Source organism: Aplidium turbinatum, chromosome 4 (genome assembly GCF_918807975.1).
Source record: "Aplidium turbinatum chromosome 4, kaAplTurb1.1, whole genome shotgun sequence".
In the NCBI taxonomy this organism is placed as follows: domain Eukaryota; kingdom Metazoa; phylum Chordata; class Ascidiacea; order Aplousobranchia; family Polyclinidae; genus Aplidium; species Aplidium turbinatum.
The window spans coordinates 10,238,363-10,382,541 of NC_137475.1; the positions used below are offsets into that span (position 1 = coordinate 10,238,363).

The window sequence follows — 144,179 nt, forward strand, 5'->3', positions numbered from 1 at the left end:
CTATGTTTATCGACTTATTTGATCTTTCAACATGATAAAACCGCAAAATACCAGATGAATTTTTGATATTGTATTATTTGCGTGAACGGTTGTCTGCTTTAAATCAAACGGTAGCTTTTAATGTGCGGATTCTTTATAGATGTGTCATACTTAAAAAACCTATTTGTTGACAGTTGATGGTAATATTCATAATTTCCGTGCTAGGATATGGGTATTGAAACCAGACGCTAATGCCGAAAATGAAATGCGACATTAATCTAGAACAGTTAGACGTCTAATTATCTTCCGTGATTTTTCAAAAACCGCAATATAGAGTAAAGTCGGATTAGTTGTGTTGGCCATGTTGAACTTCAGTACTGACATGGTCATTGATTAAGATTAGTTTAAAAGAGAAGACAAGAATCTTCTCGCAGGTGTCAAACCCACAACAACGCTCGATGCAGACCACTCGGCTGCATGTCTAGGAAGATTATTTTCTCTTCAATCGGTTCAATCGTATTCGGTTAGAAACTAGTGATATCATCAGTAACTTGTATAAGACTTATGTATGTTACTAGCAATAGACTTAATGGTAAAAGAAAAGGACATGACTGTTTTTGGAAATGGTGCGTTAAAAGATTACTTTTCTAAAAAAAAATCGCAAATTTGTTGAGATTTTGTGGCGACAAAGAGGATTGTACTTGGGAACTGAGCTTAAAATCTTTTTGCTGGGATTTTACGGGGTTTTTGCCCTACAGATTTGGACTTTTTTGGGATTAAAAAAATAAAAGCAATGTTTCATATGCAACTAAATACCCCATGTTTTTTGTTGGCACATTGCCCGAAAACACAGCATACATCATGACCGTCATCATTGTAACTTTCTTAATGAAATAGTAAAAAAGCCAAAAACCGGGGAGCACCAACTTTTTGAGAAATAATTGTCACTCACTTTCAATAGCTATAAGCGGTAGTGTATTTTAAACTAAGCTGCCACTGTACCATTAACATCATTTAGTACGTACTCAAAAGGTTTTGTAGGCAGTTGCTGTTTTGTATTTGAATGGCGAAAATCTGTCCTTAAAGCTTTTTATTTTAGGTTCAGAGCAATTGAGTAAAACTTTACAAATGCAGTGTGTTGAGATATTTAAGTATAAGTAGTACATATTTTTTAGAATCCAATCAGACTCCAAATGACTAGCACAAAACTTCACTCCAAATTTAGTTTGGGCAGAAAAGTTTTTTTTTGTTTCTAAAAACAGTGTTCATCTCTGTGTTGCAAGTTCCTTGTAGTTATTAATGTAAAACCACATCAAACAAACGTAATCCATGTTATATCAAACACCATTGCACTGTCACAATTTCGTTGCAATTTTTTCCGGATTTGAAGGTAAATCTAACCTGGGTCAGCACAAGGAATAAAGGGCAGTATTTCTCGACATTTCAACTCCCAGGACTACTTGTATCAAAGAAGTTGCAACACATTATGGCAGTTTAGCTTACTTTAGGCTACAACAGAAAAACGTAATACTGTACTGCTAATTTGCATTCATCCAATGCTGGCATTTGCACAGGAATCTAATCTTTTAACAGAATTTATAGAAGAATCAAATTCGCTGTAATAATACTATCTTCAGCTTATTCAGTATCAAAAACGTACTACGTTTTTTAATTAATTACCGGTGGACAGTCTCATTCAGTTTTAAAAAAATCAAAAGAGAATTCGTTTGTGTAAATGTTTTTTTAACAAGTTAGCCTCAATGTAGCTTTTTCACGTACTTTTTATATACTTCAAGCACTATGACATTCTTTTATTCGTTACAGTCGTGACAGTAACATATATATAACATTTTTAGACGTTAATACTACTGACCTGTGTCAACTGTTGTCAGTTAAATGACCTTTGAGATATAGGTCAGGAATTGCGTTGGCGAATATTCCCACGAAGTGACATACCGGGTTTAAATTAGACGTTGACTACTTTTTTCGCATTTTTGACGTTTTTTGTATGCTGCTTTGGAGTATTAATGCAAGCAAGTGTGTGGTTATGTGATGTGAATTCACTCACTGTGTCAATGCAAATATCACGACGATTTTTCGTATAAGAATGGAGAAAAAAGTTAGTTTGCCAATGCCATTAAAACCTTTCCACAATCAAACGAAAAAAGCTGGCATGAAAGTTTATCTAAATTTTGCATAACGTGTCAAGATTTTAACTTGCGCTTATCAACATTTATTTCCTTGGTGTAAAAGTGCAAGAAACCAACTTCAAATAATTATAATTCATTCTCTATTTTACACTTTCAGTTATACATCGGTCATCTCATGGTAACGGCGGGCAGAGAGCGCCGGCGGTTTCGCTTGGATCGCCGATCCCAACGTAATCACCATTCCAAATCATCCTCACTTGTATCTCTCGGTCTGGTCATATGGAATGGTCATGTGGCCTTATACACAAAATGCGGACGCAAAGCGAATGTAAAAAATTATGCGACGCTACGGCTGGACAATATTATTGAGCTGGGTGAAACAAGCTTTGTTTTGGGTCGTCGAAAAGCTGCAAAAACCGCTTTCGAGGTAACGTAGACTGGCAGTATCAATTAGTTGCTGTGCCATCATGCTACGTGTGATTTATGGAAGTTATTGAACGAGTGCACAATATTTTAAATGTATCACAGCAACTATCACATAGGATTTATCAAGTAAGCAAGTCCAAGAGAATTAAGACCAAATTAACTTTTCCCATTTTTTTTTAATAATTTTACCAAATGCAACCTTAAAACTATATTCAAACATTTATAAATTTCCTTAATTTTTTTCCTGAATTGGTTTTAAAGTGTTGCAGATACTTTTGGTAACTGAAAATAAGACATAGCTTTTCAAATTCAGGGAGTGTTGTGCCAAATGGAGGCTTTCGCTGGTGACGAAGTGGCAAGGACTTATTGTAGCTACGTGGCCAGCCGTTGCCAAGACGAAAGGTTCTTTATGGATTATCAGGTTTCTCTATAATTGTTGTTTCCAGGCTTTTTCGCCTGACTTGTGTCAGAATAATGCAAATAAAGCTTGATTTGGATACGTCACATTGTTTCAATACGTTCAAACATTGCGGAAATGTAAAAAAAATTACTTTCAAGTTATGTTTTTTGCAGAAATATAAACCGAGGCTTTACTCGAGTCGCGATGAAAACTCTGCAGTACGCAAGCGCCGAAACAAAGAAAGCAAAAATTCGTCCTTTCGAAAACGACGAAAAAAAGAGCAACTTTCTTCACAAACAGCCACACAAAGTTCAACAGAAGACAAAGTCACCGTTCGATTGTCTCGAGTGACAGAACATTTTTTAACTTCAACAGAAAGGACTGTTAAACAGCACCCGCAATCTCCAACTTTGGCTAAACCGGAGAGCCAACCTTTAGCAGCATACCTTTTTACCCCTTCTACGTTTACGCAGCATTCTAAACCTGAAGCCTCAAAAACAAGAAAAAGTACAACCAACAAGAATACCTCGGAGCATGAACTCACAAAGCGAAATGCTTCTTACAACTCTCAAGAGGATGAGGGCAGTAAGGATGTTGATGAAGTGTCATCCTCTTACTCATCAGCGTTTCCTGCTCAACAAAGCTCTCCTTCTATTCCTCTTCTAACTGATGAAAGCAAAAAATCAGAAGATCGTGAGAAGAGCAAGTTCCAAAACTCATTCATAAAAAATAATTCAAATAAATTATTTTCCAATTTAACGTCTGTAGAAAATATCTCCAATAATAATTTGCTGATTACCAGCATCAACAAGAGTTTAAATACGTTTCCTCGAAAGAACAATTCAACCACAAGAAATGATATAGAAAATACAACGTTACCAAATGCAACCAAGCCGATAGACGCATCCCCTTTTGAAACATCACCGTTTGAGACACCCGAGTCGGTGCCTTTTGGCACAACTCCCGCTTCAAACAGTTCTGTTTCTACTATGACGCCAACAAATTATATGCGTCAAAGTTCAGCTACAACTTTCGGACGGACTACTCGACCCATTACTGGGAATTTGGCTGCAGCGCAAAAAGAATCAAATCCAGCTACCGGAACATCACAAAGTTTTCAAGAAACAGCATCGGAAAATATTACTTCTAGTTTTACAACATTTAAAGAAATAACTCAACAAACCATCCAGCGGAAACAATATCTTAACACCACTGAGCCATATGAAAACCAACTTTCACCAGTTACACCACCGTCTGTATCTGTGTCGTTCAATCAAAGTACGAATGAAACCGAAACGTGAGTACTTGGTTCCTGGCGCAGACATACTTTGTTGAACATTTTTGTTGTTGTTCAACTGCGTCTTTCGCGTGCCTGTGAAGTATTTTGAATTGAACTGTGTTGCTCTTTCGTAAATGGCTGGTGATGCAGTTGCATGTTAGCTATTGCACACAGTAGTTAAAAACAAAATACGTAAAAATAAAATCTAACCATATTTACTGCTCGCAAAGTTTAATTTTTCACGTCAATGCAACAACATTATAGAAGCAAAGGCAATCTTACAAGCTTTTTTCTGTATTTCTTAACATTTGCATCAATCTGTTGTCATTCTGTACTTTTTTTCTTAGTTCCACCATTCCTAGTTACGAAGTACACGTCACAACAACTAAAGCTCACCATGAGAATGTTGAACTCACCTATCTGGTATGCGTGGACGCAGACGACGAGAAAATGCGCTGCAAGCACGTAGGGGCAAAGGGAGTTCCTGGTCTCCCGGTGAGTTATGTATGACATCAGGCGACCAGGTTGCCGGTTTAAATAAAACCTAACTTGATACCATAGTAGATTGTTTCAAAATTTTCTCAAGATTACTCTAAATGTTTTCATTTGATGTTCTTCTATTCATTTTAGTTTTATGTTGATAGAATAGGTCGATAATCGATATGTTAAGTTGAAAAATAAAATTTTAAATTAAAGCAGATTTTCTTGGCATGTAGTTTCCGTCTTATACCGTCATTTATTTTTTCACTTTTTTTAAAGAAACATTTCAACTTTGATTTGTCAACTCTGCGTTGCACAAAACCTTATTATTGGAATGACGTTTGCTACACATACTAAGCAACCTTGAGATATTTGATGGACATGATATTCAAATTGTTAAGTTTTCCTTTTAAAGCAGCCGCACTAGTGTTTTTGTCTTTTTCGAAAATGACATCCCGTTTAAGGTTCTTTGTAACGCTTCAATTCCGTTTTGCTGAAAAGCAAAATAGATGTCAGCTGTCAGGTGGTGGCGGCTGCTGGATAACCAGTGGTGGTCTTTTCGTTGTCTTCTTAATTGACGACATCTCTGGCTGAGTTATATAAATCTGCAGATTGCGAGGGAGGTGAAATTCGTCGATTGCATTGTGGTCGAAACGGCCAATTGATTTGGTTCACGATACATTCTCGTATTTTGTTAAAATTCGTCAACAGGTTTTGTCTGAACATGTAATTATAATACATCATTTTGAATACTGAAAAGTTTGGGTGTTCATCAGGTTGACTATCCTGCCTAGCACTAGTTGCAACAGTCATCTGATGAAAGTGAAAGTAAAAGCAAACAAGTTGATTTATTGCTTCCCTGACGTTTCGCGCACCATGACAGTGTGCATCTTCAGAGCGAATAAAATACGAAATAAAATTGATACAGTTATATACTGCAGTGCGGTTGAGCAAATTTTTAAATACAAAACGCTAATATGCCAAGGATCTATTTGATTTGTGAAGTTTTTTTTATTCCAAAACTCCAATGTTCACCAAGTTTTAAAAGTTATAAAACGTCTCCTGGTTAACTTCAAAGTATAGAAAAGCGGCCAAATATTCATTTCACACCTACAACCCTTGTTTCAGGGTTTAATTGGGCCCCCTGGTCGTCGTGGGAAACAAGGTAGACAGGGGTCAAAGGTAAGGAATCTAAGGTTGTTTACGATGTAATTTCAACATTACATAGTTTGCTAATGTGGTGGTTTTACTTTTACGATTGCAGCACCAACATAGGTACTGATAACAATTCAAGTGCGTTTTTTTCAACTGTTCAATAACGCCTTTCATGCGTCTGAGCCATGGATTAGTTGTTCATAGACTTTGACCAGTTTCTTTTAAAAGATTCTGAAGTAACTTTTCTTAGCTTTTAATGATAATGTAATAATGATAACATTTACTGTGTGTTATTTTCGGCTTATTGTTGCTACGCACAATCCAAATACAGTAGTTTCTGTAAATCCGAAAGTAAAGTTAGTGTGGCATACGGCTTTATCAGTGTGTACTTTGATTAACATTAAATCTTATGGATGGATGGATGGTCATTTTATTTTTGTTTGGATGCGAAACGCCGAAACACACATAAAACAAAAACTGACAGTGTGCATCCAATGAGAGAGTGCGAAAGACCGTAGCCCTGAAGGCGTAGGAGGTCGTCGAGTCTGCACTCTCTCATTCAAATAGTTACACAAAAGAAAGTATTGCGTTGTTAATATTGTTGCAAATTGACACAAAAAAGAAGGAAGGAAGAACAGAAAAAACAAAACAAATACAGATACTACAAACAATAATAACAATTAACATAGTCAGGTAGTGGATGTCGTTTTTATAGCTCTTGATTATTGAAGAAGTGTATTTTGCACATTTTACTGAAATATTTGAAGCCTTTGTTCATGTTTTTTTTCATATTTTGAGGTAAACTGTCCCATACCTTGATTCCCATGCATTTTAAACTTTTTTGAAATAATTGGGTATTTGCCAGTTTAGTATAAAGTGAATTGGAACTTGAACGTCGGGTGTTATACGAATGAATAGATGATACATGTGTAAAGAAAGTTTTGAAGTTTTCCGGTAGTTTATTATTATAAAATTTGTGCATAAATTTGCTTATTTCTAGTTTATAAGTAGAATTAACAGTTAGTATTTTATTTTCTTGATAGAGTGGCAGTAATTTAGTTTTCATTTCAAATGCTCCTGTAACGATTTTAATTATCTTATTTTGTCTAACCTGAATTCTATTCAAGTATTTTGTGGATGCGCATCCCCAGTTGAAAATTCCATATTGTAGGTGCGAGTGTACAATGCTATAATAAATATTGATTAGAACTTTTCTAGTAGTGAATTTTCTAAGTTTGCTGAGTACGCCTGAAGAAGAGGATAGTTTTTTCGAGAGGACTCTTGATGAATATGCATTTAACATTTGGCAATTCTAATGCATGAGGCAACAAGATATTATTGTTTTGAAACTTTGCCTTTTTTTTTATAATGATCTAAGAGTGCTTGGTGCATTTTCGATCATTACCGTATTACGCTTCTTTTGTTATAGACAAGTGAAAATAATGACGTTTACGTTGCATTTTTTAGGGTCAACCAGGCCCTCCTGGCCACCAGGGCCCAATCGGACCAATTGGCCCAAAAGTAAGTAACCAAACGTCCTTAGGTACACTTTGTCGCTTTGCACTATCGTGCTTTGCATGCTATTGCTTTTAAAGTAAGTATTGTCAGCCTTTACCAAGCAAGATGTAGTTTTGTGACACAAATTTCGATTGAAAAGCAAAGTTTGGATTAATGTCCATTGTCCTTGTCTTCGTAAATCTAAGTCACAGTCACTAGTGCAAGTCACTGTTTCACTCATCATCATGTGTAGGCGAATGATGACAGATTTGGTTTATGTGGATCGCGTGTTATTTTGACTGCTAGCATTACATTGCTGGCTGCTTTTAACCAGTTAGTGTCTGCTTCCGTTTGAATATAACAATTCAATTTTTCGAATATTTTTGTAGGTAGTTTAGTCCATTTTTAAATAACACTTCAAGCAATTTACGTAAAATTGTTTATGGTACAACACTTTCCCGACTATTGAAAGTACTATTTCCTAACGTTACCAAACGTAATTTATGCGTTCCTATATACACAACGTTTAGACTTGAACAAACTGTGGCCCACATCCGGCTCGTTGGTACTCTAATCTGGCCCTCCATGTGTTTGTAAAACAGTTTTAAAAGCAATGCGTGATAGAGACAGCAGGTCGCCTGTGTCTGTGTCCAAATGCCAAAAACCAATAATGACTAAGTTAATTTATCGCTCACTACACTAACTCGTCGTTTGGAACTAATTGACAAAGACTTAACCAGCAAATCCAACGCCCTAAACCTGTACGAGGTTTACGCTTGATACAAAGTTTTCAAAAATTCGAAAAACGGCGTAGAAGAAATGCTGGTACTGTATTATTGAGCTCCGCACATAGGCTACTGTGTTTATGAACAGACGTTCGGCCTGACAAACATCAACAAATCTAACCACTGATCACAATTAACTGATATACGCCTCAGATATGTTCCAAGAATTATCACAACCAAACCAACAACCAACACCAAATCTTGACTGGCAAAATAGGTCACCTAAGAACCTCTTTTATCCTGAAATTGATCCTGATTTCTGTTGAAGTTCTGTTGGTTTTCGATAACAACTTAAAATGAAATTATTGTAGCCTACTGTACATAAATTTGCTAATAAAACAAGTGTAAAAACTGTATATGCTATAAGTAGACTGCTTGCATAGTCTACATGTCGAATTTTCAGAAAACTTGGTAACTGAGTCAGAAAGTTTTCCCGACAAGTTTGTTCGTGTTATTTTTTACCATGAAGTTGTGAGTTACATTTTCTGTTGCACAAATTTGCAACAAGTAAAATACAAACTGCTACTTAGCCCACTGGTTGTGTTTGACAGGGACCAGCTGGACATCCTGGCAGCCCTGGGAGTAAAGGACCAAAAGGGTACAAAGTGAGTAATACATTGCTTCATAATCACATTTTATTCATAAAATGAATTCTTTAAAGTGTGCTCACAACCCATTCAGCAAATCAGTTGTGTTTTTACATTGATTCAGTGTCTGCAGATGGTAAATTAATGTAAAAAAATGAACTGATCTGCTGACTGGGAATAGGCAAACTGTAACATGTACCATGAACAACCTGATTGTGTGCCTGAGCTAACATCGTGCCAGAATTTCCAATGTAAGCAGCTATGGTAGTTATTGATGTCTATTGCAAAGTGTGGGCGAATTGCTTAATTTATGGTGATGATGCTACATTAGCTTATTGTGTAACACATTCGTTAGTTTTTTAATGTATAAAATATGTCTGAAGAAATAATTTTGTAATTTCTTTAAACCTATGTAATTTACAATATGTGCGATCACAGCTTCAATTTAACCAGTTATATATTAATTAGGGCGACGAAGGAGAGCCAGGTCTGGACGGAACTCCGGGGGAAAAAGGCAGGAAGGTAATGCTTCAGTCATAGATTAACCGCTTAACCCATTCATGGCCGGTGTCCTTTTAAAAGGACATCGTTTTGAATGCATCAGTATTGCATCATCTTATTTTGATTGAATCATTTTGGACTTGCTAGTAGTTGTTTAGGGTCTGTTTTGGAAGGTGTTGATAAATATTTGCAAACAACGTACTTTTTCTGAATTTTGTGAAAGTTTGAAAATTGTTGAAAAATGAGAAGAGCCCGATAAAGTGAAGTGAGGAGGAACATGCATGTTTTATTGCCTGTTGGTAATAGATATGAATTATGTTTCTTCATAGTTTGACACTCTGTAATATTGTGCTTCCTACTACACTTTAATTTGTGTAAGGTTTTGCTTCTTTTATTTGTTTATTTTGCTTTATATTTATTGTTGCCTTTTAAAAGGACACCGGCCACATGGCCACATTTTTTGGTTGTTTGTAACACTGTCAAAGAATATTGAACATCGTGTAAAAGCAGCACATTGTGCCTATGGAAGACTTAACCATCGTGTTTTCAACAACCATGCTATATTTATCCGCACAAAAATTATGGTCCTCCGGGCAGTCGTTCTATCCACTCTTCTCTATGCTTGTGAAACCTGGACATTATACCGCCGTTACATCAAACGTCTTGAAAATTTTCAGCAGAGGAAACTGGGTCAAATGCTAGGCACTCGTTGGGAAGATTGTCTCACCAAAGATGCAATCCTTGATCGCGCTAGGTTGCCCAGTTCAGAAGTCACCATATTGCAACACTGCCTTCGCTGGACAGGACATGTCATGAGAAGGAACAACGAGGAGGGACAACTAGAGACAGGAAACCCCCCCTCCAGAAGACCAAGAATGAGATACAAAGATCAGCTGAAAGTCTCCCTCAACCATGCAAACATTGATCTGGATTCATGGAAAAACCTTGCTAGTGACAAATTACTCTGGAGAAAAAGATCTAAGGAAGGCACGGAAATTTTCGAAAAAAAAAGGATACAAAAAGCCCAAGAAAAACGAACACTAGAAAAGTTAAAACTACCACGTCCCTCCCTCCATACAATCCTTACCCCCCATACAATGTGACTTTTGCCCACGTCTTTTCCATCATACACTGGCCTCCAAAGCCATATATGACATCACCATCCAAAGCCAAATTCGATTTGATGACGAAACCAATGCTCGGTCACGAGCTGGAGCCGACGACTGTCAGTGGCGTATCGCTATGGTTTGTGCCGCCCGCGGCGGACCATGATTTTGCACCCCTGAACGCGTGAAGTAGGAACCAGCAAATAGAATACGAGCCAAATCCATTTCAAAAAAGATTTTGACTATGCTTTTTCGTTTACGTTTAAAAATATTCTACTGCCACAAGCTTCCGACCGAGGGGGAGACTGCCAACTGGGGGGACACCCTCCCACTAGCTACGCCGATGGTTACCGTGAATATAATATGTTCATACAATAACTTTGAAACGTCCTTCAAGTAAGATCTGACAAATTTCTACCGAAACAAACACCTTCTTATGTTAAGGTATCGCGAGATTTACATTTGACTATGTGGCCGGTGTCCTTTTAATAGGCAAACAAAAAAATGCATCAAAAAAGCAAAAATGATCAAATTTTTTTAAACTAATTCAAAAGTTATGACAATACAACTTTGTGGCTGAAATATTTCCTAAAAAGAGCAACAGGAACTTGTGGCGGCTTTTAATGGGTTAACATTTGTTTGTATCTGTATGTGAATGAACTAGGGAATGTGAAGGAATGAAAAATGGATGAGCCTTTCCCAGCCAGCAAAGTTGCCCATTTTTATATCAACGTGGCGTTTGTAGCTGCTGAATCAACGCAAAAAGGACCAATTCTGCCAGCTGGGAATATGCTACGTATGTTTTTAAGCTCTGCCGTGGAATTGATTCATTGGTGATAGCTTTGCAATCGTAAAAAAATATTGTACGAATGCAATTCTCCTTTTAACTACGTACATCGATTAAGCGCGTACCTACTCAGCTAGCAAAATCTCTATACTGATTTTACTTCTGTAGAGGTTGAGTCAATATAAGAATATATTGTTCCTGCTGGAAAGATGGTTTTGCAATTGGCTGATTTCGTTGGTACTTCAAACACTGTTGCCAGCAGACAATGCAGCTTAGTCAGATACAGTTGTCCTCTTCCGTGTGTGACAAACAGATCATCCCGTATGTGACATTTCTGCTTGTGGTGACAGCTCAATTCTAAAAATTAACAGTTGTTTAGAATTGTATGGCTTACATCTCTTGGTAACCGAAACTGTTTTTTTTTTTTTTTAGGGAGATTGGGGAATTGACGGACTTCTTGGTACAAAAGGACACCCGGTATGTCGTTTTTACATCATAAAATTTTACATAGCAGAAAACAAAAACTAGCGCTTATAATTTTTCATCTAGAGAAAGCATTAATATTTATGCTAAATTCCACCATTGTCAGAAAAAAATCCTCACTTTTAACGTGATGTTTTATGTGATTAGGGAATGGTGGGACCTGATGGTAAAGATGGATTTGAAGGTCATCCTGGCTCTCAAGTAAGGAAGATCTTCTGGAGATGCTGTGGATGCACTAAGTGTCCTTGTTGTTGTTTTTTTTTTTTTTTGTCAGAAAATGAATTATGCTCAGCGCTGCGTAAAAAATATTTAATCTTGAATTTGTTTTTCATCTTTTCGGTTTGTTGCAGACTTGTAGTAATATCATCTTCTTCCAGTCAACTTTAGAATGATAACTACTGTACTTAAATGTATCAAAGATACACTTATTACAAGATGAACCTGCTCGTTTTTCAGGGTGAAACTGGAGCGCCTGGAAAAAGAGGAAATAAGGGACCTGATGTGAGCCCGATAAATAGCTTAATAAGATAAGATTAATAATAGAATCATCAAATCAACACTGTTTGCTTAATGACTATATAGAATGCATATTGTTTGTTTGCATTGATTTATCATTGTTTAGTATAAAGCTCACAATCATTTACTGAAAGTTATTATTTTAGCATTGAATGTGCCTTCCTATGCTTACTGTACAGTGTAGAACTGTAGATGGCTTGAAATTCCGCAATACAATTTCAACAAACTCCACATAAAATTAGCGATAAAAATCAGTACTTGATCGAACTTGTATGTTTGTATTTACAAACACAATCTTATTTGTATTAACAAGTTCTTCCAATTAAGTAACTCGAAATAGATTTTAAAGCTACTTAAAAGAGATGGGTCTAGGAAATAGTAAGTTACGAGTTCGATTCCTTACCAAGTTTCTTTTTTTAAATGTACGTGTAACGCATTCTCGTTCGCTTAATCGCAGCATGGGACTAATCAAGGACTCACCACCTTTTCATGCAAGTGTCAGCACATATTACCAAGAATGAAGATTTGTAATCTAGTTTTTAGTTACGTCTAATTTCAAGTTCTATTCATAAAGATGTTAACTTATCATTTAGGGTGAAATAGGAAACCCAGGTCCTGCCGGCTTATCTGGATTAAAAGGAACAGAGGTAAATTATGTGCAAAGGTATACTTTAATTTGTGACATGTTATCTGTAAAGTGTCGCCTACAATTTGACAAAGACTTACTGCAGCCGATCATATGCTTGTATATACGACCCAGACAGTAAATCAGCCGTTTGGGGATATGATGTTTTGTTCCTTGTCGTAACAGCTGACAAGACTTGCGGTTAGTTATTTTTTTTCTTGTTCCTGTTTATGCCTGGAGCTTGAAGGTTTAAGCTAAATGAACCGAAAGGCAAGAAAGGCAATCTTTATGTTCACCTTTAAACATGCTGTCTTAAGTGTCCTTCAGGTTACGCAGCCACGTGGTAATGATAAGGTGTCGAGATGATACTTTTCCAAATCGCCGAACAGTAGCACTTAATTGGTTGAGGAAATATAATATCGAACTACGAAACTATCTTTTAAAGTTTATTTTTTACGATTTTGCATTTTGAGGCAAAGATTGAACATACTGTATTGCTGAAGCTTACCCTTTTTTCAGTTTGTAGAGCAGGGCCTTTGTTGCAATCCTGTTAGGCTTGGATATAGCCACTAATTTAATGTTTCCTTATTCTATGACTAACCTTTGGATCACTGCGCTCGAGAATTACTTGCCTAAAAACAATCACATGTTTGCATGTAATTTTGCTTCGATGCTTTGTTACAGGGATCGCCAGGGGACAGAGGAATGCATGGAAAAAACGGATATCCCGTAAGTAGTCCGTCTATCCGTGGTGGATTCCGCCCATCCGTAGATGCAGTTTGTCATCTCTGTCATTAGTATAAATATTTCACAAAGACAAACAAATGATACTTATTATTTTGTTCTATGTTTTACAATATCGCTTTGCTTCGTACCAAGCGCATTCATAGCGCAGTGAAGACGTACCTGGCGTTGTCTACAGCAAACGTCTAAAAAGTTTGTTTCAACACGTAGTATACCGAAAGTTGAATTAAAAACTATCTAGCCAAACTGCTTACTTTTAATTCTTGCCAATGGTGGTTGATCTGGCATTACTGCGCAGGTTTGTCTTTCTCGGGGTTCAGAACATCATCTTATTTTTTAGGGTGTGATTGGAAATCAAGGCCCAGATGGTGTTCCGGGATCAGACGGAATGCCGGTGAGTTTTTTTGTTTAGTTTTGCTTGTTTTGTGGCATTTGCGATTTTGCCAAAAACAAGTTGTTTTTACTTTTGCGACAAATTTTTGTTTCCTTCAGAAGCAAATAAATAAACCACGAAAAAAAATGTTTCAAGAATTCAAAGGCAACATCACTCTAAACCGGGTGAGATACTCTTAAAAAACATTAAAAACGGAAAACAAATATTTTTATTTAGGGCTTCTCACACGATTTACTTGCAGGTTATTACATAATTGTTGTTAGTTAATGTCTGCGACGTTTAACAAGTTGGCTAACTCTATATTACTTGACCATACATTTTGACCACTTTGCAGGGTCTACCTGGACCACCGGGATCTATTGGTATTCCAGGAGCAACAGTGAGTTCTTGCATGTGTTTGCTGCTGGTCTTTTTGAGCTGTCGTCATTATTTTATTGTTTTAGGTCTTAAAGTTAAATTTGTCTGCTTTGTCATGTCACAGTAACGTTTGGATTTGGTGATGATATAACGTTGTTTTAATGTTACGCTCAGGGAAATCGAGGTGTCATGGGACTTCGTGGGGTATATGGTCTTTCCGGTCAACCGGTAAGTACCATTTTGTAAATGAAATAATAAAAGTAATACCATATTTCAGTTCGGTTTTGTGATCGTTATTTTGTTGATTCAGTATTACGAAACCTCTGTTGAACGTATAATTTATTAAGTATATTTGCGGCAGGGTCGACGGGGAATGATTGGCAGCTCTGGAATGAAAGGAGACATTGTGAGACAATTATTCTATTTGTGTTTGCTGCGCTGATAACTATACAATAAAAATACGCAACTGATTCCCATAAATTCCACGTTACTGTACAGTGTACATGGCCACAAATTTTAACAATTTTATCTGCTAAATCTACTTTAACAAAGCCTCTTGCTTTTGCGAAAAACATAGCTCTTGGTACTAGAAGCTTGAAATAGTATTCATTGAACTGAAAGCCAAATCCAGACACTATCTGCTTGAAATAGTTGACCAATTTAATTGACTATAAAATAAATCTAATACATTTCAATAGAGTGCATTTAAGCGATTCTATTTGAATAAAAAAGGTGATGCGTTGAGTGTCGATTAGACTGCAGGGCTTCCCAAACTTTTTGCTCGCGACCCCTTTTAATCTCCTAAAATTTTTCGCGCCCCCTTATGATTAAAAATGACGAACAATGCGAAATATACATTTGTGATATTTATTGAAAAGCTTAGATGAAGCGAAAACTAAAAACAATTTACCGCCACTCAGTTCGGTTTGCTTTGATTTTTTATTTCTGACCCTCACAACGAAGTCTATGGGTAGCCTACTGGAAACAAAACAAAAAAGCAAACACATTTATCCGGTGTGATGGGTGTGACTACTTTCTGTCACAAAGCAAGTCCAGTCGTGGCTCAGTATTTCTTAATGCAGGTCACAAGGCGGTTTCGATGTTGCTTAGGCTGGAACGGTAGGCGAAGTGAGAACATTTCAGATAAATTATTTTGAAATTTTGATTTCCAGATGTTCAATTTTTTGATGAACGCATCAATTTTAGATTTCAATGCAAAATATTGATGTTTTTTCCTCGGAGGAACAAAATAAATTCGTTTAGTTTTTCAAGCAAATCTGACATTTGGCATAATTCCAAAAGCTAGATGTCATTGCGAAAATGGTGGACCAAGACTGAATTTTATTCTGTTGGAAAAATCACGATTTCAGCTTTCAACGTGAATTGGCTTGCCATTTTAAATCTTTGACTTTTGAAAGCCACCTCACTTCACGATGCGGTAAAAGAGTTTTTAACTCCGATTCCATTTCACCTCATAAATTTTCAAAAATACGGGCAGCCTATTGAGTGCGCGACTCTTGATAAAGTTAATATTGTCACAGCATCTCGCACAGAAGTGTGAAATGCAGTACCTTGTGCAAGTTGGTATACTTTCTCAGGTCTCGAAATTCACGGCGGACATGTCCACCGTCACAGCATGTGATGTCCGCGGGAAGTATCATCTAGATCGGTCATATTTGTCCGCCGAGAAATAACACAGAAACTAGCGATACAAATCGTCAATGCATAGCACGAACAATTGTTGCGAGAATATAAGTTTCCTCGCATTCTAGCGCGCACCTAGAAAATGGGAATACTGTATCACTTAGCTTCCATTTAAGCAGGAAAACTTTCGATTTGTACGTTGTTTCTTGAATCAGCGTAACAAAGGTGAATTCTTCGCTAAGAATCGATGGGAGTACCGGTACTTCTACACTAATCACACGCAACTTAGTTCAAGTCTTTCGTCACAATGTCTGGCTTTGATCTCCGAGTAATATTGATAAGGCAAGGTTGGTGACAAAATTTGTTAAGTTTTGGTATACAGCAAGAAAGAAAAGGCCCAGAGAAAATTCACTTTCGCTCACATGACACGCAAAAATAAACCTAAAGAAAAACGCCTAGTGAAACTTTGCACAGCAGAAAATACTAGCGTTATTGCAGAAGTTTTCCGACTCGTGTAGTCGTGCCCAGAGGATTGTGACGCAAGAAGCCACACGACCTCGTTCGGTGTTAATCAGTTATGCGGCGTATTAAGCAGCTAACGGCGCTTTGACTCTTCAAGCGCACGTCGTTGGTCTGATGACAGCCTTTCAGAGAGACTTCGCTGAAATTTAAAACAGGCCTTCTAAACCGTAGCTATAGCTCTCAAGAATTATCAAGGTAAAGTGATTAAGCATGACGATCGACGCTAAAACTGGTGTGTCCGCCGTGAGATTTAATTTGTCCGCCAAGATAGCTGCTCAGACCGGACACGCTTGTCCGCCGTCAACAAAAACGAATTTTGAGGCCTGCTTTCTGCGACCCCTGAAATTCGCTACGCGACCCCTTGGGGGGTCGCGACCCCCAGTTTGGGAAGCCCTGGATTAGAGCGTTATGTACTTTCAGATAGAAAACTCTTGGCATTTTTGGCATTGCATCAACGTCTGCAGACGTTGGATCACTGTCAAAACGACAGGTTTAGGCTATCTTGATTATCTGTGAAGTTGAAGCTTGAAGGTTGGAATTAATTTGCTAATTTATCACACTGTTTCTAACTAGCTTTTTTATACTTTGGTGTTAAAATGATGTGAAACCAACAGTAGCTGCTCATTTTACTCAGGGGGAGCCTGGTATAGTTGGTACCCCCGGGGATGAAGGGTTGCGAGGCCAGAAGGTAAGTAACACAAATGCTTTAAATAATTCAGTGGAAGATTTAGTTAAAACAAGTGGTTGTTTGAAGAAAAAAATGTATTCCGTTGATTGAAACTAATCACAAGCAAGTTGTGTATGCTAGATGACACAATGAGAAAAAGACACGAAAATTATGAATTCGGTAATGTTGATAAAACGTAGTATTGCGCTTTGTTGGGATGACAAAAGGTTGTCTTATTGAACCTTGTTTCTTGCACAGGGGGAACCAGGACTAACCGGACACCACGGAAATGAGGGAAGAACTGGAGATATTGTAAGTGTGGTTTTGCCGCATTGACCTGTCGGATACTTGAAATGATATTAAATGAAATATAGTTATTACTATCTGAAGCCTTTACAAATTGTTTCACCTAACGGATCATCAGAAGGTCTTATTCAAATAGAATAAATAAAATTATAATAAATAGAATTCTATTTGAATAAGACCTTCTGATGATTCGTTAGGTGAAACAATTTGTAAAGGCTTCAGATAGTAATAACTATATTTCATTTAATTCGCTCTGCTTTGCCTTTTTGCTTGGCATTGAGCACTTTTTGTAGTATTAATAGTTTTCATTGTTTTAAAATGATGTTATTAAGACGTTATTTCGTTTATTGAAGTTGTTTTCAACATTTATATCATTGCTGCTTATGGTTACTTTAGGGAGAAATTGGAGAGAAGGGAATGCGTGGAAAACGAGGAGAAGATGGATTAATAGTGAGTAGGTTCTTTCTTTTATTCTCTCGCTTTGAGCAATTGCTTCTATTTTAATTTTAACCTGCATTCTCTATCATATTAATTTTTACATTAAAACGCACTTGTTGAAAGAAAGCCATTTTATAATGGAAATGTAGCTTTTGTAGATAGCCGTAAACATTTTTAATTTTTTTATCTTCCGCGTACAAACGACCAATGAAATGTGCAGACTGCAAATGTATTGTAGTTGAAAAATGTATTGATAAACTCCAATGGCGTAGCTTAGAATGTTGAGAGGTGAGATAATAAATGCTATCTGAAGCAACTAATAATAATAAAACAAGATCATACTTCCAACGCTTGTATTACTTAGAAAGTGTGTTCTTTAACAAAGAACATCCATAAAACTTGCTATGTCTAGTAAGGATTGAGTTAAAATTTTGGCAAATTGTGAAAAGACAAAAGATTTGCGAGCTTTTTACTCCAGTGGTTAATTACTTTTTAAATTATTACAATTACTGTATTATATAAAGACTATTATATAAGAACTGCACTGGCTGCTCTCTAGTAGCCTTCCAGCGTAGTCCGGGAACACCGTGAGTTTGGGGTGGTAAAAGGATAGATCTTCGACCCCAGAGGACGAAGAAGGATCATACGACGAAGATGACTAATTGACTATCCTACCGTTTCTTTACTACTGGCACGCTTTGTCTTTGCAAAAGAAGCAGTAAGTAGTATCTGAAATCTTCTGCCGCTGACTGCTACTGCTTTACTGCAGGGTCCACCTGGACACAAAGGTCAGAGGGGGTTTCCTGGCATGGATGGTGATACGGTAAGATGGTCCGTACTTTTCCAACTTCAGTTTGTTGCTATATAGAGGTAAATCTTTTCCTCCAAAGGCTCAACAAAATGACGACAAACAGCATCGAGGATCATAGCATGGTGCCTGTGAAAATGCTAACAATAGTTGTTTGTAGTGTCACAATAAAGCGGTGTCAATCTGCTAGATAACTTTGCTTCAAAGCGTGATAGCTTTTTGTAAGACTCAATCAGTGTAATTATAACAATTTCTTGTTTTTATTGTAATTGTCAATCTTCGTGTAAGCTAATTCCCGGTTAGTCTTCTACAAAACCGACCCAATAAATCCTTTCTTTGTAGCCTTCATACAAGTAGAGTGCTATGTACAAAAATAAAGCATAGCCTTTTTCGTATAAGATTCAGAGCATTGTTAATTGGTTTAGGGAAACAAGGGAGACACTGGAAGTATCGGAGCTCAAGGTTCCATTGGAGAAGCCGTAAGTAATATTCGTCCTTTGAACACCGTGGTTTAGTTTTTTTGTCAAATCGAGGCCGAAACTACTGACTTTTTTTGGTTATTTCTTCCACAGACGATTATCACTTTTGTTTTAGTCAAGCGATTTAGATAATTCATTATCACTTCTCCAAAGCTGGGCACCTTGCTTAAGCAGGTTTAATTAACAAACCTATCTTTAAATCAAATATAGTTATTACTATCTGAAGCCTTTACAAATTGTTTCACCTAACGGATCATCAGAAGGTCTTATTCAAATAGAATTCTATTTTCATTATTTATTATTATTTATTATTTATATTTTCATTATTTATAATTATATTTATTATTTATATTATTTATTAGAAATTCTATTTGAATAAGACCTTCTGATGATCCGTTAGGTGAAACAATTTGTAAAGGCTTCAGATAGTAATAACTATATTTGATTTAATTCGCTCTGCTTTGCCTTTTTGCTTGGCATTGAGCACTTTTTGTAGTATTAATAGTTTTCATTGTTTCAAACCTATCTTTATATATTTATCAAAATAACTTTATCCAAAACTTGCTGAGAGGTCGATAAAACACAGGGAAGACCTGTACCTCTGCTTTCTGGACGACAACAAAGCTTTCGACCCTGTCAAACATGAGCCACTTTTGGAGATGCTTGACAGCTGAGACACATAAGATCTCCGACTTCTCAGAAATCTCTACTGATCATTCAGCAGTAGTCCAGATAGATGGCGAGCTGAGCAGGTGGATACAAATTCGGAGAGGTGTTGGACAGGGATGCGTAGTCTCACCGGATCTTTTGTTACTCTCAGGCGAAATGATGCTGCGACATCTAGATGAAGAAGGCATCTCGGTAGGCGGACAACACTTCAACAACATAATATACGCAGACGACACGGTACTAGTCGCCACATCAAACTCCAGTTTACAAAACTTACTCGACATAGTCATTAAGCAAAGTGAGAACTTTGGACTTAATTTGAATGCAACGAAAACCTTCTGCATGACTATCTCATCAAAGGAAAGAACTCCGGTATACACAATCAAAATACAGAATACACCAGTCTCACAAGCAAATAGTTTCAACTATCTGGGTTCTGCAGTTACTACGAATGGTCGATGCTGGAGCGACGTAAAATCAAGAATTGCACAATCCAAACAAGCTTTCATGAAAATGGCCAAAATACTGCAATTTAACTTAATCTCTCTAAACACTAAAATGAGAATTTTACATGTGTACGGTTGGCCAGTTCTGCTATATGACTGAGTCCTGAACTGTATGCCCGCAGATAGAAAAGAAGATCAACAGTGCTGAAATTTGGTTCATACGGAAAATGATGGGAATTAACTGGATGGATAAGATCACTAACGATGAAGTGTGGAGACGCTTTGGGTGCACCCCTGGCGTCCTCATCACAACTATTAAAAAAAGGCAAATGATATTTATTGGGCATGTCTACCGCAAACGCGGAATTTAACACTCGACAACTTCCTGGTCAGAGGCACCGAGGGCGTCCAGCCGTCCACGTTTGGAAATCTTCAAAAATCTTTCAACATGGACAAACCAAGGTTTTGTAAACTTAATAAGAACTATAGACAATCGATGGTTGTGGAGACTCACGGTAGCCAACGCCTTATTCGGGCATGGCCGATGATGATAATGATCTTTATATATGTTTCAGGGCGAAGCCGGCCCCCTCGGAGCTCGCGGTCTCTCTGGGTTACAGGTCGGTTCCCATGGTTCACAAGCATGGTTTTTCGTTACGAAGTCTTTCCTGCACTTTTTTAATTGGTTTATTGGCCAAGTTTAACATGAAAAGGTGTATTAGAATATTGTATTTTGCAACTGCAAAGTGGCTGTCTATTGGGTTTGAAATTTTTCTTTTTAGATTCATTATCATCAACCGATTTTGATTATACAATATATTATACATGCTGTGATTATGTGCAGAAATTAGTGAAATGTTGGTCTTGCTGTAAAGGCTACAAGTTATGAACCCCATAACATTGTTAACTTTTCCCGTACAGCATTATACCAAATCAAACATTAACAAGTTGTATGTGGAATGTTGAAGGCAGATGACTTAGTATGTTAGAAAGCCAAGCAGAGTTGCTGTGCGGATGAATATGCGATGATTTTCTTTGCAGGGTTTTCAGGGAAAGAAAGGTCCCCATGGAAGACAGGGTCAAGATGGAAAAGAGGTGAAACGCGTTTTGTCTGTTTTTTCGATGTCATAAAATGTTTAAATTTAAATTATTAAAATTAACATAAAATTTGCATTTACAGATCAGTTTGGTAAAATCGTGTTTTGTTCCACGACCCAATCAGCATATGTTATGTGATGACTAAGCACATCTTAATGATTTTGCATATGATGTAGGTCATTACTCAGCACATTTTGATGTTTTGTAACTCAGGATGCGTTTCTTTCAGGGAAATAAGGGATCCCGTGGTGCAGTAGGCGTTATTGGCTCAAAAGTGAGTTCTTTTCATTTTATTACATCATTACTCATTACCTTTTACCTGTATGTGTATTCAACCGTGTATTGTTGTTTTACATTAAGTGTATCCCTTCTTTATAATGCACAAGTTGTCATATTGTGATTTGCTTTGCACTTGCGTGTATTTTTTTCGGTTTAATTCTCCCTTTCTTTAAAAAAAAACAGTTTTCTAAAAATTTCTTATACGTAACAAGCAAGTTATTTTCTACGTCGGTTTAACTTCACCCAATGTCAAATTTGCGACAAAAAAAACTAAATTTTGTACTTTTCAGGGTCTAGCAGGTCTTCCAGGCGAAAGGGGTTTACCAGGATTTGAAGGAGAAAAGGTAAGTTTAGCATCTACATTTCTTTCACCTGGACGTTCAAGATTGGCAAAGAATGAGATTATTATATCTACTAATTATCAACCACCTCAATTTCTTACTCAAATTCTTTATGTGCCAACGCTACACTGTTGGGATTCTAGACATCATTCAACTCAAACTCACTGTAGAGCTGCAATAGAATCATAGTTCGATTCGTTACCCAATTACTTTTATGCAATTGAGTTGTTTTGCTCTTTTCGGTCGATAGATTAGCGTTTGGCACATGATAAGATTCATCGTGACTTGTTTTCTCACTTTTAGGCATGTTTCTGACATATTAATTGGGGTTCAACGGTTAAAGTCACAAAGTCAAAGTTGATTTTTGAAACGTTTCCAACAAATAAATCTCTAAACCTGGTAATAAAAATTATTGAAAATGCATCTGCCATCACACACTGAAGTGGTTTTTAATCTATCACGCAGGGCAATCGTGGTATACAAGGCAAGCCAGGACCTATTGGCGTTCCTGGGTATCGGGTAAGATCATTTGTTTTCACGGGATTTACGCTTTTGTGTGGCGGCAGAATTGTAATTTTTTCTCGAGATGTGTATAATTTGCGAAAATGTCCAATACGATAATTTGTGTTAATAACACGTAAATTGCACATGAAACATATTAACATTAGTTTCTTACTGAATAAATTACTGTTATATTTGACTGCGTTTGACATGTTGATCCAAATCCTTTTTTTTTTTCAAGAAGTCTTTTTGTATTGTCCTGTTTACAGTATTGGACAATTATTAGCCATTTTGCTTTTCAAATCAAAATTTGTTGCAAAAATCCTACTATGACGCGGCAAAAGTTTGCAATGGCTGATCCAATGCAATAATATTATGCAATCATGGTCTTTACCTTATTGAAAAATAATTTCACAAATATACAAAAACGTAAGTTGTTTCTAATTTTTGCATTGCACAGATGCCAGCTGTTATCAGCTCTAAGACGCTTAAAAATGTGCAATTGCTGTGGTTTAAGTCCTTACAAAAACGAGAAAATGAAGGTTTTATTTGAATTTCTGGTTTAAAACTGAAAAAAGAAAATTTGCAAAGAAACGAATTTCTCCACTCGTACTATTGATCAAATTAAATAGAAATTGAAAGATGGTGAAGGTATTGAGGCCAAGAGAATTGAAAAATGTGGAAGAAAATGTAAAACCTAACCCAGGTTTGACAGGAAAATATTGAAGATGCCTCTTGGTGAAAAGAGGAGTTATTTTAAGAAAGTGTCATCAGTTTTAGGCAGTTAGGCAGTTTTGATTCCCAGAAAAGTCAGTAGAAAATTATGTGAAGTGAGTCTGAAAACGTATCGACCAGGAAAAAAATCCTTGCCTGACTGACAGGATAAAATTCGTCCTGCAGACGGTGACAGGATTGGTAGCAGGTACTGTATTGCGGTATTAATTTTACACACTGTACTGTACTTCAAACCTACAACAATGTTCGCTCTTTTGGGGTATATTTTTTGATGAATATCTCTAGCTGTTCTGGATAACAGAGTTCAAACAGGAAGGACAACCATTGGAGTAGACTTTCGACCTGCTTGTGTGAGAAAAATAATTCCAACAAAAATAATAGTGGGAGGGTGCTATTTTCATTCATGGTCTCATTCATTTTGTGTTAAAGGAAGTATGAATGCAGCATAGTACATGGATATACTGGGTTCCCACTTGAAGCCACAAACTATAGAGAGTAATATAGAGGTTGGAGATAAGCCAATCATACTCCAACTAGATTCAGCCCCCCTGTCATACTGCAAAGAAGATTTATGATTGGACAAATGAAATTCATCAAAAGGTACCCCCATGGCGGGTAGTTTACCGGATATGAATCCAACAAAATGTACACGGGATATTTTGAAGAATGGAATGTATGATGTTCCGAAACCAACAAAATTAAACACGTACAACATTTCATAGATGTCTAAGATCAGTTGAAAGATGAATCAAGGTTTTGTGTGGAGCATTGAACAGCGGTATGCCCGGAAGAATTGTTGCTCAAAACCCCCCTCCCCCCCTGAAAGTGGTCAAACAAAGTATTGCAATGCTTTTTTGTCATTTCATAAGCATTTACTAACTATTAATTTGTGTAGACTTTAATTAGAAAAGAATAAACGTTCTTTTTTTCAAAAATGGCTAATAATTAATTTGTCCGGTACTGTATATCATGTGTAGCTTACTTTGAGACAGGTTACATCAAACCACGACCATATGATTTACTGTAAAAGCCTAGCAACTAATGACACGTTGTTTCCCTCCAAGCTGCAAGGAAGGAAATCTAAAATTGCTACAGCGATTTTATCAGCTATAAGAAGGATTTCGTAACTTTTTGGCGCGCTTGTATTGATGAAGTCTCCTAAAACTAAGGTTGCATGTCTTCATACAGGGACACCCTGGATTTCCAGGGTCACCAGGGCCTATTGGGAGACCTGGAGTTACGGTAAGATTTCTTTGGGTTGCTTTTCAAGTGCTTTTTTTGTTTTTGAACTGCCAACTTTGGCAGGTGTTTCATGTATGAAAACTGCACTCAAAATTGAGTTTCGTACTAGATTTTATGAAACTGATTTAAAATAAGAAGATTTGAGTAGAAATTGAGTAACCCTTATGGCGGTTGTGACTACTGTTAGTGAAGTATTGTATTTTGACAGGGACAAAGAGGCTTATCGGGACAGAAAGGTGCAAGAGGTGAACCAGGGCTATTGGTGAGTTACTAATCACTATCGTATCGCAGCATTCTAATCCCATCAGTGCATTTGTGTTCGACCCTGGTGTCGACGATTAGTTTAAACTTTTGTAGAAGTGATATTTTAACTTCTGTTTTTAGCAACGAGTCAGCTTTTTGCAACTAAAAACCTATTACAACAAATAACATTAGTTATAATTATCTGCACAACTCAATTCTCCCTTGTGGTTCAATCCTGTCATCCAAACAGAGAAAAATAAAGACCAAAGACCGATTGCTTAAATCCCGAGGTGTGCCGTTTGACGGTGCATTTCAAAAAGCAATTCATTTAGTCACACTTAGACGAAATAGTTTACTCGCAGCAAGAAACAAAAAATTGATGTTTCTAACCTCGGTCATCTAGTTTTCGTCAACTTTACAAGGTTCTTATCAAACGAATCAATCAAGAATATGCTGCAAAAGTGGCTTTGACAAACCGATGATGAATACTCACTTAATCAATTGTAAAGATGAGTTAAAGTCTTAGTTCCATGATGACGACTTTAATTCACGAAATAAATATGTGTGACTTCTATAGGGCTGCTGCACGGTAATTAAACCCTTTATCCGTATTTACTTACGAATTGGCAAATATAGTTTCGGGAGAGAGTTTGCTTTTTTATACCAAAGACAGGCAAGACACAACAATAAATATGTAAAATATACTGTTGTAATGCTCAACCCTGTGGTATTGTTGTGTTTTGCCTGTCTTTGGAATTGGCAAATGTTCTGTGTGATGCGCAACATACAGTTACGCGTTGCCTGCAAAAATCCCATGATGCAAAATCGCATGTGCCGTTTGCCCTGTGTCACTTATCAAGATTCTAATTCCTGCTTCTCATTATGCATCATATCCTCTCTCATTCAGGGCCCGAAAGGCGAAGTTGGGATACCTGGTTTGGAAGGAGGTGTTGGTCCTAAAGTGAGTTTCAGTCATCCATAAGCCACATTGTTCATAACCTTTTACTCAGTCTTAAAAACAAATCTTAAGTTCAACGAGATCCAGCTTAGTTTTTGTTTTTTATTTTGCTGAACTCCGTTTGCAAGTTTTAAGGAAACGCTGGTTGGGTTCTTGATAAAGTTTAAACTCACAGTGTTACATTTAATGTGTTTGTGTTAGAAATTTAGACAAAAAAAAGAACTTTTCAAAGTTTTATTGTCTCACCAAGTGTTGATTAGCTATTCCTGTACATGTTACTTATTGAACAAACAGCTACTGTTAATTCGTGAACCTTCAGTATGCTCAGAAATGAAAATACTAGTCCATCATCTCAAAGCAGGCGGTTTCACTAGTTGAACCCTAATCAACATCTACACCTCAAATTGATGATTTCTTAAGTTATTAACTAAGTTGTGGTCAGCAGCTTTAAATTCGTCTCGTATTTTTCCTATGACGGTGCTAAAATTTAGAGTAAACATGAAGAAATGGAGTAATGTGTATTTAACAAATTGATTTTAAAATCGAAATGTTGCATGCCCCAACAGCGGATTTTTTAAGCGGCCGATTAAGTAAACTGTCTGATGAGACAATCGAGCGCTAGTTTGCGCAAAGTTTATCTGTGGATCAGTAATCAGTGATTCTAATCAATGGATTACAGTTAATGTCTTAGAAAAATTGGTTCGCAAAATAAGTTGTTCATTCAGCACATTTGCTTAATTAGTGAATTGTCCACTGTCGGTGCAACGAACTCAGGGATGAACCAACCACAAGTGTTGATTGTAGTGTACACACACACACACACACACACACACCAATGTTGAAATTCTTTTTAGTAAGTCATAACTTTCTGAAATTGTATGAAAAACCTGAATTTGATTAAGAATTTACTCAAATATTACAAAGAATCACAAGCAAATAGGCAGGTTTCATTATTTGGTAAAAACAGCCGTTTGAGGATACAGAAGGCTGATTAAAGACGATTTCCAAAGTTTGAAACCCTGTTAATGCAACCCAACCCCTTTAATAATATGCGTTTTGGAAAAAAAGAAAACAACTTCTTGTAAGTGTTACTGTCACAACAATGCTCAATAAAACGACCCGGCCATGTCATTATCATACATTTTGCTTCAAAGAAGTGTCTTTAAATAATAAAATTATTCTGTTTTTTTCCTGAAATATCCTTCTTACAAACTACACAAATAGACCGTGGTCTGTTACAGTATAAACTGGTTTAAAAGTTATTTAAGTAAATTATTTTAATTTTAGTGTTGTGCATAGGCTACTCACCGCTTCAATTAATAGCTGCAATTTATTTTCTAATCAGTCGCTTGGGCCACTGGTCGCCAAGCTTTAGATTTAACTTGAAAAGCGCAGTCTCTGTGATTACATAAAGCAGATAGCCAACACATTGCAGTATTAGTATTCTGAACTTATTCGTGTATGCAGAACGTAGACCCTGGTTCTTTGCATTTGACGTAAATCTGTCATTATTTTCACTGCATTTTCCAACAGGGTAAAGAGGGCGAGAAAGGGCGAAGGGGTGAGAAAGGCGAAGAAGGAAAAGTGGGTGATAAAGGTTCTGAAGGGAAACTTGGTTTACCTGTAAGTTTGTTGTTATATTTTGAAGATTAAGTTTAGAGTTTTGTTTAATATTCAAGTTTTTAAAATGGTCCTATTGCTTTTCTGCATTAATGTTTTTAATAGTAAGGCTACTTGCATAAAATTTAAGTCATGGTTACTGGCAATAAGTTTTGATAAAAACATGACGTTTTCGATAAAAGTCGTAAATTTTACAAAAAGAAAACTGCACCAGCGTTTGCTGTTTTATAGAACGGCATGTAGCTTTTAAAGATCAAGGATGTCGTATTTTCTCTTATTTCCAACTTAAGGCATTTCGTATTCTCAAAAAAGCTCCCAAAATGGAAAGTTAGATCGTGACACTGTCGACTTTCGCAGCTTTTAACAAGGATATTGTTTTTCTTCCTGATTTCCCACTTGAGTTTTTCCTTCATCTAAAAAAAAAAACGATTGGAAAGTTAGGGCGTGGCACCGCCAATTTTCACAGCTTTTATCGAGGTTGCTCATGTCATGACTTGTCTTCCGTTTTGTGAGATTGCATTCGCTTGAGGATGATGCGTCATCTCAGAAAAACAACGTTCTATTTACTCCTTTAGACTAGAGACCAATAACAAGCTACAGCTACTGTAGCAGTTGACAATCTGAGATTTGCGTGAGTTTTGTTCGGATTTTCCTTCACAGAATTTATGCATTCTGAGTTGTGAGTGCTTCAGAGTTTTCAACTTTGAAGCTCTGAACAAATTCGGTCAGATTTAGTCCGTAGATTTCTGTACACGGCAATTCGCTTTGGTCGACTTAAAAACGTTTCACAAAAACTTTGTGTCAGAGATTTACTATACGGCGTAAAACATCTGCAAATACGATTGTCTGTTTGCATAATTATAATGCTTACCATGCTATTATCCAGTTGCAAATTATCTTTATTCTCTATCCTGTGGTTGCCCGGCAGCTTGGAGCAGCGTGCAAACTACACGTTTATGGCATGCATGGCCTATCACATGACAGTTTCCGCAAATTTCACACACTGTGTTTTATATTTATCATTATTGTGTTATTTTTACACTTTTTTTCTCCTGGACTTGAAGCCACTGTGCAGCACAATCCATATCGCTTTCCCTGTCTTCGTCTTTATTGAAAATATTTTGCGCAGTACATCATTGGAAGCAGTGTCTAGGTTTATTTTGAGCTTTGCAGCTGCTATTGAGTAGCTGTTGTTGTATGTAGGGAAGTGTATGACTCAATCCATGTTAAATTTGAGCAAATGCTGCTTCCAGTATCCATGCCGTTGTTCACAGTATTTACTGTTGATGAGTTTTCCGAGGCATATGTCCAAGATAAAGGAAAAGCTATCTAGTTTGTCTTTCTACCATCCAGCTAATCCGCCCCCCTCTTGTACATAGAAACCGTTTTTTTTATTGTCCTATGTTATGCCTTGCATAGTCATTTTATTTTGCGCCCATTGCCACAACATACAGTACAAGGCGATTCAAAGAAGCAGTGCAACACCGCACGCAGCTGAAGCAGCGAAGGAACATGTAGTCAAGTCAGCGGCTCCCTGTATTGTTGACAGAAGCAGAGGCTTTCTCATAACTTTACTGTTTTACTTTGCGGCATAAGAATGCTAAACCTTCATGTCTCCAGTTCCTTCCAAAAGCATTTGTAGCAAAACAATTCCCGATTTGCAAGTTTTGCGATGAAACAACAGAATTTTCACAAAACATGTATTTCGTAACTAGTTTTCATGTTTTTATGCGAAGTAAGATTCCGTATTGTAAGTTTTTTTCACACGTCAATGAATATTGGCTGGTTGAAACTATTTTGAATAGTTTGTATGTTCTATTTCGGTCGTAGATTGCTATTTCTCTTGCATCTAATTGGGCAAAAAGAACATACTGTATTATTGTTTCTATTCAGCAACTCCGTATTCACTGGCTTGTAGGGCGCAGTAACACTGGAAACGAAAGCGCTTTGTGTTATTGAGGGCAAGCTAAACAACGGAAAACTCAAAAATGAATTTCACGCTTTGCTGAAAGTTGGCCAAAAACAACAAAAATTCACTAAACTCTTTAATTTACAAAAAAAAGCTACACGCTTTTTATTATCAAATTTTGCACCATCAGATCCACATTGCAATTTTGGGAAGTTAAGAAAAACCACATGCATGGCATAACTATGCTTCTAGTAAAGGAAATATGAGAGGGGGTCATATTTGGCCCCGCTTTGAGGAGCGAAAGGTTAAAAAGGTTTTTAAAGTTGAGCCAAAAATATCCGCTTTTAGCTCTGTTGAATATCGGGATGGTGCAATATCTTCGGGTTCATATAGTGAGAGAGCTCTGGAAGCCTCACTGAAAGTTTATAAAACAATGAAGTTGCTTTAAATTCTACAAAAGATATTAAAGTTTTGTTATTTGAATGTTACAGTATCAGAATTTTGGTTTGATCTCAATATTTGATTAGCACCATTTTTGCTCTTCCTCACGTTGGTGTCAAGTTTGCGGCTTCAAGCGACTGGCATCAAGCAAGTCCAAACATCGATCTGATTGCTCGTTTACCTTTCAATCAATTGAAGTCTTGCTTGCACTTGAACTTATTGTTGGGGCGACTATCGCACGGTTTTTCAAAAAGTAAACGTGATCTACAGTACACTCTAAAAGAAAACACTTAACCTTGACAATCAGCCATCTTTGTTAGTTATTTTCTGTGATGAGCTCTTCGATGTCAAGAAGACTGGCCACCTTGTGTTATTGTTTTGTTGATTCAAATCTCCGCCAGCCAGCGGAAGTGTTTCATGACTAAGTACTAAGTAGGCCCTGCGATAAACATTGAATCATACCAGTCATGCCCTTTTGGTATGTTGTTATTGAAATTTCTCATATTCATCAGCACTCATTGCAAAAGTTACCACATGAAGTTACCAACATGTAACTTTGCAGGGTTCAAAAGGTCACCCCGGTGCAGAAGGAGAAAAGGGACCGATTGGATATTCAGTAAGTTTTCGTAAAATCACACCAGAAAGCTGATAAAAAAATTTTTTTCAACTTCTCATAAAATAAATAAAATCTTGATAGAAAAATTAACTTGTCACTTCGATGCATAGACTCCTTAAGTAAAGGACTGGAATGTTGTGATCTCGGGGTTTGTAACTTGAGTCTGAAGGATTAACTTGAGTCCTGTCTAAAAAGACTTCTACAGAAGCTAGAAACACAATCTTGGATTCCATATTAGGGTTTTTGAGGATGGCGAGTTCAATAGTGTTACTTTCAAAACCATCTGAGGTCATTTTTGAGGTCAAAATATTATATTTTAAGGTCAAATTACAGAATTTTGGTCATTTTTGCCCATTTTTGCGTCTATCTAAATCGTAAAGCAAAACTGTTTGAAAGAAACCTGTGACGAAATATGCTATTACATAAACATCATATGTATTTCTCAACACTATGGCTATTATCTAAAGCAGGGCTTCCCAAACTTTTTTGCTCGCGACCCCTTTTAATCTCCTAAAACTTTTCGCGACCCTTCACGGTTAAAATGATAAATACTGCGAAATATAGCCTACATTTGTAGTATTGATGGAAAGGTTTTCAAATGAAAACTTAAAACAAGCTAACGGTACTCAATGACTGTTAGGACTTTACAGTTTACACGCAGCCTACTGGAAACAAAACAAAGAATCAAACACATTTAATGCTGGTATGGCTCAATTGGCTAATGCTGGTCCCAAGGCGGTTTCAATGTTGCTTAGGTTTGATGGTATCTGCTCATCAACGTTAAAAACTCTAACTCGCACAAATTGTCGTCGTAAGCTCCAGCTTGTGTCCGAGCATTGGTTTTATTTCCAGTCGGGTGTGGCTTTGGAGGCCTACTCTACAGTGGAAAAGACGTGTCACATTGTATGATCTTTGTAATTGCGCCATTGGTGAGACGATCCTCTCAACGAGTACCCAGCATTTGCCTCAGTTTCCTCTGCTGGAAATTTTCAAGAAAAAGTCAAAACAAAGGACAGGGGTGCGGTTAGGCCTACTGCTGAATCAGGTCATGGTAGCCTACATATTCCGCTCCAACGTTAAGCCAAAAAATGTGAAGGTTTTTTTGCATAAAATTTATAAATTTCCACAAAATTTAAACTTTAAATCAGAAGATAGATTAGTAATTTCTTTTTGAGAGAAGTGCTCGGTAGGTTAGCTAGGCTACTTTGTTTTTGCATTGCAAATACGTTTTGGATTCAATATAATTTGGTATTGTCAGATTCTGGAAAAAAATACTTCTGAAACTGTCAAAAAACTGTTAATAACATTTGATCTCACATCATTGTTAACCAAACACTATTCAGTAAATGAGAACATTTCAAATGAATCATTTTCAACTTCTTGTTTCCAGACGTATAATGTGTTGATGAACGCTTTAATTTTAGATTTCAATGTAAAACAAATGTAAAAACATAGATGTTTTCTCCATATAGGGACAAATTAAGTTCGTTCAGTTAAGAAAATCTGATAAATAGCTTAATTTTACGAACCAGATGTCATTGCGAAAATGGTGGGCAATGTCTGCAATTTTTTTCGTTGGAAAGTCACGACTTCATTTTTCAACACTAATAACCTTTTTAGCTTCAACTTTTGAAAGCCATCTTACTTCACATTGCAATAAAAGGGTTTTGAATTTCGATTCCATTTTACCACACCAATTTGCGAAAATACGCGTACTGGGTGCGTTACTCTCAACGTGTTTGGTTACAATTAATAACTTGCACAGAAGTGTTAATATGCAGTACTTTGAGTAAAATTGGCACACTCTTTGCGACCCCTAAAGTTCGTTACGCGACCCCTTGCGGGGTCGCGACCCCCAGTTTGGGAAGCCCTGATCTAAAGGAGTTTATGATTACAATATAATACACAAATTGACAATACATAGGCTAACAAGATGACACCATAATAGACAATGTAGCCTACATTAGTTGGAAAGCTTTTCTTGCCTCCTGAGGCATCCCAAAAACTTTTCTTTGTCACTTACATTGAGGGCATAAGCTTTCAATAGAATGTTAGCTAAAGTAGTACAAGCAGCATTATTACTAGCTAAAGGTGTATCTACAAAAGATAACAACTCAGCAAAATGAAACCGGCAACGTATTTCGGTCTTGTCATGCAAATTACAGGCATTATGTACAGAAGCTTTGTACAAAGCAAAATAAGTACAAAAGCAAGTAGGAAGCTTTGTACTCATTGCCATTTACGACGAATGAGAGTGTCTGACCACCAACAGTAATCCAGTTGTTGCGAATATTTTTGAAGATGTGCACGTAATCGTAAACTAAGAACATAGATTGCTCTTGATCTGACAATCCTTGACAACTTCCTGGTCCTCCAAGTTTTGAATATACACTGCGGTTGGTACTGCAATTGTCACATATCAAAGAAATTATAGTACCGCCAGCACCAACTACAGCTAAGGCAGCTTCGATAAGGAGTTCCTTTAGCTGATCGGCAGTTAATTTTTTGCAGGGCAAAACGCGTAGAATATAGCGCGGACCACTGAAATGACAAGCAATCTCAACAACCATAGCATGTGAAGCAAGCATTTCATCCTCACCACCCGCTGCTGCATTTTCAGCAAATCCTAGAACATGCCCTCTAGAAAATCGCGATGTCTCGATCAGCTTTTTACCTCATCAAACATTACATTGACCAATCGCTGCTGTGGCTTAAGCTGGTCGAATAAGGTTTTGAGGTTGGAGTCTTGCATACTACTAGCAAGCACCTGTTTTACCTGTTTTGTTGATGGTAGAATTGATTGATTGGTTTATTTTGTTGTGCAATATCATAACAGCAAAATCATTAAATGATGCAGCACGCTTAACGAACACAATTGAAACAAAGAAAAAATATCAAATGTACACTGCATCGTTGAAGTAAGTAAATCACAACGGGAAGCTGCGAAGTGACCATGACTGTCTTCGAGTCAAGCAGCCACCCTCAGCCAAGTCGATGATAAACATTTAGTAAACATTACACTTAAAATTATTCTGCAATTAGATAGTTTTTGTAAAGTTTTTTAAATGAGTAAAAAAAATTTTTTTAATATCTAGTGGGATTGAGTTCCTTATTTTTACTCCACTATACTTGATGCTTCGTTGAAGTTTTGTAGTAGCATACAGAGGAACAAAGTAATTATCATTTTTGATTGAACATCTAGTTGAGCGATTATGAACGTTTGATGTTTTTTTGAAGCAATTCGAAAAAGTCCAGGGTAAAGAATTATGGTTATATTTAAACATTAATTTAGCAATTTCTAGTTTGTAAATGTCTTTTATTTTTAGAACTTTTACCTGCTTGAAGTAAGGCGTAACGTGTTCTGACCACAACCCTCCAGCAACTATTTTTATTGCTTTGTTTTGCAACTTTTGTAGTTTCTCGATATATGCTTTGTATGTAGAGCCCCAAATGGCTATTCCATTCATAATATGTGGGTGTATGAGCGAATAATATAACTGCAGTCTAGCATTGAAAGGAAGAAAGTGTTTAAGTTTCGACAAATACCAACAGATCAAGCAAGTTTAGATCTAAGAGCATCAATGTGAGGTTCGAATGAGAGCTGTTTATCAATTATTATTCCAAGATACTTAGCGTGGTTGACGGTTTCTAGCTCAACAGCCCTATAGAAAACATGGAATTCATCAAATTTGTTGTAGCTTTTTTTAGGAGGAATTACTAATAGATTGGATTTAGAGGCATTAATGGTCAATTTGTTGGCATTAATCCAACCTTCTACAGCAGCTAATTCAGCATTAAGTTTGGTTTGCAATAAATTTAAGTTATCAGCTTTAACTATGAGACATGTATCGTCCGCAAACAACCTTGGCATTGTCGACATGCTGTTTGGTAGGTCATTTATGTAAATTAAAAACAAGAGTGGACCTAGAGTTGAACCTTGAGGAACACCATACTGGATAGATTGCTGTGTGGAAGTATCTTGATCAATCGCAACATATTGTTTACGGCCATTCAAGTAAGACGAGAGAAGATCGTTTGCAACTCCACGGACACCATAGTGGTCAAGCTTCCGCAAGAGCCGTTTATGGCATACACAGTATCAAATGCTTTTTTTAAGTCGAGGAAGGCAAATCCTGTGAAATCATTGTTCTTTATTTGTTTGTAGTTCGTATTTGTTCGTTGTAAAATGATTAAGCCGGATCGACGAATCATTTCGTGAGCACTGAGTGATATGTTGTAAAGCTGAATTGCGAAAATCATAGTGTCGGTATCAAATCGGCAACGAGTGGAAAGCTGCAACATAAGACGCAGCTTAAATCCCTAGGGGCTATGATTTCAGTAAATTGTTACGTCACGAAAGCTTAGAACCGCAATGTTTTGTAAGGGCATATGAAATCACCAAAATATTTCCCAAAATAAATAAAAATAACTTCAAAGAACTTACGCAGTGTAGAGAAAATACCTTACACAATAGGTGCAGTAGGTGCACATTATCATATTTCGTCACAGACTTCTTTTAAACAGTTTTGCTTTACGATTTAGACGCAAAAATGGGCAAAAATGACCAAAATTATGTAATTTGACCTTAAAATATAATATTTTGACTTTGAAAATGACCTCACATGGTGTTGAAAGTAACACTATTGAACTCGCCATCCTCAAAAACCCTAATATGGAATCCAAGATTGTGTTTCTAGCTTCTCTAGAAGTCATTTTAGCCAGGACTCAAGTTAATCATTCAGACTCAAGTTAATCATTCAGACTCAAGTTACAAACCCCGAGATCGCAACATTCCAGTCCTTTACTTCAGGAGTCCATGCTTCGATGGCTTGTACGAGGTAGGCTTTCTTGAACGAGGTAGACTTTGGCGGCTCGTGTGAGAGGAAGCAGATCACGTTTGTCAGTGTCATTGTAGTTTTCAATTTGCAATCAAAGATCATCTATCAAAAGCCTTGATTATTATCGTAGCCTATATTTTTTAGGGTGAACCTGGTCCTGTTGGCCCCGAGGGCAACGCTGGTGCTCCAGGAGAAACTGTAAGTATTACCATGCAAATACATGGCGTCATTTTAAGTTTGTTTAACCTAAGTACAGTAGCCCACATAGCCTGAGAAGAAAATTTGTTATTGACTTGCGAATGCAACGAATACAGCTGTGATGAGAATACAATCCTTTTACTAGAAAGAGTTGCAGCAGAGTCCGGGTCGAGTTTGGTTCGATTGTTAGGCTATTTAGAGAAGGTTTCGCATTCGGATATTTTTATGCTATCACATAACCCTGTCTAGAGCTGTAGTCTGGAGATTTTGACCTGTTCCAAGTCAAAGAGTGTTTTAATGCTTGAGAGTTATAATCATACACGTTCAGTCCAACTCCGTAACCCGGATTACGATGCCATTAAAACAGACGCGAAAATATTAAATTATGTGACTTGCTTGCCAAGTGTATGACAGTGTTGCCAGTTCTAGAAGTTTTTTTTAAATAACATTTTGCTCTCAAACTTTTTAAGGGCGTTGACGGTCAACCTGGAGTTCCAGGGGAACCCGGAGAAAATGGACCTCAGGTAAGTCATATCTCGTCCTTTTACCATTTATATGACCTGTAATCGAAATGTTATGTCGCCTACAATTGTATATACAGTATGTCCATGGGCCCTATGCGAACTGTGACAGCTTATACGTTGATGTGTGTTGAAATTGAAATATATAACTTTTCTAAAGAGTGTAATGAAAACGCAGATTTATACGTTTGCATTGTGTAAGCAGAACTCAGTATAAAAAGTGCTTAACTTTTATTCATCTTATTATCAAATACTGCCGTAAATTTATTAAACGTAGATAATGTTTGCCGCAACTTCACACAACTTGTTTATGTTCAGGGAGAAAAGGGAGAGATGGGCGAGGAAGGAATTTTGGGGCGTCAGGGCATACCTGGGGTGATTGGTCCTCCAGGTGAAGAAGGAAAAAGTGGTGCAGACGGTGTGAAAGGTCAAGCTGGTGGACCTGGGATTTCAGGAGCTGCTGGTCAAAAAGGAGCAAAGGTAGGACATGGAAAATATTTTTCACTTTGTTTCCACCAAGTCAGGGGTGCATCAAGTTTATTCACATGCTAATTACAGGGCCCCGAGGGAGACGTTGGTTCGAGAGGGTTGCAGGGAATCCAAGGAGTTCAAGGATTACCCGGAAAAGGCGGAAAAATCGGAACAAGAGGAGAAACCGGACTAAAGGTAACGCTTTTTTCCGGTTGGTTTATGAAAACTCATTTGAGCAACGTATCTGGCGTTGTAATTTTTTGCAAATGCATTTGACTAAGGCATACCAAGTTTCGTTCGCTGTACCATTATCGCAATGCAACCTTCAGCGTAAACTTTGGTGGAACAAATCTCATTAGCAAATATCGCACTTTCTAGCACTGACGAGTCTTGCGTTAACAGTTCTTGTGCTACTGGGAAGCTCGCTATTGACTCGACACGCAAGGTTGCAACCTCTGCACCTATGCCAAAAGGCACTGCAGTTGAATTTGTTACGTTGCTTTGGCACAGTTATGAGTGCTAGAAAAGTAGCAAAATTTCATATCCACGCAATAAGACTTGGCCAAAGACAAGTTGCTCGTAATTCATGAATTATTTTACCTTTTATCTTCATTTATAAAAGTAAAGAAACTTTAAAGTTAACTTGCTTCTTATAGGGTGAAGCTGGATCTTCTGGAAAAGTTGGGCTTCCAGGGCAACGAGGTGAAAAAGGAGAGAAGGGGTTGGCAGGGGCTGATGGAAAAAGGGGCGAACGTGGGGTCACGGTTAGTAGAACGATATTTGTGGCCAAAGCGCGATGCATTCTATGTGAACTACACCTCTCGACGTGCAAAAATTTTTGTACTCTTTACACTACGGAAAAATAAACCTGTTTTGTATAAACAGTAGGCTATACATTTCTTAAGCCTGGTGATTGCTTAATAAAATGGGTTTTCAACTTATTAAGCATCAGGGCCAATATTTCACAAAGGACTCTTACATGTGATTTTACCTCTCAGTTATGAGCACTACACATTTAAGAAACGCAAGTAATTGGTATGCGTTGATGCGTTGGTATGCGTACGACACGTTTTAAAAATGTAAGATAATTACTATACACGAGTGTGACCATTTCAATTTTCGTCATATGCAACCGTTGAATGAAAATGAAAATATGGTACCTTCCGCATAGCAAGCCCTGCCACTCCAGCAATTATGTCCGCTTATACTGAAAGCTTGTGTGATCTTAGAAAGATTGATTGAAATCAATTGTTCACAATTTTACATCGAATACAATAGATTGAGTTTTGCTTGTAGCAGCATCATGATCGATGTTTGCATCACAATGTAGTTTTATGTGCGGTTTTAATTTGAACAAATAGAGTTTTTGAAGTTGATCTTCAAATGCTTTTAAACCAAAGGCAGGCAAGACACAACAATACCACAGGGTTGAGCATTACAACAGTATATATTTTTTACATATTTACAAAATAGTTTAACATTGTAAATATGTAAAAAATATATACTGTTGTAATGCTCAACCCTGTGGTATTGTTGTGTCTTGCCTGCCTTTGGTATAAAAAAGCAAACTCTCTCCCGAAACTATAAATGTTTTTAAAGTTTACCTCTTATTAACACAGTTTTATTTTTCTACAGATTTACTTATAGAGAGAAGGGTGTAGGTTACGATTCTTGGTACTGTTTCAGAAACTTTGCTTTTTACCTGTAAACTTTCGTTTTGTTTAAGGGACCAGCAGGAGACAGAGGTCCTGATGGCCCAATTGGAGACAAAGGGTATATTGTAAGTATTCGTATTAAAGAAATAACACAATGTATTCGATTAAAATGTGTTCACCACTTTGTAACTTTGTCAGAAACCTTGGTGTATTTGGAAGCACGTAACTGTGGCAAAATGGCGTAAGTAAGGGATGTATCTTTCTCCGATTATCCTGCAGACTCGGGTTCGATACCTGTACAGCTCAGCCACCAATCGATTTACTCAGCAATTGAAGGGTATAACCTTATTTTGCGAAAGTAGAGACGAAGTGAAGAGAAACTTGACTTTCTTCTATCATCGTTGCCAATAGTCGATTTCATCAAAATCTTAATCAAACATGGGACATGCGTTTCATCTTGGATGCAAACTTGGCTCTTACTTGTATTCGTATAAATACTTTTACTTTTTACAACCAGGGTTTGCATGGAGCTCAAGGATCAGAGGGAAAACCTGGAGAGAAAGGTGTAAAGGTACTTTGTGTGACAATGTGTAGTAGTGATATAAAAGTTTCGTTTGTCGTTTTTCTTACCTCTAAAAACAGTTAATCAAGCATGTCTGTCCTTTTTGCAGTAAGTTTGTGGAATAAGTTTATCATTTTTCTTTGCTTCGAAGTTTAGATTGGGCAATGACTCTGTTGTCCATTATCTCTTCACAGACCGATAAATCGAACGAGTGATATTAAGAAACATAATAGTAATAGAATTAAACACCAAGACGCATTTTATTTATGTTCTTTTAACATCTCGTAGCGTTGAAATAACACAAAATCAATAAGAGTTCCGTGTGTCAATTTTGCTTTTGATTTCAGGGAGTGGAAGGAGATTCCGGTCCTAGAGGGGCGAATGGAAAGCAAGGGATTCCGGTAATGCAGCAATAATATTATGGTTACATTTTTTGTTTACACCAACTAATATAGACAATGGTTCTATATTAATTAATGTAAACAAAAAATTTGTGTATGGTTCAAGAAAATTACTTCTTCACCAAAATTGTACTACCAACTAATATGTTTCCGCGACTGGAATTTAGTACCATACCGTAATTGTGGCCATGTCTACGACATAACCACATTCTTATCTTGAAGTATACCCACCGCTGCGCATAGGAAAGAACACAATCCGTATCACTTTTTAAAGCTTTTAATATCATTCCACAGCGTGGGACCTAAGTAGAACCGAATACCGGCCTGCGACCTACAAGAGGCAATAGAAGGAAAACCATCCAAGTCATTGAATTATGAGAGTGGTTATGGACTTATGTCTTACTTATATATCGTTTTCACTACGTTTTATTTAATCTATAAAACGATAGTGGAGAACATGCTACTTAAATTCTGAAAATGCTATTTTTGTCGAATAGCCCAGTTTCAATTTTCTTCAAATACCTTTTAGAAAATGTCCTTATGGTACTTGTGCAAACACAGCTTTTTCTTGGAGCTTTTCTTCTTTCCTTGCAATAACCTTTGATGTAAAATTAACATAACAAAACTTAGCTAACACGTTTTTTAAAACATAACTTGACCTATAAACACGGATGTAGGGAAAGTCTGGAAGCAGTGGAGAGAAAGGTTCAGAGGGAAATCCTGGAAAGAAGGTAGTGTTCGAAGTTTAGTAATTTTTTGTTGATTAGATGTCAACCGACGTTCGTTCTTAACGTGAAGAAAACATGAGCGTGTGAAGCAGGTCCTTACACAGTCAGTAGATTGGCTCGTTTTGTTTTAGAAGTAAATAACTGTAAAAAAGGGACTGATTTGCGTGGAAGGGAACGGTTTTCTTCGTAAAACTGAATTGTTAAAAGCTTAAGGTCTAGTTTCAACAGTTACCTGGAAAATTCACTTTCATACTCCGCTGGGTTTCTTTTTGATAAGGTCAAAATTGTGAAAATCAACAGATGTTTTCATTAAGGGAATTCATGGACCCTCTGGTTTGAGAGGAGAGCAAGGCTCAAAGGGGCGAACGGTGAGTGACAAGTATTTAAAGTAACTCTTTGTACATATTCAAATTGAAATATTCAATTCCATCATAGTATTCCTTTGACGCCCAATTGGAAAGCTATTATAGATAACGTTTGAATATTTTCATTTGGCAGGAAGGATATGTAAGCAAATCGTTTAATTTCAATATTTAAATATAGTTTGAAAAGCCCAGATGCAATTTTAGCCTTTACATTTAGAAACTAGAATCAGTTTTGAGCTGCACGTGCCATCACTAGAGAAAACAATTTACACCAGAGGTTCGCCTTGCAAACTGGTGTTGGAAGACGAATGAGTGAAAAGATGGGTTTGTTTCAATTCATGTGTTATTATGTTTATCCAGGGTCATATTGGAGTGCAAGGGGTTGATGGCGATAGAGGAGTTCCAGGAGAACCGGTAATAATAATTTACTTTGTGCCATAGTTCAAGATATGACGTATGTTTCATCGGCTTCTTAAAGATAACTGAGGAATTGCATCGAAATAATTACAATTCTTAGAAGTGCAACTTTTATATGGTAACTTAAACATTTTAGGTGGTTCAGATGACATGCGCTAGCCTAACACGCGATCCTGAAATCAGCGATATAAGTTTTATTTTGATGTTTTGTCACTGAAAACGACAGAATGTTGAAGCTTTTTCATTTTATGTGTATAAATAATGCCTGCGGTGTTGTACCGTATTCTATAATTTTAACATGTGGTATTCCTTTGCATTATTTTACTACTGAAGTTGGTGGTTGCTACAAAGTCGACAATGGTGGTTGGTTGCTGCAAACTGGTGGTTGCTGGTTGTTGGTTGCTGCAAAGTCGACAACCTTGAAACTTTACTCGTGCATTTAGGGCTCGTCTGGCAGAGAAGGTCTCAAAGGGCCCCCAGGCAAACCAGGAGAATATGTAAGTGCTAGATCAGTGGTGTAGCCTTTGTTTGTGCTTCATGCCATTAGTACTTCCTGGTACAACATTTTTAAATGTTGTAGCTACATTTTCCAATATTGCTAAGTTATAAGATTGTTATTTTTTTCATTATTATTGTTAATATTAGGCTACTATTATTATTATTATTATTGTTATCATTGCTAATAGTTATATCGAAGTAAATTGTTAAAGTAACCTACAATGCTAAGAAAAGTGTTTGTGCAAATGTCAGTTTTTAAAACTAAAGTTGTGGATACGTCTGCAAACCAAAGACAGCTAAAGTCTGCAAAGCAGTAGTAGAAAAATGCTTTCAGTAATAGAGATTTGGTTTTGAAAGTAACTTTTTATTTTTTGCTGAAATCACTTCAGGGAAGAGCAGGATTGCGAGGAAAGCGCGGAAAACACGGACCACTTGGACCTAAAGTAAGTGCACTAAAAGTCGAATTAAATAGTCCAACGCCGTTTGAACAGGTCAAACTGTTAGAAACATTTTGGTGGAAAATTGTGGATTGCTCTTCATAAATAGCAATCAGATGCATCAGAGTATTCAACATATGGGCAACAGATGTTGTGAGCGGTTTCTCAGTGTTTGTATAAACACAATTGTTAATAATTCCGGTGAGAAGCAAAACGATTAAAGTATGAAATTTCTTATAGGGCAACAAAGGAATGCTTGGGTCTTCTGGTCGCGACGGAATGAGGGGTGACAGGGTGAGAATTTGCAACTATACTTAACACACTACATATGTGCATTCTTGCATGTGGCGATGGAGTTAAGAGGAAAACTGTTACTGCCATGGTAACGTGTTCTGTTACTCAACAAAGTGTGTCCAAGGTCTTCACTGACGATTTTCTAACTAGGTTTCAACTTATTAAATCTACTCAGTTTGAGACGGAATTTTGGATTTTTGCTTTCTTACCTACTTTATGTAACCGTTTTTTATTTTGATTCGGAAGCATCTCAAACCAGCCACTTTACTACGTTTTTTAAATGAAACGGTACTTCATACAGAAACACACAACGATCTTGAATTTGTTCAGCGAAACGCAATACTGTCCTTGCAGATGCGGCACGGTTTCGACATCAACCAACAAGTGAAAATATTTTACTATTTGTATTACATTTAGGGGTCTGTTGGAGAGCAGGGTATTTCCGGACTTTCCGGTTTACCAGGACCTGATGGGTACATGGGGTTGCGTGGAAATGTTGGTCCCAATGGGGTAATTGGAGAAAGGGTAAGTTGTAAAATAAAAGTTGGTGATGTGAAATGGAAGCCCACTTTCCAAAAACTGTCATATATCACAACATTTTTATTTTAAATTAGTCTCACGCACGTTTTTTTGTTTAGGGCCCCACAGGGCTGCCTGGGCCAAAAGGCCGTACAGGATATATGGGCCCCCCTGGCGCAATGGGGTTAAGAGGAGAGAAAGGCGATGTTGGAATGAAAGGAGTGGAGGTAATGTACAAGTACATACAGTACATATATAGAAGTTTCTGAAAACATGCAAACCTAGCCTTGAAAAACTTAGCCAAAACTAACTTATAAGTAGCATTATAAAAATGCGAAACGAAGACTGTCAAAACCGAACCTCGACCCAGAACGCTCAACACAAGACCCCACAAGAATCGCTCGCTTCAGAGCGCGGCAGTCCCACTGTCGACAAGTACCGTCATCCTACCATCTTACAGCTGAACGCTGAGGGCATCACATCCAGCGAGATTGATGTGATCGAGCAGCTCGCTCAAAGGCAGAGCCCCTCGACCCTTGTTGAAGTGGCGAAGAAGGTTCAAACGGAAAAGAAGAAGACTAGCCTTGGAAAACAATAAGTTCCCTAAACCTGTCAAGGAAACTTTTTTCACGATTTTTTCAGTGTGGCGGATTTTTCAGAACTTTTTAAGATCCCATTAAACGTAAACAAAATTTTAATTTATCTAGAATAGTAGCAGTTGTATTTACTTGGTTTTGTCTGCTTTGTTACTTTCACTTGGTATTGAACACCCTTTTTGTAATGTTAGTAATATTTATTGTGTAGGCCTATGCTGTGTAGATAATATAGTCTAGGTATGAAATACGAACAAGATCCATTGCACTTTACAAGTAATATGAAGTCATGATCTTGCGTCTTCTTAATCTCCTGGATGCAAGTGCGGAGTGCCATAAGGCATCCACAGCTTATATATGAGGTCACTCTTCATGATTTTCCTGCTCACAAAGCTCCTTTGCTAACAAACAGTTTTCTTACTAACTTTTGCTCTCTTGCTTTATAAATTACAACCTATTTGTCCTCTTTGAAAATGTGCTAGAACCTCCCGTTTGTAAAGTGTTTTTGTTAAGGTTCAGATGCAAGTTCAATAACAATACGTCATCTACAGGGGTTAAAAGGCGAACCTGGGTTTAAGGGAATCCCCGGAAACAAAGGACCCATAGTAAGTTTGTTATCTGTAAAATCTCCGTTAGTCTATCATATTAATTGTTTAGATCAGTGGTTCTTAACCTTTTGTCTTGTCGGCACCACCTTGAAGTTACCAACCAGTTCTCACACCCCCTTCTAGGATTGGCTGAAAAGAAATAGTCGCCTACAGTTCGAAATTTTTGTTGAAACCTGGTAAAAACAACTTTGCTTCTTCCGTCGTATTATAACAAACCTTAATTCAGCATCCCCGCACCGCCTAGGAACAAGTCTCGCACCCCTGGTTTAGATAATAGTCTAATCGTAAGCTGGGTTTATGTTTTAGGGGCCAACAGGGGACTATGGTCTTCCGGGACCTAAAGGTGGCAGTGGATATCCTGGAAATGATGTAAGCCGTCTCAATCGTTGTTTGTTTCAATAATTCTGGTTTGAAATTTACGGAATTTGTTCAGTTGGCGTTAAAATTGTTGCCAGTTTGAAGTTTACTTATATCAGGTTCACAAAACTGTGTTATATCTTGTAGAAAATTTGGTTTTGCATATTGATGAGTTGATGCAAAAAAATGGATGTATCATGTGACCAAAACACAAAGTGTGTCGCTGACGATTCCTGACGTTCAAAACAGTTAAAATATTTCGCCAAACCATTTTTCAAAAGATAGAAAAAACTGGTATCTTCATCTTAAAGAAGACACAGATCTTGCTCTTACTGTGACATCCTTGTTTGATTTCTTCTCAAGGGCGTCGCGTGAGTGCAGTCACTGTGTCATTCTCCCAACATCTGCCTGAAAAGCGAAAATTTACCTCCCCATTGGATTTGTTCAACTATGCATACCTTGTACTTTACTTATGTTTGATATGTCTGTCGCTTTACTTCTGTTGCCACTAATATGTATCTTAGAGTGCAGAAAGACTCATAGTACGGGGCTGGCCCATGGGTAGCATACGACGCGTAGAACCAATTTCTGCCGTGTGTATCGGCTCATTTCTATTACTATCGCAAAGCTTACGCCAAGTTTAAGGATAGAAATTATTGAAAGTATAATGCGTCCCACCAAGAGTCATAAACGGTGAAAAAGTGGCCTTTGTCAACAAATGTTTGGGCATCTCAGCTGTAGTGTGATGTATGTATGTTTGCAGGGCGCCGTCGGTAAGCCCGGTGCAGCTGGACCATTTGGGATTCAAGGGGTTTCTGGGAATCGTGGGTTCATGGTAAGATCCTCTTTATCACCAGTCGTGTCAACGTAAGCTCATTCTCAACAAGGTTTGGGTTTGCATTGGCCCCTCTTTACAACAGGTCTACAGTGATCCTTGAATAAATAATGTGCCAATATCTCGTGGATTAAAATATTCATGATGTGTATGGGCATCGCGGTTTTGAGGGATATTCTGATAAATCTACCCAAGGTGCATAATACAGAATAAGGAATACTTCAGACTTAAGTAGATGGTACTCTGAATCATTGAGTGTGTGAGAACGACACTTGTAACTACACGATGCTACAGACCACAATGTTATATTCACAAGCTGACAACAGAAAACGAGTCAAGTTTGACTTTTCTCGAATCTAGTTATGTATCTATTTTCTTCAAAGCTTTTGTTGTGCTATTTGAAATTTTTAAACTTATTTTCATTGGTCAAGCGCAAGCCAGCATATTCATATATGTTTTAACGACCAGCAGTTTTTTCTGTAGCTTTCATGTTTTGTTCGATAATTATAATCACTGTATGTACATTTGGTTTAGGGTGATGTTGGTCCAGCAGGCTTCAAAGGATCGAAGGTGCGTCTATCTCATCACTTAGTGATTACATCATACTCAGCAGTCTTGTGAAAATATTGAAAAGTATTAAAATTTAATTTAAAAGTTTTTCCTGTTTCAAAATGTTCGTGTCAACCTTTCCTAGGACATGAATCCAAAATAATTGTGTTTGAATTCTGATGGTGACTTCAGTAGGTTGAGAACATTGAGGTTGAGAACCTCAGTGTTCTCAACTGAGAGTTGAGAGTTCTCAACCTCTCAATTCTCATCTTTGAGGTTGAGAATTGAGAGGTTGAGAACATTGGTGAAATTAAATGATATGCAGTTTGGATTCATGCCAGGAAAAGGTACAGTGGATGCTCTGTTTATATTGAGAAGAATGCAGGAGGAATACCGAGAGAAGCAGAGAAAACTATATATGTGTTTCGTCGACTTAGAAAAGGCATTTGACAGAGTACCAAGGAAAGTGATGGAGTGGGCAATGAGGAAAAGAGGTATACCGGAGGTATTAGTGAGAGCTGTGATGTCTATGTATGAGGATGCAAGAACAAAAGTGAGAGTTGGATCAAATTATTCAAACGAGTTTTTTGTGAAGGTTGGTGTACACCAAGGATCAGTTTTGTCACCTCTGATATTTGCTATTGTGGTTGACGTTGTAACTGAAGGAGTGAGGGAGGGCTTATTGAGTGAAATTTTGTATGCAGACGACCTGGTCTTGACAAGTAATAGTATGGAGGGACTGGAGAGAAAGTTTGAGAAATGGAAAGAAGCATTTGAAACCAAGGGTATGAAGGTGAATCTTGAAAAAACAAAAGTGATGGTGAGTGGAGCAGAAGGAACAGTTGTTGAGAGCAAAGTAGATCCCTGTGGAATATGTGGCAAGAGAGTGATGAGAAATTCAATGCAATGCAAGGAATGTGGAAAGTGGGTACATGCAAGATGTGCTAATGTCAAGAGAGCCGCAACAAGATTGGCGAAGTGTTTTGTTTGTGGGAAATGCAGTAAAGGAAGGAATGAAGTGGAAGGCCATGATGATGAGTTCTGCCATGGCATCGAAACAGTGACAGACTTCTGTTATCTGGGTGATCGGATAAATGGAAGTGGTGGATGTGAAGCAGCGGTGACAACAAGGGCAAGATTGGGCTGGGCAAAGTTCAGGGAATGTGGGGAAATGTTGTATGGCAGAAAATTCTCACTAAGGATGAAAGGGAAAGTATATCGGAGCTGTGTGCGGCCTGCAATGCTATATGGTAGCGAGACATGGATATTGAGAGAGAGTGAACTGGCAATCCTGAGAAGAACGGAAAGGTCAATGGTGAGAGCAATGTGTGGGGTGAAAACGAGAAGGGAAAAAAGGACTGAAGAATTGTTGGATATGCTAGAGATGAGAGAGACCATAGACCAACTGGCAAGGGCAAATGGAGTAAGATGGTATGGACATGTGATAAGGAGGGAGGAAGGAAGTTTTCTTAGAAAGGCACTAGATCTAAAGGTGGATGGGAAGAGGAAACGCGGTCGTCCAAGAAGAACGTGGAAACAACAAGTGAAGGATGAATTTAAAAAAGTCGGACTGAAGGAGGAAGATGCAAGGGACAGGGTGAAATGGAGAAAAGGGATTAAAACAATTGCTGCGCGGAAACAATCGGCCACCCCCACTAGTGGGGAACAAACCGACGATGGATTATGATGATGATGATGATGACTTCAGTACCAAAGCCAATAATTTTTTCTGCATATTTTAACTTCACTTCATACCGGTTTTTGTTGTCAAGTAGCTTGTATTTAATAATTTGACACGGTATTTGAATATTCAGCCGTGCATAAACGCCAATTGTGGCATATGCAGATTATATGGAAATTTTTCATTAACTTAATATAATTTTATTGTATTCTTTCTACTAAAGTACAACCATATGGTGGAATGTATTGCATTGTTTATGTGAATTTCATTGCTGCATCAATATTCCACAGAATAAAAAGTTGAATCTTAATTAGAATTGCATGCTTTGAGTTGACCCTAAGAAGCGTGAAACGCCTATGCAGATTATTCATAGCTGTTTAGGCCATAGGCCATATTCCACCATCTTGGTCAGTCCTTCATCATCGTAGACTATTCAAAGAGTTGAAAAGATTTTTACGCTTTTTCTGCTTTGTGCATCACTGTTTGCAAAATACTTTATAAGCTGATGTGTTTTTTCAGGGAGAACAAGGCAGCCCTGGACCTCCAGGACCACCGGTAAGTTCACCTCTTTCATACTGGTGCAGCTTTGGTTAGTTGCATCTTTATAACGTCGCCTTGCTGTGTATGATCTCTCCTAATTATTGAATGATAGTTGAATAGTTCAAAGTTAGAACGCACACCAAATCAAATGCTTAAAGAAAAGCAATGTTTATTCGCTAATCGGCAACACGAATATTTTACAACCACACCGTTTCAATCAATGCGGAAGACAGGATGGAACGACTTTTTCGTGTCAGATAATGTTTGTTTGTATCAGGGATTACTGGTTATGGGTTAGGTATAAATGAGCTTTATCCTATCTGAAAAATGGAGCTGAAACCATCGTCGACACGTCGTCTGTTACGTCCTATTGCTTTTAACATTTTAAAAACTAGTATAACAATAACAGTAACAGATTTGAAAAGTCAAGCGACACAAAAATTTAAACAACCGGAAATTTATGATCCAAACTGTTTTTAAACAAACTCTTTGTTGCTTGATTCTTGCATATTTCAATGTTAATTTAATGTTTTTAGTAATTTTTTTATTCGATTGGTTTCAGGGGTTGCCCGCTCGAAAAACGTCACGGACTCTAAACATCATTTCGGAACCATCACGTGACGTTGAAAGGCGCGACGACCCAAACGCGGTTTTAGTCGAAAAAAGTTCGGACTATCCAGAGGTGACGATTTTGTGTGAATGCAACAAAACAATTTGTTTTCAAGCATTTGTCGCGTTGGGCCATGATAGAAGATTCGATGAAATTCTGTGAAATCACCAACTTTTCATACATAAATGATAAAATATCCAATCTACGCACAATGCCAACATTGGAGTTACCCAAGTTAATTCTAATTGAAAGTAATTTTTTGCCAATGATTTTCTTTCACATTTTAAATATTTTTCAGCTGTGTTCTTCTTAATTTAGGCTGTAACATTTCTTTCGTGTCTTCGTGCAAATCGAATTGATTACTGTTCCGAATTACATACAGTGCATGCGAAATTAGCGAAGTTAGACTTGTTTAGAAGAGAGAAACGGCAAAGATTTAAATATGAAATGGCAAAGTAATTGAGAATATTGCTGGAAATAGTAGCAAACTCTTAGGCTGTTTATAGCCTACTTTGTAGAATTCATTTGAGAACAGTTGATTATATTTTAACACGAATTCTTAAGCACCAAAAAAAGACTAACTTTCCCTAGCATCTATGGTCATTTTCACTGAGCGTGAAAGAACGTGTGTTGATTGCTGAATTTTCATGTCATACTGTTCACATTGTTTTGCTTTTAAATTACCAAAAAACGACGTTAAAAAGTGTTGATTTTGTAGCAAACAGCCACTAGCGCAATAGCGATGGACTTCAAAGCTGTTGCGGCTCAAATTAAAGCCTGCCCTGATGGAAGCAGAGAATATCCGGTTCAAACCTGTTTGGACATGTTCAAGGCCAACAAGGAAGCGTCGCTGCCTTCAGCTGACGGTAGGCAAGCTGATATTCAGCACATGATAACATTAATAATTCTTCTTGCTCAGCTTCGACACTAACAAATAAAAACAAACTGAAATATTTGAATTGTTTGTTTGATAAAGAGCCAAAACTGCTCACTGCTGAGACAAGCAAAAACACGTGATATGACGTATGTAAATTGCAACCAGTCACTTAAATTTTTCTTTCAATTTGTGTTTATATTTGCTTGTGACGTTCCGACATACTTCACATTATTTTAATCCAACACTGAAAAACTTCGAAGGCGTTAAATGCACAGTTTGACTGCTTCCATCCAGCCAATAAGTTCTTGTTTACATTAGTTTTACGTCTGCAGACGTTGAATCATTGTGAAAAAGGGCTAACTTGCTGGCTGGGATGGAAACATAGACATCTTGAGTGTATTTTCAAACAGGCAAGTACTGGATCGATCCAAACGGAGGATCTTATCAAGATGGAGTGAAGGTGAACTGCAGATTCCATGCCCTGGGTCAGACTTGCTTTCCCGCCGCCATCTTGCAACATACCTCCTCCCCAACCAGGGAGAGACGAGGAGTCAAAGTAGGACATGGACGTCCCGGATCTCGAGGCGGCGACATGAAAGACCAGATTAAGTTTTTGGAAATTTTGAGCTCGCAGGCGGAACAACAAATCTCGTCTGACTGCAGCGCCAATTTCGATGACGTCATAACCCGTGACGTCACCGGGGAAGATGTCATAAGCAGCGACGCAGTAAACGCATCGAGTGATGTGAGACGAGAAGACGCTCCCGGAATATGGTTGATAAAGTTCTTTTCTTGGAAAGGAGGATTGATTGCGAGGACTTCACTGGAGGAAGGGAAGTGGAAGACAAAAGGTGTCACTGTCGTCCAGTCTTTTGTGAGATGCAAGGTAAGAATTTCTAGCTGTGCAACGTCATGCTTTATTGAAATGTAAATTCAATGCAAATTTTTTACATTCATTAGGAATAGGAAAATGAAGGTATCTTATGCCCATTCCAGTAAATAAAGTTAGTAGATTTTGCATTGATTTAATGCTCACAAATATTGACTCAATGTAAAGTGCAGTGTATGCAGAATACATAAGAAAACTTTAATATATTCGGCTCGGTGACTTAGTGGTTATTGCGCCCGCCTCTGAATCGGTAGGCATGGGGTCGATACCCTGTCGGGTCATACCAAAAACTTTTTAAAAATGGTACTGAATCTAATTCCTGCTTGGCACTAAGCAATGGAATGGATTCGGGTAATAATGTACTCAGTAGCGCCTCTATACGGCTGCATTGACACTGTCTGCTTTGTAAAGCACTGAGGAGCAACGCATTCTGCGATGGAAACAGCTCTATATGAAAAAAAAACAAGCATTATTATTATATTCGACTGAAAAAATGCGTTGTTTCATGGCTGAGTTGTCAAGGTGGAAAACACTGAAACTAAAGATATCATATATATAGCTTTGAAATTACTGTTGTCGATTAATTATTGTAGAATATTTAAATTTTGAACTAGTTTAGGACAGTTGCTGAGCATTGCTGCAGTCAAGCCTTTGATTTTTATATGCATCTCAATGTGTCAATAGATTTTGTCAAGCATCGGGTCTGCTGTAGCAAACGGCCGGAAATTAGTGATCAAAATCCGGTCAACTCCTAAAAAACTACCGATTGCAAAAATCGGCGGTTTGGAAAGATTTGATTCTGCGGGAGTTAATATGAATTTTGGCGATGTTTGCTTTCGCTGAAAAGAGGTAACAGTTGTTAGTAACAAAACTTAAATAATATATTTGCAATTTAAAGTATCTTTTAGAAAAGAAATCTCCATATGTGCTTTTGTTCATACACATTTTTGTCACGTTGAAAGCTTGAATATAAGAATAGAGTTAAAAATTCTGATACTAAAGTTTGGTGTAACAAGCGCTTCGAAAACTAAACTGTATTCATGCTCAGTAGGCTACTAAAATTCTCAACACTAAAAAAATGATTTTAACAGCCTGCCTGAAATTTGAATCGCTTTAAGCTTTTAAAACATTTTCTAAACCACGAATTCAGCTTTTGTATATATAAAACTCTTTTTATTCAGAAAGAATTTTTGCATTTTGCACTTTCTGTTTGCGAATCTAAGTTAAAATTAATCTAACAATGTACTTTAAATAATTCTCAACAGAACAGCAGGCATTGCTAGAAGAAGATAGGAGAGCGGAAGCCTATTACGTAGGAGGAGACAGTTAAAAGATCTGGAACAACGGAGGAGACAGGACTCCACGGGATGCAGCAGGAAGAAGTCAATAAGCTTCTCCAATTCCATTTTTTATGAAATTACCTTTTCACTATGTTTTATTGTTGGTAATTTATTAACTTACTCTTTTGCAAAAGTCTGTATTTTCCACGCCATGTTAAACGTTAATGTTAAAAATATTGAATGAAGGAAAGATGACTAGTTTTATGTAGAAAATATGTTGTTTTACGTTGCAGCAGCATTTAAAACATTCTACCTCAATTGTGATATCAAGCGTTGACTACGAAATTGGACCACAAAATATAAATTGAGTTATTTTGACACTGAAGCTTGTGGTTTTTCAACCTGCAACTCAAACGATTGAACCCAACTACAGGTTTTACGTTTGACAATTTATTTTTGAATCTTTAAGTGTATATCTTGTTGTTTTTTGCAAGCTGAAGTTTTATCAGGCGCCAAATAAGATTTCTAAGAACCGAGATCAAGGTGGTTTGAACCGTGTTTCGGTGTTAATTGCTTTCAATTCAGTAGCAAATTCACGAATTAGTCGCCATATTTACTACTTAAAGTCTTAAACCAATTTCCTTGCATACAAGAAATATATTATTTTATAAAACTGGTTTAGTTTGTCAATAACTTCGGTTCATTTTGTGATCGTCCGGTCATAACAAAACCACAATGCAAGGCTAAGCTTTGTAAACCAAAAACCGACTTTTGGCCACATGGCAAGTTATTCATTTTTTAACACGTTAAAAACCTTGTAATTTTTACTGTTGGTTCCTTTTCTGCTTCATATTTTTTGCATTGAATCAGCGTGAAAGCGACGAACTGTTTACGTCGGGTGTACTTTTTTGTATTATTACGTCTATTCAGCATCTTTTTTTTTGTTATTTCAATACAATCTATGCTTTGTGCTGCCATCTGCATGGCAAATTTATATTTTACGTTTATCTAACGTTATCTTAGATTAAGTTGATATGAACCAATCGTTTTGTTAGTATGTTCATTACCAATACTTCGTAGTGACTGACAACCAATGTCATGGTTGGGTGTCAAAACAACTCAAAAAAATTGTGAAACTTTAAAGTTTTTGTGACGTTGTTTTGACGAATAATTACATACAGTTGATATCGGTAAAAGAAAAATTGCTGCCTACTTGACAAGCAGTTTCTGTAATTCTGTTCATTTGCACCAAGACAATTATTTTTGTCGACATATTTATAGAAATACAAAGTCATTCCTTCCTGAAGACTTTATTGTGGACTTCAAATTGACACATTGTTTCAAAATATACCCAGCTTACAAACGTTTTTGTTCATGCATCGTCTCAACTCATGGAAATGGTGTGCAAGTGAGAAATGCCGCATTTTGGGTAGATTGAACTGCAGAGCCCATTTACAAAGTCTTCGAGAAAAAATGCTTCAAAATTGGGCATTGTTTTGAAACTGATGGAAATCACGTTTCTTTCCATACAAAAACTTTCTTCAGTAAAATTCTTGTTTCGCTTAAAACCAGATAATTTCATGGTAACTTTAAGCCCTCCGTTTTATAAGCTTTATTATTATTGTAACTGTCTCCGCCGCCAGTGTAGCCAAATCGTTTGGCATCCGCTGGCTTCGATCAGTCTTTCAACAAGGTTGATAGGATCTCCATTCTGTTTTGTCCTTTGCGATGTTTTGCAATCGATGGAGATGTGGTGTGCTGAGCAGGGATCCCAGGCCAGCTTTTCTGATGTCAGATCTCAGCAGTTGTAATAAGTTGGTACGGTGACGTCCGGTTCGGCCTTGGTACTTTTTGCTGCCAATTATTGCAAATTCAAGGGCTTTCTAGGGAGGTGAGTCCTGGTGAAGTCTATAAGCTTTTAGTAACTCAAATTGGATATCGATCGAACGCTAGTTAAAAAATAAGTTGGTTGGTTTGAATCTTTATCCTCAAACTGGCAAAGCCTTGATAGGTTATTCCTGGTAGTTTCGCATATTTGTAGTGGCTTTTGACGCAGGGCCGGTCACCGAGATTGGCAGAGTAAACTTTCTGGTTGTTGAAGTGTTGCTGCCGGGGAATTATTCCATTCACTAGGTGCCGCTGAATGGAGGAGAGTAGTCCTGAAATGCTCAAGAGCCGAACCAGGGCCTCCGCATCATAAAAACTTGTGATCGACTGTGGACAAATTTTCAACGAAATCACTCAGTAGCTTCCTGAACGTATCCATCCTTATCTTCATACGGCTTCATCCACAAGACATAACATAATACTTTTATAAGAAACACAAGAGAGCAGAGAAATGATGTTATTGACCAATGTAGTAGTAGCGCAAAAAAAATGAATCAACAACATTATAAAAGCGTTAAAGGATAGTAGGATATGGCAACAATGAGATGGCTGTATAATTGTACATCGGATACAATGCTATAAGTTTACAATCAATAGACAATACAGACTAATATGCAAAGGTTTATTTATGAAATGACAAACACTTTGCGAAAGATGCAGAATGTATGTTTCAAATTGACCTTCAAATCTCTTAGCAATCACTTCCCCTTCCTCATATAAAGTAGCCTATAAGGCGTTGTTACGCTTGGGCTTCGTCACAAAATAAGCATTAGATAGGCTACTATAGGCAGTTCCTTCTATCAACCACTTTTCAACAAATCTCCCCCAGACCTATGTAATTACTAGGGCAGAGATTAACGTGTTTTTCAACATCTAACTTTACCGGCAGTTGAATCAGGTTTGTAAAGATTGAAGGCGAAGTGTTGCACCAACTCGACAAGCTCAGTTCAGCAGACTAAAGGCCGTAGGCATTTCTCTCTAGAGCAGCGTATAGCGTTCGAAATCAGGGCCTCCGAGAGAAGTCAGCACTGGTCGGGAAACAATACGAAAAATGGGCCCCATAATATTTTTTAGCAAATATACAACTAATTTGTATCTTTGCGTTGCATGTTCGTGTTAAGCTGAAATTAGCCTACTTTCCTCAGCATGAAAAGAACTTCGTTCAATGTAAAAATCATCAATAATAATTAATCACTGTTTGTTTGTTTGATTATCTTTATCCTGCATTGCGGGAAAGCGGACTTGAGCGCTATGCATCGGTGTACGCCTTCCGACGTACACCTGACCCACGCTGCAGCCGACGGCAATGTCTGTTTCCGGTTGTCTACTCTACTTATGACTTAAATTTGGTACTACCCATTACTCGAAATCGATCACTAGGTAGAGGCAATTATCGTAAAGTTTCTTGCCCAGAGAAACAACAGCAAGTGCTGGAGTCGAACATGCAGGCTCTCGACTGCGAGCCCAACGCGCTAACCACTCGGCCATGGCTGCCGACTGGCCACTGGATTACGCTTGCAGCAAAAATGCCATTGAGGCAAACTATTTTGTCTAGAAAGCTTTGTAAACACACAATAGGCTTACAGGCAACGAAAATAGTTCAACCAAGCATTTAATTCAGGAGTGTCCAAACTTTTTCCCACGCGAGCCAGATTTGATAATAAGTTTTCGCGGGCCAACAGCCACAATAATTTTTCTGAAAACTGCAAGTTGAATTTATATGATTTTTGTGAGTCTGCAGGCCAAAAATAACACATTGTACAACAACAGGCGCGGGCCATACAAAAACGTCTCGTGGGTCGGAGTTGGCCCGCAGGCCGGACTTTGGACATCCCTGATTTAATTCGACCCTTTCTGGACTTTTTGCAATGCAAAGTTACGGATCACAGCATCAAATGATAAAATTTTGCGGCGTCTGAATTGATGCGCAACATGTAGGCTATAGTTAGGCTTTTCAATCGGTTTTGAGTCATAGGCCTACTGGAGCGCAAACAATTCTTTACAAATTTCAGTAATTGCTAAAACCACGTTCTCAAAGCGCAACCGTTGGAGGTAGCTACCGGAACACAAAAAAAAATCATAACAAAACTATTTGGAAAAACCTTTCGAAAGTTGCAATCAATGATTCCTTGTATTGATTATGGGGTGGTTCGTTCTGGTTTGCAGCTGAAGTTTGCTGTGTGGCTTTCTGTCAAAAGTACCAACTCATCCAAAATGTCTTGAAAAATGTCATTGTTGTAGCCTACAAATGGTTTAAATTTGTCCCACATGCCCGCAACTGCACAACAGACATACGATGAAATCTTCATGGAACTTCAACATCATCGACGATATGTTTGAGTTTGTTGATACATTTGTCAATTCCAACAACTATCGAATCCCCTTTGCAATGTACGGTAGAATACATTTCCTTCGAATGATTCAGTTAGTTAAGTGGAGTTATAAAAGTGTTCTGTCCTCAGAAAAAGAAAATAATATTCTTTTAAATTTATAATCGCCACTGCAACTTTAGCTTGCGAGCAGTAGCGTACTCTTCTCAGCTCTTACTTAGATTACACCTTCCTTTAATTTCATTAAATTCATCAGTGAATCTTGTTTAGGACCGTAATCAACATAGGCTAATGCAAAGCAGTCACAAATTTAAAACTGCTAGTTGTAGGCTACTTAACATCGACTCAGCTTCCGATCAAGCTCTTGTTGGTTACAACTTGATGCATTTTAAGAAACGTCTTTAGAGCTTCAATTACAAAAGGGTAATATAAAGCATTGGGTTTGACTGCACCACGCCTTGATTACCTTCTCGAAGTCAATTTTCTTTGCAAGATGATAGGACAGCTTTCTTTAGATTTTTTAGAATTTTTCCTCTGACTGGGCTATAACTTTAAAGATGCCACAAGTTTACAGATAATCAATTACTCCAAAAATGATAAGACATTTGAACAACGCTGTCTGTAGGCAACATTATGAATTCCAACTAGATTTAGCCTAAGCAACAACATCCATAAACAAAAAACTCAAATAAAGAAAAAACTCACTACCTTCCAAAATCACATCATGAGAAGCATGACCAACAAAAGGCTACTTGACCATGCGAAAACAGAAGATCTTTCAACTATGACAAAATTACGGTACATCCAATTGCAGCAATAATAAAATCAAAAGTTTTAAAACTGTTCGGCCACACTAAAAGATCACAATTCGGAATCAGCAAAGTTTGCACAGAAGGAAAAGTAGAAGGAAAAAGAAAACGTGGCAGACAACCAAAACGATGGCAAGACAACATCCAATCATGGACCGGACTCAACTTGGCGACAGTGGGCGAGCTGGCTCAAAATCGCCACTCTTGGAAGCAAATAACTCATGTTGATGCGCAATCTGCTGCAGGCGGAGATGATGACTGATGATGATCCATAAACAAAAAATATACAGGATTTACTTTCTTTAATCGTGCTTGGACTGATACCTTTAACTTTCCCAGATAACTTATGTTGGATACAACATCCTATGCCTGGCCAACGCAGATTTTGAAGTTAAGGTTCAGTTGTCAAGCAAAAATAGTTTCCGCTTAGCTAAAACAGCACCAGTTTTCAAGTTGAAACTATTAATACAATCGAAACCGTTCAGTGATACAGAAATCATTTCAGCTTCAGATTTTACGTCTTGAAGCTGTTTAACATCGCCTACCTTATCACGAAAATGATTTGTTCTTAATGAGAAGCATCGAGAGTGACATTTACAATGCTTGATAAATACTTGGAACTACGCACTTCATTTAAGAATTTGTTGATTATTTATTTGGTACATTTTTACTTTAGTACTAAAAATTGGCCCCCCTCAAAAGTGCAAAAACAGAAAACTACTCGTTTTTCCTTTACAATGTTTTGCTAGGGGGGAAACTGGCCCAACTTTCCCCCCCCCCTCTCGGAGCCACTGTTCGTAATCATGAGAAATCAAGGGTATAGTCAAAGGGGAGCCGCTCCACAATCGACGGCATGTCTTTAAGTGTCTTGCCAAAGACACAGCCATATGTACTTGAGCGGTGTCGAACCGGCACCCTTTGAAATGTCAGGCCAGGGTGCTCAACATTCAGCTATGCAACCGACAATTAAACAGTGTATATCAATAATTCGGCTTTGTCATCGTGTAATTCTAACATTATCTTGGCTGTGAGAACTGAAATAACTCGAATGTTCGGGAGAAAATACATTTGTTTGTCAATTGTAAAGTGTTTGAAGCTTCTATGAAAAAAAGTCAACTTAAATTTTAAAAGAATGCTTTCTTGGCACTTAAAAAAACAGTCTTTAAGCGCAAAAAAGCCTAATTCGAGGCAGTTCAAGTTAAGTTACGTAGGCCTATTTTTTCGTAAACCTCTAGTCTGCAACGCAAAAGTAGGTTACTAGCAAAAACAGAGCAAAATGGAGGGAGGTCATATGGGAGGCCACAGCTGATGAAACATGATTAATCTGTTGAGGAAGAAGTAACGTAATGTGACGATTTTGACCCTCTCTTTACAGAGGATTAATTATATTGATAAATATGCTGTAGCACCGCCGTAATTAAAGTTGTAAAAATGTTATAAATTATTGTTATCGATAACAGTGTTTCCACAATTATCATAGAAAAAGAACAACATTTTATTAAAATTTGCACAGCTTGACGACACATCAAATGTACTGACCTACTGTCTGTACGCCATTGGAAGAATTTGCTAAAAGAAAATTCTAAAGGATTTAATTTTCGGTCAATAATTGTTGAACGGAATCCATGTCCATCAGAACATCTAGCCTTGAAGTTTATGTGGCACAAGAGATGTTTTAAACCGCCATAGTTGAAATGAAATAACAATCTCCTCTGAATCGCACGCAAATTCTTAATATGCTGTCATACAAAATCGTTTTTAGTCCTTTGCAACGACAGCCTTCATGATCCACATTCAAGTTCCATTCATCAAAATAAATAGTTAAAATATCAACAGATAGGATATACAGTAGCCTACATGTGATGTACTGTACTGCAGGCAAACAGGTCAATGTGGGAACAAGACGTACCAATGTTCGATTACGTAACAAATTCCTTTAAAAAAAATTACAAGTAGGCTACTCTCTTAATTGTATGGTGGGGCTTGTACTAATGTATCCACTTTCAGTCCCCTTTCTTACACTACCGCGACGAGACAAACCGAGCGAATTTCGATAATCATAATCGATGTCTGACATTGGCGGAGATTCGGTTGCGTTTCTTATCGGTACAAAAGCGCTCTTAGAATTGTAGTTGTGTCTTTGATCTTCTGGGGGCGTTCCGGCAGGAGTGTAATAATTTTCTTCCTGAAAATAGTGTTTTGGTAAAGGGGTAGGATTGATGGCTGTGAAAGAAGATATGCTCCCTAAGGAAGAAGAGGAAGAAGAGCGACGGAGATTATTGCGCGGGATGGGATTTGGTAAGTAACTCCTGGAGTGGTCTTTTGTGGTATCAGAAGCATGACTTTTCCCTTTATGTCTTGTATCATCTGTCGTGTTCACGAGGGCTTTTTGAATTCTGGGATTAGCAGACGCAGGATTGCAACACTCGACACTGGAGCCGTTCGAAACCCTGCTTTTTGATTTTATTAGCAGATTCTTTTCATAATCAATGGTGACGTCATCCATTTCTCCCGTCGGTGACGTAACTACACACGCAGGAATTGACTGATCAGCATTTTTGTCAGATATGTCTTTTTCTTTTAAAGGATCAATATGTTTAAAGACTTTTCCGTTTTTTTCGTTGCTTGTTACTCCATCGGAACCCAACTTGTCAAATCTGTTTGGGTCCAAATGGGTTTTTGGGTTGTAACTGAACCCATGGGGTTCGATCCCGACTGTGGAAGGATTATAACGCTGACAGGATATTTTAGGACTGGGAGGCTGACAAGAAAAGTTTGTTGAGAAAGAATTCAGACTTTTGAGATCTGCTTCAGTTCGATTGCTGAGGACTGGACTTATTGCCATTCGACTTCCTCTAACTTCCGCAACTAGATGGTGAATTTCCGTTTGTAGTGAGCATAGCTAAAAAAAAACGATATCAGTTGCCTAAATAACATTATCTAGTTTGCTAAATGGCAGATGTCATTACGTAGCTTGATGCCGAATTTTTTCTGTAAAATACCAACAAATAGCTTAGATTTTATTTTTCCAGGAGTGCAATTTCATTGTTCAACAATTCTCTTGTTCGACTTAAGACAGATCAAGTGATTTTACATGAAATGTAGAACCCACCTTTGAGTTTATGTCCTGCAATCGATCAAGAAAATAAGAGTCAGGATTAAACGTGACTCTCTCAATTTCGCTGACGTCCAACTGGATCGACATGGAGCTGTCTTCCTTTTTGAGCTGGGAATCCGATCCGGATTGATTAAATTCGTTTCTGCTATCAATTGATGCACGTGAATCTGACCCAAGTTCAATATCATCAAATTTCATTTTTCTTCTGTTGTGCAATTGAGAGAAAGAGTTTGGAGAATTCGACTTCCGACGCTGACGACGTTTTCGCCGAGGATTTCCTTTTTGTGGTGACCCGCTGTCGCCTTTCAAGAGGTTAGAGGTTGGTTTGGAGCAAGTGTCTGAATTGGACCTCCAGCGCTGAACATGACCAGCTGAGTGATCTAAAGATTTTATATCGGATAATTCCGAAGCATAATCGGAACTCTTCGGAGGAAATCGATTGTAAACATCAGAAAACGATATACCGTCATCTCGATTGTTTGTGGGTTGATTGGTGAAATTGCACTCGGTCGTTTTGATTCCATCATTGCGAACAACAGGCAAGATATTGTCACCCATTGAAAAAGTACATGACGGCAAATCGGCATCACTGTGGCGCCTTGCTGACACTTCAAAGCCAAGAGAAATGTTGTTTCTGGGAATAAAAGAAGTAAAAAAATTTAATAACTCTAAAAACCAACAAGAGGTGTAGACGTAATGAAGTATTTTGTGGTACATTCTTTCAAAAGTCTTAATGATACTGACTAGCGAATATAAGATCCATTTAACACGTTTTGAAATGTGTGCGCGACTTATGCTCATTAAAGCATAAACTCTGCATTATTTCTTTGCGGAGGCACTGGCACAATAATGTAAAGTTATGGTACTACTAAACTTGTGGCCTTCAGGTTTAACAATTTTAAAAGCTGGATTCCAGATGATTAGAGCGGAAATGTAAACTTAAAAGGACGTTATAGGAAAAGTACCAATGGAATCTCATAAAGCTCCCTTAAAGTTTTGTATCGTCTATCTTTTTAATTGCGACTACAGGGATATTACTAATTGACTTGAAACGAAAACTTGACTCTTTGCATTGCAGTTTGAAAATGAATTGTTGATATAAATATTTAATGCTTTGCTGTAGGTTTAATTTGGTTGTAAAACGTAGACAAATATGCGCTGCCTAAAGTGTGGAACTCGATTTCAGCGCTCAGAGATTGGAGAGGTGGTTCTGCCTTTAATGCTACAATCGAGATGTTTGTCATTCATTGTTGATCATTAACGTTTTGCAAATAGGCCTACATTTTTCAATTTTATCTTGGGAAACACTTTGCGGTGGTTAATGTTAGGCCGACTGTCTGTTGAATCAGACCAAAATCAAGATTACATTTCTATAAATATCTCATTCAGAGTAGCTGGGATGAAACTAACGTCTGGTTTTCAATTTCAACAAAACAAATTTTACAGTGGTTTGCACCTTTCTAAAACATAATAAAAATTTTATCAGGCATTTAAAATCTTGAAATATTGTCTTGCAATTCTCAGCTGAAATCTGGAAAGTGCGTTGAGGTGTTGGTATCAAAGAAAATAACAAGACAAAAACCATGAGTTAATTATTACCCAAGTAGCAATAATTAGCAATAGCAATAATTAATTACCAAAGAAAGTCTTGTTTGAATTTACCAGTTATTATTATTATCGGTTGTCAGATCACTCGGCATTCAACAATTCAGCAAGTACATTTCAGTTCATTTCAGCAAATGAGATTTACGTGCTCACGTCGGACTTGCTTGATCATCGCTTGCTAAACTGAATTTGCTAACTTGTGACACGGCAAATGATAACTTTGCAAGGCATAACTTGGCAACATCAGCCACTTGCTCAAATGTTGCTAGCTCAGTTGTCGCTTGCTCATCTGCCATTTGCCCAGTTTACAACTGCTGACTTGTAGGAGACTCATTATTAACGCACCCAGGCTTATGCCCGGAGGTTAAAAACTTAAATGAAATGGACGGGGAGACAAGGAAGCCAATCTTCGTGTCCACCTTCAGGCATGCTATTAAGTGTCTTGCCAAAAACACAGCCGCATGAACTTGACCGGTGTCGAACCTGCTGCCTGTCGAGTGCAGTAACTGCTGGGCTCTTACAACTCATTTAGCTGATAGCTTAATAGGCTACAGCCGACAAGCTTTAGCAATTATAGTTTATGGACAGTTTGTCATCCCTCAAATACATTTACTGAAAAATGGATGAAATAGATTACAGAAATAGCGACTCGTAAGTTCTGCAACACGATATACATCCACAGTCAAAAATGAGTTGTAAGTTTTTTTTGGCCCTTTTTTAGAACACATTGGTGCGGCTTTTTTCATCAGAACAACATCTTATTTTACAATGGATTGTCGCTAATAATTGAACATCTTATAATAACAAAGAAACAATGTCAACCATCACTGCTCTACTGTAATCCTTACTTAGTCTCTCCTCCAGGGATGGACAAGGACCTCTTGGAACGACCGGATGCACCTGTTGATCCCATTCCTGGATCATCACTGAATGTCACTCGCTTAATCACGCCGGAAGCATCCGATGATGGACTTTCAAGCCTGATGCAAAAAAAAATAAAATAAGAATGCTTTTGCTACAAAAACGTCGATACTTGAGCTTGTGATAAGCTTGGGCTTTTTGGATTTCAGGCCAGCAACTAACCACTTGCGCCGAACGTAGGGAAAAAATGATCAATCTTGTTATTTATTCAGTTTATTTATAAACAGATAAAATATTAAAAAATTTATAAATTTTTTCACAAATTTAATTAAAAACTCAGCTAGCTAAAATGGATTATGTGTCTGACTACCTAACCACCATTACAGTAGAATTAATTGGTGATTTTAAATAAAGAAAATAATCCTATGTTTGCAATTGGTCTCTGACAGGTAGACATAACCTTTAAACACATATTCCATTATAAAAAATTATTTGATAAAAACTTGTAAATTTATTTTATAAAATTTTCCATTATTAACCGCTGTCGCATCACATTACAATGGAATCTTATCTTAATTAAAATGATAAAATAATAATCTCAATTAACACTTAAATGAAAGAATATATTGTTTATAACAACGACAGAAGTATCACATGCCTGTTGTGGGTACTGGGACTGGGCAGGGTCATAAATGACTTTTTGAAGCAAGATGGCCGGACGGCCAATTCCATTGAATTGTCACAAGACACACTGCGGAGATTATCATCGGAGTCACTGTTGGATTTCCCAGCTAAAAAGGTTGTGAAATTAGGCTCCTTAAATTCAAAGAATGTTATTATAACTGCATTAATTACAAACTGAACTAATACAAGCAATTCAATTTTTATTGTATTTTGATTAATATTTATACAGCATTTCGATCAAGCGGATATGTGAGGTTAAATCACACACGTTAACAGTAGTTGCATTTGAGACAACGTGCAAAAAGCCAGCTACAAACCTCAATAAAATATTGTTTTTCTATCATAAGCCAATCATTCAAACTCATGAACATCTTAAGATTTAAGACAAGTAGCCTAATCTACGGTTTGACCTAAGGCTGCAAGTTTGTGAAATTGAAACTTGTGCATTACCCAGTCTTGAAACTTCACAATGCAGATAGCCTACTAACGACCTGTTTCAGCCTGATGCTGCGAGTTCGCTGTGGTAGTAGCGGTTTGCCTTAGCTTTCGGAATACAGTTCCCTAGTCATGAGCTATGACGATAGCATGACTATGACTGATCATAGCACATGACCAGAAAACCGTGTCCGAAGTTAGTGCAAACCGCTATTACTACAGCGAACTTGCAGCATCAGGCTAAAACAGGTCATGCTGCTAAAAGCGAAACTCAATCTATTGTCCAATGTTGAAAACTTTGTGTTAACTTGACAATAATAAAATTAATTTTTGCGCCGGCAACACTTTCAGTTATTGGAGAATGATAATAAGAAGAAATTGATAATCGGAGAGTGATAACTGCTATTTACGCTTGTCATAAACTTCTACGACATTCAGAGCACCACATGTCTTGCTGAATATAAAGTTAAAACTGATAGAAAGTCAAGGAAGGCGAACTTGAAGAAATTGAACATAAAATCTTAAAGTTGAGTAAAAGTCAATCGAGTACGCAGTTCTTTATTATGACACAGAATAATAACATAAATCTCAATTGTAATTTTATTTTACTAATCCTAAGTATGGTCCAGTATAAATGCCATACCCGGCTATCCTAATTGCCGCTCGTGCTTGCTAGCACGTAGGCTACCAGAAAAAAAACTTCAAATTTTTGCAAAATTTAAACAACGTTTTATTCTGGTTGACATGAAATGAAAAACTGATACTTACAAAAAACTGACAAGAGAGAATTAACTAGACTTGTAATCTTGTTTGGCCTTTCCCTTCTTCCATCAATCGTTAAGGTATTCATTTTAACCGGGTTTTCGGAAAAAGTTTGTTGATTTCCAATGACAAAATTACTTCTTGCAGGAGAAGGAGTTGAAGTGACAAAATCAGATTTATCAAAAACGAGGTCATTTTGTTCGCTTTCGTTCTCAACACGTGCCATGCCATACAAGTTGGCATCATCGCTCATATGCGCCTTCTGACGGTCATCAGATTTCATGTCAAAGTATGTTTTTTCTGGAAAGGTGGAAAACCCCAAATGACTGGTGGGAGTGAAAAGAGACGAAGATTCGTTGATGTTTGAGAGATCTTCATCACTTTCGTATTTCGAGCTCAGTCTGTTTTCGTCTGTTGAAAAAAACAAACAAATTTGAAACAAAAGCGAAAGGCACGTAGGCTACCATAAAGTCAACGTTGAAGTCAACAAACTAACCAGACAGCAAATCAACCATTTTTTATATTGCTTTAACGTCTGCAAACGAAAAAGTAAATTAACCACAATAACACATTTGTGAATGGTGATGTTGATTGACTGAACTTCTAATTACTGTGCAAAGATACGGCTACAATAGCACTCCAGTCTGCTGTTTATCTTAAAGCAGCGTTTAACTTCAAAATGTGTAAGTTTTAGAGTTATGCTCAGTCACTGAGCGCTGAATTTCAACTATAATTATTCAAACAAAAAAGTTATAACTTTAAAAGTTCAGAAACTATGGGAACATTTTGAGCAATTTTTTATTCTTTCTAAGCCAGAAATTAATAAGTTACTCAATTATTTAACCAGAAGTTTCAGAGCAAAATTGGTACTGTTCTGCAGAGGCCAAGCTTCGATCTTAATCTATTCACGCAAAAGAAATAATGCCGTAGTAGATAATGAACTCAATAAAGATCTTTATGAAAGATTTATGCAAGCCAATGATGAGCCTCAACCGCATAATACATCAGAAACTAATTAATTGGCAGTTTGAACTGATATCAACTTTTCTTTCTTTCACCAAATGACAATTTACTTGAAGTTAATGAAACGATTAGCTCATGAATTTATTTTGAGCGAAAATTTAATTTTACAGTAATTAGTTTTTTTCCGTTCAATAATGTCGTAAAAACGCAGAAAACGCATGTGGTTGAGTGGCCTGTCATACCAATCGATATATGATGCAAATTCTCTGATTATTACACTCAGAACATATATTCTAGTTTTCATCGTTAGCACAATAATTCAAATTGCCTTTTTTATGAAAATTAGATGATAGCTCGGACGATTAGCGAAGACTTTTTATAAGGTACTACAACACGAGAACGTAATCTCCACTTAAATTTACAAAGATATTATATCCATCATTGATACCCATTATTAGCCATGGCATCAGTTTTGTGCCAGGGGATCAAACATCGCTAAAACAGAACGACTGGAGAAATTTTTTATGTAAAAAATACAGTATTTTGGAAGGATTTCTACAGGTTAGAAGAGTATAGATGCTACATTTGTGTGGGGAGGCAGGCGGTATAGCCCCTCTGTTTTTTCTCAGCTTCCCTCTAGGCTCCATCTTGTTTACGAGCGATCCCATACAGCATGTGTGAGTTCTTTTTGATACCCACTTTGCGGTTTTTGTTGCATCCAAGCGAAGTGCTTAAGTACTTTCCTTTAATGGGCAAGAATACAAGAAAGCCAACCAATCCCTGTGTCTGCTATGCAGCGATTGGCTTCTTGCTGAAGGTGGCAAAATTTTGGGAGACTTTTTTTACTTTAACTTTGCTGTATTGTAGTTTCATTTTAAAACTGTCATACTTCATGAGATAGCATTGTACAACATCACTGCGGTGAAGCAGCAACAACTAGTAAACTGCACGGCCCTATTGCAGTGCCTCACATCCTTTTTTTCAAGCGTAGCACGCTGTGGCACTGATAAAGTTCGGTCCCTGTGGCACACCTGAATCAAAAATGTCGTTCAAAATACATTGAATGTAAAATCTTCTGATTTACTGTTTACTAATGTAATGTCATATTTGCGCTGGTTTTATGAAAACAACTACATGCTGTGCATTTGGCTAAATTTCGAAAGATCTGCACCAGTACCCATAACCAAGATTATTATGGATAAATTTTGGTCACTTACAAATAATATAAAAAAACTTTATATTTACACAAGTAAGTGTTGCATAGGCAGAGCAGAATTGTAATAAATGCTTCCGAAATTGGCATATTTTCTTCAAAACTTCTTGAAAAACCATCAAGGAAAACGTAGTTTGAGAAGGTTTTTTTGTTCAGCGGGCAGGAGAAATCATTTGATTATAGCATTAGCTGCAAGTGAATTTTACGTTCTGACTTCGCAAACAAAGAAAGATCAAAATTAGTCAACAATGTGTCAACTTTTGTAGAGTGTGCTTGATCAACGCACATCAAATCTTCTAAGTCCACGTGAAACGACAAAAAAGATTACCAAATTTATCAAATAGGATTTATTAGCCCAACATCAAGGTTGTAAAAATAGTGGATAATTTTACCTGGAGATATGTTGATATCATCTGATACAAACGAGGTGTTGTTTTCATTTTGTCTGGACAATTCGGCTCCTGACGCCGACCACTTCTCAGGGTTCGTTTTGATTGAGTTACTTTCATCCAGTGACTCGGAATCTTTTGCATAAATGTTTATGAAAAATCAAAGGAAATCGAAGCTTTTTTATTTATTTATTTTACCTTCCTTTACTTTCAATCAATAAAAACACTATTTTTTGTTAAAAAATATAAAATTAGTAAAAAATTAAAAAAAAACAAAAAAAAACACTATTTTAATCAATAAAAACTCCAAAATACAGTTCGGGTTGTTTAGTCTTTTTTAATAAATCAAATACAAAACAGATCCAGAAAGTCAACTGTAGCTTAAAATGGAAGTTACTTCTTCATAAGTTAAAAACAGACAATAGTGTCCGAAAACTGGTAAATAATTCCAGTATAGAAAAGATAAATCCATCCAGTTGAATTTATTTCATCTCAACCATGTTCTTTCGGCCCACAGTCAAATTTAGATCTCAGGTTGCAGACAAAAGAGCTTATACAGATAGAAAAACAAAATGACAAGAATATATTTCATTGGTCTAACCTTGATTGAAAATGCCCTTTGAGATTAAAATCGATAACAGGAACAAATACAATCAAATCGACTCCACAGAGCACAATTTATCTGTCTCACTTGACAAGTAATGGAATCAGATCTATAGAAAACCATGTCGCGGGCTTGACTCTTGTTCAAACACATTTATTCTTTTTTGTAATTATCATCCATACGAATACTCACCATAAGCTTGAGGATCGCTGACAGGTTCCCACAAATTGAACGAAAAATCAGATCTATAAAAGCAAGGTATTTGTTAAACTTACTGACTTCACAATGTTCAATTCAGTTGAGTTTGTTTTTATTTCTGACCATCACAGCGTAAAAAAACAATATATGACAAACAGAGCAGAGGTCTAGAAAAAGGTAGAAGCGATAAAACGCGGACGTCATAGCGAATGCCTCAAATACAGCTACTACTTTCTAAAACCTTTATGTAGGCTATTACAGTAGAATAGTATCTAATTGGTATTATGTTTAAAAATACACCAAGGGATAGGTTATACACATACCGTAACTAAAGCACGTAAACTGAGCGAGAAACATTTAGCACTGGAATCTCATTTAAATGCTCTGGTTCAGCGAATTCTGCATTTCAGTGTTTATCAAAGTGCTTAGTTCACTGGGTACTATTAATTATTCTGAAAACGTCCTGCTAAACTGGGCTGTCCTTCAGGGTAAGAAACGAACCTAGACCATTTGATTCATCCATTGGCTTGTTATGACAGGCAACTGTTTTTGTCCGTCAAGTTAATAAGAACCATATGGCAATAAACGTTATTTATTAAGAAGATGGTATAAATAACTTTGCCATGACGCATTACGACAAAAATTCCTCAATACTACAAGCAAATTCAAGAGTATGAAATAAGTTTTTATCAAAGAAACTTCCACAACCTTGTTTCGCCCTAAAAAGGTAAGGTTTTTATGAAAATAAAATCCATTTGTTCTTATTCAAAGAAAATTATATAAAAAAAAATCTTTTGAATGTTTATTGTTAGGTAAAACGGGCAGTTATGGTTTCTTAGATAGTGAATTTATTCACGCGACTTTTATCATGATAACATTTTCTTAAGTTACTTCATATGCTGAATGAATTCCTCCGCATACTCCGGATACACATCCAGTACTTCAGTAATCCCACTGATGCTAATACACTCCAGTTCACATGGATACGTAGTTTTGACGTCAGCCTGTGATATCATTGGCTGATGACGTGGCCCTTCAACGTCAGCACCCAAAACATCTCCTTTGGCTAAATCAAAACAAAATACTTTGTAGTACGGTTTCATGAAACGTAACGTTAAATTATGTTGTTAATGCGAAGTATTTCTGTCTTTGGAATCTTTAAAAGCTTTATTGATTGCATAGTAATATTAAGAAATAAAAACTCGCGTCATATATACGTGATAAATTTTAAACATAAGTGCCAGTTTTTATAGATTTTCACTAGTCTATTGCAACCTATTTGGATTTCCAAGATTACAATTTCGGCTATAGAAAGAATGCAAACATTATCAGACTTACATACGCTTAACATAGTTGCCAAGTTTTATTGAGTAAACGATCACGAAACAACGGATAAAACTTTGCAAAGGACAAGGAAGACAGTTCAATGACTAAGTTGACCGGTACCAGACTTTCTTGATCAAATTACCGCAAGTCCATTTGTGTGTTTCAATTATCTACTTCGTTTATAAATATTTTGCGGCATAAGATTTTTATTGCAATATTACTGTAATTTACACAAAATGCTATTGTGCTATTGACGTATTTGGCGACATTTTTATGCAAATATAAGGTTATAAATTCGGCTGGCAATAGTTTCTGTTGAAAATTCTCACTCAACATTCCAACACAGTAGCCGTCCTTGACTACATCCAGTGCTCCATCGCAAAGAAATATCACCGACAAGAGAGGGTCTCCGGCGTAAACAATGTAATCGTCAGGTCCTACTCTGCGACGGTGGATGTGAAGTGAAATGAGCCGACTAAATCCCTTAAAAAATACAAAATTTGTTGCTAAAAAAAATCTAGATTCATATTAGTAACTCAAATATTTCAAGGACCCGTAGTTTCAGTACAGTTAGATTTTGCTTTTGAAACTGTACAAATAAGTGACGGAGCTAGAAAGAAAATTTTATAGGGACAAAAGCAACTGTTGAGAGGGGCAAACGTCATTCAACATGAATCATAATGGTATTAAAACGTTGTAGTAGTATTAAAATATATTTTAGGGGGCAAGAAAAGTTGGGGCGCGAGTTCTCCCCAAGCCCTCCGTAGCTATGCCCCTGATAAAAATCGTAGTTTTAATACAAACTTATGGAAGGATAATAATCGAGAGCACATTCATATCCAAAAGCCACACCTGAAGCTGGTACAAACTGTAGTTTCATAGTGACTTTAACTTGACCAAACGGGGTAGAGAACGTACATTTAACGATTTTGAGATCGCCACTCTATGGGTCATAAATAGGTCATTGAGGTGAGATGCATCAAAAAAAAATAATTTGTAAGCCGAAAAGGCTCGAAGTTTTCTTTTTCTGTTTTTTGAAATAATAAATACCGTGTTGTTCTTAGTGTTGTTTTGTAACTACAGTCAGAGCCACTGTATCATGTTCAATAAAAACTCTCCACTTTGTCCTTTATGCAGAAACAAAACCTTTATAGGAAATTTACATTACTTCTCTCTTTTGGCACTAAAAATATAACGAGAAAAACTGATAGCAAGCTCCCATTATGTAGCTCCCAATTTATGGTGCACACTTAGTTTTATGAAAAAACCCTCGCGATTTCTTTTACACTGAGTGTGCAACACTTTTCTAAACTTTCAACTCCATGACAGTAGGCCACTTCATAGGTGCAACATATTGCAATCAACTGATATACTGTACTTTTTCATGTAAATTAACGTCTTCACTGCAAAATACTGCATTTCTAAACACGGCGTATTGATTATCTTCCAAGGCAATGACTTGTTTTTTTCCTACTGTTAAATCAAATAGTAGCAACTTTAAAGATTTCGCTTATCATAGCTTATTTGATATTCAAATGTAGTAGCAAAAATTTCCAACATCTTAAGATTTTTAGTTCACATTTTATTAATGATTTTGATGTCTTATGTACCTTTGGCCCTTTTGCAAAGGCGGGAAGATTCAAAACTTCTTTGTAGATTTGTACAGCCACCTCGATTTGGATGTCTTTAGGGAAATCTCTTAAAACCTTCAAAAAATGTGATAACATCTTTAAAACATTCATCAAAACTTGATACGCAAATATTAGACATGGAAAAGGCCATCTATGTCGTTGTCTATTGTCTGCAAGCGAGCTTTGTGACAAGCAAAATTTCGACAGCAGAATTCACAGCAGCTATTTCATAGAATAGGGTTTGGTGGTGTGAGTTCATTATTGAACTTTTGTGAAAACTTACAAGAATACGTTACTAGGCTACATGAATTTAACGCTATTTCGTAAATTTTATCTATGCAGTGCAAAATTTAATACAGTAAGCAATTGAGTCAACCGTTTCACTTGAAAAACACTAAATGTTCTGAATGTAACGTTTGTGCATCTAATACTTTAACTTGAAAAACGTACTCTGATTTATTTATCTTTTACTAGCTCTAAGTTTATAAAAAGCACCGGTGTCTCACAATAATTGTTATTCTTAATACGGAGTTCATTTTTGTCAGAACTAAAGTCTTTAGTAATGGAATCAATATCGGTCGATGGCTGTTTTTTGCGGCAGCTTTTTCATTTAATAGATCAAGTCTTTTTTTGGCTCAATAAACCTAAATTAAAAAGTCTGTCAGTACATTACAGTTGACTGACTCATACCACGTAAGCGTGTTCTTTATAATCCTGATGATCAAAGTTTTGTCCTGACAAATTGCATTTTTCTCCGGAAAAAACGCACCGTTTGTGAAAGCTTAAGCCAGATTAACTGCATTCATTTGCATTCAAACTTGAAAAGTTGGCCATGGCTGACTGAGTAAGCTTGAAATGTAGTGTATGAAGCTTATTTCAAACGCATTATTCAAAATGTGATTGGCATTTGTAATTTTTTTAATTTTTACTATAAAATGACAACAAAAATTCCGTTGAAACTTACAGCGTATGAAAAGGGAATTTACTTTACAGCAATGTAAAAAACACTTATATATCTCTAACTAATAGATTAAAAGTTACATAAGAACCTTTGTTGCATTTACTCCACCGTTAGCTTGCCAAGTATTTTGAAAATGGCCGATCATTTGACCTTTTGTTTCTTTAGATATTCTGAAATGAAAGAAGTCTAAATTTCTATTATAAATTTCAAGTATTTAGTTTGAAAATGAAAAAGCTTTTAGTCTAAATGTAAATGAATTGAGTTAAACATAAAAGTGCCTTGAAGATATAACAGCTTTTAAATGGAAATTATTGAAATTTATTATTTTTGGAAAAGGTCACAGCCCAAAGACAAGAAAATCAAATATTTAAATCCATTAATTGAAATATGCACTACGTTTGAACATTACTTAGGAATGGGTTATATTTTCACTGTTTAGACAATTAACATGTTCAGAAAATAGTTAAAGCTTTCTTTTTAAATTAGCCGAAGTAATATGACCTCAAAAACCTTTTATCTTCAAGTCCAACAATCACACAGAACCTGGACAGTTTTCTAGTTTAAGTTGCAACATATTATCCTACGTTAATCAAACATTGAATAACAGTGAGAGTTCGATGCAATTTTCAAATCAGTTAATCCGTCAATGGTTTATCTGTCAGAGACAGGAAAAAACACAAAACAGTCATTCTGATATCACATGGACATAATAGCCTACTTCAAGATAATGTTGGATGATGTTGAAGATTTTGATGTCAATATTAGGCTACTGTAGAAACGAAAGTTGACTCTCGTTAATGAAATTTAGTTTGGGTATTGGTCTGTTTTGGAATTTTAAGAAAACTTTCGATCAGCTAAAATGCAACAGATTATTTCATATCAACAACAACACTGAGACTTTACTGTAAAATTTTTAAAATAATTGCTTTTACTGAACACGAATCAAATCGATTTTTGTGGGTGCAGCTGAAAGAAATAAAAAACTAGCTCAGACAGCCACTTTATCTAGTCCAGATCTTTACCAGATCGGGCACGGATCTGACCAGACCTGGGCCAGATAAAGTGGCTGTCTGGGAGTATTGCTGGAAGAGATTAAAATGCGTTTTTTATTATGTTCTGTTATGGCCAAAGAAGCTCTGGAAATCTGAACTACCCTGGAGTTGGAAAAAAAAAGATTTGCAGATGATCAAGTAATGAAGGTAGCCTACCCTCAGAAGTTGATTTTCAAATATTCACACAAAAAAACAAATTACTGGTGAAAAGTTTGGAGAGCTTTAATATGTAAATTAACTTTAAAAAAAGTAGTAAAAGTGGGAAAAAGAGCTCGTTAAAGAATAGCCTGCAAAGAAAAACTAGAAAACAGATAAAAGTCATAAAATAAGCGTTTCTCAAAGAAAGTAGTCTATAAACAACAACAAAAAACAACTGCTTATGATAAAGAACGAAATCTACACAGACATTAAAATTCCTTAAGTAGATCTACCAAGTCTCAAAGCAATGAAGAAGAATGCAAATTTGTCGACAAAAATTTACAAAAAATGGCCTAATTTAGCGACAAACCTGTGCACTTTAATAAAGTCCTTCAAGTCTCTGACTTTGATGTCGTATTGCGATCGCTTTGCATACATTCTTTGTATTATGGCTGTAACATTTCCAAACACGACAGCGTGCATTAAAGCTAAAACAAAAATAAAGTTAAAACAATAACTTGCAAAGCTAATGGAATATTTTTAGACATCTAGTTTGATTGAAAAATTCTCCTTCTTTTGTTACATTATACTGTACAATGAATAGTAAGAAAAAGTTATAAAATGATAGAAAGCATTATTTTAATCTTTAAATTAGCCTTTATCGTAATTGTCTTAACAATTATGATGAGCTTAAAATTACAATTTTGTCACTAAAACAGTATTCGTCGGCAAAAATTTGAACTAATTTTAACCATCAGTGCAGTTTACTTTGAAGTGAATTTTTGTGTGATAAATAAAGTTATCTTTAATAAAATAGTTGAGAACCATTGTAACAACGATGAAAAGATTTAACAGCTGCATTTTAATAGCTTTCTACAGAAAGCATAATTAGCATCGATCGAAAAAATACGGATATTACGTGTACATTTTGTACTGATGGGTACATCAGCGGCTAAATGAGCCACTACAGCTGTGTCACGACAATCTGTATGTATAATGATTTCGCATATGAGGCAGGAGTGAAATGAGCTCTCGACTTTATTAACAAAGAAACGGAAAAATTAAACGGAACTGTTTCGACTTTCAGAGTATGTGCGCTTGAGCATCGTACATCAAGAACAACTCTGCAATCTGCATTCAAAATCACTCAGTGGATGGAATAATTCACAAACAACACTTCAACAACAAGCGGAAACCTCATTCTGCCAACCTCGGTGACCGTCTGTGTCAGCAGTCTAAAGTCTCTGCAAGTGCAGTATGCAAAACTGCTAGGATTAAGCTTTCAAAGAAGTTTTCCCAATCGGAAGATAAAGATCTTTACAATAAATCAAGATGGCAAAAATTCCCTGCTGAGAAATGCCAAAAATGACACAAAAATATGTTTTATACCTGTAACAACTTAGCATATAGCCTACAGTTTACACACCACAACAGAGTGGTGCTTTTCCCTTGATAGGCAATCATTTTGGATAGAATTTGTTAAATTGTTCAAAAAATTCAAATCTTATTACCTCCAATGATCATAACGCAGATTGAAAAGATCTTTTCTTTGTTTGTGTTTCCTGATACATTTCCAAATCCAACGCTCGTTAAGCTGCTTAAAGTAAAATAGAGGGAAGTGATGTAAGCACTGTTGAGGTCGGGCCCTCCGGTACCGTTGCTGTAAAATGGTGTGTTGATGGCGTCGCTTAACTCGTAGAGCCAGCCTACAAAAATTGACCAGTGAGATGACGAAAGTGACAAGTCTTCGGTTGCAATTTTGTACATAAGTGGATTCACTACACCATTGATATAAACTATAAAGCATCAAATATCAAATTGAAATGTTTAAATTGAGAATAAAAATTAATTGTTTTAAAATTTGAGATATTGTTAAGCTTGTTTAAGTTTTATTGAAACGTGATGCTAGTTTTAAAAAAAAACTTCTTAAAATTCGTTTAATCATTACAACAAATAATGAATTTTAACAAGTGAAAATGATTTGTAAAATCTTAAATTTTATGTTAAAAAATAATTTCGAAGTTTACAAAAAGAAAAGTTCCCAAAATGTAAGCCTAATACATTTTACGTAGGTAGAACATCCAATATTAGCCAATCAAATGTTAATAGGTCCAAAAAAAAGAAGAAAAAAGATAAAAACCTACCGACCCCAGTCACCGCTTGCGTTTTAGCTTCACTCCATCCTATTGTGAACCATACACAAGCTAACCAGTGGGCTAATAGAGAAAACATGAGCATTAACATGCAAAGGAGGACAGCACTGTATTGGGTCCAACGGTCTACTCTATGGTAAAGCCGAACTAATCGTAACAGACGAACCGTTTTAAGGAGGGCTAGCGGTTGGGCGACCTGAAATAAAAAGTGGGTGCAAAGTTTTTTTTTTACTAGCTAAAGTCATTACAATAGCCTACAATGTTACAATGGTTACAATGGTTAGGGAAACACAATGCTCGCTGTTCTATAGTGAGTAGTCAGGTAGTGCTGACGCCAGGAAGATCGCTCCTTTTTCAACAGTACATATCCTTGGCGACAGTTGGTTTAGTTGTTTTCTTTCCACAAAGATAAGAATTCAATTGACTGACAAAAGCAGCGGCTGAGAACTATGGCAGGAACTAGTGGTGCGGTACTGATGAGCCCAGCCTCATGGGCGAAACACGTGTCTATCGCTGAGTTCCTGCTACACTCGACTGCCGAGAAACACATGTTTTTGGAAAAGTCTTTATGGCTAGTGTGGAGGCTACACCGGTATGGTTAGCGAGACACAATGCTCGCTGTTCTGTAGTGAGTAGTCAGGTAGTGTTGATGCCAGGAAGATCGCTCCTTTTCAACAATGTTAGTCCATCACAATTAGGCTAAAGAGGAGTCTTTAGCCTTTGCTTTATTGCTTTCCTACGAGTGTAGTTGATTATATCATTCCAAGAAAAAAGCACAGCTTCCAAGTCGTTGAGACAGAAGTTTAAAAATTTTGCTGTGTCGAAAGTCGGTCGTCGGAGTATCTTGCATATTACCAGCACATTAACTAAACCAGAGGTGACGAACCTGCGGCCAGTCAAAGAATTTTGTGCGGCCGGCAAACCAATTTAGCAATCGCTCATGCATTAAAGACAAAAGACATTTCAAAGCTGTTTTATGCCTTCACTAGTACACCTTTCCTTGGCTATTTTCTTAAGTTGTTACAGGTCGAGGATGACAGATGAAAATCTTATCATGCTGTTGAGAGTTGCCACATCGTCTATTAATATTAGACCGCTTAATTCTATTAATACGTCTATTAATATTGAACGTCTATTAATATTGAACGCTTAGTCAAGCAAAAAACTTACCAAAAATCCCACTAAGCAAAAAAATTCAATGCTTCAATGTTATTTTTTAATATTTTATGCTTCAATGCTGCATTAGATAGCTTCAGCTGTATGATTCGCATGGGCTTTTGTTTGTTGTTTGAAAAAGAAATTTCATTAACTGATTTGTTGTTTCGGAGCATAATGGTCGAAACATTTAGTCAACTTGAGCAAAAAGGATAGAGCCAAAAAAAGAAGAAATCATACTCATATGACAGCAAACGCTTCGAAAATTAAACTGTCTTCATTATCAGTGCAAGACTGCAAGTACTGTTGCTCTATCTTTTTTGCTCAAGTTGATTTGTTTTTTACTGTTGTATGTTTCGATTCTGCGCAAGATAATTTCAACTGTGTGGTTTTTATTACTTTCATCTGCCGTTTGTTACTTTTCATGAATAATATCTTGAGTCGCTTCTAAAAGATTTCATAGTAGGTTACGATTAAAAAGTTGTGTGGCCCGATAACTCATGTGTAATTGACAAAGTGGCCCGCGACCGCAAAAAGGTTCGTCACCCCTGAACTAAACGATGATGATATTTCATGTACGGTATGCTTGCACAGATCAAAATGGAAAGCCTGAAACGTTGTCGAATAGGTTACTGATGAAAAGAATATCGATTTTCAAGTGATATCCATTGCTCACTCCAGACCAAACCACAAAAGTACATTTTTTCATATCTCTACATAGTTGTCCACTGCAAGGTGTGGTCGTGTTGAAGGGACGTAAACCGACCAGTCTTTGCTCGCTTGGAAACAACTAGTTACTTGGCAATTCCGGATAGTTTAAGTTGCATTTTAACGTTGTTTGAAAGTCGTCGGACGTTGAAATGATGTGAAAAGGCAACTTTGCAATAATCATGTACAAACTAATGCATTAGTTTTAGACCTGATTTAAATCCAAACATCTAGGGGATGAATAAATGGTTCTCATTAAGAAGCTAACCCTTCTGCACTAAAGAAAGTAGATTAACTTTATAAGCGTTGCTTTTCAACTACCAGCTTTGGCTGGTAGAAGAACCAGGATCTCATGATTGGAAAGCAAGCACCATATCCGCTGAGTCATCCTACAACATACAATTTGGAGGAAAAACTTGTTAAAACTTATCGCTTCAATGAGTAATTTATATAAATAAAACGTAGGTCCAGAACTGCACTTACGTCCCCCAAATCGAAGAGATGAGACAAAATATCTACTGGAATGGCCGCAATGAAATCAATGGCAAACCACGTCTTAAGATAATGTATGGCAATTCGTTTTGCATCGGATATGACCCATCCTGACTTGTTGACAAACGTAGTGCGAAAAGTCAATAGGATATCTAAAAATACATAACACTAAAGTCACATCAAATATATATTAAGATTGGCTTCTTTGCCTTCCCGTCTACTTAATCTAAGTCTTCAACCATCGGGTGTAATCCTGGATACGACAAACAAAACATCAAATATAGTTACTACTCTCTATATGTAAAGCCTCTACAGCCTGTTTCACCCTAAAAGGGGGAATAGAATCTATTTGATTCTATTTGAATATGATTCTATTATATTCAAACAAAACCACATAAATTCTAATATAGATTATATGATTCTATTTGAATAAGGACCTTATGATGATTCCCCATTTAGGGTGAAACAGGCTGTAGAAGTTTTAGAGAGAATTCAGATAATATGAAACCAAGGAAGTTTCCAGAAATATATAATAAAACTACTATTCAACATTTTATAGGCAGAGAAAACTTTTTTCTCTCCACATTGAGAAATTCCAAGTCTGACTACTTAGATTGCTGGAAGATGGAGACTTCCGTTTCTTCGACTTAAGTATAGCCTAACTATTTTTGATCCAATTCGCTCTGCTTGGCTTTTTTGTTTGGCATTAAGCACTTTTTTGTATTATTAATAATAATTATTGTTTAACACAAAAGTTAGATGTTATTTGGACATAGTTGATTGACACTGTATTGTAAGAAAGCAAGGTGATTGCAATTTTCAGAAAGTTGGCGCCAAATGAAAATTATTCTGAATATCGCGAGAAATATTCCAGCCGTTAAGGCTGTTCCAAAATGATTTCATTTGATCAAAACACAGTTAAGCAAAATGTTCTGCTGAGCAAATCTATACATAAGTACATAAGTTCATTTCGTTTCGAAATATTTTTGCCTAAAATTTCCTTTAATAAAAGTTAATTGATCTTTGAACAATAAGATGTAAGGCTAAGCATTGTAAATTGTACGGTGCTTTTTGCGTTATCCATGCGGTGTCAAGGACTGCCCAAACGATACAACAGACAGCTCTCCTTGAATTTAGTAAACTCAGATTTAAATCCAACTTTCTTTGTCACCAACTTCGTGACCAATCATCCATTGTAGAACACACGCGACGTCCAAGTTTAAATTAAATATTAGTAGAAGGACATCAAAGACATTGTTGGCAAAGTTATTTGAGACTCCTTTTAGCATTAACTGTGGACAGTAATCTCCACTGACCTCTAAAAGCACTACAAGCTGGTTAAGAATTAAATTAAAAGTGTGGCCGTGGTCTTGTCAACAACTGACAATTTCATTTGACATATGAGGACAGTGCAGTAGGGCTACTTTGCAGAATACAAATGAATTACAGTAAAGCAAAAAGTCGATCATTTTATGTTACAATGAAGATTACAACGAATGTTTTTAAATGAGATTACACTGAAGAGTTAATACAAAAAGCTGATTTTCAATTTAGTACAGAGTTCCAATCAATAATTTGCATCATCTAGTATGTGAAAAAGCTACAGCAAACTATACACTTAGGCAGAATAAAATCACTTGCGGGCTAAGTTAATGTAAAAGTGACGAATTCTTTAACAAGAAGGAATAGTTGCACACCAATGTAATAGATTAAAATATTCTAAAACTTATAAGCATTCCACAATGATTGCAGCATGCAGGTTGCTGTTATTTGATTTATCTTTTTCTTTTTTCTTTTCACTTTGCGCAACTTATTTCGTTGTTTCATTATTTCGTTATTTCATTGGTTATTTGAGACATGAAAAAGTCTAATCGATTAATTATGCAACCTTCTCCATTTCTCTCTGCATTTCTGTATTAGCCTTGTGGTCTACTGCATAACTTTTGTAATAAAACTTATAATATTTAAGAATACTATCGATATAGAAAACTCTTGACTAGCAACCGATTTCTTTTCACAAGCAAATAACAAAACCACACGAAATTACTTCATGAAAAAACTTACCCATAATAAACACAATTTCAACCGATATATCAAACACAAGAAGGGCTGTGTTTCCATGTGTTTCTGCATTATGTTGCCCAGTACTTCCCTCCGTTGAATTTGTATCCATAATTTCCACAGACTAAGAATACAAATGGCAACCCTTCACATAAAGAACAACTCCTTCCGGCAGACAAAATTACTTTCTTTTGCAGTAATTTAACATCTTCTGACAGTTGTAAGAGTTTTTGAAGTTACTTAAAAAAGCAGAGTGGTTCAGTAAGCTACACAAGCACAAAAGAATCAAGCTCAAATCTCGCTCGTGAGACTTCCTTTCACGAAAAAGGATGTTGCGGAGAATATAAGACATTAAAATTACTTTGAACACCACATTAATTTTACAATACTATTAAAATAACTGGATCTCTTCATTATTGTAACAGATTTTCTCTTACAATTTTTATCTGATGCAGAACACCAATCTGATTTACCAAGTAACATCAGCCATCATTAGAAAAACAACTTCTTATCGACTAGTAAAAACATCTCGCAAATTTTTTTTAATCTTTATTCTTGGACTGAGAAATCCCTCCCGGAGTTTAATTCTGGTAGTTTCGTATCCTTAAAAAGACTTTAAACCTTAACATCAGTTTGGATTCATAATATGACAGTTTGATAGCATTTGGTCCAAATTACGAAAAAAGCAAGCAAACTGTTGATCATTTGGTTTTAGACTGTCCATGGACTGCACTACCCGGTGGTTTCAACACAATTTACCAATCTTGAAATATATTTAAAAACAGGCTAAAAGACAACGAGCTTCAAGTGTGAAAACGCCAAACAAAACTATTACTATTAAATGCAGCACCCTCATTCCTTCCAAAGCTGCAGTGGAGAGATCTTTCTCCGTTGGAAAAGACGTGCTGCTGAAGACAAATCGGGCAGGACTTGAGAGACTCGCATTTTGAAATGCTCGTGTTTTTGAAAGATGAGTAACAGTAAATTTCACCTAGTCCTAGAATGTGTTTTTTAATTCTATAACGACGTTGAAATGATGGCAGCGTAAATGAACGATATCATCCGTTGTCAAGGTCATTTGGACGTCACAAAGTGCTTCCAGTGTCAGTTTAAGTTAAGACAAAAGAATCGGGAGAAGTAGCGGTAGCGCAGTCCACTTTAGCTCGAGTAGCGGAAGCGGGCACTATTTTATCCCGAGTAGAAGTAGTGGGTAGTTTTGGAGTATGTATGATGCCCACCTCTCACCTCTGTCCGTAGGCTACTGTCAACTAGTTGTTCACAAGCAGTCTACTTTCTAACCCATGTCAACAAATGAACCACAGTCGATTGATTTTGCTGTAGCCAAGCAACGGAACGATGGATAAGAAAAACTGATGTAGTTTTGAATTGGATATTTCTACCTTGCTGTCCTCTAATTATAACATAAACTGTATTTTACCAAACTTGCTGACCTGCAACGCAGCGGAGAAAGGCACAACGAAAATGACGTAAAGAGTTACTGCCATAACCAACCAATCCCAAATGGTTTTGCCGGTACCAAAGTGAAGAATGGTGAAGCATGAAGTTCGTTTTTCAGTTGGCTTATATTGAGGAGGTGCGGTGTTCCGTCGGCCAAATAAGCACTAAAGAGCAAACTTAATTACAAAAAAATAATTGTCACTGTTGTGTTTCATCTGTGATTGCAGTATATACTGTACGCCAAAATAGAACAAGACTATTATTATTGTTATTGTTGAACGACTTGTGAATTAGCAATTAGGGCAGTTAAGATTCGATTATTATTCTGTTAGTTGGGGACGGAGAATGTCACTGGTACCAGGCCCAGATTATCTTCTCATCGATCCTGAGCAGTGCGATAATAGTTTTCAGTTTTTAACAGCTGGTGTACTTGATGTTATGCACTAATGCGATAGTGGCCTAATTATGAGACACGAATGGCTTTTCTATTTTGTTTGGTGTGCAGGAGAATCCAGTTAACTGCATTCTGGATAATCGCATTGGCCTAAACTCTAATCCATTTTATCGCATTTATATCCTAAGATCCAAGCTATAGAATCGTTTCTTGAAAAAGCACTTCAGTTTATTGCATAACGTAGTATATCCTATTCACATAACCTGCTTAATTAAATAGGCTAATGAAAAGTATTTATTTGACTAATCAAACTATTTGCTGCAAGAATTATGTGACAGAAAACCATTGCACCAAAGTTCTTCAAACTAAAGATTAAAATGTGTGAAAAAGATCGCCGATTGCAAACACCAAGAAAATGCGTTTGTCAGACAAATTCTTTGTTACCGGCGATCTACAGTAAATAATATGCATCACTTGCATAAACATATTTTCGTTAAGCCATGTGATTTACATAGGTTGCATTTTGACATTTTATTCGATTACTGTGTACGATATTTTTTAATTTTTAATAAGATGCACGATTGTGAATTTTTGTATTCAAGGATAGTTTTGTAATTAAGGTTTAAATATTGTGGATGCTTGACAAACGACCATTAACAGAACTAGTTCGGATTGCTGCAAGTTGTAACAACTTACCGCCTAGATTTTTAAGTAACTTAAAGATCGCATGGAAAAACAAGTTGTCTATGCGAAAAGTATTTGCAGTTTTTGATAAAACAAACTGCTTCATGATAAATTTGCTTGTATATTCACAATTTTTTTCACACTTACTACCCTGCTATACACGGCTTTTGCTTGAACAGCTTTGGCCACTTCTGTAATAATGCAGATGATCCAAAAAGTACCCTTAGAAAGGAAAAATTAAAAAAAAAATAATAATAAGCGTTGGTCTATGTTATGAATCCATACTCATTCATCACAAATCCTCAAATTAAGGTTTAATAAACAAAACACACGATATAGCTGAACATAAACATAGCGGTTAACATCAACATAATAAGATAGCAGGTATTAACTTAAATAAAGAGATTATACACTACAGCTTACAAACTAAAGATTACATGCAACTGAAATGTCTTCACTACTAAACAATCTGCTGTATGAAGCAAGCTACGCTTCTAGAACACTGAACACAAGTAAAATGTCGTGGCAGGTATTTGATTGTTTAAACGGGCAATTACCTACGTCATAGTACCGCAAGGAGAAGCAATAGAAATGATTAGGCACGAGGCAAAATACGAATGGTTAGTTGTAATCTACAACATTCTCCCCTGCCAAGAAATCGAGTTCAAATGGGTATTTGTATCATTCATACATCAAGCGATCAGGAGGGCGCCTTATGCGGGAAGAACGCCTCAGCATTGGATCTTCTCTTGTGTTAGGCTCTTCATTGACTTCAGAATGATGATCAACTTCGGTGTTTGGTTCAGCACCTTTCACGTTGCTGTGATGCATTTTATCAACGGGTGAATCGCTTGCAACGGTTTCATCATTGTACGATTGATCATTAATGAAAACAGAAGTGTCAGAATCAGTTGCGCTATTTTCGAAAGCATTTCTTTCTCCCACAGGAGCAACATCACGCAATGATACAGTAGTCTGGCGACCATTCGGTAATCTCACAAAAGCATACGTTGGAGTAGCATGAATTAATTCTACTTCATCTACAGCAGGTTCATATTTGCTCGTGCGAACGTGGCGCTTCAATAGAACAGGACCAGGAGTACTGAGCCAAGTGGGACTTGATGATCCCAACTTGGAACGCCGACTAAACTTCATAAAGCGTTCGTGGGGAGATACATTGATCGCAGTACAGAGCAGTGAACGTACGGAATGTAATACGTCAGGCAAAACACTTTCCCATTTTGAAATGGGCAAATTGCGTGTTCTTAATGCAAGTTGCACTGCGGTCCAAATAATATTATTATATTTTTCACATTGACCATTACATCGAGGGTTGTATATTGAAGTTTTGCTGAGAGCTATTCCTTTGCTGTGCGCAAATGATATAAATTCGTTTGACATAAATGCAGGCCCTCTGTCAGAATGAATATATGAGCAAAGGCCGAACAAAGAAAACAATTGCGATAAACATGAAATAACAGTTCCGGCATTCATATTTGCACAAGGAAACGCAAATGGAAACCTCGAATACTCGTCGATTACAGTTAATATATATTTGTTTCTTGTGGCTGAAGGCAATGGGCCTTTGAAATCAATATTTAGGCGTTCCATAGCTTGAGTAGCTTTTATTAGCGGAGTTTGAATCGGCTTGTGGAAACGAGGTTTAATTTCAGCACAAACATTACAATCTGAGATCATTTTACGTATCTCGCCGAGCGAATAAGGTAGATTCTTTGTTTTGATATAATGGTGCATTCTTGTTACCCCAGGGTGGCAAAGACTCGCATGAATCTCGTACAAATAATTGCTAGACAAACTTGCACAATACGCTCTTGATAAGGTATCAGGTGCCACGTTAAGTTTTCCTGGTCGATAAACTATGTCATACTGATATTGTGAAAGTTCAACACGCCATCTCAAAATTTTACTGTTTTTCAACTTACTATGACTTTTGCAATCATACATAAACGCGATTGATCGCTGATCAGTTACAAGTTTGAAACGCCGCGCGGCCAGCAAATGGCTCCATTTCCGCACTGCTTCAACAATAGCAGCGGCCTCTTTTTCTATCGAAGAGTGATGCTTTTCGGTTTTTGTCAACGATCGGGAAAAAAATGCAACTGGTCTATCTCGTTGATTTAAGGTTGCTGACAAGGCAACATGTTTATTAAATTGTTATGAATCCATACTCATTCATCACAAATCCTCAAATTAAGGTTTAATAAACAAAACACACGATATAGCTGAACATAAACATAGCGGTTAACATCAACATAATAAGATAGCAGGTATTAACTTAAATAAAGAGATTATACACTACAGCTTACAAACTAAAGATTACATGCAACTGAAATGTCTTCACTACTAAACAATCTGCTGTATGAAGCAAGCTACGCTTCTAGAACACTGAACACAAGTAAAATGTCGTGGCAGGTATTTGATTGTTTAAACGGGCAATTACCTACGTCATAGTACCGCAAGGAGAAGCAATAGAAATGATTAGGCACGAGGCAAAATACGAATGGTTAGTTGTAATCTACAACAGTCTACATCAATCCGACCTTACAAATACACTGTGAGTAGAGTTGCTTTTTCTGTGTTTTAGAGGGGAGGAGCAATCGCCCCCTTTTCTGCATCCGCCGCTGCACTAATTCATAGTAAGTTAAAAAATTAGATCTACTTCTGTGAAGCTACAGCAAAATCAAATCATAATAATAAAATTTCCTTACACTAGTAAAAGAATCAAGGCAGCCATCTTTGCTTTTTTTGCCTTCCAAGTTTTCAGATAAGGCGTAAAGAACAGCCCTACTCCTTCTGCGATGGCCGAGTTTTTTAAAACTTTCTCTTCTTAGCAAATCGCCGGAGTTGTCACTCACTGTAATTTTGTGCAAAAACTCAATTAACGAATGAACAGTTATCTCCAAAGTTAAACTTTCTCTACGTGCAGATGGATCACCAGTTGACCACCGATGTGTAACTGTTACACAAGTTGTGTTTACATAATAAGCTTACATATACATTGATCAGTTTTATTCTTCCATTGGTGCTGTAGAGTGTAGAATACAAATAGTAGCATAACATATACCTAATACACAAAAGCGTTACCTTAAATTTATACTTCAGTGCTGACTGATGAGAGAAAACAGAGACTAGTTTTTTAATATAGCACAATGCATAAGTTTCTAAACAAACATTTATAAATTCAGAGAAGGATTCTTTACCTTAAGACTTAGAAATAAACTTAGAAATAAAAAAAAACTAACAGCATTAATATATACCCAAAACAACACCGAGAAAACAAAGTAATAAGATTAATCAAGCTATAATTCTCATCCCAAAATTTACCTGTTGAGAAGTTGCTGTCTAGAGAGGTCAAGCTGTTTCTAAATGAATCATTGCTTTCCGGCATCGGAATATTTTTGTGGGAAATCAAAAACCAAACTACTTCTTCTTTATCATTCTTGATTGGAACTATATCGAGGAAGCAATGAAAAGGCTCTTCTACAAAAAAGTACATAAAAAAAACAACTTATTAATAAGTCTGGTAAAATTTTAATGTACAGTTATTAAGAAACTGTTTTGGGTCTGTGGTGTCTAAACATACAATGCATACTTAAAAGATGTAGAGAGAAAACTGATTGGCTCACATAAAGAACACGACAAAATTATTTCCAGTCATAAGTTTAAGAGCTTTAATTTGTGCTAAAATAAATTGTATTAAAAGAAACACATTACAAAAAGCTTTCAGTAGCAAATTTGAAGCAATTATAAACCTAATGTCTTAAGTTAATTTAAAATTTGTAATATTTGAAATTATACGTTGCTTGCATTATGAAATTGCGTACTGTTTTTCTTGTACAAAATCAATTTTCCTTTGAATTCCTTTTTTTCTTTAATAGCCAGCTTTATTTTGCTTTTGCTATGTCGACTCGTGTCTTTTCCATACAAGAAAGGGCATGAACAAGGCATCTGCATCAGCTGAACAATGCAATATGTTAAATTTTTATAGCCTAACAAACTAACTTTCTATTGTACTTCACAATATTGTACAAAAGTAATATATGTGTTCAACCACGCAGAAAGGGGTGAGTCATGGCCAATTGGCCATGGATGGTTGCAGCAACCCTTTTCCACTATTCCAAGCAGTGCTACAGGTCTGGTTCGTTTTAAGATCGTAGCCTATTCCAGAAATAGGTTGCAGCAGTTACAAACAGACGCTCTTTATCCATCGCATCATCACCAGTAATGACAATGAGCAATAATATATCAGACTCAGAAAAGTGAACACAGACACCTCGTTATGTAAACCTTTAGGGCCGAACATATATCTTTTTACCTTGCCAGTTTGGCGAAGTTTCCCCGGACTGTAATGAGAGAGTGATCGCCAAAACAATGATTGAGAGTATGCACCTGCATGCTTACTAATAGTATTGTTATTTAACATAGTGTTTTGAAATTATGCACAGCCATGCCCACCTGTGACCGATAAAACCCAGTGAGCTCGCAGAAGCCATCTGAACAGTAAACGATGGGATAGGCTTCCGGATATAATGCATTTCCCAAGAGAAAGTTGCTATCTATAATGCATATATAGATATTTTTCATCATGGTAAATTTCGCTGCATTACACTGGTCAACAAAAAAAATTTTTTTTTGCTGTTTGGACTTTGACAACTGATTTCAGGTAATTTTGGGGTGCTGAATCCGAATCTGAACTCGGATTTTTACAATCACATCAAATTTTTGAGATATGATAACAAAAATAGCCTACTTGATTTTTGCCAAAAGTGAAAGATTTGGCGTTTCGTTTACTACCAATATATGCAGTGCTATAACAAAAGGTTAGTTTTAGACAGGCCAAAACAGCTTAAATAAAGTTACTGAACAAGCATCGCCATAGGTCTGCTTAAATCTTTGTGGTTTCATGCAAAACATTGACGGGGAGAGGGGTCAGTTACACTTTTAGCTTGTTATTACTGCCTTGTTAATAATGTTGCTTAGAAACCAAATGGGTATCAAAATTGTAGTTGGTGGGTGTATTTCAGCTACTTATGTACCACATGGCCTGGATTTCTGGATATAGCACAATGTGTATGTGCAAAAAACGCAACGTCAAATTTTCCACTTTTGACAAAAGTAACAATTTGTTGTAATTATTTCTTACAAACCTGACGTGATAGGCAAAATCTGAGGTCAGATTCGGATTCAGCACCCCAAAATTACTTTAAATCAGTTTTCAAAGTTCATGCCGCAAAAATCGTGTAGACCAGTGTTATTAATCCATAGAATATAAAGATTTCTCATCATGCTTTTGTGGATTTTATTTTGTAATATAAAGTACTTTTGTTAAGTTAAGGATAATCCTATTGCTACATAATTTTTGTGATTTTGATAAAAGTTTAATTAATGGTAGCGAAAAAACGCTGTTGTTTTGTTAAAAAAATCCTTTCTACAAACTGCAAATCATCAACTGAACATTGAAAAGAGCCAGTCAAAATGAAACGCTTACAAAACAACCTGTGTTGGTTTTAAAATGAATGTGTATGATGTATTGCAGATGTATTTTGCCAAAATCAACTGATAGCTTTGTCTTAGCCCCGATAGCTCAATTGGTTAGCGCGTCACTTCTGGAACGAAGAAGCTTCAAGATCAAGCGGCGCTGGTTCGACTCTCGGGGCGTGCGCTTGAGCAACGCACGGACTGCTCTCCATTCAGCGGCATCTAATGGATGGAATAATTCCCCGGCAACAAGACTTCAACAATCGGAAACTTCACTCTGTCAATCTCGATGACCGGGCCTGCGTCGATCAGTGATTCAAAGCCTCTACAAGTATGCGAAACTGCCAGGATTAAGCTCTACAAGAAGCTTTCCCAGTCAGAGGACAAAGATTCAATCAATCAATCTTGCCCATTGGCATAAACTTTCATAGAAGCCTGTTTGGCAACGAAGTCCAAGTAGCTCATAGCTTAGTTATTCAATTGAACACCAACAGTAAGATCAAGTGTACTGCAAAGTTAGCAACACCCGGACGAAAGCTTCAAATCTTTTACACATTTACACAAAACAAGTTGCTTGTGAAACTCTTTGTATAAAAAAATGTTCAGAGCAATTCGTAAAATTAATCAATAAAACGCTAATGTTTAAAACGGCCATTCATCAAATCCATAGCTACAAGCTGCGTCCATTCTTCAGCATTGGTTAAGATATTGATTTCTATCTAAGCACTCAGCTTAAGTGTTGTACTACATGTCAAACCATCTTGTAATACGGCTTCATTGATTGTGTGTGCTTGTATTTTTTTTAAATTGTTCAAACGGGTTTAATATAATAAGTAGAAAACATTATTCCGGATTTGAAGCATCAATAAAATCTATGTTAACTTGTGGGCAAATGTTAAACAAATGTAAAAGTTTTGTTGGTCATCATAAACAAATGAGTGAAAACGTTGCAATTCAACATTAAAAAAATTAACAATGCGTTTTAATTTCTAGTTGAAAATTGATAACAAATGGAAATCTTTCAAGCACAAGCAATAATCGTTACGATAGAACACACAGAACAACCAATTTTTTTGTTGTTGATCACAATTGATAAAACGCAATGTAACTTTTTAATGTTCAAAATTTTGTCTTCTCGAAATGAGTCGGTTGTTCCAGTATTGATTTTTTCGTCTCTGGCATAACCGTTTACCCCTATTGGAAAGCAAGCGTAGCAAATGAGGGATGTGACTTCTCCGACATTTTTGAAGAACAATGTGTTAGTTTTTTGTTATTAATTAATATGTTGTCAAAACGTAAGGCTTTGTATGAAGCTTTGGCGCAATTACTTAAAGCAAACCTAAACCACGCGACGCAAAACGATTTCGTTGTGGAATACTGACGTCACGTTGAAGTGCTTGTCTAACTATATCAAGTGACAATAGGCGACGAGCTTTGTTGACCAGGCTTGCAGTTGCAATCACTTACAGTACAAGGATGAACAAAGTAGGCTACACCTCATACAAAAACAGAGAATCACCACGAGAGTTGAACTTTCATTTTTTTTAAGCTTAAATAAAAAGAAATCGTCAACGAATTGCTGACATACATCGAAACATCTGCTGTAGGCTATTTAAAGTTGCTCCAATTTAAATCACATTTAAAAATACATATTTGTGTAATAGTCCCTTTGGGCATTGATATGATTCACTCATTTCAAATAGGTGCTGAAGCAAGTATATTTCCTCGCGTAAACTACAAGCGACTTCTCAAAGCCAATTAATGTTCAACGAACACAAAGTTTACGTCTATATTCTTTTGGGAATAAAATTTTTAAATTGCTTATTGTGGTTCACTTGACATGATTTGCCAGTGAGCCATTTAAGACAAAAATAGACGGAGATATAAAGGGGTTCATAATTGATCGTGGTTTTGATTTTTAGCGCATTGAACACTCCCCAAGAGAGAAGTCTACATACATACAAAGTCGAAGAGTTGTTTTTGCATTAATTTCAGATTTTGTGACGCTTTCTTAACGTGAAATGCAACCAAATGAAAAGTTAACAAACGGTTTATAAGGTCACGACTTCCACTTGGAGTCGGGGTGAAACCATTACGGCAGAAGAGCAATAATTTTTCATGGGAGCAAACTGAAATTAGAGAAAATAAAGATAGCATAAATTAAAATGTCATTTTTAGTATCAACATAATTTTTTATAAGAAACAAATTTTTTTTAGGGGGCTTGACCTCCTAGATGAGTCCCACCCTACCTCCAATATATAAATTACGACAACTTAGATAGGTGGAAACATCAATTTGCATTAAAACAAAGAAATTAAAACCTCCCGCTGACATTTAAATAAACCTTTGAAAAGCGCACTACACATTGTGGACGTAATCAAGAGATGATTAATATTTTATTGACCAATTTGTGCTAACATACATTGAAATAATCTGGACTAATCTTTTTTGTTGAGCTAACCAATCTATTCAAATAACACCATGACGAAAATTTAAACTTTGTTTTTAGGAAACTATAATCCTTATTTTCGCAGCACATTTAAAACAAGCACGTGCTGGAAGATCACGAAATGACCATCTGTCATTTGACAAGTGTCCAACATTTTCTAGAATACTCATTAGGGTACTCACCCTCGAAAAAGTCGATCGCATTTATCAAAGGAAAGGCATTAGAAAAGTACACACATTTAATCTGGAATAACGATGGTTCCATAAATCGTGCCTATAAATTAGCCACCCTATCCATTAACGCTAATGACCCTTTTGGTGTATTGTGTAAATGGTATTGACTATTGACTTGCTCATGATGAAAAATGTAATGAAATCTGTAGCTAAAAATAAAGACACATACTGCAAAAGATGAAAAACAAATAAATTTTTTTGAAACTTTACCAAATACATTTCCTTGTCATTACATCTATAACGTAGGCTACCGCAGCTACAATGTACACAACTTTTTTTTACTTCGAGAATAATCTTGCCAACTTTACAGCAGATAAAGGTCAAAGTATTAACCAGCAAGTTAGCGACATTTTCAAACTTGACGCGTGGGCTTGAATAGTGCAAAACATTATAATTTGCTACTTATTTCCTAGTTGTAGCTGAACATGCCCGTTTCGTGGTTGTTAGCATGGCTACGGTTGTTAGAAATATTTCTAGAACTGCTTGTGGCCAGATGAATCAGAAAAACGCTTTGAACCTGATATGCAAGTTGCTCATCTTTGTTGTAGTGTAGTGCGAACCAGACTAAAATATTCGATGCTCTCAAAGCTTGACCCCCTCCATAATACAACAGGCAATTAAACAAATCAATGCTAACAATTAAATATTTCAGATAACTAGTATAATAATTAGGAAAATCAATAAATCATTTTAGTTTAATTGCTATATAGCGAAAGAAAAATCCATTTTTTAAATGTGTAATCAAATCTATGTTAATAAAGTATCCATGAAAAATAAACATATCACATAACCTACGTGTTCCGTCAAATCTGCGTGCAATGGTATCCAAGAAATTGTTTTGCGGTGCAAAGTGGCCCTTTCTTTCAGGCATACCGACTTTTCTGCAAAGTCTGCAAATATACGAGAATATTAATTAATTAGTTTAGTTTTATCGCTTTTCTCACTCAACAATCCAACACTAAAAGTCCTTTAGAACCTGGCCGTTTTCAATCATAACATTTCTTAAGTAATGTATCGGTTATATCGGTTTTAAGACGGCATTGGTGTGGTATCGGTTATACCGACGGTATTTGCTCATTTTTACCCTGATCTGCAAGAAATATATTTGAGATCAAGGCAAGGCCATCGTCAGCCTGAGATCGTAAAAGGCCCAGCTGAGATTTGGTTTTGTTGTTTGTTTTAAAATTTTATTGGTGAAAATAAAAGGCGTGTTATAAATGTACAAGCTTTTTTTATTTTTATTGTTGCTCCCATTGTATTGATTTCAAAACAATCGGTCTGGCTGCAGCCCTGGGTCCAGGCATGTCATGGAATTGAAGATGGAAAGGTGGATAAGTTTCAGCATATGATATGGAAACTTTCCAAGAACCGGTATAGAATTGAAAATTTGGGATATAAAATCTTTCAAATCTTAATATTTTTTGTTTTAACTTTGCCTCTTCATACATGTTTATGGAAAACTCTGAGATCACTGCCGATATTCGTAGACAGAGGCCACTTTAATTAACGGCAAAAAGTAGGCTATGCGATAGAAGATTCACGAATGAAATAACAAAAACATGATGTGCATGGAATGGAATTTCTTTGCAGAGTATCAACTAAGAATATTTCCGTTTCATCCAACAACATGTTCTGCCTGTGGTGCGCTACTGCTGCAATGCTTCGTAACGATGTCCCATGAGACCATACTATGCGAAGTACAGGGAAACGCTGATCTAACATTTCTTATTTCATTAGTTTATATGCTTTCTGTGGCCTATATTTCATCAGTAGTCTGTCTTTTGTTAATTTGTATTGGGTTTGTTATTGCGCTTATGGAAAAAGTAAAACTTTGTTTTGTGTTTCTTTCACTTCTAGGTTCCACTAACGGTTTTGGTCGAGTTGTGCGATCGTGCTTGGAAAGTTTTCTACATGTGGTATGTAGCCTATGTCCAGCCTATGTCGTAAGTGAAAACGTTTTGCAGGCCACTGGAGTGACATACTCTAGCTTAAGACAATGCACTTAATCGAACACTGATCTCCTAGGAAAAAAAGAACAAAGACACCATAAATACTAGACTATAGAGTAGTGGCAGCTGAAACAACATTTTGACTGCAAGCACAGTTCTTGAAAAAAAAAAAATTTAACCTGTGTCTTCATTAAGCTTTAACGATGTTGACATATTAATTAAAGTGGCATGCAAAGAAGTTTCAAGCCTACGTTACTTCTACATCTTTAAAATGCAATTTTGCGGTCCAGAATAATGAACTTGAAGACAGGTTTGTATGTTGTGTCATCACAAAAGAAGATATTTAACTTTATTGCCAAGCGCAACATGAGAATGTCATGTCGCACTGAGTCCCATAAAATCAATGAATAAGTAATTTGTAAGACGTAAAGTGGTTGCACTTGGTCAGTCGATATCCAGGCTACAAGATGATCATAAAAAAGCCTAAAAAATTGATTGATCATTTCAAAACATTTTGGAATCTGCAATTACATCATATAGGAATTTACGATCATACGCACTTCAATTCACGAAGAAAAGTGTTCAACGTTATTTGTCTTCAGAAGTTCAGACAATTAGCCTTTCTTTTGTTCACATTAGCTGAAGATTGAAACTTGGAATAACCCCATCCATTTTGCTTGTTTTTTGGATTAATTAATTATTAGGATAAATAAATGAAAAAGGTATCTATTCAACAGTAGCACTAAAATTGCTCTTACCTTTTGGCGATTGGTTCCTCCTAATCTACTGTATGTTACAAACAGTGTATTGGGTAACTTTACAAACCTTAATCTGCAATAACGGCTATGTCACAAAACTAAAACAAATTCTATAAAACAATAAAAAAAATTACGCTCTTAACCTATCACGACATCAGAAATTGCAAAGTTCATTATTCTATGGTAACACACAGCCAATAAAATGGTCTATCGAAAAATAAACATAGGACCTATACTGCCCTTCCCTACATTTTGAAAATGTCTTACATTCAATTTTCGAAGCCGGCTTACAATTCTTGTAATGCTGCATAACTTATTTTTGTCTTAATATGTCTTCGGTATTAGAAGTCACTAACAAAAGTATTTGTATAGCGCCACATTCCCAATAAAAACCATGCTTCTACATGCTGTACCTGACAACAGCAAAGAAAAACATATTTTCTACGTCTTTTATATGAATAGGTAAATGATTCCAACAACTAGCAGCAGAGAAACTGAGGCTGCCATACTGCGTTTTGTAAAAGAGATTGCACAACAGAAGTTAGACTTGACAAATTTTTAGGAATTCTTCTTATGTAAACAACGAAATTCTCGAAGTGACAAATTGAGTAACTTTTATCCGGCGATTTTTTGGTATTAACTCTGCTAAGTTTCACTTGAGTCATCACAAGCAGTCTCATGACTCAATGACGTAGTTTCACACCACCCTCAAAGATTATGGTATAAACTAAAGTTTTGACATGCAAAAAATACTCCAAATTATGGCAATTTTTCTTCACTTGAAACAGTTACCACATGACTGCAATGCAGATCCGATTACACAAGGCTTACGTGAGTTGCATTCAAGAAGTAGACTTTGTTTTCACCTAATGTTATCATTAAGCAGCACAAAAGAAGTAACAATATGCTACTCTAACAGGAAGGGTTGAAATTTATCGAACTCTGTGCTTGAGAGCATAATTTGCACTGTGTATTTGACACGACATACAGTAAATATTATTATTACTTAGTCACAGTACAAAGCTTGCATTAGTTATGTGGCAACGCGCAGCGGTAGGCTTCGCAAAAATTACACTTCAGTTAATTTTCTAAATGGTGAAACCATTGCGGCTCCTAATAAAAAACAAAACAAAAAAAGAAACATAATGAATACTTTATTTACATAACAAGAACCAAACGCTAATACGACAGGTGGAGGCTTTCAATTTAACATAAATTGTTACACTCAACACTAATTGAAACATAAACAATTATGCATATTGCCAATCAAAAGGCATATTTCTTGCCTTGTGCTTTTCATGATTGAGAAGCCACAGGCACTGCTCGCTGATGGGGTGAGCACTGAGCACTCAGCGTTAAGCTGACTGCTGAGAATGTCGTCATTAAGTTACATAATGATTGAAACAGTTACCAATGTGTGAGATTTGTCGAAGAAAATCTAGATTAGTTTACCAATGTACTTTTCTAAGATGTTTTTTTAGGCAGCACAAGCCAGAAGCGCTCCAAGACATCGCGACACACCACAAGCAAATCATCAGTGTCCCTAAGAGCAAATCAGTTGTTTTTTTACATTGATTTAATGTCCGCAGACAACTGATTTGCTGTCTGAGGTAACGCAGGGAGGCGTTTGAAACAAAAACCGTATGAAATGTTGCTTCAACGTAAACTCTGTTGCTTTGGTTTCGGTTGGAACTTAGCATTTGTTGCGCGTTGTCTAAACACAATTTGTTCTGAACACCTTTAACAACAAATTTTACTTTTGCTTGAAACACTTTACTTTGACATAGCTTACATGAGTAGGTTTACTTTTAATTCACGTTTATTCTGTATATCTAGGTTTACAGCACTACAGTCTACTTTAAAATACGCCTGGTTTAGCTTCTCGCAATGCAATTATAGACCTACTTGTTGAAAATACTTTCGAACTCGATAACAGGTAATGTCGAACAACTTGCGTCTTGCATCCATGACTCACAGAATGATGTTGTGCCAGTTTTACGCAAAATGCATGTTGCATGAAAAGTACAGCATTTACGACAAAGGCCCTTTGGTTAAATTTGATAATTATGACTGACCTAATTTTGCGCGGCAAAGTTCACACTACGTTAATGGAAGTGTGTGTCTTTTGGCTGAAGTAAGTTTCTGACACTGGCGTGGATTATCATATTATCCCCACTAAAGCACGAGAAGGTTTTGTCGCAATGTTGTAACACTTACGCTCTCACTCAACAGCCCTTATTATATAATGCAGGGCTAAACTGGATTCCATACAAAAAAGGAATCAAGTTTTATCTCAAGACAGTTTACTCAAAGGATTTGTGGTCATCTGACTACGTTATTAACCTGCTGCAAGTTAAACACATTGAAGTGACCAAAAGTTTGCCCAGAGAAATGTCCGTGTGACTAAACGGAGCCACTGACCATGTTGCTACTGATCCTTAAAAAAAATACTGTATTTTTGACACAAAAAATGTAGGCTAAACAAAGATAGACTAGTTAAAACGTATCAAAGTTGTTTTCCAGTCTTCTGCCAACTATGCTATTGATGAAATGTAGGCTATTTGCTACTGCTGTGCTTTTTAAGTAACATGTTACTTTTGTAAACCACAGTGTACAGTAAATTGTCCCAATCTCACAGAAACTATGACACAACTCTGTAACACACTGCGTCAACTACCTGAGAAACTTTTCTGACTCTGTCAATGCTAACACAATTCACGAAAGCAATTTAATCTGTTTGGACATAAACTACAAACGGATAATCCTGTCTAGAAAATCTCTTAATGTTTTCTTTGACAACCAGTTTTTATACGTTGAATCAGTGCAAGTGTATGTTTGTCACACGTTTTTCTTTATTGCAATTAACCGTGAGACAATCCAATGGGAATACTATTTTTACAGCCAGTGTTTTCTTGGATACTATTCTCTTTTATTGTTGAAAACATAAGATGAGCAATTTCTATTTTCACCCTGCAAGTTTACAACCGCCAAGAATCCACTTAAACCAAGACCAAAAATAGATAATTAAGCAAATCTTTTAACACATCAGCCGTTTCGCAACAAATGGGTTTTTCTGTTGTCTTCAAAAGTTGACCTTTAACAATGTTGAGTGATAGTCTTGTCAGCGAGTGTTGAAGTTTTCTGAAAAGCCAGATCTGCACCGATATTGAATGAAAAAATATTCGTCCTCACAACATGAGCATTTTTAAGCAAAATTCGGGTAGTTTTATGGACTTGCATAAAGACAGTTTGTGAGTTCGGTGGCTTGTCTCCTGACAGATCTTACATGAACAAATTTTCCTCAAACATTGCATCACTGTATCATCCTTTCACTTGTTTGTGACTTCTACCTTGGTTTATCTAATATCATTGCTTTCTTCCTGCATACATGCGTACAGCAACTAAGCAACTTGAAATCGTCAAACGATATTGTCGTTTGTGCAATTTTTTGTTTATAACTTAGTTTATGACCCTTGATTAGTTTTTCACTTGGCTGCTTTTTATATTTTCCATGTGGTTAGACGACTCTTGGCCATTTTTAATAACAACCAGGCAATCTGGTTTTCAAAGGTGTAAGTGTAATCCTAAAGGGTTTCTCAGTCTTGCAAGGTTATTAAAGTTTATGTAAACCAGTTCTTTTTTGTCATAATGACTCCATACAGACTTACTTTTTTATAGCTGGATATACAAATATTAACCCAAAGTTGGAAAATTATTACAGTTATCAACCGACTGCACAACGGCAATGTTGTAATGTATCACCTTGAATTAATATATTAATGTCTGAAATATCACAAAAAATGTTCATTTCGGAAGCTGCATGTTTATGTTAAAGTACATGTAGATGTGCACTGATAGCATTGTTGTTTTTACCGTCTAGTTGTTCCAAAACATTGGCATCTGAGAAAATCGCCAGATTGTATTCGCTTTCAAAATTGAACCATAGGTTACTGAATCACATAACTATACGACAAACACTTACACCCGTCATAGTGCAAGAGATTTTCTTTGTCTCGGTTCGAAGCAGCAGAACACTGACATTAGAGTCAACAAATTTCACTTGTATCACCTGAACTCAAACGACCGATGAGAAACTAATCCATGCAAGCCGTGGAGATACAATATGTAGAAAATGTGTTTGCATGCTGCGATTAATCAACGTACAATTTGAGCAAAAATAACCATTACAGCAACTTTGATGTGAAAATTAATCACAAAGGTAATTCAAAATAAAAATAGATTATGGTCAAACTACCATTTTGACAGTGCACAAGGAAGCAAAGTGGTATCGGTCATCATTTAAAACTTCTAGCAGCCTACGCTTCAAAAAAAGCGTTACGTTTATAATAATACTTGCTTACTACAGTTACAATATTAAAACAAATTCCAGAGCTTTTTTCTTAACAGTACCAACGCCATTCTATTTTTCAAAACTCTTGTGCGGCAAATGGTTTTCCTCGAGTAGCTTACTGAATATCCACGCCAGCTAACAAGTTATTCCACCACAGCACTCTGGTATAAACTTTTTTTGTGGAATTGTCTTCTCTGTCATCTTAAACTTAGTACGCGTACGCAAAAATAAAGCCAATCATAAAATAATAATGGCATTGTTGATGACATCATTAATATTCATGTTAAAGGGAGATATTTGATCACACGAAAATGTTGGTCATAAAATTAAAGGAACATGCAACTCAGTAGCGAGCTCCACAAAAAGGGTTGTGGAATAAGTATTTCGGACCTGGTGTCAAAACAGTTTTAGGCTCTCAGAACAAGACACCTGGAAAAACAAAATATTTACTAAAAATGCAAGGAAAAAAGTAGTTTTCCTTCAAAAAGCACGGACTGTGTCTAAAAGATATAGGTTGGATCCAAACACACTTAAAAAAACACAAGTTTTATTCAAATGCTCACTTTGAAAACTTTTCAGGGATGGTTTTTAGGAATGATTTTAAGGACCCGGGCCGGGTTCAAAAGTACTAGCCTACCTGTACTTGCCTGTGATAGTATTGACCACAACAATCACACAACTAAGAAAATGTAAGTTAGGTTTACTGCAAAGTGCAAACTAAATAGTTTTACATTTCTCATTGTTGACAAATAAAATGGAGAATTTTCACACTATCTTCTCACCGAATTCACCCAAGTTGTACTTTCAAGTACAAGTCGGTGTCCGATATAGGCCTAAACCCTAACAACTGTTGAGCTTATTTTTTATTTCGGTTTCATCGTTAGCGTTTTTTTACTTTTTCGATCTCTACTGTGTTTGGAACATATTTTTTTTTTACTGTGATGGTCAGAAATAAAAAGAAACTGAGTTGATGTAGCGTTTTACACCTGATGTGACATCGCATACTAGAATAAACGCATGACCTTGATTTTGCTGCTTCTACAGCAGCCTACAGTACGTTGCTGATATAAATTTTCATCAGGTTCTCAAATGCAAAGTAATCATTATGGTCTTGTTCAATGAACCTGTGCTAGCAAAAACTCAAACTATAGCCTAACCGTAACGTATGACAACCGCTTTGGAATTTCCTTTTTGCGCTCAAAACATTTAACATGAAATTAATGGTAGAGTAAATTCGTCTCACTTGGTACAACCATCTGGTATAAGGTTGTTCAAAGATACCTACGTATTCTTGTCTAACATTTTTCAACCTATAGTGTGTCAAGGGTCACTTTTTGTATTTATAAACCTTACGAAACATCAAACAATACTCAGAAAAGTTGAAATAATTCAGTAATTGCTCTCAGACAATACTTAGAAAGTCCAAATAATTCAGTAATTGCCTTCAAACCAGTTTGTGCTCATACTTTTATGTTTCATTTAGGCTATTGAGTCTGCGCTGACAACAGTGTATCACATGAAAGCCAAGACTTTTTGCATAATAAACAGCAGTTTTCTACGGAAACAGAGGAGGTCTGAGGCTGAGCGAATGTAACTGCCTTGCTACTGTAATTCTACGACTGTCAATTAGACATCTTCACTACAGGCATTTTTTTTCTGTTCTACATTTCTGCTTTAGTTTGCCTGCACTTCAAGATTTCTATAATTTTATTTTCCATGTTTTCGCTTAAAGCGGCGTACAAGAACATCTCAATCGAACTAAGACTTCATTAGTCAATGTCAAAATAGTTTAGAAGCACAAGGGAATGAATCAACGCAAAAACACATTGAAAACCGGTTATGTAACGCAAGCCAAAGCAGTCAATGCCGCCTGAATCTCCTTTACTAATATGGTTAAAGCAGCTGCGGCTTTTTTGATCGCTCATCTGAATGAACAGCTTTCCTATCGATTGATTCAGGCTTTAGGCTGCGGTGCACTTTTAATGAGGAATCTGTAACTGGAAAAGAACTGAAAAACTGTATATCAGGTATTGGTGGTTCAAATCCTCAACATTTCGCAAGTTTGCGAAAACATTAAGATTGATCTTAAAGGGTTTTGTAGTCCCGAAAATCTGGCTGACATTTGCTCAAACAATCAAGCGCAGATGCCCATTAACCACTACTAAACTATGCGATAGGGTTCGCATTTTTGAGGTAGGTTTTGTCAGAGTGGAGAGTTATTTTTGAATTGCCCCAGCTCAGTGGCCGAGTGATTACCGCCTTTAGCTTTAGTGCTGGTAGATCTGAGATCGATTCCAGGTCGGGTCGACCACTTCAAAACCAGAACCGATTGTGTTCTTTCGTGCATAACGCAGTGAGAATAAGTCGGGTAATTGGGTGATTAAAAATTATCTCTAAAAGACCTTAGTCACAGTAAAGTGACAATCAATAAATCATAACAATATTATGATTTGAATTGCTATGTTCAATAACGCTAGATGAGAGAGTAAACATTTATTCTGAAAGGTGTTTTTCGCAGAATAGACGCCGCTAACTGTTTACATTTTTGCTGATAAACAAAGGCTTATATTAATTTAATTTCAAACCTGAAACGAAAATTGTTCCATATCATAGTTGTCTGTTTACTTATGCCGAAACTGGAACTACGCAATTTGCCCTTTCAAAGTCTGACGAAACCATTAAGAGACGATATAATCAATAAAAAAGGGTTTGAATCTGTCGAAAATATTTTGGCACAAAAACACGTCATGTTGTGATGACGTATTGACAATAGATATCGGTAATTTTTCTAGAGTTTTATTGACACTAACAAATGTTCAACTAATGTAACAGAAAAATTATCAGCATGTATTGATTTTCTATTCTTGAGCTTGGCGTCTGCCGGCCATCAGTTGCCTGCATATATAAAACGATGTCATTATTAATTCAATTTTTAGCTTGTGGATAGAGGGGGTCAGGTGCTTAATTTCCATATCCGTAACTTTCAGAGCATCGAACATTCTCCTTTCCAGAAAGTTTTAAGTAACTTTTAACGTCAGGATTTCATTCAAATAAAAACTTAAAACAACATTTATCATTACAACTTCGGGAACACTTCCTCCGACCCAATGACTAAATATTTGGTCATGAAAATGAATGTTTCAGAGCGAATATCTATTTTCCCTGGGTGAAAATAAGTTCAAAAGCTTACAGTAGAAATGCAAATGCTGGTTTTTTTATTGTTTTTACAGTAGTCTACTCTAGCTTTTGGACAGTTTTGCGTATAGGCCTAAACAAGTAAAATTGATAAATTCAATTGTATTGTGAAGCTTTCGTCACACAAGTGTGGATTTGTCAGTACGATTAGGCTATGTATATTTTCGGTACGCTTTTGCACATGTACGCAGTCACTCACACAAATCAAAATGACCACTTTCCTGTGTTTTACGATGAACCAAGACCAAAAAAACTGTTTGCGGCTGTCTTGCAACATTATTAACATGTTTTGGTACAAAAGCAACTAATATTTGCGCTTTAAATGCCGTAAACAAAAAATCCGTTAATGCAATACAAGGCAATTTTACGCGAAAAGTAATTTTAAGGGTGGGAGAGGGGGGTCTGGACAAAAATTTAAAAAAAAATGTCTGCAGGTCTTAGAATGTACTATTTTATCGTAAAAGCAGGACTAAAGTTGAAATTAAAATTACCCCCTTCTCCAAAGTAATGTTTTACTACCAAAATTGAAACATAAGCCTATACAGTTAAAACTACCAGCAAAGCTTGTGCGATGGGCCAACTGTAAACTGAAAATTTTTTTTTTTTAATTTTCTAAAGTCAAACTCAAAATCATTTCGACTAAGTTCAGTAATTTGGTAAGGAGATCAAAAATATTTTGGAAGCATTTTGAAATTACCGTTGCGGTGATACTACCAAGTAGGCTACCGGTGGCCCGGTGGGTAAATGGGGAATCTTTGAGCGATACGGAAAAGCTATAGGTACAGTTGGCTAAACACAGAGCTGAAATCAACAGGAAAATCACCCAACTCGCACTTACAAAATAATGAAAACGAAACACTCGAATGTGCAAAATACTTTAAAAACGAGAAAAAAAATCAATCTTGTTGGTAGCTCCAGCCTAATTAAAACGTGAATAGGCTATTTACAATATCAAAGTCTACACTTTTTACCACAGTTATAGGCTAAACCAAAATTCGACTAAAATTGACTTCAATCATTCACATACTAAAATTTCACAATGCCAGTTTAACATTTAAATGTTTTGTAAAAGCAGCAAATTTAAGTATAGGCTATGTTTTGCTTTACACCAGGTGTTGAAATAAACCAAAGCATATAGGTAGCCCAATATAGTAGCCTAGCAGTAGAAAACGTAATAAAATTGTCTAGTAACATGAAGAACTCGTTACATAAGTTTCAAGTTATTTCGATCAGATAGCCTGCTCTGCCATCATGAAAAACTGATTAACTAAAAAAGCTAAAAGCTGCTTATGGTACTGTTTAAACAGGTTGTTCTAGTCTCAACACCTCATTCGTGAACCGCAAAATATATTATTTCCGAAAGTTTTACGACCGATAGTTTTCGCAATTAAAATACTTTGAAGTTTTTTGAGAAAATTGGTTAAAAAGATCTACAAAAAAACTTTTGCATCTGAAATGATTTAAAATAAGAAGATATAACAGTTGAACCTGCCTAGTCCCTACTAAGATGCAAACAGATGAATCAGACCAAACTTATCTGCACCGACAGGACCTCTGTTTTCGTCAGAGGCGACAAGAAAAATGATTAGGCTGCAGAGTGCGCCAGTCGCTTAGTAAATGCTTTGAAAAAAAAAAGAGAGTTGATCAAGTTGCGTTTAGAGGGCAATGACTGTAGATGTCCTGCAATTTTATCGATTCTTTGAAACAAAAACATCACAAGTTAATCAACCTGATCCTTGATAGGTTGTAATTAAAGCATGGTGCAAGCAACAGCGCAGCTGCACATTTGTTTCAAAAAGAGGTAGATCTGGTGTCAAAACTCTGCTGCAATAAATCTACTAGTCAAAACTTTGACGAATTTACAATGGACTGATCATCTTTTTGCATTTATTTTTTTCAGTACTAATATATTTAGTGCAATTTCCCTTGATAAGGTTGCCTACTCGTTCGTCTTTGAACCAGGGAGTCGAACCGTTTGATTTTTCCGGTTCGGGTCCGGTTCTGGTTCAAAGATTGTTTCAAAATTTGGTTCAGTTCCGGTTTGGGTTCGAAGAAACTTAAGAGTTCCGGTTTAGCTCCGGTTCAACAACAATGATTTCTGGTTCGGGTACGGTTCGGTTTCGACAAAAATAGTCTCAACACCGGTTTTATAAGTTAAGTTCCGGTTCGGGTCCGATAAAATTAGGCCTAGGCCTACTATTGAAATCCAACACTGGTCAAAAAATTCCTCTCCAAAGCATCGATGATAGTGGATCGTGTGTTACGGAATAGGCTATAATTCATCCGTAGCCTACAATGTGGCCTCCAAGATATCAACATGCTACGTACAACTTCACTTACCACAATGCGAACAATGACGTAATGCTGGAGTGAACCGCTTTTTTCAACCGGTTCTGGTTCGATTAGGGTTTAAGCTAACTCAAATTTTCGGTTCAGTTCCGGTTAAGGTTCAGACAAAATCGCACCAAAACCGGTTTACAAAAATCCGGTTCGGGTTAGGTTCGACTCCCTGCTTTGAACCCATTGGAGAGCAGATCCTAAAGCATCATTAATAATCACTCAACACACCGTAAAATAATCAAAATTTTATTATTGAATTGATTACGAAAATATTTGCAAATCAATAGAAATGTGAAGCTGAGATAAGACTTTCCATCAAGTTACTTTTGATTAAAATTTAATCAATAAGTTTTTCAAGCAATTATAAAGGATTTCAGCACAAAGAAGAAAAATTAGAAATGTTTCTCACAGGTGTCAAATTTATAATAATGCTGCAAACAATTCGGGTTTTCGATGCAAAATAAATTACTGAAATCAGCTCACGCACGTTTTGTTGGATTTAGTTATGATCTTATTTTTTAGTTTTACAATCTATTCAATATGGAGAGGAAAATGATCTCGAAAATTCAAAATTGATCTTCAGCCATGATCTAATTGACTCAAGCAAAAAAAGTAATTTATTTCACATTAGTGGTGACAAAGAGCAGCACTGTCCACATGGATCAGCCTTTTATTTTAGACGTGGCCTCAGGGCAGCAACCCCGAACTTGAATTAAAATTATCGACCGAGATCAAATTGATTGATATTTCATAATTTTGGAAAACAATGAATAAAATTATTATTTTAAATCTTTTGTAGCTTAACAGAACTATTTTATTCTGGTTCGATCCCAGACGGCAAAACGGTCGTTTTTTACATTAATTCAATGTTAGTAGAAATTGAATCAATGTCAAAACTACTAATTTGTTGTCTGGGACACTGTTACACCACTAATAATAATGGCAAGAATGACAATTCCTGTAAGAGGAAAAGTTGATATCATTAAGAATTACTTTATTATTTTCGTGTTGCATTTTTCAAACTTCAAAATTTGCTAAATATACAGTAATATTTAATCATTAAGGATTTAAGGTCGATCTAGGAATGTTTGAAACATTTTTTTAACATCAATATCAAACAAAATGAAAATTTGCATTGAAAAACCTGAAATGTTTTTGTTTTGAACATTTGCAGACCTGAACAAATAGTTATTATAATTGATAAAGTTATTCGGTGAGCCAATGTGCTTTCTAGCCTATGTTAGGAAAATCTAGTGCAGTGTTTCCCAACTTTTTTTTAATATCGCCCCACTGGACAACGAACAGAGCATCAAAAGCCCCTTCAGCAAACAAAAATATAAAACCAAAGTTACTTTCCATTCATCACGTCCAACTCCAATGAGACGGATGAGGCTGACGCAATGTCATCAGCCTCTTGATATCGGGTTTGACTTTGGGTAGGAACTTCTGTCCGTCTAATGTCAAGACGGTTTCTTTTGTAATCCAGAAGCGTGGTCACGGCACTGAAAGTACGGCACTGAAAGCATGAGCTGGGAAAAGCAATGATAGAAATTTTGACCCAATTCCACACATCGAGGGTATTTCTCTTTGATTTGGTTCCTACAGCCAGAACGATTTATACGATTAAACTTCGGTTTGAGTTCAAAATCGCTTTGCAATGTGATCAGTTCCTCCTCAAGAATTCCATATTGTGAAAAAGCCTCCAACAAGTTTGTAGTTGTGAACTGAGGAAGTGACAACGCTGAGCAAGTGACAACTGAGCTAGCAACATTTGAGCAAGTGGCTGAAGTTGGTAAATGATAAAACTGAGCAAGTCGAAACTTGGAGTGACACAAGTCAGCAAATTGAGTTTGACAAGCGATAACCAAGCAAGTCTGACGTGAGCACGTAAATCTCAATTGCTAATTTACCAGTAGCTGAAATGTACTTGCTGAGTTGTCGCATGCCGAGTGGTCCGACGACCGTTCGGAAATATTAACAGTGCTCGTTGGCGACGACGTTGCCAGTGCTGCCAGATGGTATTCTGAACCACTACATTTCGGAAATCTGATGAAATTTGAAATGGTTTGGTATCGAAGTGAAAAAGCTTGGAATTAGACAAAAATCTGGTGTACTTTTAAATGATTTGGTAATAAAACAGAAAATCTAAAAAACAGATAAAAATCTAATGTAATTCTACTGTTCAATGTTCGTGTTGTTGGTAGGCTATGTGTGTAACTGCCCCAATTTTCTTTTAGCGCCCCCCAATCGCCCAATTTTCTTTCAGCGCCCCCCAATCGCCCAATTTTATCCAGCGCTCCCTTCATGCTTTTAAATTCCACCCGGGGGGCACTGGCGCCAACTTTGGGAACCAGTGATCTAGTGTATCGTTTTCGTTTCGAATTGGTAATAAAACGAAATTACTTTCCTTCGTAACAAAAACGCAATTCTTCACTCAAAAAAATAATAATTTGAAACGAAATGAATCCAAAGCAAGAAATTTTCGGTTGAGGCACATCAGTTTGTAATACATTTTTTCAAATATCCAGAAATCAAACCTTAAATCGAATCAAAAGTAAACTAGTTTGCCACATTTACACTGCTCTAAAAGTAAAACAGATTATTTGTAGTTTAATTTTCTGCAGTAGCTATATAGCCTACGTTCTATAGAATGGACACATAGGCTACAGCCTCAGCCATTTCCTGCATGGGTTACGTTGATATAGCTCTGGAGTGGTCATGGTTGGATTTATAAATGTAAAATTTAAAGAATGCGAAGCAGTATCAGATAGGACGTATTTCAGCCAAGTTTTGTTTGCAGGATTCCGAATATTTTCTAGCCAAAATGTTTGGAAACTGATGTAAAGTTTTGAACTCAACAAAACAGAAACCAAACCCTATTTTTTTAAGCGTAGTGTAAACTCTATTTTCTTGAGCATTATCGGAGCCAACTTGTTACGAAAATCCGTAAAGGGAACGTTCAAATATTACGTAACGCTTTTTTTCCGAATTTTTGCCCCCCCCCCTCCCCCATGTAACGCCAACGTAACGCTTTTTTCAATCCCCCCCTCCCCCATGTAACGCTTTTTCACTACGAATTCAGCACAAAAAACTACCATTCCGTACTCGAAAGCGTTACGTAACGTTTTGCTTGAACCCCCTCCCCCCCGATGTGACGCTAACGTAACGCTTTGCATAAACCCCCCCCTCGAAGGCGTTACGTAATATTTGAACGTTCCCAAAGTTAGTTGTTGCTCCTCATTGGGGCTTCACAAGTTTTTTAGGACTTTCCATATGAATGAATTTTTGTCAATTTTCTTTCGACATTTCTGGATACGTCATAGGCTGCAGCTGATCTAGCCCGTCATCAGAAATAGCCGATGTGAGACTCATTTTCAAACTTAATTATGCTAACGCCATGTAGCAAATCCCCAGTTATTTTAACTCTTTGGTACTAAAGAAACCACGTATTAACAAGAGCTAACCATTCAAATTTACTCTTGACAGTAAAAATAATAATTGATGGACTATTTAAGGCAGTGGTTCTCAACGGGGGCGGTATGATTACCTCGGCTTAAGGGGGGCGTTTGGATTATTAGGGGGCATTCCGGTTTAACCCATCTACCGCCCAGAGTAACGATTTCGTCACATCATTGTCTGGATAATCTACTCTACCTCTATACATGCTCGCACGATAGCCAAACAATTGCTCTTACACCATCGTCGTACTTGATGACCAACCGTTTTGTTTACAAACGGTATCTCTTTAAATTCAGTAATTTTTCGGTTACCACAAAATCTGGTGAGTTCCATTATGACGCAACCACTACTACCAGTATACTGTTTTCATGCTCGCAAATATATATTTGCTTTTCGTAATTAATCGTTTTTGTTCGGGAGCGATAAAATTTCGCCAGTTTATAAAGGGGGCGTTAGGCCAAAAAAGGTTGAGAAACACTGATTTAACTACATAACACACTTTCAATAATGTTAGTCTCAAATCTTACAAAAATCTCGGTGCTAATGCTCACACGTATTCGGGAATGCGCTGTCTCGAACGTGACGTTGTCTTAAAGATGCCACATCCCTCCCCCTACTTTTGAGTCCCTTGCTGACAAAGTAGTCTCTTGTAGCCTACGTCGTAGAAGATTGATACAACGCACAAGCCACCATAGTTGACCGAAAATTGGTCTAAACAGAATCTGAACAAGCTGTAGGTTATTTTATTCTTCCGGGTGAAATAAAAGTTTGATTTGATTTCAAGTACACACAATACATAAATTAATGGCTTGCTGGTATGAAAAAAAAAATGAAATAAAAAACAATGGGGATTTCTGTGCGAAAAGGCACACGAATTGGAAACGTAAGGCAAGGTAAGACAGTGGTGAAGTGTTTGGAAATTGAAATGCGAGTTACTTTGCATCTATGTAACGCAGAGAAACAGTGCACGGACGGACATACAAAAAAAACGCTTCCAAAGAATTGACGCCGATTCGAATTTCAATGAAGAATGATAAAGAACGGTAGAATTTCATTTGAATGTTGCCTCACAGACTTTCGGCAGTACGATTACTAAGCTAGATAACAATATGCTGATAAATTCATCGTAAAGATTTGTGATGCAAGTAAATGATATTTCGGTATTACTTTAGTAATTTCTTTTAGTCAAAAGTCCGTGTTTTTAACACTAATCAAAACACTTTACCGGTAACAAAAATAACCTTTTCAGCCTTGCTGGTTGTTTTAGCAATACCTAAAGCAATCTTTAGCCATGTTGTAAAGCGTGTTTCAGCATATTATACTTTCCATTATACATGTGGCGCTAAGCAGATGCCACTATTATTATTTAAAAAACAAAATCCGTAGAAAACCAAAACAAATTTTTGCATTGAAATCTGTAAAAAACACGGAATTGTCATTGAAAAGTATATGGCACAAAAATGTCTTTAAAAAAATCGTACTAGTTCAAATAAACAAAGTCCAATTGACTCTCAAAAAAGCACCGTATATAAAAAATGATTGGGCAAAGACAAAGAGACACAATATGTTAAAAAATACTGCTGGGCACTGCATACGATTTGATAGCTCAGATTTACGACAATTTCATGTGAAATAACATCGCATTGACATAAAAAAAAACGGAATTTATCGGTCATTTGAATAATACTGCAACTCAACAACATGGTCAAAGCACTTCAGAGCTCGTCGCCAGCTTTTGAACCCAAAGGGTCGTTTTCAATTTTCAAAGAAAACTCCTTTACAGTTAGGAACTCATCTTCATCTTTGTCCTGAGTTTTGAACAAATCCAGGATCACGTCTTCTCTTGGCTCACCAGGAAGCAATCTGGCGAATCCCTTCTCCACTTGATCGAGGATGAAAGATGTGAACTAAAAAAAATACAAATTGATAGAAATTGTTATTTAAGCAAATTGTATGATGCAGTCTGACTACCCAGCCAGCAAAACCCGTCATTTTTACATTGATTCAACGTCTGCAGACGGTAATTCAATGTGAAATGTGAATGTTAGAACTGTGATGGAAGACAGCACACACAGTGAAGCCAAATCAGGCAAAAGGATCATAAAAAAAATCCTTAAAGTGTTTTCTTGAGTAAGCAACTTGTGACAACCCCGACAGCAAATCAACCGTTTTTTACAATGATTCAACGTCTGCAGACGTTGAAATACAGTACAGTATAAATTATTTTTTTGAGGCGCAAAAAATCACGAACTTTTCAATTGCTTTAATGTATTTTCATGTATAAACTGTAGAAGTAAAAATTTGTTCCCTTGGAACCCAGTCTAAGGTCACGTGTTTGTTAAAATACGACATAAGTAATTCATAGGAAAGCAAATTTTCTTGACTACCATTAACTGGCAACTAAAACATGACATTTGAAAAAAACAATTTTTGTCTTTATGGTCACTACGCTGATGAAAACTGGTCATTTTATCAAAATATATCAAAACCAGACGAAGGTAACTGCTATGTTTGGCTTAAGACTGCATACCTCGGGTAAAGAAACAAGATTATCTTGATCCTCATCAATTTCTTGAAAAGCTTCCTCTTCAGTTGCGGGAGCCTGTTCTTCATCTACCCACATGAACTGGTATCCATCTGGAAGGGAGTGCTCTATTTTGTGGACCTTAAATTTGAAGTTCAGCACTGCGCTCCCAGGAATGAGGCCTTCTGCTCAAGAAAAAACGAACTAATTCTAAAACATGGTTTCTATCACGCATAATTTTCATTCAATACTAACATCGCGCTTTAAGCTTCTGGAATCGCTTCCTCCTTTCTTCTTAATCCGAGAAGAATCTTCGTCACAAACGATAAACCCAAATACGATACGCACACTTAAGGTAGCTAAGCAAGTCGTTGTTTTCAAAAATCGTTTATTAGAAACTTTAAACCGTTTGAACAAAAAGCTTATTTCCACATGCCTCAAGAAAAACGCACAGAACACAAGAAACATCTACAAAGCACAAATTGATAGTTGAACGGACATTTGTATTTGCTTTTAACAGCTGTCCGAGATATCTTGGTAAATTGGTTACAACAGCAAATGTTTACTTGCGTTGCAAAGAATCTCTGCGGATTTATTCTTGTAAACATTGCGAAAACGTTGATTAACGTTACAATAAATTGGCTTGTTTGCTTGTCGTGCTGGTACAAATTGTGAGCAACAAAATTCAAATTTTTTTTAGGAGATCTTGCTGCTTTCGGGAGCTTTAACAGTTGTGCATGAGAACAATTCATACAAATAGTTCACCGTATATACTGTAGTTTGTCAGAAATAGCTTTAAAAGTTTAAATTGAGAATTTTCGCCACAGTGCTTTTATTACTAAGACTAGAAAACCTAGAATACTAATACCGTGATCGCGTTGTACGAGCTGCCAGAGCAGCTATACTATACAGGCTTCCATACCTTTTCCGGGCTCTCCATATCCAATATGAGGGGGGACGATAACTCTTCGAGTCTCACCCTCACACATGCCCATCAGGCCCCTCTCCACTCCAGGAATTAGGTTTCCACGACCAATATACGAGCCCCAAGTCCCAGTACGGTCCTTGCTGTGCAAATACAATGTCACAAGTTTCAATAATCACGTACAATATTTTGAAAATTTTATTGTCCTAATACAGGGTTTCTTAAACTTTTTTTAACGTGGACTCCTTAAAAAAAATTTTGGTTTGCGTGGACCCCCTTTATGGCCTAGTCCGAGAAACTTTTTTGATCAGCATGAATTGGACATGACGCAATAAAACTAAAATGAATTGGTAACAAAATTTATTTCCATTTGAATAAGGACCTTCTGATGATCTTCCTTTTAAGGTGAAACAGGCTGTCAAAACTATATTTGATTTGAGGTAACAAATTTATGTTTTATTAAACTTAAAAAATAGGGAATGCAGATTGTTTTTCGATATCTTTGATTTAATTCCATTAATGTGAAGGATGCTGCTGTTTGTCTTCAACAAAAACATGAAATTGTGGCTTCGTCTTTGATAGTGCAACACGCATGCCATCCTTTGCATCCAACCGGTTTCGACTCTTTGTTTTGATAGTTACCAAGGATGAAAATCCTGACTCACATAAATATGTAGTCGCAAAAGGGATTATAGCAGCCATGGCTCTCTTTACCAAAAAGAGATAGGCATAAACCTTTCACAATCTTAACCTAGCCTAGCTGACGTCTATGTCGTCTAGCTTAGCTGCAACTGATAAAATTTTGCAATGTTCAAATAGCGGCAAAAACAACAATGTGGAAAGTGGCGTAATCAACGTACGCAACAAAAAACTGTACGTAACAAATAGTACGACAATTATCTGGAAATGCCAAACTAGAGATCATCAGCGTTGTTCGAAGTTAACATCTTTTCTTTTGAAAAATTTATTCCATTTTTAAAATTATACATTAAATGACTAAGATTTCCATTGGACCTTCATGGATCCCCTAAAACTAGTCCGCGTACCCCTTGGGGGTTCACGGACCCCAGTTTAAGAACCCCTGTCCTACTAGAATGTAACCACCTGCTAATTTTTTTGATTTATTATGAAATATTGTCAGCTCCGGAAGCTCTCAAATGTTGTTGCCAGTAAAATACGTGTATTGGAAAAGAGATTGTTCTTTTCAACGAAAACCTCTCCTTAATGCGTTGCCCAACGGCATACGCCATAAACCGGGTCTGCTACTATTCGGTGAGTCCGATTCGGTGAGTCTGATTCGGTGAGTTCCTAACCTCTAACCCTAACCCCAAACCCCTAACCCTAAAACGGCAATGATAATTAGGCTACGGTACCCGATAATTTAAAAAAAAAAAATTGAAAAAATCCCCCGTTAAGGGATCGGACTCACCGAATCGGACTCACCGAAACGGGCCATTCCGCCATAAACCACTGTCGCCTGTTTCATCCAGATTCAAAACCTTTGTTGGTTGCGTCAGGTGTTTGTCGATTGAGCAATCAGATGGAGTAGGCTTAGCACTTTAAGGTTTGGCGTTACAACAAAAAACACAAGCTCATAACTGTTATAACTTTTAAGTAGTAACAAATTGTCATCGCAGTCGAGTTGACCTTTCTTTGCTAGTTCAAGATCGACAAATCACACACCTAGATTCGATTTCTGTTCCGTCCATTAACTTGAGGTCATAATCGTACGTCAAATAATCTCCCTTTTCCGCTTTCCTAGCGTCTTCTTCGCCACAGGCATCCGGTAAATGAATAACCTCAATCTGAACATCATCCTTGGGGTTGTGGAAATCAACGACGTGGACATGGAAGGTTAAGACTGCGCTTCCTGGAATCTTGTTTTCTACGAAGAAAAAACTTGAATGTTCTTCAAGCTCAAAAGCCTTGTACAATGAAGCGATTGTTTGCTTAATGTAGTGGAAGCCCATCGCATAAATATAATGTATCGTGCTGTATAGGACAGGTGTAAGTTACCTCACTAGTTCTATAATAGTTTTAAGTTCACTGACAATACTAGTAGTAATTCACTGTTAATTGTCACAAATAAAACCTATTTAATATCTTTGTTGAAGACTTCACACATAATCCATATGGGTGACGAATCTAAAATCTAAAACGGATACCGCTTGGGCGGATATAGCTTGGTTAGACAAGCCCTGGCTATGAACTTGACGCAGTAACTCTGTAATTTAGTCTACTCGGTTAGCAAACCACAACGTTATATAACGGTAGTTAAACGTAAAAACTACAAATACTTACCAACGCCCTTTTCCCCATAACCAAGATGGGGAGGGAAGGTTATAGATCTCCATTCTCCCATACATGCCCCAAGCAAACCCCTTTCCATCCCAGGGATAATCCTCTTGTAACCAATGTAAGTGTCGTATGTGTGATCTCGTTTGTAGCTAAAAATGTAAAACGTAAACTAAAAGCTGAAACACGTATTTCCTCCAACGCGGTCTGCTCACTACTCGCTTTATCAAAGATCGGCCTTTAAAAAATCGTAACAATGTGAAATTTGAAAATGACATCGATATGTATTAAAAGTCTTTAAAGCATTTTTTGCCCACACATAACAACGCAAACCTATACTAAACCCGGCTTACTATTCAAAGCTAGTTATTAAATAAGGCAAGAGCAATAGATAACAATATAGGCCTACCTGCTGTCAAACACAGTACCGTCCGCCAGTGTACCGTTATAATGGTACCGCACAAAGTCGGAGTCCACGATTTTGCGTGGGCAATCTTTCACAGGCTTGGTGATCTTGATGTCAACATCATCCTTCGGATTATGAAAATCAATGACTTCAACGTCAAAAACAATAGTGGCCGACCGAGGAATGTTTTTACCTGAGGAAGAGTTTCAAGTTTGAGATCATAAGATTAAGTTAATCGGGCGATTAAGTACCGTATATATTTATTTTGCAAAGTATTTTCTTCTTTTAGCACCAACATTTATTCCACTGATTGAAACCGCCGATTACTGATCCAGCGATGAATTTGGGTTAACGTAATCGGCTGCTTACACCATCCGATGTCAGTGCAACCAATGCTCAAAGGTTGTTAATTTTTTATGTTCAGATTATTATTATTGTCATCCATGCGTTGCTCCCACTACTACATAAACCAAACAGTTTCAATTCTTATCACCGGCTTTTGAAGTACGCGCCCAAGCAAGTTGGAGACTGGTTTGCGAGATGTTTAATATCAAACATCAGAAAGTCGAACATAAGCTAGCAGATTGAAAAGCATCTCAATGGAAACGAAACAACTATTCTTTTTCATTTGAACTTTTGGGACAGAGGGTCTCCACTTTTACGACTCCGGGTTGTTGATGCATGATCAAACTTTTATAAGTGGCTAAAAGCAGTCGATATAATTGGTTCATCATCCAAGGCAGGCAAACCGTTCACCGGGTGGGAGGAGATAAACGAGTAAGCAATCGCAATGTCATGTTTTGTGCCTTGAGAGGTTGGATGGATCTCAAACAAAATTAAATAAAGTGGAAGTGGCACGAACGATCATGAACGGAATCTGTTTTATCTTTGAAAACAGAACTTTAACCAACGACTGTGTTGAGTAGTATGCTTACCGTCTCCCTTCTCACCATACGCTAAGTGAGGGGGTATCACAATGGTCCTTCGTTCGCCCAAACAGGCGCCAAGAAGACCCTGATCCATCCCTTTTATGAGCCACCCCTGGCCAACATATGTGTTGTACGTTTTCTCCTCTTCATAGCTAAAATTATTTATATACATGACATGCCACTAGAGTGGTACTGACCTACACTTTGCGCTTACTACAACGCACAAGCAGAAATTTTGTTATTTATCTGTGTGACTTTGAATTTAGATGCACGAGTCAAATTCCAAGAAATAAGATGCATGGCTTCATTGCTTCAATGCATTAAACTTGAAATACGACTCAATGTTAATAAAATAAAAGTTTACTTTCTACTGACCTGGCGTGGAATTTTTTTCCGTTAAGAAGGGTCCCATTGTAATGATATCGAATATAGTCAGATACTTCTAGTTTTCTTTCACAGTCTACAGGCACGTAGGTTGTGGTCACCTAAAAGCACATCCTTGTCATAGTTTTCCCCAAACGTTAAATTTAATGACAAGAATGCCAAGATAAAAAATATTTTACTAATGAAGAAATTAAAGAACGTGTTGCAGATTGATCTGTCGTAACTGAAGTCAAAACATTTTAGTGTGTGGAAAAAGTTTTGATCGTCTTGAGATTGGTGATGTTTCTCGAAAACAGATCTTCTGCTCTATTTGATGGATTAAGACACAACTGTTCATTATATTATATGCTTCACTAAGTGTTTCTCAGGGCTATTCTTGCAGGCAGAGAAAAATGCCACTACCATTGCCGTACTGTCAAGTAGAAAAACGTGATCTATGCGAAGGCGATTAAAACACACCCAGAACCCAAACCTATCTTGATAAAAACGGCCAAAGTCAATAATGTCAAGTATTTTTAGTAACTTATTGCGGTATGTTTTTAAGTAAAAGTTCTGGACACAAGGAGTAGATTTCAAAATCTTATTAGGTCAATAAAGTCAATTTTATGTAATTCAGTCCAAATGTTAGAGAGAAAAACAAAAAAAAAAAAAAACGAGAAAAACTTATACTTCAACAAATTCTTGTTTTTTATCAATCTTAATTTTTGGTCGGTTTAGCATCTTAACGTTAAAAACACTGCAAAACAACGACAAAATTTCTAATGTAATTAACATTGAAAAACCAGAAGTTTAATCAAGCGCCGGTTCGACACTGCTCAAAATCATGTGGCTGTGTGTTTGGAAAGACACTGAAAGGTGTGCCGTGGATTGTACAGCGGCACCCCTTCGACAACGCTCTTGATTTGTTTCGTGACTATGAACAGTTGCTAAGCTGCTCTAGGGAGAAATGCCCACGGCTCAAGAAACAATGGTTCATTTAGCCAAATTTTTATTAGGTCAATATGAAGTCGATTTTTTTTATTTTTAGGTCAAAAAACTTGCCCTGATTGATGCTAACTTACCTTGATTGTGTCATCATCATTCCATACATCCAACAAGACAACATTAAATAATAAAACTGAATTCCCAGGAATGTCATCTGCATTATAGAAACATCAGTTAAATGTAAAGCAACAAAGCAGTGGAAAATGTTTTTGTTTTTAATATTGCAGTTAGTTGCTTTGTTTGTAAAACTATAAAAAGTTAATGTAGAAATTACATTAAATACAATTGTAATTTCATGAGAGATCTAGTTCAGCAAATTTTTTTTTGACCAATACAGTACTTGTGCACTATGGAAGTGCTTCAGAGGAGATTTGTTGAAAATAGCAAATTTATCTTCTTTTGCCTCCCTCACCTGGTGTAACTCTAAATCTCATTGAAAGTAAACAAAATATAGCAAACCGTACTTACCCGTGCCATCCTCTCCATAAGCTAGCTGAGGAGGGATTGTTATCAACCGATGCTCATTTACACACATTCCAAGCAATCCTTGGTCCATTCCATCAATCAACCATCCATTCCCAACATAGGTAGAATATGCTTCACCCTTTTCATAACTGAATTCAATTGAAAAGATTAAATCACGTTTTCCTAGATTACTATGACAAAAGTTACAGCTGCTAAAATAGTCCAGCAGCCTTACAAGCCAATTGTTTCAATCTTGTAGCTGAAATAAAGTGTTGTTAGCAACAGAACCTTGGCACCCAATTCACCATTTTGAAATCATTCACCACTAGTCTTGGGAAATACATATGTGGCAGTTGGCACAAAAAGATTGTAAATGTAAATGGTATCATATGTATTATAAACAAAAATAAACACAAACGAGCAAGCCTAACCACAGAATTTTGTCAGTACATGTAGCCTGTGATTAACATAGGCTACTACAGAATGACCTAGAAACACAACTAAAAATATGTGAAAAATTATTACATTATAAAAAATATGCCACCAATCTCACATCTTCACACTACAAATACATTAATTGCATCACATAACAACTTCCAAAATAGAGTAATAGAGAATAACGAAATCCCCGATGTGCGGCTTTTCTACAAGTTACCACCCAAAAGCTGCAGTGATGGCAGTGTTAATATTACATTGACATTGCATAATTAGGCAATTAGTACAATTACAATAATTTGCACAAACACACATTTTAATTTCTGATGTGGCAATTATAATACTAGTTTAGTTTATTTTGCACCTTGAATCAAAGTATGTACCATCAGTTAACATGCCATAGTAATGATATCGTACAAAATCTCCAGAAACAACTTTTCTAGAACAAACGGGTGGTTTCCAAATGGAGTTAATTTTCACCTGAAAATGTAACAAAAACTCTGGTTGAATAACTGGATAAAAAAACATCAAGGTTGAAATATGCAAAACTTGCGACTCTTACAAAAGTAATCATAAGAACTAGGTAGTGAATAAACACAACATGAAGTAAGAAGATGTCACTAATTAATATTCATGAATACTTTTGTCTGACTGAAAAAATGCATAAAATAAACTAAGAAAGACTTCAAAGTAAAACACCTCAAGTTCAACAGAAGAAATGTTTTCTATATACCGTATTTATCTGTGTATAAGTCGCATTTGTGTATAAGTCGCACCCCAAAATGTGGCTCAAATATTGGTACAAATTCTTTTTTTAGCAAATTTTATTGAAAAACTTTTAAAAACCTTCAAACTGTTTTGAAATAAAAAAAATACTGTACTTTGATGTCGCCACGTGTTTGCTTGCCGAGACGTGCCTTTTTCTCATTGCAATCAAGCGTGCCGCTTATACACATGCGAGATGTTTGCGTTAAAATTCACATGCATGTTGTGCAGTGAGCATGTTAATGCGATGCTCGCAATCCTCGTACGCAAAATACAAACGCTTAATAGCAGCGCTAACGCGCGATCTGTAGTATTTGTTTGTCAGAAGTTCAGAACCTTGTGTATAAGTCGCACCCCAACCTTTTTGGGCAAGATTTGGTGCAAAATTTTGCGACTTCTACACGGATAAATACGGTATATATATATTTTGTTTACAGAAAAATCACCCCGGACACCACTTGACACTAGTCACATAGCTTAAAACATTTTCAAAACATTTATTTGCTGTTTCATTAAAACTCGCAATTATATGTTGTTGGCAAGGTGCATGTTATTTTCTAGTTTCCACCATCAATGCAAAACGGGTGCAACCTAATTCGACAATTCGTACCCTGAAAAGATCGGGAGAAAAAATAGCACAAAGCCGAACTCGCTAATCGGAGTTTCCGCAAACATTTTAAAGTTAGGGTTAAGCGGAAATTTCGATCCGTGTGCTATTTTGGATTTTTTTTGATTTTTTCAGGGTACGAAATGAGGGTACAAATTAGGTTGCATCCATGCAAAACACCATAAAGCCGGACTGTGAGCATGATGGGTGCAACCTAGTTCGTACCTTGAACCATTCGTACAGTCAGTTTGTACCCTGAAAAGATCAAGAAAAAATTAAAAAAAAAAGCCGAAGTCGCTGATCGCAGTTTAATAGCACAAAGCCGAAGTCGCTGATTGGAGTTTCCCCAAACAATTTGAAACAAACTCGAGGGTTAGGGTTAGCAAAAACCGCGGTTAGCGGAAATTGCGGAAAAATGTTTGCGGAAACTGCGATCAGCGAGGGTTAGGGCATAGATTTCTCTATGGTTAGAGTTAGCGGAAACTAGGGATAGCGGAAACTGCAGAAAAATGTTTGCGGAAACTGCTATCAGCGGACTTCGGTTTTGAGCTATTTTTTTTCTCGATCCTTTCAGGGGGAAAATTTTAAAATGATTGCGGAAACTGCAATCAGCGACTTCAGCTTTTTTTAATTTTTTTTACTCGATCTTTTCAAGGTACGAACTGTTCATGGTACAAACGAGGTTGCATCCAGCATGATACACACACAGAAAAGATGTAAATACAGTAGAACTTGGTTAATCCGGATTCAGTTAATCCGGATCTTCGCCTAATCCAGATAAAACTGGAAGTACAAATGATTTTTAATCTTTTTCTTGAGAAACAACTTTGGATTATCCGGATCATGTAATCCGGATCTTCGCCTATTCTGGACAAAAGTTGCGCTTTCTCTATCGCTTTATCCGGATTTGCCCGTGATTACTTTGTTTGACCGTGATTTTTTGTAAGTTTTCCATAGAAATTCGTCTTTAGTAACTGTTTTCAAAAGTTTTGAGTGACTACAGATTATTCCGACAGTCCGACACGCATGTCTGAAGATATAACCTTTGCCAGTGTGTTCTTGCGTTGGACGCAGAGTCTACAAATACATCCATTTTACATGCATACTGCATTTCAAAAGAACTCTATCAGTGGGTCGCTAATGTGGTGATCGCGAGTCTCGGAATTGGCAGATGACCACACTAATGCGTTCAATTTCAGTGATTTTCACCGATACCCTTCTATCTAGATAACGTCAGGCTTGATAGAACCGTCATCGGTTAATCCGGATCTTCGCCTAATCCGGATGGAATCGTCAGTCAAATCGAATCCGGATTAACCGAGTTCTACTGTATAACCATTTCTTATAACAAATCTAAGTTGTTGTTAATCTCATACTTGGCTATATTTTACCATATATACCATACCTCTTCCGTTGTATTTGGTATTCCATCAGCAAGACATTGTAGAGTCAGAGAAAGCACGAACAAAAACTGAAGCATATGCATTTTTACATACAAATTGACAAATTTAATTAGCTTATAGAAATGTTTTTTTTTAATTTTTAGTCCTTGCTAACTCACCGAAAAGTAAACCTATAAAATTAATACAAAAACAAATTATAAAATAGATTATGGAGTGTGGACATCTTTATTTACGCTGACTCAGCATTGCTGAGTCAATTATTTTGTTATCATTTTTACATACATACATTGTAAGCTTAAAACTTACGAAAACTGTAGTACTGAAAGTGCACATTGGCAGTATTTTTTAATTTATTGGATATGGGCTAATTTGCTTGAATGCATTTGTAGCCTAAGATATTGGCATGATAATAGATAATAGCATGATAATTGGCATGATAATAGCCTAAGATATTGGCATGATGCAGGGCAAAATATATCACTTCCTCTTGCAGTTAAGAGAGTTGCTGTGCACAAAACAGCATTGCTGAAAAAAGGACCACTTGCAAACTGTATCAGAAAAACATGACTTGATAGTAATGCTGCAACTGTGCATTGTGCAACAGAGGTGCACAAGAACAGGATCCTACTTGTATCATCACCATCAGGTTCCTTCCTCTTGTCGAGGGTTGGAAACAATGAAACCCAAAGTACTTTTGTTTTGAGATATTTTTATTGCTGTTTTTTAGTCAAATCCTGTCCAGACTTTAATGTCATTGGTCCAAACTATTGGTGGTTTGTCCCTGTTTTGTTTTCCATTCATTTTCCCTACTAGTAACCTAGTTGTCCTGAATGGAATTATAGTGAATCATGTGACCAAAATATTTCAGTTTTCTTGTTTGTAGAATTTCCAATACTATGTTAGTGTACATTTTGAACAGTTCATTTTCATTTGTGATTTTTCCTTCTATGACATTTCAAGCATTGTTCTATGAATCCATATTTCAATTGCTATTTGTGATGACAATGTCTGTGTAATGTTTCTGTATTGTAAAAATAACGTACGGTCTCTAGTCCAGGTTTAACATTTCATGATTTGTTTTCGACTTTTGATTTTAATGTTGATGTTGTCAATACCTTTTTTACAAAGGTGTTACTTGGTATTTCTATTTATTTCATGTGTCGCATCTGCAATTTTGGATCTTGATTTTACTGTTTTTCACAGGGATACCGTATCTAAAGAAGGATACACGAAAGCTCTCAGAGATTGCCTTATTTTCATGACACTACCAGGGGCCAGGGCGGTACCGGTAGTTTGTAGCGCATTATTGATCCGATTCCATGTCAATTGCAAAAAGTTTGTAGTGGAGTTGGTACAGTCAGCTACAGAAGATAGTTAGCAAATGGTATTAAAACATGATGATGATGATGTTCGCCCTTCGTTTCCGAAGATGGCCAATGAGACTGAGATCAAGTTTCTTTTTTCTTTTTTTAGTGTTGACTTTGGTTAGTGTAGGCTACATGAGTGCGGAGATGGCTGATGAGGCCTATCTGTGCGGTGAAACTTCTGCTGCAGGATGGACATTGGAAGGATGGTTGGCTAGGGCCAGGGTTGTTTGAGGCTCGGGCCTTGCGATGTTCTCGTTTTCTGACAGCAGATAGCATACGGTGTTTCTCAGCTGATTCTGCGCCTTTATAAATAAGACTGCGACATGTTGGTCGTTCTGCGGCTAAGTCTTCCCACGAATCTACGTCGATGGCGAATTCTTTCATGGAAGCTTTTAAAGTGTCCTTAAAGCGTTTTCTTTGACCACCTAAATGACGTTTGCCGTTAGTCAGTTCTCCGTAGAGCAGTTGTTTAGGAATGCGATGGTTCGGCATCCGGTGGACATGGCCAGCCCATCTTATTTGTGCCTTTTTTACGAGGGTAAGAGTGCTGGGCATGTTTGCTTTACTGAGAACTTCGGTGTCTGGGACTTTGTCCTGCCATCGAATCTTGAGGAGCTTTCGGAGGCAGGAGAGGTGGAAGTGGTTCACCTGCCTTTCGTGTCTCCTATAAAGAGTCGAGGCCTCACATGCATACAGAAGGGTCGTCAGAATAACTGCTTTGTAAACTTTTAGCTTTGTGGGCAGCTTGATTCCCCGCCTCTCCCATACGTTAGACCTCAATCTACCGAAGGCGATAGATGCTTTGGCGATTCTGTTGTTGATTTCCAGGTCAATGGTGGCTGTGTTAGAAAGAGTACTACCGGGATACTATTAAAACATACTTGAAGAATAGCCTACTTGTTTGGAAAGACAGTTGAGAAGCCCCGCCCCAATAGCTCAATTGGTTAGCGCGTCACTTCTGAAACGAAGAAACTTCAAGATCAAGCGGCGCTGGTTCGACTCTCGGGGTGTCTGCTTGAGCAACGCACGTTAAGGACTGTTCTCCATTCAGCGGCATCCAATGGATGGAATAATTCCCCGGCAACTAGACTTCAACAATCGGAAACTTCATTCTGTCAATCTCGGTGACCGGGCCTGCATCAGTGGTTTAAAGCCTCTACAAGTATGCGAAACTGCCAGGATTAAGCTCTGCAAGAAGCTTTCCCAGTCCGAGGATAAAGATTCAATCAATCAAAGTTACCAGTAGCCTAAGCTGTTTTTCTTACAAAAGCTTTTGCAGTTGGCTAGATGTAAAGCAAGTATAGGCTACGGTAGTTGAATTAACAAGTTACCATGAGTGTGACGTCTTGATCTCTCAAGATATATTGATTCTTATACTGAATTATAGCTTCATCAAACTAGCGTCTTGCGCATTACTACATCAGTAACTCCTACGGTAACTCGTGAGTCGTGACCAAGGTTGCCAAATGCGGTAGCCACTTTAACAAGTCGAAATTCTGCCACTGAAATTGATTAGAATGAAACCGCCAACCAATCACAAGCTACGGTTTAAGTGACGTAAAAAAATGGCGAAAAGAAGATGATAGAAAGCAAATTAAGTGATGGATTTTTTGTCAGCTGGTTGGCTTAGGGGTTAGGGTTAAGGCTAGAAAGTAGTCATTTCATTGACGCGGGTTCGATTCCCACTACTGCTATTGCTCTTTTTCTTCTGTAATTACCAAATAAAGTTCAAAACAAGCATTAACTCTCTGGATGAGTGCGAGAAGGATCACAATTGGACGGTAGCCTCTTATAACATGTTCTGATTGGTTGGCGGTTGCATTCTAATCAATTTCAGTGGCAGAATTTCGACTTGTTAAAGTGGCTACCGCCAAATGCCAACCTTTGAACATGTTTCCAGCCCAAAATGATCACTGAACCAGCCCAATTTCCAATATGCATCAAACTTTCAAAATACTTTAGACAGACTCAATTCAATCATACATACTGATGTCTAACATATCTAGATCTTATAATTTTACGCTGAATTTAGCATGTACCTGTAAAAAAAAACAATCAATGTGTAAAAATTGAGATAAGTACATTGCAACTAAAATAACAAATATGTAATTTTACTAAATACAGGTCTGCACAGCAGGCACAGTATGTCCAATTTTGACCAATTACACATTACCTACACGTTTATGATCATACATATTCACGTCAACCTTATCTAACAATTTCAGAAATATCCATATTTTGCCCACTTTCCCATGGTAAACAATGACTTGTTATGAACGCAACAGCGTTAGGTAAAGCTTTGCAGGCCTACTGAACTTTTATGTAAAGTTTCTTAAGGAAAATAGAAAAATAATAAAACATTAATTTATGCATCTCACAAGCACAAAATAAACTTGCCTTCTTTATGAGATTGTACCGACTGCTGTCTCGTATTCGTCATCAACCAATATTCTGCAGTGCAGTCCAACGTTCTCATAATTCCATAATTCTACTGTTTGGCCTACGTTCAAGTTTTATTAATTCATTAGCATTGCGTCTGGCAGCGCTCGCCAAGGGTGACTGATTTCGCCTATAAAACAGACTAGTGTGGTAATCTTCTTCCTTTTTCAATCAACACACTTCTGATGGAATGACGTTTCTGAATCCGCCTTGATCGCTTCACACGTGGCGTACCGTAATACAAGGTGTGCTTCCTGATTTCAACAATCTAGTGTCGTTGTCAGCCACCCTTAGTCAGAAGCATTCAACCAGCCACTCCAGGAACGTTACACAGTCATTAAATAGATAACAAAGTGTATTTTACTCTTTAATAGTCTAAATCTCTGGAAAAATAATTTGTTTAATTGTCTATTGAAGTTTAAATTTATTTGTAATGTAACCTGCAGCCTACCAGCAACATGAAAGGGAAAACCCGACCTGTGCATTACATTGGTAAAGTCGAATGCTTCAATGAAGATGGAGAAATTGAGGCCAACTTTTTAAGAAAAGTGCCTGGAAAGTCCGAGGAAAAGTTGTCTTTAAAGCAGACGATGAGTGTGCTTTTCTTAAAGAGGATGTCGTTAAAGCTTCCTCACACGACTACTTGGAGAAACTTTCTGCCGTCAGCAGAAATTCCGGTTTCCATGCTCTCTTGATCAGTGGCATATGGAATAAGTTTAGATCTGACAGACAACGGAAATTGATTTGGAAAATTCACATTTGGAGGTTTATTTAATCAGGATTGTGTATTAATTCATCGTTTTATTTTCTGTTCTGCAGCTCAGTTAACACGATCTGCTGGTACTACATTGATTCAACGTCTGTTGGCGTTTAGGGAACGTTCAAATATTACGTAACGCTTTTTTTCCGAATTTTTGACCCCCCCCCCCCTCCCCCATGTAACGCCAACGTAACGCTTTTTTCAATCCCCCCCCTCCCCCATGTAACGCTTTTTCACTACGAATTCAGCACAAAAAACTACCATTCCGTACTCGAAAGCGTTACGTAACGTTTTGCTTGAACCCCCTCCCCCCCCGATGTGACGCTAACGTAACGCTTTGCATAAACCTCCCCCTCCCCCTCGAAGGCGTTACGTAATATTTGAACGTTCCCTTAAGCAACAAAAAAGTGGCAGATTTGTCATCTGGAAAGTGCGCAATTTTACAGTCGAACAGTCACAACAAAATAAATTTATCCTTTCACATGTTGTTCTTTCTTCCTGGTAGCAGCTATGTATTAACCACTACCCAACCTGTCTTCTTTCTAACTTTCGACTCAAGTTCCACATGTGTTGAGTGAAGATTACATATTGTCAACAAGAGACTGGATCAATTGTGAAGTGAAATAGTCGCTGCACAGTGCACACTCTAATATGTCCGTCCGATAGATTTATCACATCGTAAAAGGCCGAATCACGTTTTCGCCAAGCAGCGAAAACAAGAGTTAGTGAATAGAGAAAAAATAATGAGAGATTGTCGCTCAAGCATGACAGTGTATCGCAATGATGACCATTGCATCACAGTCCATGTTACAATTCGGGACAAATAGCTGGGCAATAATTTCGTGAACACATGTATTGCATACCATTTTATATGTAGGCTACCATCGCTACAGCTCTTGTTATTGAACTTAAACGAGTGGCTCAACTTACCTCACACCCCGGCTCAACTTACCACGTAGGGTAGGTAAGTTGAGCCAAAATGACGTAATATTTTAAACATGCTTTTTTTCAATATTCTTATGAAAATTTTTTTTTGTTAAATTAAGGCCAAAGCATCAACCATTATGCTGCCACTTTCACTTTTACTGTAAACCAAGCGGTTTTCTTAGTAGAAGCGTGTAAATAGTGGCTGAACTTACCTCATCCTCCCCTACGGCTTTTATGACATTTCCTCCTATTGTTATTTCCATTTTCTATCAAGCTTGGTTAGATAATAGGATAAAAGATTATAAGAATAATCTACATTTCCACCGGTTGAATTTACTGCAATCTTTTATGGATGGTAGGCCTACTGCTATTTTGCATTCATCAAATGCTGGCATTTGCACAACAATCTAACCTCTTAGTGTAATTTATTAAGTTAAGAATCGATTTCGCTATAGTAATAGCATCTTCAGCTAGCACATGTAAAAAAGAAAATTTGAAAAATACGTAAAACGAACAAATAAAGAAAACTCCGTTATTATTAACATGCATAAAAATTCTATTTTAAATAGATAGTTACATAATATTAAAATCAAAAGCTGCAAGCCTAAATCTGAAACTGGTGTTCTACCACGATTTTCAACTATGTAGGCTACTGGTACAAAATTCAAGAAATAGGCTACATGAACATTTAGCCTATCATCCATCTAGTAAATTACAACAGTTCAACAAGACGAATACAAAGAAAAAAACGCAATTTAGTTTCAGTCTATTGCCATAAGTTTACATTGATATAACGTCAAGAAAAAAATAAGTGTGAACGAGCATAGTTGAAGAATCTACACCACAGGGGTCGGAGATTGCTGATAACATGGGATTTAAGTGGTCGGTCGAATCAATTTCTGTATATTAATGGTGGCTTTGATTTTATGTAGCCATTTATACACATGTAGGCTAGTAATGAATGACAGCCTAATGAAGAGTGTTTTGGATTGAATTTTCCAGTTCCAATATTGATGTGGATGAGCAGTCATAATAATAATAGGATGGAGAAAGAAAACCGGACATAAATGAAATGAAACCCATCCTCAGGCAAAAGCTCGTTTCGATGTGGCCCAAGAGAGCAGGTGTTGAGTTCTTTCTATGGTCAGACTGCACATCACACAGTAGCCCACGACAATTCAGGTTTGAAATCCAGTTTAAGTTATTGTTCCTTGTCCTGGTGGATGATGGAATGGATGAAGCTGGCATATGAGATGATGATGTCATGATGGTGTTGTTGAAGCTCTCAAACCCTTTTATGACGATGTCGTGTTGGTTATAGATACACAAGAATGGCGCCCTAACGATAAAGAACCTTTGTCTATGCCAGCAGTTAATGGTCTATCCCAGAGGTCGGGAACCTATGGCTCGCGAGCCATACATGGCTCTTTTGATGATGGTTTGCACTTGAAAAGGACATTACGTCCCAAACGCAGCAGAATGTCAGACGAACATTTTGGAATGCTTGTATATCTACAAGAAAATAGCTAATTACAATAGGCTACATTCTCAAAACATAGTAGGCCTACTTGCTCTTTATAGCTATTGTTAGCCTAAACTTGGTAAGGCGAAATACTTCCGTTTTGAGACACCCTGGTTAAAATAGCGCCGACAGTTTCTTTTAAGAGCTGATGCAGTACTTACGCCATGAAGTTTTTAGGCAATTTGCTCTAAAGCTGACAATTTATTTCATTGACGCGTAGGCTACAACACTGGATATATTGCATGCTTGATACTGTGAAAAACTTCAGCTTTATCACCTGAACCACTTGCAGTGCATAGGCCTGAATTAAAATTTCGCAACATTTATCTTCTGTTGAGAAGGAGCGATCTTCCTGATGTCAGCACTACCTACTCTCTTTGGAACAGCAAGCATTATGTTTCGCTAACCATGATACCGGTGTAGCCTTCACACTAGCCATCAAGACTTTTTCAAGTGGCTACACCGGTAACCGGTATGGTTAGCGAAACACAATGCTCGCTGTTCTAATATAGTGAGGTAGTGCTGGCGCCAGGAAGATCGCTTCTTTTCAACAGTGCATATCCTTGGCGACTGTTGGTTTAGTTGTTTTCTTTCCACAAAAATATGGATGCAATCGACTGACAAAAGCAGCGGTTGAGAACTATGTGGCATGAATTAGTAGTGCGATACTGAGGAGCTCAGCCTCATGGGCGAAACACGTGTCTATCGCTGTCAAATCTTGCTAAACTCAAATGCTGAGAAACACATTTATAGATTTTGCCAGTCATTTCAACATTATTGTATTTTTTTATTGCAGGTGCGAACATGAAAAGAACGACAAAGCAAACATACAGGGGCATATCCTCAACGGAAGCATTGCTAGAAGCATTAGAAGAGAAAATGATATTTTTCAGTAAAACGATTTCGTGATTTCTTTATCTGAATACGAAGTAAAACAACTTTTAACTCATGTCCCGGTAGGTATAGGTAGCGGCATGGGTAGCTTATATACATAGGTAGGCTACACTGTCCTGTGGACTACTAATGCAGGATGGTGTAAGGCGCTCCTCCTTTCCGCAGTCTGGGGTAGTATCATGGGCACGTATGAGAAACCCCTTGCCCCCCCGATCAGGGACATGGAAGTCAATATAAGCAGGTGACGAATGGGTAGTAAAGGCAGCTGATATGGTTTCAGAACTGGTTTTATTTCTCACGGTGCTAGGCAGAAGATACCGAACAAGGTACAATGGCTAGGACTCTCGTCCTGTAAGGACACTGCTCACACAGAAGGCAACTGCAAACCACTGTGTGCTATCTTATTGCAAAGAAAATTATGGTCAGCCAAATAAAAGTCAGATGAACAGCGTAAATGGGGTTTACAAGGTAAACACTTCGATCGGAAGGAATTGCTATGTGCGACAGGTGGCATCCGATCCTCATAATGCGACTGTCAGCGAAGTTAAAGCAAAACGCATAGGAACGTGGAGAGTGCTTACTTGAGAAATCAATATCTAGAGAGATCAACATCTTGAGAGATCAAGACGTGGTTCCAATATTAGATCACTTGGAACATTCAACAAGCACAGTGCATGCATGGATTGACCAAATAATTCCAATTATCAAATCACTTGGTTCTGTGAAAAAATAATCTATTCAGCAATGGAGCTGCTTCACAATACAAAATCGTAAATTTTTTTATCAATCTTTGCCAACATTTAGCAGAATTGAAGCTGAGTGGCATTTCTTTGCCACATCTCATAGAAAAAGTCCATGTGATGGAATAGGTGAAGCCACCAAAAGATTAGCTGCACGTGCAAGTCTTCCAGCAGCAACCGACAACCAAATTCTCCCACACAAGATCTTTTCCAGTGGGCGCAAGATCACATTTGTGGGATTTATTATATTTGGCTTTCCTCAACTGAAATTCAAGATCTCAACACAAAATTTGTGTCGGAAAAGCGACATGCATTGTGTAACACAATAACAGGCACATGACATGATAGCTTTCTTCCACAATCAAGCCAGTCTTTGAAAATGCGTCGAGTGTTAGATGATACTTCATTTATTATTGCCAAGTTAAAACAGAAAAGTTTTAGCTCTTGTACTTTCGCAAGAAAGACTGAAATAATTACTGCTGGTAGGCCAACTCCCTTTTTAGATTTTGCCCAGCAAACCAATTCATGTGTTCGAAGATTTAACTGCGATCTTTGCAGAAGTTCATTGTGGTTGTGTGGAAGTCAATGTACAAAAAAATTATATTGTTGGCCATGCTTGCTTTTTTCAACCGACAAACCTGCATCGAGTTTACCAAATGGTGGTTATAGTTATCTCAAGAATTTACACAAAGCTATTGGAAGGCACGAAAAAGAAAAATCTCATTTGAGTACGGTACATGTCTTAAATGGAAAGCGTTCGGAAATACTAGGATCGATGTACAATGTACAGTTAGCTCAGCAGAGACATGCTACAATAACAAAACACAATAAAGAAGTTAAAAAGAACAGATAAATTTAAAAAAGGCTTATAAGAATAACGTGTTTCCTGGGCATCCAGAAAATTGCATTTTGTGGCCACAATGAAAGTCCATCCTCCAACAACAGAAGAAACTATATTGAATTGACACATTGTTTGGCTGACTTCTATGAAAAGCTACATAATCATATAGAAACTTTTACATGCTTCACAGGTCTTTCACCAGCCATTCAGAATGATCTCATAGAGTCAGAAAGTTTAGCCATACAAGCTGAGATAAAAAAAAGAAAGTTGATGAATCTATGTATGTGGCAGTACCACTGGATGAAACATCAGATGTAAGCTTTTTTCACAGTTGGCAATTGTTTTGCGGCATGTGATAGAATAATTTGTGAAAGATGTCTTAAGTTTGATGTGAGAAAGGATCGCAGTGCACTTGCTGTTTCTTCATTAGTTGTAAATAATTTAACAGAACTTGGTTGTTCGAAAAATTTAATTGCTCAGGCACATGATTGTGCAGCTGTAATGTCTGGTGAATTGAATCATGTCTAAGTTAAGATAATAAATAATACACCTGGTATAGTGTTTATTCATGTCTATGCTCACAAACCCAATCTTGTACTAACACAAGCTACATCTCGAATTCCCAAATGTAATGTGTTTTTCAACATTGGAAGACTTGTCTTCATTTTTCAACCCCTCTACAAAATGAATGTCTGTGTTAGATGACATAGTGAAAGCAACGTTTCCCAAACTTGCATCGACAAGATGGAGTTACTCATCTTGCCTTGTGGAAACTGTAAAAGCTAACCTAGAGGACGTGCTACAGCTTTTTCAACATATTCTGGAATCACCTCAAAACTTTGATCAGAAATTCATTAACGAAGCACAGGCTTTTTGACAGCCCTTGAAAGTTTCGACTTCAGCATCCTGTTGGAGATCTACTCTTCTTTGTATCTATTCGCTGACTATTTGCTTAATGTCCTGCAATCAAAATCTATGGACATCTTGTTTTGTGTAAAAGAAATCACAACAACGATTCAGAAACTTCAAGACATCCGAGAAAACAAATTCGATGGTATCTGGGAAGCAGTTGTGGCACATTGTGGCTTGCCCACTTCTCGGAAAAGGCACCATGGACGTGATGCAACAGTGCATACACAGTACAAGGCACTAGTTTTTGAGAGTCTGGATACTATCATAGTACAAATGCGACAACGATTTGAGTCGATAAAAGAGTTAGAATTTGTTGAACATGCAGAGTGCAGACTGTGGCTGGTTTCAGGAATATGACCAAAGCTTTCCTGAAAGAAGAATTGAGTGCCTAATTCGATCCTACAGCTCTCGCTTTGATTTTTCTAGTCATCGATCTGAACTCACTGTGTTAAATTCACACGAACACTTCCGAAAGTAAAGAGTTGAGCAGACACATAAATTTCTCACTGAAAATCAGTTATATCATGAATTTGAGGAGGTTGACAAATTGGTAGTGTTGATTCTAACTTTGCCATATTTTACTTCATCAGTCGAGAGATTGTTTTCTGCTATCAAGAGGATTAAAACCTATTTGAGAAACAATCAAGGGCAAGGCTGTCTAACTTGCCACTGATGTCAATCGAAAACGATCTTTTGTGAAAGAAATGATGTCAAGATCTGAAACTTTTTATAACAGTGTTACTAAGATTTTTCGCCGGGGACGTCGTCAAGTTGAGTTGCAGTATCAGTAAAGATCACTGCATAGGGGTGCGTTACCAATTGTTACATTCCGTGTTACCAATGATCAGTCATAGAGTGACTGCTTCGAGTAGTAAAGACGTAGTAGTACCACTCACTGTGGGCGTTCTCTAATTTTAGCCGCAGTTTTTGCCCGTTTGTGTGTAAGAGCTACCTTTAACATATAAGTTAATAATTGTTTATCTGCTAATAAATTTCATACAAATATTACCCTAAAAGTGTTTCTAGAAAGCCCTATACTCCATTATCTGAGTGCAATTTTGCAAAAATGTAATACGGGTGTCTTCGGCACGCTCTAATCTCCCACGAGTTCTATTGCTTCGCTTGCTCAACCGACCAGGATACGCCACTGCAAACATGCGAGTTTGGCACCAACAAAAGGAAAAAATGGCAAAACCAAAACGTTTAATACACGCATCGATGACATTTAATACACAACAGTGTTTGAAATTTCATATTTTTAATTTGCACACCCACCAAACCTACTTGTCAGGACTTGAAATGAATCAGACAAGTTGAAATGCAGTAAACAAGAACAGTCACTCAAAAAAACAATAAGAGGCAACCTATTATAAATAATGGTAAAGTTGGAGTGAGTGGTCGTATGCAACTGCAGAGAAAAACAAAACACAAACATACCGTACAGCAGCTTAATTAACAGACAAAAAAACTTGGAGGCACACCAGTAATCACTTGAAGCAAGCTGACCAAATAATAAAATAAATTCAAGAAAAAATTTGACCGAGTGAAGCTTGTTGTACGATACTTGAGATCACTGGTATAGCCCAAAATACCAAGCTTGAGTTCGCTAAAAACGGCCTCTTCATCAAAAGGAGGTGATAGCTACAAAAGATGTTACATTGCAAGAAAACATACTAAATACGGAATAATACAAAAGTAACTTGAGCAGTCTTCAATTGTACACAACACTTTGAAAATAAGCTGCTTTTGGATGATTGTAAAAGGATACAAATTATCAAGTACTTTATAGGCCTCGAGCTCAGGTTGATCGAGTTTATCACCGCTATGCTTGAACCAGTCTAGAGATACTGACACTTGTCTTATGGAATAGGGGAAAAATAAAGAAAACAATCGGTAAGAAAATTATTTATTTCTATTCATTGTATGAATCAATGATGTTTGGACGAGTGCAGCGCCTACCACAGCAAATACAAGTAGACCTAAGTAACACTAGGTAACACACAACAACAGAGCGAAGGCGTTAAAATTGTACAAACTTTTCTATTTAATGTCTTAATTCGATTTAGTAAGTGACGTTTTGACGTTCTGATTGAATACAATTTTTTCCGAAATGATGTCAAACAAACGCTCAGCAATCTAAATGCATCAAACAAATGACCCACGAAATAGATACCGTACTTCAAACAATGATATGAACACTATCGGAAGAATAATTAACATGATTGAAAACAAAAGTGTGAATTTCAGTCAGTTCAGCTACTTTACTTTGGTGGTAGGAGCTGGAAGTTGATTTAAAAAAATAAAAAATAAATTCTGATGTCGCATTATTATTTGTTTTTGTAGTAGAAAGTATAAATTCTTTCAAATATTCTTTTATGATAAGACAGTTCATCACAGATTAGGTTGAAAAATTGAATGAGTTTCAGGTTAGAATCGGGTTATGTTTTTAAGATATTGTAAAAACATCAAAATAGATCAGGTGTGGGACCATCGACCCATGTCTGTTCGGGACCATTGATCAGGTTGGAAAATGGTCTCCATCCATATTGCTTATTTTTTCTAGCTTCAATATGCCTACTTTTAAGCAGTGCAAAATAAGCATTCATAGTTAACACAAGAAGCATCGGACAATGCTTTGACGAACGTATTGGATAATGGTGGTGTTAGTTTTACCGTGTTCAACTATTCAGACTAGGTTCTCAAGGGATACCTGAGTTAGGGGGGGGCGTAAAGCGCCCGCAGCTTTTGAACTTTTATTACGCCTTTGATATGCATGCTGTCAGATATCTTACCAAGCGAAAGAAAATTTATCTGACTTTCCAAAAAAATTCAACGTGTTTTCGAATCATGTGTATATCTATAGATAATGACGTCACGGTAATCCCGCGTCACATTTTGCGCTCTGTCTCTGTCTGACCCACAAACGAAGGCCATTAACACGAAAATTTTCGAGTTCTTAATATCATTACATTGATTGTTCAACGGTTAATTTCTAGTGATGTTTTTTAAATGATTTCGAGGCTGTGTGTTCGTGTTTTGCATGATTAAACCTTCCAACAGTTCTGATTAAAACAACCTCTACATTTCAAGACGGTTTCTGATAAATTGCCCTGTTATATTATATTGAACATATATATTATCTCAAAAACGTGGAGTGCTAGAAACAAAATAACGTCAGATTCGGACTTGGCGCTCCCAAATTAGGTAAAAAAGACCCAAACACAATCTGCCGCAAAAACCGTGTTGACCAGTGCTATGGACGGTCATCTAAGCCACGTGTCTCTGCAAGTAATCAGAAAGACTATCGGCGAAAATATAACACTGCTGAAATTGCCGACCACTGCAACTGATGTGCTTCAGTCATTGGATGTGAGCTCTTTCTCTCCATTGAAGAAAGACTGGAACGAGATTTTATGAGCATGGGCTGAAATGTTGGGGAATGGAAAGTCAACCTTCATCGACAAATTATGTTCCATTTGGTGTGATTGCTTTTCAAGCGAAAATGTTGTCAGCGGCTTCGACTCAACAGGTATTTGTCCTGTTGACCGATACCCGCTGGAGAAAATAGACAAGAGGCTACTGAAAAGATACCAAAATTGGGTTGCAGTAAACAAACCTGAAGTGATGTGGGAGCTGGCACTTGCCAAACCTACTCCAAAAAAGCTTACAAATGCAATGCCATCGCCTATCCCTGCTAAAGCATCATTGGAAGCGCAGCCAAGCACTTCGTCTATAACTGGAAAATGCAGCTGTTCTAAATCGCATTGAATTAGGTAAATAAATATCACCGTATTTGTCATTTCTGTTTAATAAAATAATATTACCAGTATTTTTATTAACACCAGAAAATATTAATCACAGGATAGCTTTACTTTTCTTGCAGTAAGCTTGCAAGACTGTTGTGAAAAGCTTACTTTTACATGCAATAGAACTATTCCTGTCGCTTCAGAATATTTCATTTGCTATGTTATTTTTATTTTCCATGAAATTTCTTTCTAGTAGGACTCGGTTAATCCGGATTCGATTTGACCGGCGATTCCATCCGGATTAGGCGAAGATCCGGATTAACCGATGACGGTTCTATCAAACCTGACTCATTTGTACTTCCAGTTTCATCCGGATTAGGCGAAGATCCGGATTAACCGAATCCGGATTAACCGAGTTCTACTGTATTATAAGCCCTCATTGTGATACATTTTTGATGGAATTTTATTTCTTTTATATTATTAAATCGTTTATAAGTTGGTCCAAGGACTATCTGTTCACCCTGTAGATGCACGTTGCATTGCATTTACCACAGTATACAAACGCACGATCAATGCAGCCTGGATAACAACGTAGTTTTGAAACCTGAATAATATTTTAACAAACCAAAACTGCAAGGACGTGGCTTCGTAATGTCAATGCCACATTGAAAGTAAAAGCAGCGCGGTGATGAACAACATGCTGCATTGATGTCACCTTGTAACTAATGTGCCTAAAACTAAAGCAACTAATGTGCTCTGTTCTATTGTTTACATGGTGTTATCTTGTACAGAAAACCAGTGCAGAATACAAAAAAGCTACTGGAAAGCAGTCAGATCTAGAATCATTAATGGATAGTTTAAAAGTATATTATAAGTAATGGGAAGACACGACACGGGAACACGACACGACACAGGTTTATTAACGTGTGCAATTGTGCATTTAAGAAAGTTGTTGTTTTGCAAAAAGTCTGATCACCTTCGGTGATAAGCACAAATACTACAATAGCAAATTCGCAAAACGCTGCGAACGGGCTATCGAAGGAGGTGCGTCGACTTCAGCTGCTGCATCGGTGACACGTGTTGACACAGTAAGGAACCTGATGATGGTACTGGCATTGCACAACACCCAGAGACCAAAAGCTCTTGCTGGTCTTCTTTGGGCAGATTTCGAGCAAACAGCCAAGTACGATCTTGGTTATGTCTGCAAGGTTTGTAAGTGACTTGTATTGTAACTAATCTTCCAAACACCTTTTAAACATAGTGTGAACTGTAAAATTTTATCCAAGTGTGATTTCAGCTTTCCCAATTGTCTCATTTTACTGAATCATTGCTCTGTCTTTTAAATTGAGTGATAAGGCCTGCATGGTCACAGAAGCCACACTCCAAATTTAAAATCTTGTGTTGCTTGTTTTGCAGAGCCACGATCATAAGACGTCGGGCACATATGGTTCCGCTTCGTTAAGCATCATGTTTGAATTGCATCGATTGATTGTATCCTTTCGGAAAGCGACGCCAGTTAAGTAGCCAATAAGTGTTTTCCGCAAACACTACGTCCGGACGACCGATGACATCGTTTTATGCATCGAAGTTGCTGAATCTTGCTTGGTCCAAGGCCGGGTGAAGCAACTTTTCTTGCACGGGATGGAGGAAAAGCGTGGTCACCGTTGTAAGTTACTTTCCTTAGTCCAGGCATTTAAAACAACAAGTGCAATTATATTCTTCTTTGTGGATGTTCATTTCGTACAGAAGCACACAAACCAATGTTGATGTAGCTTCATTAGAGGTATGACAAAAAAAAATGGCGACTGTTCCATTCCCCCCCAATACTTCATTCTTCATACGGTACCCCTAACACATCACATTTAACCTTTACTTCAACAAGTGAATATTGAACTTACAGAAACTATTCCCGCTCTAATAGATACAAAATGCGTTTGTATGGTACTGTTCAGATAAAATGCATGCCTAACTAGATAATTCTTATTTCAGGCTCATGGCCAAAAACCAGAAATGGCCGTTAGATATGCCAAGCACATGAGCCATTCCTTGGTCATGGCAAGGAACACGTATGCCTGCATTAATGCAAACGACAATGCAGATAAAGTTACAGAAGAGGTAAACAGCTTGTTGTCAGCATTTTTTAGGTAAGCTATTCATTTCAAGTTTTGTCTAAAACTTAGTTTTTAATGTGTGTTTCTTTTATTACACCAAAAAACTTATGTGTTCTGCCGAGGCCACCGTAAGTAGAGAAGGCCCTTTGCATTGAAATGACGTCATCACAGCCAGTTACAAGCGTGCCATTTTGCAGTTGTGCGCAGTGTTGCCAATTTGTACTCTGAAGTACCAAAAAGTAAAAAATTCGGTACTACTTTGGTTGTATTGGTACCCTAAAAAATGATTTGGCACTCCGCATAAAATTTAGTACTATTGGGTACCATTTTAAATTTTTGGTTTTTATCATTCGTATTGTACATATTTTTCAATATCGGAAAAGTTTGACAACCTGACAATGAGCAAAGCGGTAGATGGGCATTAGGCCTTTGTCTTAATAAGATTGTTTAAGGGCAGTTTATTTTGTTAGTGCAAAACAACTCAGTTGGTTAGCGCGTGGCCTCGTGAACGAAGAGGCAAATCAAGAAGCAATTCCGAATTATCAATTATCATCAGTATGATCACATTAACTTATTTTGTTTCTGCAGATATCGTGTTGAATGCATTGATAGCATAGTTGAGAACATTAAAAAATCATGGGTTCCTCCAACCACAGGAAACTTACATTGGAATGGAAAGCTAATGACCTCTTTGGTATCCAAATATGATATTGATGATAGACTTCCGGTTCTAGTGTCTGGTAAGCAACTTGTGCATTTGACTTTTTCAGTGATAAAGCTATTTGTAACACCTGTATTCATAGATGTGTTGTTTTCTTCCAAGACAAGGTGGCATAAAACTGCTGGGTGTTCCCAGTTTGCCAAGGCACAGTACTGACCGAGCTGGGAAGTTGATTGCGGATGCAACATGTAGTCTACTGGACCAATAAAAATGCACAGATTGAATTAAGTGCATGGTAATGGTTGTCGACACAACTTCTGCAAATACTGGGCATGGGTGCATTTCCATTCAGAAAAAGCTCAATCGACAACTGCTTTGGTGTGCAATGCAGCCAGTCGTGAAAAAGTTTGCATGATGGCATTGCAGAAAGTTGATGTGCAGCAAAGTGTATGCAAATTTTTGCAACTGTGCTATGATGGTCGTAAGACTAACCGCTCGGATCGATATGTTTTTCTTGGCCAGTTTATCGATGAGAAGCGTAGCAAGGCAGAAGCATTGATCGCAGTTAAATCTTTTTCCTCCGGTACATCTGTTACAAGTGAAATTTTGTACAATACCATCACACAAGATGCTTGCGAAAGTATTTTGCCTAATATTTATTCAGTGATGGCAGACACTACGGCGGTTAATACTGGTAAAAAGTCAGGGGTTAACAAACGTTTAAAAGATTTCTTTGACGAAAACATGGAACACTCCATCTACACTTTAGAATGCTTGTTTCATGTAAATGAAATTTACCCCACCCATGTGATATCATTGATTGAAGGACAAAAGGTCTGGCCATGATGCAGAATGATGCCTTGCTCAACAAAATCAGAAGTATTGAAAAACCAACACTCAGCGATATACTCTCACATCATATGCTGCCAACACTTCTTATTACGAATATTGCTGCAGTGCATCTCAAAGGTAAAATCGAATGGTTTGCTAAACGGAAGAAAGTTCAGGACAAAACGACGATTTTAGGAGCGATCAAATGTGTATGCTGGTGTTGTCTTGTTCTACATTTATGGATATGTACCACACAATTTGAAGCATCTTTTGATTTATAAACAAGAAACAATCTGCAACTCCAGATGGCTAACGACTGCCAATGGTTATCTACGCTTGTTTCTTTTTCAATTTGACAAGCTTTCCACAGCAGACAAGTCAAAACTGATCAAGTTAGTGTCCTACATCGTGTCTGTTTACGTTCCTTCATTTATAATGATTCATATAAAACCAAAGGCATGCGATGGACCATTCATTACTTTGTTTCAGCGAGATTTGCTTCTAGCATGCCAGGACATTGAAGAAGAAGTGACCAATGTGGTTTACAGATATTTCGTGAAGTAATGTTTTCAGTGGCTGTCTCCAGAAAACGTAACTTTGAGTCTTTTTTCGAAGTCTCCGCCGTTTCCCCTTGAAGTTGTGAAAATCCCTACTTCACTTCTAGCAAATGTTGATTTTCGAAATCTGTTGAAGAGCCGAGCAGCGAGATTGAGGAATTTTGTCACAGTTCAAAGCCAATTTGCAACATGTATCATGCGTGCCAATATACCTCCATCTTTCTGGAGGTCGATTGATAGCAATAATCATTCTACTGAGCGACGAATCGGAAAGCTCAAAAATGTTATACTTGTAGGAGAGCGAATAAGTGATGAAAGCAACCGCCGTGCCGATTTTCGACTTTGTGCATTTTTGTGCAACATGGAATGATAGTGCTTATTATAGTAGCATTGTTTGTTGTTAAAGAGTTATTTTGTTATTAGAACGATCAGTTTATATAGGCAATAGCATGAGAAAAATGAGAACGTCGAGAAATGTGAGCCGATTTTGCAAAACCTTGTTCAGATATACTGCAAGATTAACTGTAGACATAATTAGCAAGTTTAACAGTATTGATTTCGTACCAGTATTAATTTATCTCTGCAAATTCTTAGGCTTGCATTACGTACATACAATTGCTAAGTTTGCAAGAGAACAGTTACCTCGAGACCATTAAAGAAATATAACGAAAAAGTACTTATTTAGGAGCAAAACAAGTACCGTGCATCATAAGTTTTAAAAAACGTTTTTTTCGATATAATTTGTTTTGCCCCACACGAGTTTCAACCACACGGTGCCACATCTAAATGATGTCATAATGGAATAAAAATTTCTTGGATTCTGCTCTACAAGATCGTAACTTTGAGTCTGTGTTGAACGCGAGGCAGATGACCATTATTGAAGGGGGGCTTGATAGAAAAGGTTAAGAATCACTGCTATAGTGTGTATGTCGTCACCACATTGGGGAAGATGTATTAAGCCACATATGGACAGATTTAAAAATTGAAGTATCAAAGAATCCTGAAATTTCAGTATTCACAAGATTTATAGAAAACTTTCGATCATTAACAGTCGGTGACTCAACTAACTTTAATTATGCTCCACGAGACGAACAATTTTCTCAGATCATTCAAATATGCAACAAAATACTTCAAAGCAAATCTCCACAAACAGATGATTACAAAGAAGTATTAGAACTAGTGCTTTTGTATCTGGATGGTGGAAATATGCTATGCAGTTCACCACCCAAAGTCCTGGTGCCCTCCATAAGGCACGTTGGATGTGTAAAATTTTGTATTGTTTAAAAATGATCATTTTAGAGGAAAAAAAATTATCACAGAAATGGAAAGGAGCAATAATTGCAAGTCGTCAAGTTGAATAGATCCATTGGTTTATGGAGTTCATTATTTTTACTTACTTGCCATGGTGGTATACTGCTCAGTTTTCTGAAGATGCCCCACACAACGACTTGACTCTGTGAAATGCATGCAACCAACATTCTGATCAAGATGTATCCAAGTATGCAATTCGCTCTTTGTCAAATCACACTTGGTATCTTACTGAGGAACTGGTAGGACTTTCTCTGTTCAGCAACCAAGTGCACAATGATAAAAAGAAGAAAATTGTGGACAAATTAAACACTTTTGAAAAAGTAACCGTTTTTTTTCAAAAGGACATGGAACTGGATTTGGGAAGTCAATTTTGCCCACTGTCACAAAAAGTCCCACTCTTGTCTCATTTGTTGGCAGTTCAACCTGGCAATTTTTCAACTGAATATTCCAACTGATTTTTTCACTTTTTCTGTGGAGCAATGGGATGATATTCCATCGTACTTAGCAGGAAATAAAATCATTAAAAACATCCGTGTTGTCAATGATAGTGCAGAAAAAGGGGTAAAATTGGCCTCTGACTTCCTGTTCACCGCACAAATTGAAAAACGGTATCAAAATGTGCTGCAAGTGGTGGAGAACGATTGAAACGAAGCACCTAATTTGTGACGCCATAACAAGTCCTCAAAGTCTTGGTTTTTAACGTTGTGATTATTGTGATTTGAAAAAGTGACTTTATTTGTTGTTTAAAACACGCAAATACACTGCTTTCATCGGAATGGCTTTCGTGATATTTTCGATGAGGGGGAGGTGGTCCTAAACTTTACCCGAATTACTTGAAACTTCATATTTATGCTTCTTAAGCATAACCTCACCCATAGTAAAAAAAGTAATCTTGGTTTTTTCAAGTTTTTATAATTTGGGGGGCACCAGCCGCACCCAATCCCATGGGCTCATGGCATGTATTACACAATAACAAGATTTTAATTTGTGATATTTTTGTATCCTGAAGGTTCGGGACCACATATACAAAACGCACTGGAATTACATGCATTTGTTGGCTCTGTGAAGATGCTACAAATTGGTGAATTTAAATTGCCATTAAAAGTTGCTCGGATAAGCACTACAATGCAAGTCTGTGACACACTGGCTATGTTCACAAATGATACAAGTCGCAAAAGCGAATCTGATGAGGATGCACATTGTATAATAAATGTTCAGTTAATCTTGAGGCTGCTGCATCCTTCACTTCTGATTCATATTCATGCCATGCCATAATGTTATTCGTTTATGAGCAGTTACAGCTGTTAAAAAAAAAAGAGTATACACTCCAGAATTGTTAGTTTTTTCTGCTGTATTTTACAATGTTTTGCATGCTTTTCGATTGTTACACTCCAGTGGTAAAAGCACTTTACCATGTTATGCTGCAATAAGAAAATTAACTCTTGCGGATTCAATGAATCCTTTTCATGAGCAGTCTGATAATACATTCTTGTTTTACATAAAGCAAAAGTTCAAAGCTTTGTTGTCAAGTAATAGGACAGTTGTTCTGCTAATCGACGAAATTCATATTAAATCGTTTTTTTTTTCACTTATAAAGGTGGAACGGTCACTGGGACCGCAGTTAATACCATGGAACCTGCCAATTCAGCATTTGTTTTTATGATCATCAGCATATTTTCTAGATACAAAGATGTGGCTCATGTTTTACCCTCTCGTAAAATGTCTACTGAGATGCTGCATACTTTAATTTTTCGAATAGTTATTATTCTCGAAATGATTGGTTTTTCTGCTGTTACAGATAACAAATCCATTAATCGCAAAGCCATGTCGTTTTTTTGCTTTCTCCCCAAAATTTTCAATCATTTATCCTCATGCTTATGACAATCACAGCCCTTTATTTTTCGTTCTGCATAGTGTTTATGTTTTTAAGTGCATTTGTAATAATTGGCTTAATTAGAAATCAAGAGGCAGATGTATGGTTTATCCATTTTTCAATTCTCATTCTGGAGTGTGTGCCAGCTTTGAATCACTCAAACACTTACACCATTTGGAGTCCAGTTGTATATTGAAATTCTCATACAAGCTGTCCTTAAAAGCATTGGAACCGACAAACTTGGAGCGACATAATGTTGAATTGGTCCTTTAGATATTCAAAAATTTTGTCAGCCAAGGCAACTCGGTGAAAAGCATAACATCTTTCATTATCAAGGTAGGAAGGTAGGGTGACCATGTGATCATAGTCAAAATGTCTTTCAGATTCTAGCTGCGGTATCAAATACTTTCCTTACTTATTTCGGACATTTTAAAAGCTATTAATATCCGATACTGTTAAAAAACTAAGTAGTTGTGTTAGATCTACTAACATAGGCTATAAAGTTTTTTACCCGTACTGTCAATGTCACTATGTGCACCGACACTGTTCGTGCCTTTTCATCAGATTCAGATGACTGTCAATATCTTACTGATGATGAACGAATTTCAAAGCAGAGTGTTGCAAAGAAGGCAAAAATTATCAAACAGAAACGAAGCTTTGTTAAAGCATGGCTAACCGACAAAGGTTTCTGAATGGCTAGTAGAAAAAGGGAAAGCATTTTGCAAACTTTGTGTGACTATCATATACCATTCAATATCCAGCGCTAACTCGACACCGCAATAGTGATAAACCCAAAGGTACTGTTTCTTCCAGTAGTAGCTCTCTGACAGTCGCTACCTTATTTTCGAGATCACAAACCATGACATCTAGCAATATTGAAAAGAAATGTGCATTTATTGCTGAGCACAACTTGCCAATAACCCTAGCAGAAGATTTTGTCCTTCTGCTGAAAAACCTTTTTTCACAACAGTCCTCAGCAAGACAATTAAAGATATTGTGGGAGCACAGGAAGCCTTCTGAAACATCTCAACTGTAAGCATGTCTTTTTGGATTTGAGCAAACAGTCACATAATGCCAATAAAGCATCAGACTTGGAACATCCAGGTCCAAAAGTTAACATCGTTTATAAGAGCTCCCATAACACCTGCAAGCTCAAAACAGATTACGGAATTGATTCTCAACACTATAGTCGGTGATCTAAGATCTATCAGCTTAGTAGAAGGATAAAATTTCAGAAAACTTATTCGTAAACTAACACCAGGGTACAAGATGCCTAGCCGTCGCACATTTGCAAGAAGCATAGAAGAAAATCTTGTGTGCTGCAAAGTTGAGATGAGAGGTTGTTGGCTCAAACCAAGTATGCCTCCATTACGACATACAATCATGTGGAGCAATGTCAGGATGCAATCATTTCTTGGCGTAACCTTTAGACCGCTTCAAAAAAACGACTTTTGAAATTTTTAAGTCTTACCCCCCCAAAAGTTTCCATTTGCTACAAAAACACCTTGTGTGAAATAATTTTTAAAAATATTAATGTTTAGGGGTTCCCCTGCCCCCCCGAAATTTTGGCTTTTTTAACAAAAAATGTCAAATTTCAGATGGCTGTATCTCAGAAACTTTTCATGCAAACATATAGGGGAGAACGGAGTAAGTTGAACCGGAGGGTAAGTTGAACCACCCCTTATTTTTTCTAAAGAAATTCTTGTGCACCACCTACTGGTTAAGTCAGTTCAGAACGCCATTTTATTCTAGGAATCATGAAGAAAGCTGCAGTAGTTTGGTAGTGACTGAGCAGTACTGAATTTGTTGAGGTAAAAGTGAAAAATTAAAAAAAGTATTTTCGGTTTCATAAGTTCTAATGTTGAATGTATATTTATATGATATTGTAGCTAATATATGAGGTGGTACCACTGTAATATTTTGCCTAAAGCTTGTACACCTAGGTTTTATTGTTTCGATGAGAATTTACTTTAAAGTTGCAACACAGGTTTGGGGAAAGTTGAACCATTCAGATAAAGGTAAGTTGAACCATGGTTCAACTTACCCCTCTTGCAAGTTTGGGATAGTTAGTTGATAAATTTTAATATATATTGCTTTTACTCCTTAGAAACTATAGAAAAATGCCTAGAATAAGAAAACGTACAACCAATCGTGCTTCTGCTTCAGAAGATGTTATGCAATCAGCTGCAGAATTAGTGGCAAAAGGTACTTCGCTCAGAGAGGCTGCAAGGCAATACGAAATAAAACGGAACACTTTGAAACGATTCATTGACAGAAAGGCTGCAGGTGTCAAACATCTGTATGGTTATGGTGCACTCAGGGAGAAACGTAAAATCTTCAGTGAAGAAATGAAAACTGATTTAGCAACACATGTCAAGGATCTAGCGAAAAGATTTCATGGCCTTACTCCTTTGAAATGTCGTAAATTGGGGTATGAGCTGGCATTGCAAAATGATATTTCAATGCCTCAATCATGGATAATCAAAAAAATTGCTGGAAAAGACTGGTTAGGTAGCTTCATGACAAGGCACAATATTTCACTTAGAACACCTGAAGCAACTTCCATGGCTCGTGCGACAGCCTTCAACAGACATACAGTACAGGAATTTTTTAACAATCTAGCAGCTGTTATGGACAAAAGTAAGTTTCCTCCAGACAGAATTTACAACATGGATGAAACAGGCATTACCACAGTTCAGTCTCCCAAACACGTGTTGTCTGAAAAAGGAGTGAAGCAAGTGGGGGCAATCACATCAGCAGAACGAGGTGAACTTGTCACTCTTATCTGTGCTATAAATGCAACAGGAAATAGCATTCCGCCAATGTTTGTTTTTCCGCGGGTCAATTACAAAGATCATTTTATACGAGATGGGCCTGTAGGTTCAATTGGTGCAGCTAATAGGTCTGGGTGGACTAATGAAGAAATATTTTGCACGTTCCTCCGACATATTGTTGAAAAAACATCATCAACCAAAGAAAACCCCGTGCTTCTTATTTTAGACAACCACGAGAGTCATGTTTCTCTTCAGTCAGTTAAACTGGCCAAAAAAAATGGTGTGGCACTTCTTACGTTACCACCTCATACTTCGCATCGACTTCAACCGTTGGATAAGACTGTGTTTGGCCCAATGAAATCGCAATATAGTCGAGCAATAGATGCATGGATGCGTTCCAATCCAGGAAAAACTCTCACAATTTACAATATTCCACTATTAGTAGACAAGGCATACTTGACATCTTTTACTCCATCAAATATTCAATCTGGATTTAAGTCGACCGGTATTTTCCCCTTTGATAGGGATATCTTTACTGATGATTGCTTTGCCCCATCGACATTAACAGACCGGCCAAATGTGACATCTGAGCATGGCACCAGTGATACAGACCATGAAGAAAGTATCACAAAGTTAAGTGGAGCAGAGAGTCTTACAACTAGCAATGATCTTGATCATTTGACCACAAGCAGCTTTCATAATAATGGAAAATATGTGTCACCCGCACAGATCGTTCCCCTGCCAATTGCAGGCCCAAGAAAACAAACACGAAAAGGTCGTAAAAGAGCTAAAACTCGAATTCTTACACACACGCCAGAAAAAGAAAAATTAGAATCTTTCCATGCAGCAAAATTAGCAAAAAAAGCACCAAAAAAAAGACTAATTCCAGACGAAGAAACTGATACTGAAAGCGATAATTCAACTGAACTACAAGCTATTTGTGATGACAACAGTGATGATGATGATATGCCTATTGTTGAACCATCAGAAGGAGATTATGTGCTGGTGCGGTTTACAGGGAAAAAAAGAATTCTTCATTACGTGGGACTTGTCGAGTGTGTAGATGATACAACTGGAGAATGTGAAGGCAAGTTTTTAAAGAAGGGAAGGAATGATCCAGCAACTGACCAACCAACATTCACATTCAAAGATGGAGATGAATGCTCCTTTCCCAAAAGGGACATTGTCATGACTCTTCCATTTCCTGAAATCAGTGGAACCACAAAGAGGCAAAACAAGTTTGTTTTCCCAGCAGACTTGAATAATTGGATGAATTTGCTTGAGTAGTTGTTGCATTTTATTCTGCTTGATCTTGCAAAAACAATTTTTGTCATGCCCTGTAGTAGCCTAATGTGTCTATTTACGTTAAATACTGTATATTGTAGGATAGCTGAAAATGTTGAATGTCAAGCTCCGGTAGCATGTAAATCAGCACATAAATCCATGATAAAGGAGAAGTTGTATATCATCTCGGCAGTGTTAAATCTCAATTTACCTGAAAATATCTCAATGATGGTTTTCAGCTGCAGTATATACAATTAGGCATATATTGATAGTGGTTCAACTAACCCTATTGTCCGGTTCAACTTACCCCATGAGCAGGGTAAGTTGAACCACAAGACTGATCATTTTAAGATTATATTTATGTACATAACAAAGGCTGCTACTGCAAATAATCTACTCGTAAACATGCATGATAGGTGTCACAAACTTGTGTCCAAGTATCAGGTTCTTAGTGCCAGTATTTTACGATCTGTGGCAATAATCGTGAAAAACGGTTCAACTTACCCCGTTCTCCCCCTAAGTGTTGGGGTTCATTTTCATCAGCAGGGTGAGAACTGTTGGTTGGAACAGAGTAACAGTTCAAAATATCTACTCTTTTAATATCCGATTTTATAAATTTTATCACAATTTTTTAAGAAATGGTTATTTTTGATAATTTCTTAATTATTAGTCTATATTTTGTGGCCACTGTCACAAACACAGAAATATTGAATAACTCTATAAAAGTTCAATAGTCCATATGATGCAGCTAATTATGCATGATCATAGATAGAAGCTACAAAAACTGTTTCACAGGTGTCTAAGTTTGCAGAAAAACAAAAAGAGGGATAGAATCTTTCAAGGACTTGTTTGATATTGCTCATGCTAATACTTTAAGCATGATGACAATTGAGGAAGATAAAGTTTTTTTCTTGGCCCAGCGGGAAAAGGGACGTCGTGGTTGTATGGGCAAACTTGATGCAACTATTCTGCAAAAGCAAAGAAGATGTTTCTCTGCGTTTCAAAATGAAAGCAAGCGGCATCGAATAGCGCATGAAGCAGCTGATGAATCTCAGGCAGTGGCTATTCTAGAGGACAGCAGTTCAACTGCTGAAGAATCAACCTCCGATGATGAAGCTGGTCCATCTTCTCGGGTACCCAATAAAAGAAGGAAGAACGAAGGAAAGAGATAATATCAGCAAATCAGAACGTAATCAAATACCTAACCAGCTTGTTGCGTGTTCCTCAAAGAGAAAGGAATTGGAAAGATTTTTTATATTGAATGTG

General features: G+C 37.0%; 3 protein-coding genes across 3 annotated transcripts; 1 reads left to right on the forward strand and 2 right to left on the reverse strand.

The window, feature by feature from the left end:
* Positions 1-2,086: 2,086 nt before the first annotated feature.
* LOC145768890 (uncharacterized) lies at positions 2,087-52,242 on the forward strand. The gene is made up of 59 exons (XM_082580496.1): positions 2,087-2,098; positions 2,287-2,556; positions 2,869-2,976; positions 3,129-4,252; positions 4,582-4,729; positions 5,843-5,896; positions 7,337-7,390; positions 8,703-8,756; positions 9,207-9,260; positions 11,565-11,609; positions 11,763-11,816; positions 12,072-12,116; positions 12,725-12,778; positions 13,441-13,485; positions 13,841-13,894; positions 14,229-14,273; positions 14,426-14,479; positions 14,613-14,657; positions 17,052-17,105; positions 17,343-17,396; positions 17,787-17,840; positions 18,598-18,651; positions 19,062-19,115; positions 20,806-20,850; positions 21,272-21,325; positions 21,558-21,602; positions 21,898-21,951; positions 22,414-22,467; positions 24,373-24,426; positions 24,635-24,688; positions 25,577-25,630; positions 27,161-27,250; positions 30,160-30,213; positions 35,196-35,249; positions 35,720-35,773; positions 36,089-36,250; positions 36,329-36,436; positions 36,898-37,005; positions 37,968-38,021; positions 38,414-38,467; positions 38,806-38,859; positions 39,537-39,590; positions 39,902-39,955; positions 40,313-40,366; positions 40,813-40,866; positions 41,257-41,310; positions 41,545-41,598; positions 42,016-42,123; positions 42,237-42,344; positions 43,262-43,315; positions 43,625-43,687; positions 44,439-44,510; positions 45,045-45,080; positions 47,260-47,295; positions 47,843-47,962; positions 48,609-48,756; positions 49,178-49,653; positions 50,341-50,505; positions 50,922-52,242. The coding sequence occupies exons 1-58, from the start codon at positions 2,087-2,089 to the stop codon at positions 50,497-50,499; spliced, it is 5,499 nt and encodes a 1,832-aa protein (XP_082436622.1). The 3' UTR covers positions 50,500-50,505; positions 50,922-52,242.
* Positions 52,243-57,042: 4,800 nt separating this feature from the next.
* Positions 57,043-90,060, reverse strand: LOC145768891 (uncharacterized). The gene is made up of 22 exons (XM_082580497.1): positions 89,985-90,060; positions 85,484-85,584; positions 84,853-84,985; positions 84,353-84,508; positions 83,737-83,882; positions 79,923-80,093; positions 78,475-78,595; positions 76,402-76,562; positions 74,047-74,251; positions 73,414-73,608; positions 72,273-72,390; positions 70,801-70,882; positions 69,731-69,826; positions 68,450-68,603; positions 67,686-67,860; positions 66,789-66,841; positions 65,996-66,127; positions 63,566-63,838; positions 62,205-62,337; positions 61,534-61,665; positions 59,075-59,714; positions 57,043-58,864 (listed from the first exon to the last, which is right to left on the reverse strand). The coding sequence occupies exons 1-22, from the start codon at positions 90,058-90,060 to the stop codon at positions 57,920-57,922; spliced, it is 4,398 nt and encodes a 1,465-aa protein (XP_082436623.1). The 3' UTR covers positions 57,043-57,919.
* Positions 90,061-105,974: 15,914 nt separating this feature from the next.
* Positions 105,975-117,527, reverse strand: LOC145768585 (peptidyl-prolyl cis-trans isomerase FKBP9-like). The gene is made up of 12 exons (XM_082580112.1): positions 117,366-117,527; positions 114,953-115,068; positions 114,157-114,302; positions 113,766-113,842; positions 112,696-112,805; positions 112,327-112,472; positions 111,395-111,584; positions 110,992-111,137; positions 110,374-110,575; positions 108,688-108,833; positions 107,772-107,950; positions 105,975-107,148 (listed from the first exon to the last, which is right to left on the reverse strand). Exons 1-12 carry the CDS (start codon positions 117,444-117,446, stop codon positions 106,957-106,959), a joined length of 1,731 nt encoding a protein of 576 aa, XP_082436238.1. The 5' UTR covers positions 117,447-117,527; the 3' UTR covers positions 105,975-106,956.
* Between the last annotated feature and the right edge of the window lie 26,652 nt (positions 117,528-144,179).

Excerpts from the sequence above, each read along its gene's own strand:
- LOC145768890 (XM_082580496.1), top strand. Across the intron at positions 14,274-14,425 it reads TTGGTATTCCAGGAGCAACA|GGAAATCGAGGTGTCATGGG; the intron begins GTGAGTTCTTGC and ends TGTTACGCTCAG. Across the intron at positions 41,311-41,544 it reads ACGGACCACTTGGACCTAAA|GGCAACAAAGGAATGCTTGG; the intron begins GTAAGTGCACTA and ends AATTTCTTATAG.
- LOC145768585 (XM_082580112.1), bottom strand. The coding sequence starts at position 117,446 with ATGCATATGCTTCAGTTTTTGTTCGTGCTTTCTCTGACTCTACAATGT. Across the intron at positions 113,843-114,156 it reads TTATGGAGAGGATGGCACGG|ATGACATTCCTGGGAATTCA; the intron begins GTAAGTACGGTT and ends TCTATAATGCAG. Across the intron at positions 108,834-110,373 it reads GGAACAGAAATCGAATCTAG|CAAGGACCGTACTGGGACTT; the intron begins GTGTGTGATTTG and ends GTATTTGCACAG.
- LOC145768891 (XM_082580497.1), bottom strand. The coding sequence starts at position 90,060 with ATGCCTGAAAGAAAGGGCCACTTTGCACCGCAAAACAATTTCTTGGAT. Across the intron at positions 76,563-78,474 it reads TGAAATTGTGTTTATTATGG|ATATCCTATTGACTTTTCGC; the intron begins GTAAGTTTTTTC and ends ATGTATTTTTAG. Across the intron at positions 61,666-62,204 it reads AGTCCCAGTACCCACAACAG|GCTTGAAAGTCCATCATCGG; the intron begins GCATGTGATACT and ends TTTTTGCATCAG.